At 37.3% G+C, this 143,194-nt stretch overlaps 1 protein-coding gene across 1 annotated transcript; it reads right to left on the reverse strand.

Annotated features, from left to right (window-relative positions):
* Nucleotides 1-32,610: 32,610 nt before the first annotated feature.
* On the reverse strand, nucleotides 32,611-119,196 carry KCTD8 (potassium channel tetramerization domain containing 8). Its single transcript, XM_030449960.1, has 2 exons — nucleotides 118,353-119,196; nucleotides 32,611-33,071 (listed from the first exon to the last, which is right to left on the reverse strand). Exons 1-2 carry the CDS (start codon nucleotides 119,194-119,196, stop codon nucleotides 32,611-32,613), a joined length of 1,305 nt encoding a protein of 434 aa, XP_030305820.1.
* Nucleotides 119,197-143,194: the final 23,998 nt, after the last annotated feature.

The following is a 143,194-nucleotide window of genomic DNA, read 5'->3' on the forward strand; positions in this document are numbered from 1 at the left end:
GAAATCTCAGGTTGTAAATCACAAATAGCCTCAAAATCATATGATTTTACTGAGCCTGCTCAGGACACACTTAAAGCTATTGCAATACTTTCCAGTCACCCAGATGACTATTTCAAAGCTTGACAAATTCAGAAGTGACATATATTTGCTCTTCATAATTTTCTGTTTTCTTCCTACAAAACTTGAATCTTCTTTCAGGAGCTGGAAAGCAAAAGTCAGGCAATTTTGATGACTCCTTAATAGCTTTCAGTAATAGTTTCTTTGGATGCTTGAAGGCAGAACTCAGTTTCACTCTCTGTGATCATTCCTAATTATTCCTAAATGCCAAACACAGTTGGAAATACTTAATAAAGTTTGTAAATATTCAAAAAAACCCTCATACTTTTTCACAGTGTTTTATTACATTGTGATCCTACAGCAATATTGTTGTAAACCATTTTTCAAAGACTTGATATCATGTGTGCAATCTTACTGAATCTAAGGCATTCTTCCCCCCACACACAAAAAAGGAGTTAGGTCAGCAATGTGATTACAGGAACTTTCAAGTTTTCTGGGCCTTTTGTAGTATCTTATGCCCACAACATGTCAGAAAATAAAAGTTTATTCAGCTTATTCTCAGTAACCTATCCAATTAGTGACACAAGAAATTAGAAACTCTAAGATCTTGGACAGAAAAATCGGATTGTTTTCAACAAAAAGTTTTGTGGTTCTCAGAGGGTAACCTCACTGTAGATAGAGGCATATTTAGAACATGGTTCTCCACTGCTCGGTTCAGCTCTGGCAGTGATGCAGTGTTCCAGCAGCTCTAGAGTTTACAACTCAGATGTTTTGCTTTCATTAGAAATTTCATTTTTATCTGTAACAGTTTTCTTTAGGTTTCATTAGGATTATGAGTAATGGTAAGTACAAAAAAAGTTGATTCCTGAACAGCCTTACCATTGTAACAACTGATTCCACAACAGTGAAGAATTTTAGAGAGATAATAAGAGAGACTAATGCTCACAGCTAATTCTCAAGGAATTTTCTTTCAAGGGCAATAAACACAGTTATAGATGCATATATTAAGAAAGCCTAATGTAGTTTCTGCTATGACTACCACCAGAAACAAGTGGACCCAAATCAATGATTCTCCTCCCACTGAAAACACCATATATGTTTTCTGCATTTACACTTATGATGTAAAATATTTTGCCAAATTCAACAGCTAGTCCCAAATATGCTTTTATGGCAGCATAAGAGGAAGGACACATGAATCATCCAAATAAGATAATTTAGGTGAGAAAATGTTCACCAGGGTCATCAAGGGGTACGCACAACCCTGTCATATAGCTTCCTGCCCAACTTGGAAATGATATTTTGATCTACTCCAATATGAACCACCAGGTCAGAGCTTTACTATTCCCAGAAGACCAAAAGACTCACTACAGAGGTTAAGTTGGATAGCATACTAATGACAGTAATCATGGCTTGGCTTCCCAAATGAAGGTTTCAGAAGGTCTCTCCCCAGGCTTGCTGCAAGCACACTGGTGGCTGAAAAGGCCAATGTGGGACAGGCAGTGCGGCTGCAAAAGGCCCAGCAGAGGCTCCTGTGAGGGGACAGCCAAGCTCTTTCTGTGCTGTCTTTTCTCCTCCAGACTGATTCTACTGTGTTCTCAAAGGAGGCAGCAGGATTATGGATGGTGTCTCCATGTCTCCCGACTGGAGGCCAGAGTGGACACTGCTGGCAGTCAGTATGGCCACAGCTGAGGGATTGTCTCAGGGAGTCCCTGTGTCTCCTCCCTGGGGCTCCTCTGTTGAGGTAGCAAGTTCATCATAGACCACAATCTTAGGGAGGTGGTGATCCTCCATCCTGGAGACTTGCCCTGCCCAGCACAGCTGTGTCCTCAGTATCATGGGCTCAGTACTGGTGACCCCTGCCTGTTCAAGGACAGTGACATTGGTCACACAGTCAGTCCAGTGGATGTTTAGGATTGTACAGAGGCAGCACTGATGGAAGTGTTCAAGGAGTCACAGGTAGTGGTGATAGATGACCCATGATTCGGACCCATATAAAAGAGTAGGCAGTAATAACATACAAAAGTCTTAAATATGTTTGTCAGGTATTGATTTTCAGGATTCTTTTGTGTGAAAAACTGGGATGAAAACATGGCTAAACATTAAAGACTGTTTTACATGGCTAAACATTAAAGACTATTTTGCAATAAAGGTTGACTCTTATTTTCACATTTACATTTGCAAGCAAAACCCTCCCAGCAAGATTTCAAGTCAAGACACAAAGCAAGTCTAATTGATAGCCAGAGTGGGTGAAAAGCAACAAAAGAGATAATTTATAACATTTTCAAAGCTGCCAAAGTGATAAAGAATCTCAGGTCGGCGTTACAAAAGAAAAGATTTTCCATCAGCTTTAGTGGAAATCAAGTTGAAGTGTAGGAAGCAAAACCAATTAAGGATAACTTCCTCCTCTGGGGCTACTGCTGCATCCCAGGCTTGGAATCAGCACACTCCAGTGGAAAGCTCCATGGGAAGCTGTGTTTTCATTCAGGAGTGGTTCCATAATACTGTGTAATAAATAAATACAGAGAATTAAATTAATTTATTTCTAGATTCAAATGTACCTGCTGGATTTAAATGCTGAACTTTGTTTTTTAAGACAGCTGTTCAGAACCATCATGCTGAAACCATGCTTTTTGAGCAAAAGAAGAACCTGACATGATGGTGAATACTCGCTTTTCAGAAAGTAAAAACAAGAACTGAAATGCACAGAGAACATAGAGTAGATTAAATTCTAAAAATAGCACAAATCTGAATGCATTTGGTCTGTTTAGTTCCATGAGAAGTTGAAAGAGAAAATTCTAAACAGTAGGAAGAGGAGGAGGTTAAGAGTGGTAAATATAAGGTTGCCACTTTCCTAGTGACAGGTTTCACCCCTCGTCTTCATTATATATTTTCATAGAAATATAAATGTTATTCTCTATATAACATAATGAAAAATAATAGTGTCATGATGAAAGAGAGACCTAAAAAGGCTAGAGTTAACTATTCTCCCCCAAATCAAGCCAAGTTACTGAGACCAATAGTTTATTTTCTATCTGAAATTTTCTTCTGTGTTTTCAGTTGTTGCTTTTTTTTTGTTTGGAAGACAAATTACTTCTGTGCCATGAGAGTGAGGCCTTGACTGCACACACAGCTCAGCACTGACTAATTATTTTGAGTTCAGATAATGCAGCTGGCTGTGGAACAAGTGATCTGCTCAGCTGATCAGGTAGGCAATTTCTGTAGCTGTGTTTTTAACTCAAGTAATAGCCTGTGTCTACCTTACTTTAATATAGTAAATATATTAAATACTATAGGTTAGTCACAGTGCTGAGCATTGGGTTCTAACTCCTATTAACACTCACAACCTATTACTACACAGCTGCATAGCATAAGGTTACTGAGCAATAAAAGCATACTAGAGAGGAAGTCAAACACCATCAAACACTTAGAACATGTCATATGAAATAACAGTATTGGAGGTCAGAAAGTATACTCCATCCCTGCCCATCAACTTGATTTTCTTTGTAATTCAGAACCCATTAACAAAGCAGAAGTTGCAGAAGTGCCAATGTACTATTAGTTGCATGTGAAAGGCTGCTATTACCAGGCAGACACCAGATTTGCAGGTCTGGTGAGTTTGGTGCTTGCTTGCAGTTAACCAGACATTTTCCTATCCTGTAAATCCTCCCTGCCTATTTTTAGAAGCCTCTGACACTTATTCATGCAGTGCTCATTAATGTGTGAAATTAAAGCCTGAACTAATCAGTATGTGAAAGTGAGGTTCACAGAGTTAATTTATGAATAAATTGTAGCAGGGGTGCTGCATGCATTTGAGGCAGTCTGTGCAGTGTGTTTAAATGAACTACTACTACATTGAGGGCTGAAACTGGGGTGGCTGCAAATGAATAATTTACTATTGTCAGGAAAATGTTGGCAAGTCACTAAATACAGACAATTGCATTTTGCTGGGATGGCTAGAATAAAATATCTTTAAACATGAAACACAGGAATATAGAAATTCCATTGTTAAAGATGTACATTTAAAGACAATGTTTTAAACTACAGAGATAAAGAAAATTAATTTTCCTGCTTAAGTTATTAAAATCAACAGTCATGCATAGTTGTAGTGTCTCTGTGTTAGGAATGTAAGTGCTTTAGCTCCTCAAAAGAAAGGCATTTTGGAACAAGTAAGAAGTGAAAATATACTGCTAAGTAAGCCTCGTGCTCCCATTATCACTTTTATACAGTTTGAGCTCAAAGAGAATGAACAACAGATGGAGTCAGGAGTAAAATGAAATGGAAAAAAATAATAGCATGGAAGAATACTGCAGCTAAATGCTCCATTAGACCTGAAAAACTCTGGAAGCTCAAAGCACCCAGGAAAGATTTAAGCCATACACAGGGTACTAGTAGGTAGACAATCAGAAAGCAGCCTAATTTCTGGTAATGTAAAAGTTCTGGTACACTTAATGCATCTCAACAGATAATTGTGCATGTCAAACCAATTTAGATGGGACACACAGCACAGTAATGTCTGACATGATTGATAGTTTCTGTACTCTCCACTTTCAAATGGAGTGGCGGGCTTTGATAGCATAATAATTGGCTGTTTTACAGAACTAGGTAAAAAATATTATATGGGCATGATCATAAAAAAAAAACCAAACATGGTCTCCTCATCCTCAAAAGGTTTATGAAATTTGGTTTTGCTTTCTCTTCTGAACTCTTCCAAGTATTTTCCAGGCAGAACATATTAGGTAATAAAGTTGGAAAAATAAAGTGGAAAATTATAGGTAGATATTTTCCCACAAAATTATGTTTTAAAATTATTATAGCTTTTAAATTATTATAACTTTAAAATAAATAATTATTAAATCAATAATTATTAAATTATAAGAATTATTAATCAATAATTATTAAAAATTGACACATAATTTTAAAACCCAAGTCCACAATTAGCTATATGAAGATGGAGATACATGCTTATAGAAAAGCTGGTGGGATATTGGGGGATACTGAGAGATACTCAGGGCATACTCAAGCCCAAGACCATCTAAAACTAATAACAGGTTTACACAGGTTTACAACTACTAAGTGGAAACACTGACTTTCAGTTTTGTAAACCATAAAAATTGCATTTTTCTGCCCAAACCAGAGAGATTTGTGATTAAATCATCCAATAGAAAAATTCAAGTAGTTATTTCTTAGGTTAGAAAAAGGGATGCATCACTGAGTGAAGGTTTGTTGATGGCAGGTGTGGGAGGAACTGGTCACCACATTTTGAAAGCCTGTTGCTTGCATCAGGTGCAAGGCTATTCGTGCATGAGCTGAACACCAGTACTGAGTCTCCTTTCCCATTTTGAGAACTGGAACATGCTGATCCTCAGATTCTTCTAAGATTTGTGTTCTTCTCATGCATTTTTTCTTTCCTAGACATCTTATTGATCTTGATTCCTGGCTCTTTTTTAACACTTTCATAGCAATTTTCCTGTAATTCTAGAGATTCCAGTCTCCATGTTAATGACACTAGTGACAGTCCCTCTCTTTCAATATTTTAAATAAAAATAGAGCCAACAATAGACACACTTTGGAGACTAGATTTATGTTTTTCTTCAAATGAAATTAAACTGGCATAAAAAAATTTCATAGCTCTGTTTCAAAAAACTTTCTTTCAAATAATACCACACAGTAGTATTTTGGGAAGCCACAAAGCTTGGTACACTGCTGCACTGAAATCAGAGGATTTCTAGTCTGTGTCATATTGTCTGGCCTTGTAAATTTGGAGACTGCTTTTTTAACTTATCTGATAGTTCTCTCTAATTGTTATTTGTTTTTAAATCCAGTATTTAGTTCTCTTGTGGCTGGAAGCAGGCCTCTGTCAGCTGAAAGGATGCGACCACTTACCTTTCCTTTTGTTACATTTATGGACCTTTTATTTTTGAAAGGAAATTGTAAGTTTATTTAAAAGCCAAGAAAGTTTCTAAACATAAAAATGGAAATGTGATCAGCTTCATTCATGTAAGTTGTACGTACTTTAAGTTTTAAAAGATTGTAATCCTCTGTATACTGTTGCTGTTCCATGTATAAAAGTACAACATACTGCATAATTAAATCATACAAAAATACATGTCTGATGCTTCCTTGTATAGCTTGTGAAATAATGAACATGTTCTGCTCACAGCCTCAGCCATTATAATGTTATTACACAGTCATTAAATTGATGCTGTTATTCCACTCCAAAAACAACTGATCAATATCCATTACCATTTGGTGATGTTTGGAGCCAAAATGAGATTATATTGCAAATGAGCCACAAACAAGGTAATGATCCCTCCACTTTGATATATTTAAAGGCAAACACTGAAACAGATAATTTTCTTAAGAGAGAGTACAACTTTTCAATCAAGTCTCCAGTGAGGCAAATAAAAAATGTGCTTTAATTATAAAGACCCCTATGTAGTATTGTTTCTAATGAAATAATAGTGTCCTAGGCAAAGATAACCATGGCTGAATCAATAAAATTGTTTCTAGTTTCTACCTATTGAGTTTTCATGTTCTGGAGTTATAAATGCTGTGTTATGTTGAGCCTGTGGCATACCAAAGAAATGAAGCAATAGATATTGGCTTCCATTCATAATGTATCTCAGTGATGTAAATTTTAAAGCTTTCCTAAAATTTAATAAATAAAGGAGAAAACTACTTAGAAGGATTTTAATGTCTCTTTCCCAAGAGACCCATGATAACCTTGTTTTACCTTTTCTAATTGCTTAAGGTCAAACCTCTTCCAAGCTGTTCTTGAGTGGTTCCCTTAAGGTTCTGTCAGTCACTGACTTGAGGAATTCAGTTTTTGTTATAATCTCTCTTATTGTTGGCTCATGAGAGCATCTGGGTGGGGGTGTGTGTGGTTTTTTTATTTATTTGTGTTAACCTGATATCCTCAGCAGATAGATGTCCTTACTCCCAGTTACCCATATCTTTACACATCACATATCCTTATACAGAACACAGCAGATTTTCCAATTGCTCCATCTGGCATCTCTTTTTACCTGATCCTGCAGTTTTCCTTTTGAAAAGAAGAAAGACTTAACAAACATATTAAATCAGATTTGGACAATTTGCTACTATATAGACATAGGAGAATAACATATTAATATAGAATAATATAGTAACACAGCATTGTTTTTATGATATCTTAAGTTCATTTTCCCCTTCCTACTTGTTTTTTTTTCTGCATTTAGAAGACTTAATTCACAATTTTTCTGAGAGTTACTGTTGTTTTGTCAAATGCAGAAAAATTCTCATCTTTTTCCAAGTAGCCATTTTGGAACTACAATTTCTATTTCTTTTTCTTTATAACTCAGTCTTCCATAATCTGAACATACTTCTAGAATGCTAACAACACCGTAGCCCTCATTAATACAGACTAGCTCAAAAAAACAGCTTTATTTTTGACATTATAATGACTATTTGAAAGGAAACATTACCAGTAATTATGATAGGATTACATAGACATTTACATACTAATTATAAATATTTCCTATGGCACAAAGAATTTTTCCAATATTAAAGTAAACATATTGGAAGCCTAATATCTCCTTTTAACACACCTGTGCTTGATATTCCTGTAAGTCTTACTTTCTGTGATACTGCTCAGACTGAGCTCTGCAGCAAGGGTTTGGAAGGACTTGCAGAATAATAGAAGCAAAGAATCCTAACTCCTCCAGGGATATAAATTAGGCTATTCACTTTGTAATTTTACATGTTGATAAGAAAAGAAGCTGTAAATTAATTCTCTACAATGGACGCATTGTCCATCTGAGCTGTTCAGCAGAAAAATATGTTGGGTATAGGCTGGGTTCTGATGATGATTTTTTGCTGTTGCTCTCTATTTGTTGATGTAATGCTAAGGACTCTTGTTTTTTTTTGTTTGTTTGTTTTTTTTTTTGAAAACTCATGTTTCTAGCTCATTTTTGTGGACAGGTCACCCTCAGCTTCTCATGTCTCTGGCTTGTTCTTCTGCTCTTCTGAAAAGCTTTTCCCTCTTACCCAATCTACTTTGATAAATGTGTTTAGCTGGTCAGCTTGGGTGTCTCCATTGTTGCCTTTGAAATTTAAAAGAACTCTGCAAGAATCTTTGATCTCAAAGTCTCCTCTTTTTTACAGGAAGCCTCAAATAAAGGCATTACTAGGTAGGTAGCTGGTGTCCTGTGACCACTGTGGATGCAATACCAGGCCTCTCTGATTCTTCCACTGCCTGCCTGCCTGTCTTGTTTCCTTGTCCTATATCATGGAATTGTAGAACAGCTTACATTGGAAGGGACCTTAGAGATATTATCAACAGCTCCCAGCAGGGACACCTCTCAACTAGACAAGGTTGCTCAAAGCCTCATCCAATCTGGCCTTGAATGCCTCCAGGGAGAGGGCATCCACAGCTTCTCTGGGCAATCTGTTCCAGAGCTTCACCAGCCTTGTACTGAAGGACTTCTTCCTAAGATCCAGTCTAAACCTATTCTCTTTCAGTTTAAAACCATTTCTCCCTGTCCTATCACTGGACACTTACAAAAAGCCCCTCTCCAGCGTTCCTGTAGGTTCCCTTCATGTGCTGGAAGGCAATTGTCATATCTGAGTTGTTGCTGCCTAAGCATCAATCTGTCTGGCTTGGCTTCATCACTGTCACTGTAGTACTGCCAGATGCAGTGGGAACAGCATAAAGCCATACAGGAGCAAGATCTTAAGATCATATAAGGAATGGACCAGAAATCTACAGTGCAAGCTACAGTGATTTCATTGCTGCTGCTACTCACACCAGAGTGAGTACAGCTGAGCTGCTATGCTTAATCCCACTGCTGATTGCTCTCTAACCATACTCATAGTTAAATTCCCTGGCAAAACTGTGTATGGCAGCAAAACAATTGGATTGTAGGCATGTTAATAATATTAGCAATAAACAACAGCAATAACCTTGCATCATTTGACAGCTCAAAGGCATATTTAATGCAAAAAATAAATAAATCATTGTTATGAAGAGACTCTTACAGCCCCTTCTATATTACTATATTCTGCTTCATTTAATGTAAAGTACATATCCCAGCCTGACAGCCCTGACAGCAGAGCTGTCAGAAGATTTAGTGGAATTGTATGATTTCCTTTCTCTGATCAAACTACGAACCAACTTGTCTGGGCAAATCTGTACCGAGGTTTTGAATGTTGACAGAAGAAAGGCACGTTGGGGAGAAGTGCAGGTCATAAAATCTGACAAAGTATTATAATTCTTAATGAGTTTTCCTTGTTGGTTTTTTTCTTATGCAGTTGTTTGTAGGCAGTCGCCTAGTTTTAGTTTATGTATTCTATATGAATACACTAATTACATTTTAGCTTTCAAAGATCTGAGGGTTGGTGCTGGTAGCAAAACTAGATGCTCGGATTTATAACAACTGTTTGATCAATAATTCATTGCCTGTGCACAGCAAATAGTATGTTGGTACAAACATACAAATGGGATGCCTCCCTTTGCAGTGACTGGCACTGTTCCACTCTAACACAGACCAATGAAAATCTTGCTGTTTAATTGCAGGTCCATTAGAACAACACCAAAGGTTAAGTTACTGCAGTTACTGACATTTAAGTGGTAAATAAGCAAGGTTAGAACAGGAGAAAGGAAGTGGGATGCTATTTTTATTTCATAAAAAGAAGAATTTTATTGGAGTCATAAGGATGCTTCTGTTGTTATTTCAGAGCTCCATTATCATCGTATGTGGCTGAATATAACAACACATAGAAAAATGAATTTTAAAGACTGAAGTGTAGGGAAACCTTAATTCCCTTTTATTTACACCTTCCTTTCAACACTTAGATCACTTAATGAAAAGTGTAGATGAACTGATTCTGGTGGATGAATTCTCTCTTTTATGACACAAATGACAGCTGAACAGAATAGACTCTGTCCATATTACTTCATCAAGTTCAGTGCATACAAATGAGAATAATTTCCATTGTAATGCAGCAGAATATAAACAGCAAGCTTATTTAGATTTTATTTAACTTGTTATTATAATACAAATTGAAAATTACTGCTTTCTATTTGACAAATAATGATGATCAACTGTAGTCAATAAATGCCTCAGTTGATAAGAATGGTTTAAATAGCCCTAAGATACATACATATTAATGACAACATTTTCTCTTTCATAAATAAAAATTCAAAATGCTTTACCCTGCCCAAACTAATAACATTGTTCCAAGCAATAACCAGGCTTTGTCATTACTTTGAAGGCTTAAATAAATATTAAAACTCTTTCTGTAGGTATCAATCTGGAGCTTCCTGAGCTGGAGGCAAGAATTGTTTGGTAAAATTCTACTGCTTTGGATACACAGAAAGATGTAACCATCTTTAGCTCTGTAAGCTAATAACATTACCCTTAATGATATTACATGCACAAACATCCCTGTCAACATACTTTGTTGAGATAAATTACATTAAAAGAAAAGATGTCACTTTAAGTCTTTCAGAAGCCAGGAGAAAGCAATTAGCATACTAAATTGAACCTTTTGCTGCAATTTTTAATTTCCAAAGTGGTTTGTTTTTCTTTCATTCAGTTTTTTTTATGTTTATTATTATGCACTATCTGGCATGACTTCACTGTCTGCATAGATTTTCAGCAATTTCAGCAGAACACATAATTTTTCTCAACAGATGGTAATTGTTTGAGATTAATTGAGAAAATAATGGGTTTCTGATGATTTTTAGGTAGTTAAAGGCACATTTTGTATTAGGTCTGTCTTATGAACTCATAAAATTACATAGGTAAGGCTATTCAGCTCTCTCAGGAAAGTTAATATATTAATGGCCAATATCAGCTCTATTCCCTTTAATATTCTTCTCTCAGAACCCTGAACGATTCAGTTTCTTTTACAGCAGATACATATTCTGCATTGAGTTATATAGGTGGTTTTTTTATTATACACAAGTAAAATTTAATTGTCACATCGTTCTATAGACTGAGCACATAAACTAAAGATTATTACCTTGCTGCTAACCACAAGTGTGTAATATTAAGTTTTAATTCTTTTAATACTGGTCTCATATATTTCCCTGTAAAATTATGTAAATTTATCCTTTGTTGTTTAGGCCTTTTGATATGCTTGAGTTTCACAGTGGTTTATATCTCTACAACATTTTAGTTTATAAAGTGAAAAAAATCCCAACAGATGAACTACCAATTCATCGGGGTCTTCCTGCCTTCTGAGCACATCACTGGTGTATGTAGTGTTGTCTGTGGGATAACAACAAGTGATTGATGGTACTTTTCTCCTGCCTAAATGCCGTGTTATGGTTGTTTAGAATAAAATTGTTTTTTTCTTATGGAGTTAGCTGGAGTATGAACTTCATTGAGGAGGTTACTAACACAGCTTTTCAATCATCCAATCCTGCTTATATTAAGACTAAGGTTTAAAATAGTCACGTGGAGCATTACCTGACTCAGTAATTCATGGTTATCCAAACAAAGAGTTCAGTTTCTTCAGGATCACCTCCATAGGCTAACAGATTCAAAACGCACCCCAAAGCAGTAGGAGCCAACAGGTTTCCCTGCATAATTGGTTTAATCACAGTGCAAAAAATCACATCATAGTTTTGTGCATCCATATTTGCGTTTGACATATCTCTGGGGAGTTGGAAGTTTATGAATTTGACCCTAACTAAAAAGGGAAAAATTCTTCCTTTTTCTTTAGGAACTTGGATGTCTGTACTACTGAGCACACTGTGGAAATGTCAAGGGCTTTGACTTGCCATTAAAAGTCAGAAGCTGGAAAGGTTGTGTCATATAGACATTTATTTTATAGCCATTAATAACCTGAGAAATTAAGTCACTAATATGCTATACATCTTAATTAGAAGCCACATTTTCACTCCAATTTAATTGCTTTCCTCTCCCATCTCTTCACATCAATTTACTTTCATTTGCATCTTGCCTAACAGAGTTGCAGATTCTATATAAGATTTACCATGGATTCAAGTGTTGTTTTTTTGTTTGTTTATTTGAAACTTGACAAGAAGACAGATGAAAATGAAGTGACCTACTTGTACTCACCATTTGACTAATAAAGGAAGATACATCACAGACAATACTTTCCAATGCTTTTAGGATAACAGTAAAGCTAGATTGTATGGATAACTCTTTGTATTTTGTATATATATGTATATATACATCTGTATGTATCTCTTTACATTAATTTATGTCATAGTTTATCTTACCTTATGTCCAATTACTGATAGATGTTCAATACAGTCAAACAAACAGCACAGAGATGCTTCCTTTAAGTAGAAAATTAAAACAAGTCATGGGAGCACACCTCTTAACTTCTGAAGAAAAGAAAAGTACACAACCAAAAAACACTCATCAATCTCATCTTCCATTATATTCTGCTTAGTTTACTGTGTTAACTTCATCTTTCCAGGCTTTGCCTAGATTTGTTCACTTTTTTCACCAACTCAGTGCTACACATCTAACTACCACACAGACTTAAGTCTGCTTTCACTCATACCTTACCTCACCAACCTAATTCTGCATTTACCAGTCTCCTATTTGGCTTACATAAAACAGCTTGCTCAGAGCCAGTTTGAATACAATATAATCTCAGCTGTGCATCCACTCCACCAAAATACGTTATCAGATTCCCCCTAAACCAGATTCTTTAAATTTATAAGAAACAAGGGACTGTGAGCCAGTCTTTCTCTGTTTTTAGACAGGGAAAGAATCTGTGTATTGACTGCATCACCCGTAAAAGGATCAGGTACTAAAATTTCCAGTCCCTCTAGTGCATGTGAATATTGCCTCTGACATGATACACTTCTTATTTGCCCTGATGTTGAGCCTAGATAAATGCCTACGTCACATAGTGTTGATACTGTCCCCCAACTAGCATGCTCTATGCTGTCCTCAGCACCTGCATTTATATTTCACCAAGCTTCCCATACCACGTGGCTTTTTTTTTTTTTTATGGTGACAGTGTGCCCCCTTTATTCACAGGCATCTGCTCTCTCCATCTGCTTGTTTTAGATGTCAGAGCTTTGGTTTTAGGTCCCCAGAAACTCTTGGATATGTGACAAAACTGTTAAGAAGCCACTTGTAATCTCACAGCCTGAAGAGATCTGAGTCACCTCTCCTAACCTGAGGTGTTTAGGTGCCTCTCCCTTCCTGTTAGCCCAGGTCCTCAGTACTCAAGAGGGGAGCTGTAACCTCCCCATTCAACAGAAAGTGAAGAGAGGCATGGAAAGGCTGGATACTAAAAAGGATCTTAGACTTTCTTTATCTTTTTCAACAGGAAGCCAAGGTCTCTAAATCAAGGGCATGGATCCTGCTTCTAGGGGTCAACTTATCTCACTTTGGCAGTATGATGCTATAGAATGCTGCAGAACTAAATGTATAAATGGGTTAAAGGACAGTCTAAATGGTTCTTAGAGAATAGATATATAAGTACCTATTAAATATAGTGATTCTTCACTTAGGTCAAGAAATCCCTCAACTGCAGACTTTTATTTGTGAGAGGGCCTGTGAAGATAAGGATGTTCTGTTTAATACAGTTTCCTGAGGCACCTACTAATAATCACCTTCCTGTACAAGACATCAGTTTTTATAGGTTTTGTTGTGATCCTGTAGGGCTGTTCATACATAGTTTAGATGTTTAGACTAAGATACATCTTGATTTATTATACCCAGAATGCCAGAATTAATTCAAATGAAGTAATAATCATAGACACCTAAAAGGAGAACTATCAGCACAATTATATTATTTTTTGTCATAAACACTACCCTGGAGCAAAAGGAACAATTAGTAGCAGTGAGGTTTTTAGATAAAAAAACTTCCTTCAGGACTTATTAGAATCTTTCTGATCTCAGTGAACTGTATAATAAAAACCTTAAATTGGTGGTATCAGAAAACTACAATAATAGCATATGCGTATACATATGTGTGTGGATTTCTGCAGATTTTAACTGTCAGATATTGGGACATGAAGTGTTGATGCTGAGGATTTACTAGCAAGGACCAAAAAAATCAAAAAAGAGAAAAGAAAATTCTCTTTAAAACAGTGGGTTTAAAATATTTTTACAAATTAGGAATTCTGCAAATTCACTGAGCCATTTTGTCCCATGAATCTTCCCAGAGGTGGTGGATTTTGTACTCTGATCCATTGTGTGGAAAACTGACAGAGTAAATCTACCCTCACAACCCACCAAAGATAGTTCCTTGACATTTTAACAGCCCAAATTCACTCCAGATTACTCTTGTTGTAATGTCAGAGCTATTAAAAAAATAAGGGTATTCTCAATAGCCACAAATCTCATTGCTGGCAATTGCTAGGCTGCTGGTTTTTAAATGAATATGTTGCAGAAATAGTGACTGGGGAATGTTCTTTTGTTGTTTTCACCTCTTGACTCCTCAGCTGCTGGATTTGCCCAAGCCAGTAAATAAATGGAGAAATGTTCTCTAGATTCACAAAAATATGTACTCTGCTTTCCAAAAACCTACTTGGTGAAGAGTCCTCCATAGGAAGATTTCCAAATCATCTCTAGCAGGGCAGACATCTCTCCCAGAAAGTACCTGGGATGCAGTAACCCTTCACCTGCCTACAAGGACAGGTTAAATAAGTTTTTACCAACAGGCTGAAGGAACCTCTCTTCCAGATCCCAAGCAGAACCTTTCCTTTTGCCTCTCTGAAGAAGTGGATGAGGATATGGGAGGGAGGAGGTCCAAATGCATGGTCAACATCCTAGTGGAGAATGGCACCAAAGAAGAGAGAATTTGGTAGTCCTGGTATCAAACAATAGAACTGTGGGAAACTGAGACACATGACAGGCCAAAACAGAAGGAAGTCTATTTTATTTACTTTTGTGTTTCTCCTTCAAATATTTTTTCAATGTTTTTCCTTGGACTAGCTCCAAACCAGGATTTGCAAGCTTTGTTCCCAGAAAACTGAAGAGAGTGGCATTATACTCTCTGCAGGGGAGGTACAAAGGTCTCCCTAGGTGACAAAGCAGTGTCCTGAAGATGTCCACTGGATCATTTATATCTCACTTTGCAAACATATTAATGATTAAACATTACATATTGGAACAAAGGCAGTTTCCGACTTTTTCTCCCAAGCACAGAAGTTTTACATCAGAAAAAACTTTGAAGCATTAAATATTCCATACCTGTTGCATTTTTTGTTTTGTTTTTTTTTCCTGTCCTTTTTAATGTAATGCTCATCTGTGATAATTTCATTCAGTCTACTAAGGCAAAGGTTTTACCTGTAATACTTTCTTACACTGAATTTTCATGATGCCCTCTAGCTTTCAGACACTGCATTCAGCTTTAGGGTGTCAACACATGAAGGACATGGAGCTGTTGGAGCAAGTTCAGAGGATGGCCACAAAGATGATCAGAGGGCTGGAGAATCTCTTGTATGGAGACAGGCTGAGAGTTCGGATTGTTCAGCCTGGAGAGGAGGGGGCTCTGGGGAGACCTTAGAGCAGACTTCCAGTAGCTGAAGGGACTACAGGAAACTGTGTAGGAACTTTTCAAAAGGAACTTTTTGATGTACTAATAGGACAATGGATAATTGGCTTAAATTGGAAGAGGGGAGCTTTAGGTTAATATTAGGAAGAAATTCTTAAGTGGGAGGGTGGTGAAACACTGGGCCAGGATGCTGAGGGAAGTTGTGGGTATCTCCTCCCTGGAAGTGCTCAAGGCCAGGCCAGATGGAGCTTTGAGATTCCTGGTCTAGTGGAAGGAGTCCCTGCTCATGCAGGGGTTTTGGAATTAGGTGACCATTAATGTTCCTTCCAGCCATTCAATAATACTATGATTTTATTTCATGCAAAGTGGCTCCCTAGGAAAAAGGCAAAAAAGAATAATAAAATGAACACAAGAATTCTCAAGGTTTGCAAACATGCTTTGGTTTTAAGTGTTCAGTGATGCAATCTAAGCATATTTCTGACATACTAAGAAAATGATTTATGGAAGGTAGGAGGAAGAAGCTTATGGCAAAACACAAAACACCAAGGTCTGTACTTTATTTTTGTCTACAGAATTCACATTTGTTTCTTGCTGTGTTGTTTCATCAAATTAATTTATTTTGCTGTGGTTTTCAATCCTTAAGTCTAAATTATTTAGTTTCAACTTAAGTCTTTCCCATTATTTAAAGAAGAGAAAACTTCATAGTTTTTGCAAATATGTACAAAAAAGAAAGTCACAATTTCTCAGATCTAAATGTATTAAAGCATCTGATGTTGGGAATAGCTGACAACAGAGCAGGTGCACATCACATTCAGGACACTTACAGATAGTTTTTTCTTGTATCATGGCAAGCGGAAAACTTTAGAGAATATTTTGGTAGATCCAGAGGTGAAAGAAATCTTTTCTCATGTATCTCTGAGAACTGATTGATTATAATCAACCTCTTCTTATGAAATAAGATCTGTCCTTGGACAGGAGAAAGAGACAGCTAGGGCAGAAGATGAAGGATTCAGGAAGTCAAAACAATAAATGAGGCCTCATTTTTGAACTAGCTGACTTTTGAAGTAATGAGTACATGGAAAACAACAGAATTAATATGTGCCTGGTCACAGGCACACTGAACATGAGCCAGCAGTGTGCCCAGGTGGCCAAGAAGGCCAATGGCATCCTGGCCTGTATCAGAAACAGCATCACCAGCAGGTCCAGGGAGGTGATTCTTCCCCTGTACTCAGCACTGGTTAGGCCACACCTCGAGTACTGTGTCCAGTTCTGGGCCCCTCAGTTTAAGAAGGATGTAGAGGTCCTGGAACAGGTCCAAAGGAGGGCAACCAGTCTGGTGAAGGGACTTGAGCACAGGCCCTATGAGGAGAGGCTGAGAGAGCTGGGGCTGTTCAGCCTGAAGAAGAGGAGGCTCAGGGGAGACCTCATTGCTGTCTACAACTACCTGAAAGGAGGCTGTAGCGAGGTGGGAACTGGACTCTTTTCACAGACGACCTTCAACAAGACAAGAGGACACAGTCTTAAGTTGTGCCAGGGGAGGTTTAGGTTAGATATTAGAAAGAACTTCTTCACGGAGAGGGTGATTAGGCTATGGAATGGACTGCCCGGAGAGGTGGTAGATTCTCCATCCCTGGAGACATTTAAAAAAAGACTGGATGTGGCACTCAGTGCCATGGTCTAGCAACTGCTCCGGTGGGTCAAGGGTTGGACTAGATGATCTCTGAGGTCCCTTCCAACCCGGCTAATTCTATGATTCTAATTCTATGATTCTACAGTCTTAGCTGTAAAAACCCAGTTAATTTCCCAGATAATCAGAAGCACCAACGCCAAAGCAGACCCACGGTACTAATGATTCCATTGGTTTTATTTCAGAGTATCCTTGCAGATGTGATTCCTACAGAGAAAATACTCAAATACTGTTGTATCAAATCAGGATGCCAATTTTTATCAGCCTTAATATGAAGAGAACTAATAAAGAGAGAAACTCAACATGCTTTGTGATCCAAGTTATTGTCAAAGTAGAAACTGGGGCTCTCCCAAATTATTGTTGTTTACCCAGTGCCTGTTACATAGCTCAGCCAGTCTTATTAGAAGAAAAATAAATGATCTAAAACTTGCTAAAATTGCTGTGCATTTTCCACTCCTGTCAAGTGCCTACAAGAAATTTAACTTAGAAAATATTTGTCTAAACAAGCAGTTTGAAAGGGTTAGAACATTAATCTTGGGACCTCTGGGTCACATATGATGGTCAGAGTTCAAGTTTCATTCTTAGAGGTCTTAGTTTAGAATTATAGTCTACTGCTTGCTTTTTGTGAATTGTCTTTACAAAAATTTATTTTTCTTGTTTTGTTCATTGTTCATTTGCTCCCTCAGAAGTGATACAGAGTTTGCATAGTCTCATTACTGAAGTTGGCGCAGTCTGAATAACCTTTCTCACAGTTCTTCAGTGTTTGCCATACAGTACAGAAAACAAATTTGCAAAGACAATGCCCCATTAATCAGATAGATTCTAAGTCTTAATGACTTAATTGCAATGAATAAACAAATGTACCCCCTCAACCATTTTGTTTTCTTACAGAGCCCTCTTTGCAGCCTTTTGAAAGTTAGATCATTTCTAACATTAATACGCTCCATCTCATCAGAAATGTAATTTAATTCTAATATACTCTAATATGATTGCTGACTAAAATCCCAATAAAACAGTAAAAAGGTTTTACTACAATAAATGGCTTGTGTTTCTGCTATATTCATATTCTCTTCCTTTTCTTCTGATTTTAACATAGCACAAAGTAGATGATTGTTCACCGAATCACAAATTGTTATTCTAGTCAGAGGGTCCACTTTACCCTATACATTAAAACATTACAACCTTTTAATTCCTTGATGGAAAAGGGCAGCTTCCCTGCACTTCCCGAATGTGGTAACATAAAATCTTTACTTCATAGAAATGTTTCATATCATATTACTAGAAATCTGTCAAAGAAACTGGGACATGTAACTTTGATAGTGGTAATACTGGCAAGTAAGAGCATTACCAAATTCAGATATTATTGCTATAGAAGGGGCAAAACAATAACTTCCCCACACATTTCTTATATAGCTGTTGATCTCTCAGAGTCCCTATGATAATGAAAACTCCAGAAGACACACTGTCAAAATACTTGCTAACTTCAGTGTGTCAGGATGGGCTCAGATGAGCTGGAATTCTCAGAGCTTTTAAGAAGCACATAACATGATTTACAGTGGTAAGCTCTTTACACATCTTCATTCACATATCACAGTCTAACTTCAGTCAAAGATTAGATCTTCTTTATCAGTGATTTGAGTGGAAATGATTCCCAATCCTTATCAGAGATTTTTAATAGCACACTTTACAATCTTTCCTTGCACACTTTACAATATGCATGAAATGGTAGAGTATTTCTGACTGCAGGCAGGTTACTGCTGTGAATGGAAAAGTTACTACCTAGTGCTGGGAAGTATGGAAGTATTTTTATTATGATGGATGACAAAGAAGTGGATGTTTAATGAGAGAGAATCAGTTTTCTGAAAGGTAAAATAAAAAATGCTATAGGCTTTTGCATCAACAAATACAAAAAATTACACATGGATTTAAAAAAAAAAGGCTGCCTTTTTCATTTAAAATTGTAGAAAAGAAAGCTGACAAGAGCTATGATGTGGGAGGAAGAGAGTTATTGGCTGTGAGACACAGATCACAGAGGGAGAGATACCAAAGAAAAATTAAACGGAAAATTTTACCTTATGGATTGGGTAGCTGTCTATATTTAATATATGCATAAATAAATTGTATGCAAAAGAAAGTGGTAGTCTGAATTGCACATCCCTGCTAGAGTGGTATCTTTTGTTTTAAAATATGGCTTGCTCCTAAGGATGTATCTCAAAGATGATTCAGTCACAGTTTAGGTAATATATGATGCCAACTGTAAGTAGAGAAAGATAAGAACAGAGAGTTATAATGAAAGTATTTAGAAAAAATGCAATAAATAAATAAATAATCATAAACTTAAGAGGTGCTGCATATAGAAGGGAGTGTGTGTGGTGTTTATTTAACAGAGCATGTCTGTTGTAAGGGCTGATGTCAGCTCTGAACAGGAGGGAACTCCAAGATGTTGCATTGAGATAGGCAAGAAATTGTGGGCAAGGGAACCAAATTTAATTGCAATGTAGGAAACTGGCACCACACTGTGTGACCTGAGAGTGGGAAGCAGCCCCAGCTCTGCAGAGACTGACACCTGAATGTCTGCACTCTGAGGGGTGAGTCCTGCAGTATTTCACCTATTCTAAGCTAAAAAGAGGGAGAAGTTGACAGAAAAGTAGAAGTGAAGTAGATGTCATGGGTGGCACCAACAACTGTTTATGAAGGCAGTGATATATATTTGCATTAAAACAATCCCCAAGATATATCCTTTCTGGGCAGCATAAAAGAAAACATCTGTTGCAGACAGCTCTGAGGCTTTGCATTCAGAAGTTGTTCTATCTTTTATGTGCAATTTGGTCTTTTATGCATATTATGAGACATTTATAGTGGTGCCTCACATAAACTGTGTCTCCCTTGTGGAATCTCATATTGGGGTAGGTTATTGGAAGCCAGTAGCCATTACAGTGGTAATTTGAGCTGGGACAGAGTAATAGCAGCACATTATGAACCAATAATGGGATACTAATGTTTGTAGTACACTCTTGCAGTGCATAATAATGAAGGGGAAGTATAAGTTTAAAATCAGTCCTTAATTAGGTGGATGACTTTGTGATTCTGACAGACACTGAAACTTGCCTGGAACTTGAGTGCTGACTCAGGGAGTTTGCAGTGTTTCTGCCTCAGTATGCACAGGTCTCTCCCAAGCAGTATTGCAGGGCCACTTTGCTTTAGCTTTTATTGAATAAAGCCACCTGAGCCTCTGAGTAGCTTTTCCAATCCCTTAGATTTACATACAGTTTTAGTCCTGTAGTGCAAGTGACCTTATGCCACTTGGCAGCACCTACTGCTGTGGCAAATGCTTCATGATTTCAATAAAATGCAAGAGGCAACAAAAAGGGAAAACACTGGCATTTTGGGAGCAGTCGGCTTACTTTTGATCAGTGTGAGGAAACAGAGACTTGGCTCAGAAAAATTATTGCAATAAATATCCTCTAATGTTTCAGGTGGCAATGGCTGTGAAACTTGCCAGCATGGGTCATGGCTGGCTGCAAGGCACCTTGCCTGGGGAGCGCAGCAACTAAATCCACCTGATGTGTTAGAGTCAGTGGGAATGGCACACACAGGGAGTGCTGTGGAGGCAGCTCTTCATCTCCTGGAAGGCATGAATATCATGCATTAGTCATATGTTGAGGAGGAACTGATAAAAAATAAACAAACATATGGCTTGATAAAGTGTGGCACAGTCTTTACACACTGGCCCAAATTCCCCTCTGCCGCACATAGGCATCAGCTGGAGTTTATAGTCATGTAAGTGGAGAGTGAAGGTTAAAAGCTAAACTGTGGAACCTCTTTTTTATTTCTCTGTTTGTGGCTCTGTTTTAATAAGGTTGGTATTATTTAGGAATTTTTTTTTCTTTAACAAAAATGTGTAAGATTTCTGTGTGTAAAACTTCACATTCAGCTGTACCAGCTTCATAGTCCATTAAGCCAAAAGTGCCTGACAATTTCCCTAATTTTATACGTGGGTGTAAGGCTTAGGGAACTTTGCTAAATATCTAAGAAACATGTAAAAATCTGAGAAACAGAGATACTGTGTATAGAGTATATCCAGCAGTCCATGTCTTCAAACATCTGCAAAAGCAGGCTGGTTGCCAGGCACTCACAGCAAAAAGGAGAAAAAAATTAAGTGTGATAGGAACAGAAAACTGCCCATTCAGCATCTCCTGTTTTAAATTATTTTCTTATTATTATTATCATTCATTCAAAATATTATTTGAAGTCCCATTGCTGAAACCCTTGGTTCTTCCTAGAAATGAATTGAACAGATTTAAAATGCTAATCTCTATAGGGCAGGAAATATTATGTAAATTATTCATATGTTCCTACAGGGATGCATTCTTTTCCTGATAGAATATACTGGTCACATCAACAAATTCAATTTTTTAATGTCCTATTATGATTTTAGGTCATTTAATTTAAGGCAATTAAGTAAGAAGCTAGAAATTACAGCACATTACAGGTCAATTCATTACGTTTTATAATTCTTCTGAAGTTTAAATTTAACACTTTTCTGCTGAATTACAACTCTAATTAATTATCTTTTATGCCACTCATCAAAAGGACTCTTCTCCTATCTTAACCTGCTAATAAATGGCAGTGTTTATGAAGAGGAATGTGCCAGATTTTTATTTGCACTAAGATTCTTCACAAGAAACAACAGGACAGGAGGCCTAGTAGGGGTGTAAGACAATCTCCAATTGTAAAGACCCCTCTTTACTGATGGACAGTTATTTTGACAGTGTTTAAATAAGGCAAGATCTAAGATTTTTGTGAATAGAGAGGGAGAGGCAATAAAAGACAAATGCTAGTTCTAGGATTTTGAACCCCCTCTATGTTTATGCACCATTTTTGTTTGAAACACTGTTCATATACTACAACAGGAGGAGATCTTTCCTCAGTGTCCCTAGGGACATGTCTAACCCTCTCTCTGCTGATAAGACTTCTTAAGGTTCATATTTTTTCTTTTGTCAGCTCCATTGTTTTTAAAAGCCAATCTTAGTAGCTGCATAAATTGAGAGGGGAAGAGGAGGGGGTGGGCAGAGAATGGGGTTATTTTTTTTGTTTCTCTGACAAACAGGTATTTCCAGAAGCATGCTGACATTTCATCATCCCCTGAACTCTTATGTTCTGGAGAAAGGGCTACATTTGTGGGAAATTGCTTCCAATCCAGAGAGTTACAGCTTCCTTCCTGCCCTGTATTACTTTAAGCACATAACCTTTTTGTCCTGAATGAAATTGTTCTGAGCTGTTTTGAATGCAAGGAACGGGAGATGAGCAGTGAACAGCACTGTCCAAGGAAGGTATTTGCACAGCTTCTATTCCTTGAACTGAAAAATACAGGAAAATTAGAGGGAAATGATTATTTTTAATCAAGCACAATTGTACTATGACAGAGGAATAGTTGCTCTTTCTGCATTTTTGTAACTATTATTTTTGTTTGGTTTTTTGGTGGCTTTTTTTACTACTGTGGTATTCAGTCTTATTTTTGTTCCTAAGAATATATCTAATTGAACAGCTCCTGGATGTGTATGTGTTGTGAGGGAGGGTGGGAGCTCCCTGGAGAGCAGGAGGGCAGGGGCTGGCAGCTGGGGCTGGTGCCCTCCTCCAGCCAGGACCAGGGCAGCTGGGGCACCAGGGGCATCCCCTGTGTGCCCCTCCCTGGGATGGGGACAGACAGAGGCCAGGACACCAGCCCATAAGTGGGAGTTCATAAAGAGGCAGACTGGCATCTTTGCTTACAATCCAGGCATCCCAAACATTTTTTTTAACTGTAACTAATCTGCTGCCTAAACCTCCAGGTACCTGCTCATCTATCATCACCTAATTATCCAAATGCCTGCATACACCAAATGGTTAAGCCCCAGGCTTCTACAGGAACAGTTTCCAGTTCATTCAACAGAACATCTGGACAGCCACACCTGCCATACCCAGGAATGCTTTTGCTGCTCCAGTTTCCCCAAAAACTTAAGTATTTTTTGTTACGCTTTGTTGTTGGTTTGTTGGTTTTGTTTTTTTTTTAATGAGGTGAGAAACACTCCTGTTGAGCTGTTGGGATGGCTCAGGTAGTGATGCTGGAGCTGATCAGTCAATGCCCATCGCAGGTTCATGTCCCACCCACTGCAGTGCAACTGGTAAAGAAAGCACAGAGAGCAGATGGGTAAGGAGTGGGAAGGGAAGGTTAGTGCTGGGATTATCAGTTCAGTGAAAGGGTGGATTCATCAGAGAGAAGGTTTTCTGGGCCTGACAAAGTTGGCAGAACTCAAAAATGGCTCTTTTAATGTCTCTACCATTCAACTAAATTTTCTTCTTGAGGCATGTTCCTACCTTCTGTGGCTTTCAAGGAAAGGGAAAGAAATTGTATCTTGTTTCCCATTCCACCCTCATAACCCAGCTACAGAGCAGTTGCTGGTTGTTTTCATGCCCTTGACTCCTACCTCAAGCCCCCTTTCAAGATCTCTTCCAGTCAGCACAGAGGCACTGCTGGCTTACTCCCAGCAGGTTTGCCTGTGATTCCCACCTCACCCTAGGAAGATCAGTCTCTCTGAGTACACTGCACCTACTTTTATTCCCTCCAAGACCCTGCAGGCTCACTTTCCCACCTGGGAGTCATATCAGTGAAGGGGGATCCTAGGCGTAGCTGTTGCAGGGGGCTGTAAGTCCAGAGTTGCTCCTTCTGCATCTCTGCACCCTGCAAATTCCCTGCCAAGAAGATGGGATCAGCTCATTGCTGGGACCACCTGGCTCAGTGAGGGGCTATGTATCTGTCTATAGGGCCTCTCTGTCTATAGGGACATTGTGGCAGACTCCAGCTCTGGGGCAGCACCACGGGAGTCTGCTGCAGCTCAAGCAAGAGTTGTGTGGTTGATACAAGAGGCTGTGTGATCTGCTGCTGCCCTCTCTGCACTTCCTACTAGTTCCGTCTTATTTTTATTCAAGGAGAGACAAAGTTGGCTGCTGGCCCAGATTTGCAGCTGGTGTCTCTAGAAGAAAGCTTACAGAGGAGAAAAACAAACAAACCAATAAACAAAATAACCCAAATTCCATGCTAAATCCACAGACTGTGCAGTTGGCATCACTGAGCCATGTAATACACTGGAGGTAGAGAAGGCTAAGGGTATAACTACTTTCTGCTATGGTGGGGGGAGCAGCAGTAGTCACTCTTTCTCCTGTAGTGGTGTCCAATAAACTGAGAATCCCAGAGGGAGCAGTGCTTTTAGTTACATGGTTCTGTTATGCAGTCCAAGAGTTACAGCCTGACATAGAAGGAGGAAGAAAACAGGAGTGTAATGATAGTGGTTTACCTATGCCACTGCCAGAAAATGCCCCCACAGCCTTAAATAAATAGCTGCCTTTTTTTGTTTTGTTTTTTGTTTTTTTTAACATAATGTCAGAAACAAGCACCTTGTTCACCCACCTGGATTGTATACAGACCAGCAGGGCATGGAAAGTACAGATAGGGTGATCCTGCAAGGAGGCAGATACCGTTCAGCATTGCTCTTAGATAAAATAGTTGGATTTGCAAATGTTAAGCGTTGCAGCAGTTAAAGGCAGTGATGGGCTGGGCAATCACTTCAGACAAATTCCTTCCACAGAAGCTGAGCAGACCCTTTCAAAGTTCCCTTTTGTTATTTCAGGTGGAACGTTCTACACAGTCAGCAAGCAGAAAAGAGCCCTCTAGTCACCTACCTCCACCTGGTGGATGGGTTCACCTGGAGAATGCAGCTGTGTGGCATTAAGCTGGAGACACCCTGCCATGAGGCTCTGGCAAGGTCTGGGTCTTCAGTCTTACAGGCAGCTGATCTTGCAAATCTGTTCAGTGTTAATTTTTTAATTGTTTACCAAGTCTTCTGAGGAACAAGGTGCACTTCCAGCTATCACTCTTCACTGGTGTAGGCTCTCATGCTTTCTACTTGCATCGGAAAATTGCTCTGTAGTGCTAGGGCTTGAGCAGATGAGAAACCTAAGGTCTCAATATTAGGTAATAAGGAGGATTTGGTACAGAATAGCATGGTCTACATATGACTTGATTTAACTCACAAGTTCTCTTGATTCAAAACCAAGAGTATGAACAGATTCTGGTCTTATCCCGCACTGCAATAAAATTTAAACAGAACAATTCTAAGGAATAGTAGCAGAAAGAAAAGAGAACAACTGATCTCCCTGCATTTATACAACATTCATTTCAGTGGTCCCCATTCCTGTTTTGTCATTTTCAATTTCCTTGGGGCAGGAGACAAGTCTTTATGCTTAACTGTAAAGCACTAACCATGCATGTCATCCAAAATAAATAAAAAATGACTCATGATAGACATCCTGGGGTACTCAGTAAACCAGCACATCCCTACAGCACATGCATCAATAATCATTCTTCCTGAATATGCTTGGGTGACTGAGGCACCAGCAGGGAAGAGGAAAAAGCAATAAGATATCTTCAGAGCTGGGAGGAAGCATCAGCCAGATAATCACATAAGAATCTATACTGCTTAAAAGCCTGGTGTCTTACCAGCTGAAAATAATCCTTTAGTATTTACAGTAAGAACAAGATATGATAATTCTGGTCACGGGTTCTGCATCATATTGTGGTTTTGTTGAGATCATCTGAAATCATGATGGGATGTGGCACACATCCAAAACCATAATTCCTGGGAGCATTATATGGCACTTGCACCACTGCTAGGGCATGATCTATGAAATTGTATCTGTGTGTTCCAAGGTAGAGTATTTATGGTGTCTGGCAGATGAGGGCCATGCTATGAAGTCAAGCAAGATCCCGGATCCTGAGCATAAACTAGGAACTACTTAGTAAGCTGGGAGCCCGAGCCCACAGGATGTCCATCAGCAGACAATCAAGATATTACTGTGGGGAAAGGAATTTAAAGCACCTAAAGATCTTGCTGGTCCATAGGTACTTGGAGACTGGAGAAAACCACACAAATCACTTTCAAAGCCATTAAGAAGCTTTTTGTCCTGTCTGGGATATTTTTCCCCCTTTTCTTCCCCTCTATGACAGCTTCACTATATGTAGACTTATAGAGACACAGATATCATCTGTAGATTTTCAGAAACAGTGATGTACAGCTAATTTATTGGAAGGTGATATTTGTAAGAGTTCATCTCATTTCTGTACCCCACAGAGCAGCACCACTGCTTGCCTCCTGCTGAGATGCCTATCACTGCTGTGCTCAGGCAATTGCTGTTTACCACAGTGCGAGAATGAGACAAACTCACAAGGAGTATTAAAACATAGATCTTGTCAGACAAACTTTATTACTCCTTTTGGTAAACATAACAGAATTATTGGATGAAGGGAATGGGACAGAATAATAATTCTTGATTTCAATTTCAGGAAACCTTACTTGTGAAGTTAATTCAAATTGACTTGTAGTGGAAGTGGGAATCTGCAGTTAAAGATGATTGACAGATCCTATTGAGATGAGAGGAAGGGCACAGGGATCACTGCAGAAATAAAACGGGTTTTTCAGAGATGGAAAAAAAAAAACAACGTTACATGCCCAAGTATCAGTAAGTGCCAAAGGGAACTGGGGATCTCTCACCTGTGTGCCTTTGAAAATCTATCTCATATATTTTATTTTCCAACTTTTCTAATTATCTCAGATAAAGTAAGTGGGATGTTCATGAAATTCAGTTTTAAAAACAGAAAAGACTCATGAGTAATTAGAAGCACAGAGAAAGTAAAGTGTGACTGAACTTGTGAAGAAAGTGGTCTGATTAGAAATAATTGAAAATCTATGCTGTATATTTCCAGAGGGATAAAGTAATCAAAATAAAGTCATGTTAAAAAAACAAACAAAAAAAACCCAAACCCCAAAAAGCCAAACCTAAGTCAAGAAAAGTAACATACCTTTGCAAAATAAGGATGCAGTAAGAAAGTGCATGCAATAATTAATTCTATATAGGGAAACATCCTATCACAGGGCAGGAAGAGAATAACCTTTTTTTCTGCCTCTGTCCTTCCATTACTGACCAAAACTATGCATACCTTTTCCCCAAGACTATTGCAGAGCTGGAGGAAGTTCAAGGAGAGTAAAAAGACACGTTTGAAAAGACAGACTGGCACTGGCCACTGAAGTTCCAAGTTCACATAAATGTAGTGACTGTAATCACAAAAACAGAAGTCAAGTCTAGTTTCTTTTCAGAAACCAAGACAGCTCTGTTTCATATTTCCATGAGAAAAATCATGATTAGAATCATAAAATCTGTGAAGGCGTAACTTTTTTTTTCTTTTTTTTCCCTTTCCAAATACTTTCTATCTTAGTTCTGCAAGATGGTGAAATCAAGCTTTCCCTTGGAGAAGGGTAGGCAAAGGTAGACACAGCCCACTCTGTGCAGAGAAAGAAGCACCACATGCCTTGTCTTGGAGAAGATGGGACTTCTAACCTTTTGGGATGCCTCCAAATCCACACTGGCACAGAGGACTATTTTTAATCCTATTTCTCATCTGTATGGCAGGTGTTCAATCACTCAGCAGTCATCTCAATTGCTGATGTCAAAAGCTTACTAATGTAATTTAAATCAAGGGCAAGTATAAATCAGAATAATTCATGGCCAAAGTGTCAGGGACTGTTTTGTGCTGCACTGATTTTAATGCTACTTTCAACAGAAAAATGACACCACACAAAACACACAATTCACCTAAATTGGAAGAGAAACATAAAAAAGATTTTTAGGGTCATTGATTGATGGTTTCCACACTTCATACCAGGCCAAACTAGCAATCTAGTAGCAATGAGAGACATTCCATCAGGTGTTGCCTGCTGTCAAAATTTAGATTTAAGATGTACACTATACATTTATGAAGACAATCTTTTAGAAATTTATCATGAAGAGTCTAAGCTTTGGGCACATTATGAATTGACCAATATCAATTTAATGAATTGCATGAATGTTAAGCAGATAGTAGACGGAGTGGTAGTATTTTAGCATTAAATATTGCTTCAGAATCTGGAAAGATTATTTATTGCCTATTCATAATCTCCCTTCCTTTTATGTTAATTTAATTTACTTCTTGTTACTGGTACTCATCTGTTCTTGGGTGACTTCTTGCTAAAAATTACATTGCATTCTAATTGAAACACTTAACATGCTCAATACTAGAACTTCATCTAATATGTGTATGAAAGATTATGTGCCCAGTATCCCAGAAATAATCCCATCAAACTATTTCTACATTCTCTTTTTCTACATTGTTTTTTTCTACATTCTCTTATTTCTACATTCTCTTTCTCTACATTCTGTCTATAAAGGAATGTGAAGTAAAATTATGAAGAAATACAGGCATTTAATAAGGCAATGTAACACAGAGGCACAGAAATGCCCACTATTTCCATCTGGTTTATTATTGTTTTTCACAATCCCTTTTCTTTATTATCTGAGGAGAAGAGATGGCCCAGGAAGGCGAGGAGAAGCCCTTAGGGGAGGAGAAAATTCCCACATATTTCTTTTATATTCATCATTAACTGCCCTGACTCTGTCTGTGCTGTTCCCCAGTGTGTGTTACACAACCTAATGCATGCAGCTGAGGAGTGCCCGGGTGCCAGGCTCCAAACAGATTGGAGCACAGTCAGTGCTGAGTTTCTCTTCTGGGCACCATTTGTATTTTGTTTTCTCAGCATGCCATTTCATGCTGTCACGAGCCCAGTTTCAAAGAAGGAGCAGTGTGCTACAGCAGCAGAGATCTCCAGCTTCTGCTGAGGAGCCCCATGTAAGGACAGCAAGCTTTGGTCCCACCGAACAGCTTTTTTTTTCTGTTCAAAGAGTGAGGATCCAGCAGAATGAAACCACATTTCCAGTTCAGATAAAAGTGGTGCAGGGTGTGCTGGTTGGAATGCAGGTATCCAAGACAGCAGCCTGCAGTAAGTAGAATATTTCCATGAAGGAACATTCTGTGTGAGTATAGCTCTTACCTGCACCCACCTTGTGCAGCCCAGCATCATCATACCTGACCTGGGCTGACAGATTTAACTGCAGTACAACATGCAGCACATATGTATGGCAAACTGGTTGTTGACAACATCAGAGGCTCTTTTACTGGTGAATACTGTCTTTGTGTCTGGCTTCACTGGCTGACTGGACAGTGCTGAAGATATTGGTTGCCCGACAGTGTGAAAAAGTGCTCAAGCTGTAGGCTGAGAGGACTTCACCTTCCAGCTTGTGCTATATGGCATCTTCTTGCCAGCAGTGCTGAAGGTGATTCAAACCAGCAACACTCCCAGCATGCCCAGGTTCCCCCATATTTTTCCAGTGTGAGGACTCCAGTAGTCCTTTCAGAATATAGATATGTATCTTCAAGCAAGGAAGAGATAAGCTCTTAAATAAACTTGTTTGTTATGAATGTCCACAGGAAAAAATGGAAAAGAAAGGGGTACAGCAGAAAATATGAAACAGGTTTAAAATTACTTATAGATAACAGATCCTGTAGAGGAAGAAACTACTGGATGGTCTGCAATATATAACCTGAAGTGATGTGTGAATGTTATTTTTATGGTGAGCCATACCAGTGGTGTGATACTGAAAAAAGCTAAAGGTTTCTTGAGAACTTCTGATCATGGAGCTTGGTTCAGGACATGAGTCACTCATAGAGGGAACTCACCATGGCTTTCTCGTTACCAAGTAAACTAAATTGGGTTTTCCACCTCCAGTAGGAAGTATAAATTTGAATATCATTACTTGAACAAAGACCACATTAGCAAGTCAAATGATTTTGCGTAAGAACATTATTTTTTTACAAGAAGGCCCCAAAATGATGCTTTTTATATAATTTAGCATTTTTAAAATTCTTTCAAATGAATCAAAGTGAATTCTAAAATACTGTTTCAGAATGAATTCCAATTATTCTAAGACTTGTAAATTTCTGCTAGTAGAAGGGCTCAGAAAGATTTCTCCAGCAGTAGACCAGCTAGTCCACTATGTAATTCTGATCTTTGTTCACACATTTTAAATGTGTCAGCATAATTGTATGGCAAAACTGTATCTCTATTCCCAATCTGAAAAAAAAAATTCAGTTTATTATGACAATTATTTTCCTTTCAGAAATATGCTTCCTTTATGTTTTATTACTTCTTTGTGTTTTATCTTATTTTTAAGTTATTTTATTAAAATAATTATCAATTACAATTTATAATAGCTACTTTTAACTAAAAGCTGTCTTTAATGACACTAAACTAAATGTCATAATAACTCTAAAATATAACCCTATAAAACCTGAAATTAACATAGAAATTGTAATTGAAATGTTGAAAGAAAAATAAAAACTTTATTATTTGCATTTCTTTTCTTAATTTAAAATTGACAAATGTATTTTGATCTTTCTTTGCTTTCCAGAAAAACATGTGAACTTCACATGGAGCAGAATTTTGCTGTACTGACCACCTCCACTGAATTACAATAAAAGCCATAGATTCTCATGGTATTCCTGCATGTACCAAAGTGAATAGCTTGATTGAAGAAAACAGGAAACTGATATGGAAAAGAAAATGTAGTCATTATAGAAAAGGAAATAAAACAGAACACAAAGGAAAGCAATCAAAACTTTCATGTGCTTTTAACACATGATTCTGTTGTAACCCCTGGGAATTCCCTACCAGCCACAGCCATCTAACCACCCACAAGCTCCTCTGTTACACCAAATGTCTCAGCTTGCTTTCTCCCCACTTACAGGCTGCAATCTGAGAACTGTCCATCAGTAACCACATCGATAGCATTGGAGCTGTAACTGGCTGAGTTGGATGCAAAAATGTGATGGGAAATAAAGAAAATGATTGAAGGAGCTGTTGTTTTCTCCCACTCTCTCTTGGACTACCTCACATCCCAATTTTTCACCCTGGAAGAAGGAGGACAGGGTACACTGTGCAATTCCAAGACCAAAACACTTCCTCTTAAGATGCCAGTGCGGTTGCTAAGTAACAGCAAAGTAGTTTATCTGCCACATCCCTCACGTGCCTTGTGAACACATGGAAAGTGGTTAAGGTTATCATAAATCTTTGACTGCCCATGTATTAAGATAATTTGTTCTCCTCAAGAATGAATTAGAAATGCTCCGAGAAACTTAAGTAGTATGTCAAAACAAAAAAACCTGAATAGCTTATAAAACTATCTCTATATAGACAACTTAAAATGGATGGATAGGTCAAACAAACTCTTTGCAAATGCAGCACACTCCACTGTGGTATTTTAAAACTTCTATTTCTAAGTTGATTTTTGTGAACCTGTCAAGTTGGAAGAACTTTCTGCTCTTTAAGTAAAAATCAATCAGTTTTTTATTTCATTCCCTGCTTCTTCTTAGTGTAACCCTCTTCCTCTTGGAGAGCGTGTATGTGGTTCCAGTTAAATGGCAACTACCTTCAATATTTTTCACCCACTCTTGAAATATGCTTTTTGTTGTTTGGGGTTTTTTGTAATCAGAATAGTCATGAAAACATTAAACAAAAAGTAACAATTTGTTTGATTCTATTTTTTAAAAAGAGGGTAGATGATAGCCAAGAAAATCTACCAGATGGTTCTTTTAATAAATACATTAAAGTCTCTTTTATTTTCTTTCAATTTCAGCAACAAACATAACAGAAACTTTCAGACCATCAAACCAGTTTTCACAATCTGCCATAAATTTGCATTTCACAGAAATAATCCCGACAAGCACTAATAGATGAATGTTGTTGGTGTAACAATAAAACAGTATAAGTCGTATTTATACCATCCTTACATACAGAACACTGTACACACAAAAAAATCACAGATCCAGAACAAAGTAAATTCGATCCCTTAGACGTTTTACGTTTATAGGCTTGGTACCAAACAAAGAATTCTCCAAGCAACAGACAATCTCTTGTTCTTGTGTGATTTATTTGTAATATTGTGCTCATGCAAAATAGGTATTTGTTTTATTGCATTAACATTGAAAGAATGTTGGGAGTTAGTTCTGAAACCAGTTCAACCAAATTTTACACCCTGTTTATCTTCATCCATAGCAAATCTAAGTCATTTTTCTAGGTGACATAAAATGAGGCATTAACAGATGACTCAGATTTTTATTGGAAAGTTCCAAAACGATAATGAAGCTCAACCACCTACAGTTCAAAAACCATCTTTCTTGACCATGCATGTTTTTTTATGCTATTATGAAGTGGTTTAGATGAGATGCCTTCTTGTATATTTAAAGTTTCTATCATTTTCTATATATTTTTAAAGAAACCATGTACTATCCAACATCCACTGTTCACAGAAAGAAATAAGCAGCAGGAATAGCTCTGGTGGCAGAGTTGGCCAGAAGGACATCAGTAAGTTAGTGGCAACTTAATAACATCAAACACCCCAGAGATACGTCACGAAAGAGTTGATTACTATAACCCGTATTTCTGTAAGAGTTCAGACTGCCAGGGGCGTTTGCGCTCTGGAAAGTAATCTGGAATGTGGATTTTTTTAAAATCTTGGATACACTTTCTCATTTCTTCCTCAACACTTAGCTTCTCACATACCTTCTTTTTGGAAAGATTTGTTTCTCTGGACTTGCTAATGAGAGTTTGAAAGAGTTCACTGTTCCTGCGTTTGTCTGGTGGTGGCATCCACTGCACTGGGGCCTTCTTAGATGGACGATCCAAAGTCAGAGTATTTGGCTGGTGGGCTGTGGATGGCTGAGTGCTGGTGGCATTTTCTTGAGGAGTGCTGGCTTCTGAGTGGCTGTCACAGCTTGAGGTGGACAACTCATTACAGGAAGTCCCACTTTCACTGCCCTTGTCCAAGACCTTGTCGTGCTTCCTTTCTTCATGGTCTTGTTTAGGCGAAATGGTTCGCTGGGGGGGTCCTAAAGCAAAGCAGGAAAGAAAAAGTATTAAGTAAGCACTGGTTTACACATAGAAGTAATCAGCTGCCACTTAGAAAAACCTGATTCAAAGTCTTGGCTGGGATAAATTGGTGGCTTTTCCTTTCATTCAAAAGGACTATACCAGGACACAGTTTGAAGGTCTGGTTCCATATGTGTGCTCAGTTGTCGAAATTCTCACTCCTGGAAATGTTAATGACAAAAATAACTTCATTGCCTGCCTAAGAATCCAGGTAATAAAACATGTGCAATGCTCAGGTTTGATCTGCATTGGAAATCCCTGCAGGCAAGTTTAAATGAGCTACTTTGATACTACACCTCAAGCTAGATTTTGTAGTATAATGAAAATAGAACCATACAATTTGCAAACCCTTTGCTTAAATAAAAATATTCCAAGGGCTTAGATTTTTTTTATTGTTGTTTTTTTGGAAGCTCTTAGCTCTACCTTCCCAGAACAGTCTACTGATTTACGCTCTGCAGATGTCAACTCTGCAGAAGCCCTGGACAGAGACAGTGGTATTAATCCAAGAAAAACAGAGAGATCTCTCACGAGTGGCAGAGTCCTCAGGCTTTTTTTTTTTTTTTTCATCCTACAGTGATTTCACTGCACTTCTTACTGTCAGCTATTATCCCAGGCTTGCCTCAGTGGAAGCTCAGAATTCATTTGAACACCTCTTACTGCAGAAGCTGACAGGGAAAAGGAGGTGATGAAGTTATTGTAATGAGGCACTCTGCGACAGTGGGGAGAGCTGCCCAATGGCCCAGTTGTGGGTACTGCTCAGCACTTCCTCTGCTTGGAAATCAGATCCAGGTTGTTATTCTCCCTCAATATCACTTTTGCTTTGAAGTCTTAAGCAGAATAATAATGTGAAAATTCGGTGATAGCTGCTGAATCTGTACTAGCATTTTCATTTCTGAAGTCTTATTTCAAAACTCCAGCTGCGAAGGGAAATGCTGGCATCACATAAACGTCATGATCTTAATTTAGGACACTATCTAGAGCTCACTGAGGTATCTACAGAGTTCAAGAAGCTCTGGGGAAGATCAAAGGGAAAAATTTCAAAGATGTTTAAACTTCTAAATGAAAATGAAGATTGGAACTTCAGGGCAATTGTGTATTTGCTACAAATCCTGAAAGAGTTCAAACTGTTCAGGTATCTAAATATCTTAGAAAAAACAAATTATCCTTACAATTTGATGAAAACACCACCAGCATCAGTTAATCACCTTTTCCAGGTCAATGTCAGGTTATGAGAGCTCAACCTTGAGCTGCTGTGGTTGAGTTTCAATGAGATTTTTAAATCACTTAGAATACTGTCTTTCATAATTACAAATTAGAAATATAATTAAAAGCATAAAGAATGCAGAAGGAATATGAACACTCCAGTGTCTTTTTGACAGTGCAGTTCTATGATTCAAAGGAATCTAAGAAGATGGCAATACTTTACATGAGACACAAGGGAGAACAAAACAAAACACAAAAGGAAATAAATGATAATTTAACAGCAGCAGCATTCAACAGTCTGCTTTTATTTTGTTTTAGCCAGCATCCCAGGATGAAATGCCACATTTCATGTAGTCGACCCAGAGAAATCCATGAATAATCAAGATCCAAAGAAGAGAGAAAACAATCCATCAGGGCTTGTACTTGCATTATTCAGGATGAAAAACACAAGTGATTTTCTACTTCATTATATTAATCTCAAATATTCAGTGCATGGCTGCAGCAATTTCCTTCCTCTTTTTCCTCCAGAAATATGTTCACCTTCTTAAATAGATTTACATACACTCCTTCTGCTGTTGGAGCTGGCAATTTATTTCATATCTCAAATCACTATATGAATGCTCTAAATCAAGAGTCAGCTGGCACTATGGAATTAATCTAGTGACACAGCATGTGATTATAAAACTGAGTCGTTAATCAAGTAGTGATTTCAGTATTGTTACTCTGATTTTCATAACATTATTAACATCAATATCTGATCTAGTGTACAATCGTAGCTCTTCAAATGTATCAACACTCTATGACTAAGAACCTCAAGTTTTCTGCTAGTGACACCCTGTAGTCTTCAGCTCTGTATTTCTTACCCAGTTTTTTGCTGTAACTTCATAAATCAAGATATTATTTCTAGCTCTTTATTGGTACTCTTTGCTTCTCAGGGGCTCAACCAGCAATGTACTAAGAATCTATGAAAAAAAAGCACTGAAATACACCTTCAAGAATATCAACAATTCCATTTCCTGCTACAACATTATTCAGGAGACTGACAATAGGCAGGTATTAAATAGCTTTTTTGGATCAGAGCCCTGAGCTTCTGTATCTTACAGCACTGAGCTCTGTATGCTTCACTGAATTGCCTAAGTTCACAATGACTTTAATCCAAACATAGCTTTCTCCCACACCTCTCTTTTAAAAATTAACAAATCCTCCCTCACAAAGAATTCTTTATATGCTCCTGCACTTCTTTCTCAATAGTGTATTATTAAAAGAAGCAGCTGTTCTGCTAGAGGATAGGTTTTTCTCACAGTATTTTCCACACGCTGAAACTGAAGAGAATTTATAAAAACGTAAGGATTTTCAAAACGTATTTGTTTAGTTTCAACATCATGGATTATCAGGTAAATTTAGCTATATCTCTAATCTGGAAACCACCTTCTTCTTGCCCTCTATGCTGGCACACTCATTTGTGGCCAGGATTGTGCGTGTGTGGATGCTGACTCCACTGGACCTTCTCAGCCCTTCCAGAATAATACCAAAAACATTCAAATAGCTCAATCTCCAGAAACTACCTACTTGAGAAAATATCCTTGCTCCAGTGTGCAAGTAAAACTAAAAAACTTCAGTGATTTACAATCTGTCCTTCTTGCTCCTTCCTCTTTTAGCATCCCACCTACTGCTGGTTCTCCAGCTTTTCCAAACAGTTCCAGTAGACATTGAACTTCCTACTTCTTTTTCACTTTGTCGTGGTTTGGACAGCGGTTCTATCACCCAACCCCACCTGGGAGGGGTAATCAGGAAAAGTAAAGAAGACCCATGGCATGAAATGAAAACAGGTTTTGGTCACAGAGAGTAGAGGAGCTGGCCTCAGGCATGGGATGTCCAACAAGATGGACAGGACCCCCGTGGGTAAGCAGCTGTGCTAAAAGAGCATTTTTTATATTCCCCAAATTTCCTGATTTATAGTGAAGGTGCTGTTTTTGCTATGGAATATTTGGGTTGCCAGCTTGGGTCAGCTGCCCTGGGCTTTGCCCCTCCCATCCCACTGCACCTGCATGGTTCAAAACTGCCCTCGACCTTGGTCACTGTGGAGATCTGCACATCAGAGCTGGGGATAAACAAAACCTCTGCAGCTTATTTCTTTTGTTCTCACAGAACTGGACTCACAGAACTAGCCGCTCAAAACTACAGTTTCTCTGAACAGAAAAAGGGGTTTAGAATTCAATCCCAGCAAATCCACAACATCTTTATTGCTCTTAAATGGCTTTCTTTTTCTCAGTTAGAAAGTGAGCTTGCTCTTTGCCTAGGCTTGCTTGCCACCTCTGTCACTGTGGCTACCAGGCTCCCATGTTTAGTAGACTTGAATGAATACCTCCAGCACATATCTGTGATGAGGAAGGCATAGGTGCATTTACTTTGACTGTATATATTCCTCATCTGCATTGCTCTCTGCACACATTTTTGCCAACAGGAACTGGCAGAATTGAATGACAAAATAATCACTTGCAAATTGTTTTAAGAACTTGTACTGACATGATGAATGGCAAAATCCTAGCTCTGGAGCACAACTACCTGGATGCAGGAAAGGTTAATAGGAGCTGAAGCTGATATAAAAGTAGTAAAGTAGATATGAAACAAACCACAATTGACATTTTAAATGTGTTGGATATGTGGTACTTGAATCAGGAACACCAGAACCTGCTGATGGGATGCCATCTTGTACTGTAGGTCCAAAAAATACACACGAAAAAAGTTAAATTGTTTGAGTTTGATCTATTCCCTTGCCAGCACTTTAAAATAAAGATTATTTGTTGATTTCAATAAGAAACTAAACCTATTTTAAAAAACATAAGCAAACAAATCCCAAAATCATAAGGTTTTCTATGACGTAATTTTAGTGAAAATAAAGTTCTTAGGGATAGTTTAGCTTCATAATTTTCTGTTTCTTCAAATATATTATTTTTAATAATACCACTGTTCTACTACATATAATCTCATTCATTAATCAAATAGTGATATTTAGGGTTCCTTTCAACTGATAGAATTATAAAAGGAACTAACTAAAAAAGTTTGGCAAATACATTATATTTATTAAGAACACATTTTTAAAACATTTTAGTAAAATTGTTAATAAAATTGTGATGTAAGAAGAATCCATGTTTTTATCAGATTTAATAAAAAATCAAAACAGAAGGGCAACAGGGTTTTAAGCTGACTGATTGTATTAGAAGGCTCAGAAACAATAGCAAAGAGAACAAAAGTTATTTTTATTTGTATCTGTGAATATCTAATCCAATAATATTACTTTCATTTTGATTCATAATTTTTGCATACTTGACAATGTATGTAGTATGTGATTTGCACATGATTTTGCAAAGTAAAAGAAACTATAACTAATATACAGTCATAGAAAAATACTCATCAAATTTCACATTATGATTAACTTATCCATTTTACATATCTGGACTTCTATTACCTCCAACCAACATTCAAATTGTTACAGTACCCTGAATTCTTAGAGACCAGTCACCTGTGAAATCCAATGACAGGTTATGGCTACTATGGGAACATTTTCATTACCAGACTTCTGAGTTCTTAATATCACACTTCAATTGGAAATTATCTTTTATGTCTAATTTTATTTTGGTTTTCTTAAAAAAAAAAAAAAAAAAAAAAAAAAAAAAGAAAAGAAAAAGATTATTTTAAAGAGCTATAAAAGGATAGCTCCAAACCCCTGACATTTTCTGTGGCATATAATTGATATTTTCAGTTTTTAGAAGAAAATCCTGTTCTTAGAGCAGAGCTCAACATATGAAATCACTCTCTGAGACCAGCAAGGGATTCAGCTTGCCTCTTACCATTAGAGCTGTACGTCAAACTAGCTTCATGCCAGACAAATTTACAATGCACTTCCTGACCACTGAACTTCACCCTAATGGACTAGAGTTTTAATGCACCACAAAATCAAGATAAATCCACTGCCTGGATTTAGCAGTAAGAACTTACAGTTTTTTTGCTTTTGTTTTGTTGTTTTGTTTTACTTTGTTTTTAACTCCATACAGTTTGTCAAGGAAAATTCTCTACCGATTTTACGTATTTCAGTTTGCATATTACTCAGTCCTGCTGAGAGGGGAGGAAAGATGGAAGGTCAGGCCCTGTTTTATTTCTATTTTAAGGCTAATATGCAGGCCTACACAGGAATTAAGTGGCAGGCAGTCTCTAGCTTCCCCTCTGTCTGTGGATGAACTTTATCAATTATCAACATCCCAAGAAAAAGGTGGTAATAACTAAGTATTTAGTGTGAGAAATATCTAAGTGCCCTTGACAAGCTCTGGTCTCGACAGCTTGCAGTCAAGGTGTCTGAATATACTCAGTTTCCAGTTTTGGTTTCATCTGGTAAAATATTTCAGTCCACATTTTGGATTAAAGGCTTGATCTAAAGAATGCCTAGTGTATGATAGTGAAGTATTTTTCAGAAAGCAGGATTGAAAACTCAGCATTTCTTGTTTTTCTTCCTCTTTTTCAGACGAGTGGCAAATTGCAACGGATAGCCAAATGCTTATGCTTTTATGTTCTTTGACCCAACTCTGGCTTAGCTTTAGTCAATGCAAAGTAGAACAGCTTCAATAAAATGAAGAGAATGTTCCCTTTGCCTTCGATCGCTTCAGGGTAGCAGATTCATTTGGAAGAAGTGAGTTAACTTCCCTCAGGCACAAGAGAGAATAAGTATCGGGGAGACTTTGATTTATTAATGTGCTAATTCCCAAACCCTTGGGTAAAACCCAGCACTGTTGACATATCAACTTCAGTACTTTGAGCAGAACTTGAATTTTATATGTTTTAAGAAAGCTAAGCAAGTCAGTTTGCCAGTGAAACTGCCATGGAGAGGTCTTGCAAATCTCAGTAGGGCTTCCCTGACATGAAGAATAACACTGAGGTTACTCACATTTTATCAGTGTAATTTTGTAAATATGCCCATGCTCCAGCAAAGCCTCAAATTCATATCTACAGGGCATGCAAATTGGTTTGGTTCACCAGGAAGCTGATTCTGAGCTGTGAGTCCAAAACTGCATTAATTTAAAAATATTTTTAGACTACAATGTTGACCCCATTCAAGCCAAAGACATCACACTGATTCCTTAAGCTACAGAAGCCTAATTCAAAACTAAAGCCTGTTCAGTCTACCGTGAATGAAAAAAAAAATTTAGAAGGAAAGAAGTTAGAATGATTTCTGTAACTTTTCAGAAATCCTATAATTAATGGCATCCCTGGAAAAATGATCTTTAGGTTAAACCAAGTGAAATTATCACAGATAATACTTTAGCCCTCCCCCCCCCAGTATTTGTGCAAGAACATCTGAAAATACTATGTTCTAAAGAAAACCTCATTTTAGACCTAATTATGGTCTGCTAGAATATAGAAGTTATAATAACAGAGTGTTGAATGAGTCATTGTAGACAATCTAAAGAAGTTATGACAAGTTTAAAAACGATCTTGGTGCTTATGAGAGATGAAGAAAAAATATACTCTTTGATTAGTCTGAAACATTTTACTACATTCAGAATTTAATAGGAAATGCAAATTTTACCATAATATTTCCTGTCCTCTACTGCCAAGCCCATGACACATCTCACATGCTTTGATTTGAAAACAAAGTGGGAATGGCACACTGAAGTCTTCTTGGTAATGTTTAGGAGCATTAAGATTTTTAGGACTTTTTATTTGCTCTTCCACAGATATTTCAATAGGAAGAATATGTCTGTGATTGCACTCTTGATGAAGCCTTTTATTTAAATCACCTTACCTGTCATGGAAAGATAAAAAGTCTCTGTGTAGAGATTGTGGCTGTGTTGGGCACAGCTCCCACAGGGGAAATTACCCTTTAATAGTGTTAAGCTCGATGGTGTGTGAATGGTTATGTGGTACTTGAAGAGAATGAATGAATTCATCTTCCAGATTAGGACCACATGCCTGTAAGTGATAAGTACTTTGTCTCAAAAGAAGAAAAAACCCCCAAAAACATAAAAATATTTTTCTGTCACATTTACTACCACCTAATGTTAAATAACTTCTAGAAAGGGTACGGTAGAATGAGTTAAATAAATCAATGAGGAAAATGTCTGCTTATTTCTAAACAGGCTGTATTTTAAATATTAACATTATTCACAATATGAAAAGGCTAATTAATATATGAGAGGGAATAATTTTTTTTTGAATGACAGATGATATATAATAAACAATTTCATGCTCAACTTGAATTCATTAGATACTTTACCTTGATCTTGTTTTGAATGAATAGCAAAACTATACTATTTTCATTTGTTACTTTTCTAGCTGGGTTTCATGGTAGGCAAAATAGCACTTAAATAGAAGAGAACCAGTGAAATTCTGATATGGACAATTTGTTGCATTCCAGTAAAACTAATGAAGAGTCCACAGCTTCTTATTAAATATATTAATCTAAAAATTTTGAAGTCATTCTGAGAAGGGTCTTTTCTCAGCAGATAAGCTAAAAATATCAAGAGAGAGCAGCAATTTTTGTATCCCACTACAAACAGATTCAAATATTGAAGATAACATTTTTTATTTTGTGGTGTTGGAGATTGCTACCTCACTAATGCTACACTGGAGATACAAGAAGAAAACAACTGTTTGGAATAGATAAGATATAAGCTGAATGAACATCAAAAGACTGAAAGTTAGGGAACCATCAATACTGCCAATATCCATGCACTGTGTATGATGTATAACAGATTTTACCCATTTCAGGACTATATCAGTGGGCCAATACTTTGCAGCCAGAGCTGTCAACCCTCCTAATTATCATTGAAGAGACAACTGTTTAGCAAACAGATTGCAAAATCCCAGAGGCAAAATTTAAGGTCCACCTCAGCTAGGGGAATATTGTGAAGTTATCTAACAAGTTCCTTGCAGACAGCACAAACTTCAAAGGTAACCAGATGCTTCACATTTTTTATGTAAATTATTTGGAGAAATAGGGTTTATTGAAACAGCACAAAATCTTCTTCCTGAAGTAAACTCAAGATAAATTGTTGCATTTTTCAGTGGTCGTCAGAAGCGGCATTAATTTCCACTAACAGCAGACAAATAGCAACAAAATACAAACATTATTCTGGCAGCAGCCGGACTGAATTTGATCTTGAGATTGAAGGGTTTTGGTTATTTAAAAATGAAAGCAATTTGACAAATGCATTTTACATATAGAACAGCTGAATTGTAGTCTTTCCACCTGTAGAAATATCTTTGCCTTCCCCCAAATCTGAAAATATAGCACTTCAAATAATTTTGATGTTTGGAAGAAATCTCAGAAATTAATGCATTGGTATACATAAAAAATGAAAACTCCTTTCATATGAAGTGTGCCCTGAAGAGAAGGACTTGGTGCTGTTGGTTGATGAGAAGCTCAGCATGGGCCAACAATGTGGTCCTACAGCTCATAAAGCCAACTGTATCCTGTGCTGCATCAGAAGGAGCTTCCCAGCAGGTCAAGGGACTTGATTCTCCCCTCTATTCCTGTCTCATGAAAACCCATCTGGAGTACTCTGTCCAGTTCTGGAGCTCTCAATATAAGAAGTATATGGAGCTGTAAAAGCAAGTCCAGAGGAGGGCCATGAGGATTATCAGAGGGCTGAAGCAGCCTTCCTATGAAGACAGGATGAGAGAGCTGTGTTGTTTAGCTGAGAGAAGGCTTCAGGGAAACCTTATAACAGCCTTCCAGTACCTGAAGGGAGGACACAAGAAAGCTGAGGAGGGACTTTTTTCAAGAGCATGTAGTAAAAAGATAGGGAGGAACAGTTTCAAACTGAAAGACAAATATTTAGATTATATATTACGAATAATTTCTTCAGTATTAGCATGGTAAGACACTGGAACAGGCCATCCAGAGAAGTTCTGGATGTCCCCTCCCTGGAAATGTTCAAGGCCAGGTTGGATGGGACTTGGAGATACCTGGTCTAGTGGGAGGTGTCCCTGCCCATAGCAGGGAGTTTCAAACTAGATGATCTTTAAGGTTCCCTAAAATCCAAACCAGCCTGTGATTCTGTGACTGTTCTATAACATCACTTGCCAGTATATAAACAGCCCCAACTGTTTGTGTTTCAGCAACATCTGGTATGTGTGCTTGTCATTAATTTCCAAATTGTATATTAAGTTCATGTTCAGCTTTGTATGATAATTTCATCTGCTTTTTTGTGACTGGTTATTTTTCAGTGGCTATCAGTTAAAAGCTGAAGTATTTTCTTCTGTTGATGAAAAATGCTTATTAAAGTCTTCCCTTATAGAAAGAGTTAATTTGTATTAAAGCCCACCAATTTATCTTCAAATTATTCATTTGGCTTCAGAAAGCTAATAAGACTTATCTGGAGTGATATTCTCAATTTATCAGAAAAAGAAGTCAGAGGAATGCTGTTAAAAGAAAGCAGGACATTTCATCACGTTGCTCTTATAATCTCCCTTTAGACTTCAGTGCTTCTTTCCTCTAACCAGTGCTGGCAGAAAGTTTACTTCATTAATGCTGATCACTGGAAGAGTGACCCAGATTATGGTCTTGCAGCTCTTGTTTTAGCCCTTGCTGCTAAAACAAATACATTCTTACTCTTTTAACATCAGGATACTGAGGACCACTAGAGAATCTCAATGTCAAGAATGTAAATGGTTTTAAGTCCTTCTTTCTTAACCATTTCCTTGAAATCACCTCTAACACAAGCTTGAAGTTAGAAGAGTGGGGAAAAAAAAAAGCCAACAACTCACTTGCAATCACTTTATAAGGGCAGAAGTGACAAGAAAAGAAAAACAATCACTCTATCTTCACATTGCAGAAACACATCCCAGATGCACCTCCCTCCCAGAATTCATAGGACAAACTACAAATGACTGCTTAACCTGGGGGTTTAGAGACTCAGTTCTACTTCCTATTTGGTGTCCTCAGGCTGCAGGCAGAGAAGACAACTGTTGGTGTAGGGAAGGATATTGACTTTTGTATCTCTGCTTTTTCCTGATACAGCCCATCAAACTCCTGGGGATCCCTCTAATTTTGCCAGATACTATCATTCCCTTTTTTTGTTCCCTTCCCCTTTCTTCTAAGGACACACTCATTTGTAAGTCAATCAGGAATTCCTGTCTGTTGTCTGCTTTGTAATTACTAATATTTGTTGGGCATCTGCTCAGCTGTGAAATAGTCTTTTAGCCACCAGGTCTGTGTTTGGCAAAGCTCTGACCAGTTTTAAGCAACATGAAGCTGAATCTCTTTCCACTCAGATAAGCAATATTATTCTTCGAACCGCTCATATTTCATTTTCCCTAAATTAGTTTTAACTTCCCAGCTGTCAGATGTCACATAAATGCTTGTGCCAGAAGAGAAGGCACCAGAGAGATGGGAAAGAGTATTTGAGGGCACTGCACTTTCAGTGATGGTTTATGGAAATTTGAAACATGTGTGAAGCAATTCCTTGTCTTCTTGTGAGACACACATACATTAAGTATACTGACATTAATAATGTCCTCACAAAAATACAGTTTACTTTCAATAAATGAACACAAGGAATACAAAAATACCATCTCAAATAAGGTCTACCAGTCAGAAACATATTTCAGTGGGACTTCAGGGATTCAGTCTCATCCAAAATTACTGGTCTCTTAGAATTTCCAACGTGAGTTAAACAGCCGTTTCAAGAATCTTTGTTTTGATATTTTCTTTAAGAAAAGTTCATTCACAACTCATTTGTAAGAACTCTCCTTTTTGGGGCTGTCAATGGCCTCAGTCTTGGTACTCTGTTTTAACAATATGAGCAACATGAAAAAAACCAATAAAAAACAATAAAAAAGGGACAGAGTCAACTTCAACATTTGTGGCTTGCTTCCCATTCAATTTCAGATATTAAACCAAAAGTTTTCCTCTATAATTTTTACTTCTGGTTGCCTAGTATAATCTCACACTACTTTGTTTTGTCAATCTTTGCCAATAATTTTAGATAAAATATGTAGTCTTAATTTCTTCCTTCCTAGCTCTTCCAGTTTCACAGGTTGCTTTCCTACTGTCATGCACCATCAGTTCATATAAATAGGAATTAACAGAATCTGTATAAAAAGCACAAGGAGAAAGTCGTCAAAGTACCATGCACTGGCTTAGGCATTAAAAGTCTGCAATTAAAGAAATATTTCAGACACCAGCTAGCTTGACAGGCTCACAAGATACTCATGACAACACTTTAGGCAATGAGCAATTGCAAAACTATGGGAAAAACACACTTGCTACTTAATTTTGATTACCAAGAAGCAGCAGTGAATTATGTGAACTGGGTAAGAGTTTTCAGAGAATTATCCCAGGGTTCAAGCACTAAGAGGGAAGCAATTCAGAATATACTAAGATTATATTTGTGTAGTTTTATGCCTCTTCTTGCTGGTCTCTGAGATAATAAAAACATCTCAGTCTGCACAAATTCTCTGAAGAGACCAGAAATGTTTGCTGAAAGCTTTCCCTAAGTAACAGTGATGGTCATGGATGAGGTTTTTCTCACTTCTCACTTCTGTGTACACAGCATGAAGTACATTTCAGAGTAAAGTTGCAGCAGTGCCATTCATCTGTTATTATTATTAAAGATCAATACATGAAAAATGAAGGCATTGAACCCTGGACTGTGTAAACACATGCCAATAATAACACACTAACTTTAGATGAAAATTCCTAGTTCAGCCTCATGGAACATACAAAGCATTTACTCTAAGTAGATAGATACAGAAGTTATGAAAATGTATGCAGAAAACCACTCATTTATTTTGTATATATTTAAGTAAAATAAAAAAAGATTGATTGTGTAGAGGATAATTAATTCACTCTGCACACAACATCTTGTCCTCTGCAAAAAAGCAAATTAGTTTGCAAATCATTTGCATGTAAAAATCTTATACATCCATGCAGACAAAATATTATGACTATACAACATAAACTCACAAACAGATAAAAAAAATTAAGGTTGAATTCATTAAATAAATTCTCCTTGGGAAACAGTGAAAACACACAAATTACAGCTACAGTACAGTCAATTCAAGGTGAAATTCCTAACAGAGATCTTGAGTATTTGCAGAACAAGCAACATTTTCGATAAGACAGAGCAAATAGCATGCAATGGACAGGACTAGACTGGTCAAATTTAGAAGTTCAAAATATATAGAGATTCCTAACAGCAATATTTGAAATATTGCAAATTTCTTCAGACACTTCTTGTATAATACTTGAAAGATAAAAGTGATGCTTTGTATCTTGAATTAACATAAATGTTTCCTTATTACTTAATCCTACAAAAGTAATAGAAAGGGAAGTTTAAAAATTATTTACTTCTATTACTGAGGTGGTTGCTGGTATGAATATTAATTCTATTTGCCTTACAGACTATATTTTCTAGTAATAAGCTACATTGTGCATAATGTAGTTGGGCAGTCTCATCATTAATTAATAGATGACCTTTGAGCTATACAAGTTAAAATCTAAGAAGACAAGAAACAGCAGATGGGGAGAGACAAACAGATGGAGAACATATCAAAAAATGCAGTACTGGTCATTGTGATAAGCTGGCTGTCCTGGACCTCCTGAGCTCTCCTGTGCTGCCTGAGCTCTTGGCAAAACTTATAAGAGCAGCACAAAACCAGGGGTTTAAGGAGGATTTTGAAGCATAATAACACAATAGTTTTGCAGATGTTGGTGGCATATTCCCCCTCAAGAAAGAAACAGCATCAGAGGTGACATACATGTGAGAAATAGAGGAAGTCACCATGGCCTGGTTGGAGCTAGGAGTTACCATTGCACGAGCAAATGATATGGGCTGAGTGAGGACAGGTAACCAAGGGACTTGGTGTGAGGGCACGAAACCACATCTGATTTAAAAATGACATATTTAGTGTAGAGGTTTGAGAAACAAAGGGTCAAAGTAGTGAACTATAAACATGACTTATTTAAACACACAGGAGATGCTCTGGAAGCAGATAAAGTAGTATTTTCCATACCTAAATACTCTGATGATTGTTAAGGTCCCTTCCAATCCTAAAAATTCTATGATTCTATGATAAGGGCCTAGAACAGAATTGCTTCTTCTCTCACTCGGAGTGGTTTTTTACTTTTGTTTCTTGTTTTAAGAACAAGCTTTGCCAGTTTTAAAGTCAGAATCTTCTTATATTTTTTTTACAATAGTGTAAAAAAAGAAAGGAAATCCACATAAGTGAGAAAAAATTATTAAGTTATTAACCCAAAGTCCAACACCTTTGGAAATTACCTCTTTCACTGAGAAAATATTTAAACAGATTTTTCTGAACACAGTCTTATAAATATATTCTCCCCATCTTACATCACCCTAAGTCTGTGACACAACTGAACCAATAGCTCTACAGATCACTCATGATATTTTTCTAAAGCTATTTTTATGTCTTTACTTGAAAGAATAAAAAGGAGAAAGGAAAAAAGCATGTGAATAATTTAATCATGTATGGTAAAGTAATTAGAATAAGAGTGTCCGTGGATTATGCAGTATCTATGGATAGTAAGGATACAGTGCTATAAATACAGATATAGAAATACATTTCCACCAATAGCAAGACATATATATATATATAATATAACACAAAAAACACCCGTTTTTTCCTCACCAGGTGAAGGCAGGTAATTATTTTATAATCATCATCTCCTTTGCTTCCTGCTGTTAGTGTCATGCTCGATAATGAGAATTTCAATTCTGGCACATTCATATGGATACATTTCTGAATTGCATGGCTCAGGTGCTGAATGTAGTGACAAGGCTGTGAACCTGACTTCAGGTTAGCAGAGTTGATGAAGATGTTCTGGACTTTCACTGTGCTCACAACAGAACATGAGTTCAGCTCAGCAAGAGTGTCACCTTTATTCCCATACATTAACCTGAATATGTGCAAGAGTTTGCAATGTTATTATAGCTGGACCTGTAGGTTCTCAGCTTCTCTTCTTTTTAGAGCCTTCTAGAACCTCTTGATTTCCAAAAACTCTGCAATTTTTTTTATGGTCATCATCAAACAGCACAGGGTTATCTAGTTTCAATTTTTTCAGGCTTTTTTCCAATTTTGTATTGGAAACATCGTGTTGCTCTTGAAGTTCATTTTCTGTATTTAGAGACGTTTTTTCAAACATCTCTGTGAGGATTAATCATTTTTAGATGATAAATTATTTTCTGCCTTTTGGAACAACCTCTGTAGGTGGTCCAGCATACGCACACAGAAAGCTAAAAGCAGGGAAAGTGGAAAACTGCCAGAGACTGCATTTCCAGAATGAAAATAGCTGAGTCAGGTCTCTTAGGATGACATTTTGGATTTAGCTAAGTTCTAGCATATGTGCCTAAATCTTCTTTTTGGATGTGGATTTCAGTCATTTAACAGGACAAAGTTTAGAGATATTTTCTACTGTCCTCTCTTGTAAGCAGTGAAAATTTCCAAGGTCCCTCCCCCACCTCTGCTTCTTTGATAAAGACTCTGCGAAGCACAGAGCATTTTAATTTAACTAAAATATGAACAAAAGCTTCTGGAATTGAATGAGTGGAAAAAGTTTGGAAATACATTTGAAGTAGCTGATGAGAGGCAAAGCTAACAAAAGTAACATGGGATGAAATCCATGATAAAATCATCCTCTTAACTGGGACATAAGCATTTGGCAGAAGGCATTGTGCTGCTGCCCACCATTGCAGGTTCCTAAAGTCCTTTTGGAATTCCATTTGGAATGCCCAAATCCTTGCCCAGCCTGTGTGTCAGGACCAAGAAAACTCTCAGGAAAAAGCTGGGAGCTCACTCTCTCAAAGGAAGAGCATCAGGGATGACCTTCAAGAAATGCTGCAAACCTGTTTCCCCCCTGATTTCTGCTCAAGGACACAAGCTGGACAGATATTTCACTTATGCCTATTTTTTTTCCTGAGCTTTTTTTCCCCAAAATAATAAAACTCTTGCTTGCATTAAGGGACAGCCTGAGAGTGGGCTCAATTTATAGAGAAGCAAATATCACCTGATATGGATGATTTCAGACATAAGAAACAGATATAGTTACTGAATGGCAGTCTGCAGCATTAAACTAGACCCCTCTGTGACCAGCATATCTTTTAAGGATTAACAATTCATGAAGTTAATGTAAATGTAACTATGCAGCTGTCCTATTCCATTTTTAATAACTAAAATAAAATGGCACCAAGCAAAGGAAAAAAAAGCTGCTTCTCAGTTGGGACTGTGGCAGCATTCTCTGTGCTGGGAAACTGTACTACCCACTTTTGTCATGGAGCTTAGAAATACAAGACAGACCTAAAAATTCTCTCTTTGTTTTCTCTTCATGTTATTATTAAGGTGCTCTTCGAAATAATTTTTTTTTTTTAACTGCAGTAGTGAAATGGGTATACTTCATGTGTGTTGTTTGGTATGAACAAGAATTAAACAAAGCTACTTGAGGATTCACGGATTTTATCAAATTTTCTTTCTGTTTTATACAAGGTTTATATTCAAAGTATCAACTATGCCTTACCTTCTTTAGGTATTTAAGCATGAAAGTACTTAAGCATGAAGTATCCTTAAGTGCTTTGCAAAATTATTAATGGAAGAAAAACTTTCAGTATTTAAATGCAGCAGTCCTCTTAAGTGGGCTTTGTGTATGTATTTTTTTCTACTTGCCATGGACTTCCTGGACTTTGTTGATTGGTGTGCTATAAATATTTAGATGGGAATAGAATCTGCAGCTGCAAGAAAAGATGAATTCTGAGCAATAAATATTTTGCTAAGACATCAGTACAACTCCCTCATTTGAAGAGTATTGTGAAACTTGTGCAGATATGATCTGCAAAAAGACAGACAAGGAGAGACTGATACAGGGTCTGATACAAGGCAGCTACAGACTTGAGTAAATGGGAGGTGACAATTCAATGAAAATTGAATTGTTGAGCTAAAGAAAAATTATGGGTGTTTTTTGCCAGGAATCGTTCTTGAGCCAAGTCATATTTAATATTTGTAGTCATGACCTCTGCACAGAAGTCTGCTGCTCTAATATTGTGTTGACACAATGCTGTGAGATGTTACTGTTAAAAGGGAAGATCAAAGGATAATACTGGAGAAATTAAGAGATGCTGAAGACCGAAATTACAGAAAAAGGATTAAATGTAATGGTACAAAGCATCTTGAACATTATTAACAAGAATTTCCTCTTGAAGTACCTGAGTGGAAACAAAAGCAGAAGAAAGAATTGGTTGTGCTAATTGATCACAGTGTCTGGTAATACAGGCACTCAAGAAAAAGTTGTATGTGGTTCCTGAAAATGACAACTGAGACACAGCCAGAAGGAAATATTGTACTTGTCTGCAAGATAAAAGCAAGACCTGCCCCAGAATACTGTCCTCTACTGTGTTTTATTATGGCTTCCCACTCTTATGGAAGACAATTTCAAGCTAAAGAAAGAGTTTCTTGCTTTTTTTTTTTTTTTTTTTAAACAGAAATGACAGTGTTGGTACAAGAATAAGTTGATTTTAACCAGTTACAAATCCAAAAGCTTTTTGACAAGCAAACCAGTAAGGTTTTGCATCTCAGTAAGCTTATAAACAGGATTACATGTGGTTGGTTGTTATAGTACAAATTCAATAAACTAAAAATTTCTTTGAGCCATATCTATGATGATATGATGAGACCATCAAATCAGCTACATCTTTGGAGTAGATTTGAATAGACAATTTCCTTATAGGTACTTCTCAAAAGCTTTTAATAAATGAGAGGAGAACAAAAAAACAAAAAAAAAAAAAAAAAAAAACAAAAAACAAACAAACAAAAAACCAAAAAACCAAAAAAACAAACAAAAAAAAACCACAACGACAACAAGAAAACCTAAACCTGCAAAAAACCAGAACAAAACAAAACCCAGGTTTTCCTTGCATCATTTGTGCTGTGGGCTATCAGATTTTTTTCTGGAAATCACTCACCTTGCAGCTCTGGAAACCTTTTCAGCCCCAGCATACCCAGTGAGGGCACCAGACAGAAGCAATTTTTTCACCCTTGTCCACCCCATGTAAAAGAGCACAGGGTACCAACCTCAGGACTTCAAAACCAAGACAGTGTGCCAACCCTCACAATAAGAGGCTAGAAAATATTTTTGATCCAGATGAGAATAACAGTCAAACAAAGAATGGAAAAAATATTTCACAGTTCAAACTTCATACTGATAGGATAGAGGATAAGACTGCATTAAAAGATCTGCTCAATTTAACCATTTTTTAATTATCTATTTAAAAGTACATGTGCTGCTCTTGGTCATTTGAAAACTGTCTGAACATCTCTTTTTGAGCGTAATGATAGCAGGTCCACTTTTTAATGAAGACTGTCACCATAACTGGTGAATCTATATCTGACATGCTGCTGATTTCATGTTTTACCACTTCCATGGCTGTTGGTCTCAGCACTCCCAAATGTGATATTTTTTCTTCCCACACTTTCATTTCTTTAGCACAGGGCAGGCAGTGGAGCATGATGCTTATGCTGCTATCTGCTGCTGATGCTACTTCAACTAATACATCTGTGATATAAGTTGTCAAATCTTCATGAAAATAATAATATATTATGAAGCAGGCTACTTCATTATACAAGAACTATTCAATAATTTTATTTTTAATATGCAGTTTATTTCCCACCATTGGTACAACCTGGATAGAGCCAGCTATAAGTCTAGAATACAAACAGAAAATTGTATTCCAGAGCCACCAGTGCTACAGGTTGTGAGGTAAATTTTAAACACGGATTAAAACCTTTCTTTTAATTCAGTAATATAATTCTTTTGGGGTTATGTTAATAAACTGCACATTTCTCTAGTTTAACTGCACTAGGCATCAGTTACTCCATTTATTAAGAATAGTATACTATGTCCCCTTATGGGAAAAAGTTTACATATTTCACTCCATCGAAGATCTCAGCAGCAGCTGAGTGGAATACAATATTCATAGCCACTGTACCCTAAATATCCATTCATGTAAGAGGAAACTGAAAGATTTTTTCCACGATCACCTTGAAAACCCTAAATTTACCCACCAGTGATATAATTCCAGAGTGAAATCTCAAGCTTCCCAATCCCTCTGGCAGCCTAAGCATTGACACAGCATAACTCTGCATGTGTAATTATCATTTCCTCTTCCCAGTATATTTGTAGGCCAGACAGCAACATACATCAACACAAATCATCAGCATGGGCAGAATTCAAGGCACATTGTAAAGCAGCAGGGAAAGATCTTGCTGTCCTTGATCCTGGTGGATCTTGCTGAAGGGGGAAAAAGATGCTAAGTTTAAACTCTCTTGTTCTCTATGCACTTCTAGAAGGGGTTACTTACCCCTGAAACACCAAAGAAAATGATGTGCTGGCACCTCAGCTGCCTCAGATCACAGCCTCTTAGCCAAATCTATTAATGAAAAACAATTCCCATGTTGGTCGAAGGGAACTGTCAGTACTAAATACCATTCTCTTTTGGTGTCACAATTGTACATCAGAGATGGTCTTTGTATCACTAAGATACAATGCATTTCTAATGTAAGCAACATTGCAGTCTGTTAATTTAAATCCTCTATTTTTTTTTACAGGCTGCATTGCTCAACACTCCTGTAGTCCACACAGAATATTCTTGGAGACCAAAACTCCTAATATGTAGCAATATGTACTTTACCCATAGAAGAGTATCTTTAAGATAGTGGCTTTATATTCTATATAGTGTCATCATTATCACCAAATTAAAATTAAGAGGAAAGGTAGCTAGGAATAGCACTTCACAGATTAGTTTCACAGCATGTGCAAAACAACTCATATAAATGCAAAATATTGTATACTATGGAAAGACACTATGAAGGTTATTTTCTGTGACTTGTGTCAAAACTCAAAAAATAGAAGAGTGCCTATACAGAATAGTTCAATTTTACTGATATCAGTGGTGTTGCAACTGTTTGTTGCAGAAATCCATTTGGCTTTATTTTTCTTTTTAAAACTTTACATAGCCCAGCCCCACTTTTCTTACTGCACAACAACACTTTCAGTGATGATTTTCTTCCTCCTATAATCTTAATCAATGAAATACAATGCCATCTTTAGATTGTAGCATAGGGCTGAATTGTACAAAGAAAACTAGTGATAAATACATGCTAGTAAATATAAGAAAACTCAAACACTGGCCAAGAATAATTCAGTGTCGTAATTGCTAGTAGCCTTCTCTGAACAGTTATACCCAGTGCCAAAAAGCTGTTTTCCAAACAATATTTGGACAGGCTTTGGAGAGAGCATGGGCTAGGGTCTTTTCCCATCAGGCTGGCTGCACATGGTCACAGTGGCTTTGGTTGGCAGGATGAACACAGTCAAAACTGATTTAGACTCACTTTTATTTAGCTTTCTTCCATTCTTTTGCTGAGAAGTCTATGAAATATTGACATTTTGCAAACAAGTATGCATTGCAGTTCAGCAAGATGTTACATTGGAAGCTTCTTGCTGCAAAAGTTTGGAAGGAAGAAAGAAAGCAATTCTAGCTTGAAAGTAGATTTGTGGACAGAAGCTTAATTTATCACACTGTAGGATGTATTTTGGAAAGATAGAGAATACAGGTAGAGAAAAGAAGGATATTTAAGATTGTTATGCCTCCTAGTAACATGTATCTTCTTGCCCTGTATACATGTATTCTGACATGTGAACTTCTGTTTTCCAAATAAAAAGCCTCAGCATCTTAATTGAACACAAAGATGCTGAAAAACAAAGGAAGCATTTCCTAATCCTATAAGGTAAAGTGATAAAAAGCCCTCCAACAGCATAATAAGATAGGGAATACAGTCTAATCAGTGATAAAATGCCAATATTCCAGTGGATGTATACAAGCAGATCACTAGATTTAATTAGACTCTCTCAGCAAGCAATAAATCATGTAAAAGACAAACTGAAAAGGAAATCAGCTGACTCATGGGCTGGTTTACCAAAGCTAATTTTTGGGTAAATTGAGAACTAGCACAGGCATGTTAAACAGAGGATTTGAAAAAAACGACCACAGCCTAATATTAGTACAGGATTAAGAGATTATGTATTAAAATCTAAAGGCACTGTTGATCTGCTCAGGTTTTAATGATCTAATTTATTGATATAATAAAAAAGTATTAAGAAAGATTTGAAGAAAGGGAAGCACTAGACTGGAAAACTGGGCTGCTTACACGTAGCTCTGCTCTGGAAGCTGAGCACAATCAGTGTGCAGCCCACAGATGCTGAAGCTTCAACCTGTGTTTATCAGGGCTCCCTTTGGCTGCCTCTGTGCACACTATCAACTGAATTAAAACCTGTAGTTCACAGGGCACGTATGGAAAATGAAATGCAAATGAACCAGTGACCTCATTTGCAGAATCAGGGCAGAAGAGTCCAAGTGCAACACATATTGGCTGAACTCAAAAAACCCAAGCAGACAAAGGGGACACAACTAGGAGGAAATAAAAGCAATATTTCTTAGATTACTTCAACTCTGAAGACTGAAAAGCCCATAGAATTGAATACATCTCTCTAAAGTAAAATTCTGCTTTTAGGTTGACATCAGTGACAGGATTTTATACTTCCACAGCTCTTCTCAGATCTTTATTAAAAAGATGTCTGAAAAGCAGCATGTGACTTTTCAGAAAGCTTTAAAAGCAAATTTATATGGTTCCATATAAGAATTTTTTCACTGTGAGGGTGACAGGGCACTGGCACAGGCTGCACAGGGAGGTTGTGGAGTCTCCTTCCCTGGAGACATTCAAAGCCCATGTGGATGTGTTCCTGTGTGACCTCCTGTAGGTGACCCTGCTCTGGCAGGGCAGGTTGGATTGGATAATCTTTTGAGGTCCCTTCCAAACCCTGACTTTCTGTGATTCTATGAAACACAGGGCAAGTAGGAGGTTTTGTGTGACTGGTGAATGCCAAGGCATGACAGAAATAAGAAGATATAGAAAAACATTCTTTCTGATCAAATACAAAAAGAACAACTATTTTTTTTTTTTGTTGGTTGGTTTTTGTGTTTGTTTTTTTCAAAATACTCACAGTAGTTGCCATTTCTACACTATTTAAAATGGATCTGATGGAAGTGGGAGAGGAGAAAACCGACATTGTGCCATTTGCTAGAAGCTAGAGCTGCTCCAGTCATGCATAGTACAATAAGTAATCTTCATTTATTCAAAAGTTATGCTATGACAGTTTGCATTGTCTGACAGACATTTAGTCTGAATGTTACAAATAGGATGGGACTGGTGAGAAGGAGGGGCCAAAGTTTCTACGTATTTTGGCTTTCAGAACAAATTCTATATTCTTTAAAATCTATGTTCCTAATCCACCCTCTGTAAAATTACAGATTGTGCTTGTGGATTTAACTGTTACTTTCTATTTGCCTTTTTGTTAAGTGTATACAATATCTAATTAGGTTAGTGGTAAAAATATTAGCAGTGAATGCTGAAGGAAAGCAACAGCAAATAAGTTTTCTGTTTGTGATCTTGTAAAGTCCCAGTTTGTGCCTCTCTCTGTGAGACTGCCTTAAGGTGGTATCAAAAATATTAAAAACTGAAGGTTATTAACCTGTCTCCTTTAACTTTCTTTAGCTGCTGTAAAAACATAGGTTGAATATTTGCCATTCAATATTTGTGCTCAATGTCTGCATACAGTTGATTAAGGGAGACAAAATTTGTGCTCTGTTTTTAAAATAATTAACTGATTTTCCTCCATTTCCTGCAAATATTGTCTCTCTCTGCAGGACAGCAGTGTGATTTCCTCTGTGGAACACTGACCTCTCAACAGAAGCCATATGTAGTGGTCCTGGGATGTTCAGTATAGGTGTGGATGCATAGAGCATGTCATGGTCCAAATGGTCTGGCTGCTCAGAACAGGTTCCTGGGGCTGCTGTGTTTCCAGATGCACTTTGTTCTTTCATAGTGAGTGCTATACCTCAAACCTCAGAAGTCAAAAACGCACGGATCATTAACTCTACAAAACTACTTTAGAACAAAAAAATTCTTATTGCAATGTGCTCCACACAGGAATATGGATTCATTTTCTTAGCTTATGTACAAAACTCTTTCACCACTATAACAACCACTGGCTCTGTCCTACACAGCAGTTCGAGCTTATCCAAGCTCTTACCAGCTAACAGGTTACCCTGAGAACTATCTAGGGCACATTTTCAGTGCTACACCTGAGCACCAGGGCAGTGCTAACATGCATCAAGTGTATTGCTTCTGGCACAGGACAAGCTTCATCAGCACTTGGCTGGAGCTGTGCTCCACTGCACTGTGTAGACTTGTCCAGGAGGGAAAGAGAATCCAACCTCCACCATGCCTTAAGCAGCTCATTCTTCTTCATTGCATTCTGTCAGCAATCACTGAGTCCACACAAGGTGAGGAAATGTGCTCAATGATCACTCTGCTACTGTGCAGTTCTTGGAAGACTGGAGCTTGTCACCTGGAACTTTCTGATAAATAAGGTCTGCTAAATTTCTCTATTTTAATAAGTTTCCTGGTAAAGTCAGTGTTTTTTTCCTATTGAATAGTTATATGCAAAAGGTTTAAATTTGCATGTAAACTTATTTGTTGGATTTTTTTTGTTACATTTAAGAATTTAATTTACATGTTTAAGCATAGCCTTCTGGCAGTATTAAAGCCCTTAGCTGTTCAAATTATTCAGTGAAACAACTCTGGGAAAATCCTTTATTAGGATCTGCAACCCATATATGCAGCCACTTTCTTAGACTCACTTAGAATACATATAAAAATAGGATATTTTTTTGGATTAAATTGAGGATTTAATTAGATTGATAATCTAATTCCAGTTCAGTAGAGAATAGTTTGATGATATGACCTTGCTGAGATAGAGTGCTTTATATTTGCTTAGTTTAGAATAAAGTAAGTCTAAGTTTGGTGATTTGTTTTCATAAGAGTTTTATTAAATCCTACTATTACTGTCACATTTTGTGACATAATTTGGTCTACAACTTCTGAGGGACAAAAGAACATTTAACTCTCACCCAAGTCAGTCTGTTTCACACAGAAGCCTTGCACTGAACTTTTCTTGATGAAGATACAGAACAAGCATTAAACATAATTTGATGTTTGCATCATTAATTTGCATCATAATTAAATAAATTAATCATTACAAGTTATTTGCCTAGTGATAATTGGCTATATAAGAAAGAATTTGGCATTTAAATTCTTTTTCAAGCTGTCTTTGAAGAAAAAAAAATTAAAACAAACAGCATCATTAGACCTGATCAATACATGACAGAGTAAACCCAGCTGAGAAAGCACTTTGGTAATGTTTACTGAAAATTGCTCAGACATTTCTGTGGATACATTTATTGAGTATTTTATTAACCATAGAAGCTACCTCAGAATAAAACTTATTTGGTATTTTCTGAAACTGAGTCTGTATTCAGACAATTAATAGCATATACCACCCAAATCACCTCCAGTTACAACCCCTCTGCATGGGGAAGCTCCCACTAGATCAGGTTGTTCAAAAGCCCCATCCAACCTGACCTCAAATACTTTCAGGGTGGGGGCATCTACTTCTCTGGGCAGCCTGTGTCAGTGTCCCACCAGCCTCCACTAAAGAATTTCTTCCTAATGTCTGACCTGGATCTAACTTCTTTAACTTTAAAGCCATTACCCCTTGTCCTATTGCTATAAGCCCTTGTAAAAAGTCCCTCTCCCAGCCTTCCTGTAGTCCCCCTTCATGTCCTTGAAGGCTGCTATAAGGTCTCCCAGGAGATTTCTCTTCTTTAGGCTGAAGAAACCCAACTTTCAGACTGTTTTCATAGTAGTAGAGGGGGAGAATCTCCTCCCTCAACCTGCTGGTCACACTTCCTTTTGATGCAGCTCAGGATTTCTGGCTTTCTGGGCTGTCAGCACACACTGCCAACTCATGCAGAGCTTCTCATCAACCAACACTCCCACATCCTTCTCCTCAGGGCTGTTCTCAAACTATTCTCTGCCCAGCCTGTATTTGTGCTTGGGATTGCCCTGACCCAGGTGCAGGGACTTGTACTTGGCCTCACTGAAATTCATAGTGAATGCAGTGTCACAGTTTCACAGCTTATGTGGTATCACTACTGTACTGTAAAGAGAAGTGTTTTATTTACTAATAGAGGAACACAGGCAATAGACACTTATTAGAAAATGGAAAATAAATAGCTCTGAATTCAGTGACTGTTGGAAGTATTTTGAATGTTAAGAATAAGACTTCATTTCTTTTATTCACTGACTGTTCATCCAGATGATATGAATAAGCATGTGCTAATAAAACTAAATTTAACACCTATAAATATTCAGAAGAAAAATGCTTTTCCTTTGAGGCACATATTCATTCATTTGTTCTACCTAACTATTATCAGCATCCAGACACATTCCATAGTGAGAAGTTGATATTACTGATATACATGAAGTAAAGTTTGTAATTTGTGACTAAATACTGTGATTTGTAGATATGAGGCATCCATTTCCCAGTAGTTATCCTTTATTTCTACAAGTAAGAAAGATTGCTAGCTATATGGTTTGATGAGAAAAGTCTTGAGTTCTCATGTCTTTTAAATAAATCAGAAAATATTAAGAATAAGCATGGAATCAAGTACTCTGTAGAGAAAGTTACAAGTGAAAGGGGTAATTATGTTAATGAGAAAAAGAATTTGTAAGTATTTAGAAATTCCCTTATTGAAGGAAGAAGGATGGCAAACACCTTCCAGTTTACAGAACCCACCCCAGTGACTACTTAAACTAAAGGAGCTGCAGGACTGGAGTATCAATGCTCAGTCCAAACTTCATCTACAACTAGCACAGAATAAGCACCACAAAATAAGCACTGTTTTGGTTAAATGAGTGTTTATTTCCTTGTTATCCACAGCCAGGCTGAATAGCTCATTATTAACTGTGTGTGAAAATGTGAGCTGGAATTTCTCTGCTGTGTATAAACTCCTTTGACTATCCAGAGCCAAACAGCTATGTGCTTTGCTACATCAACAAAATTGTTCTGCATGGACATCCCAACCTTCAAGAAGATGCAATACACAAGCATGCTTATGGATATTTACAGAAAATTAATTGTTTACTTATCCAGATACCACCCTTCCCAGTTGTGATGGGTAGGGTCACAGTGCACAGTCCTTAGATGTCTGCTGCAGATTTTTGCTTAAAAAACTGGTGACCCAAAGAAATAAGAAGTTCCCATGTGCACAGTGAAGACCAAGAAAAACTGATACTCTAAAAAGCCATGTTAAACTTTATATGTATATATATTTATATCTATACATATATATATGTATAATATGTTATTTGCAATGATACTTAAGATCTATAACTAAATCTCCTCTGAGGGCATGATAAAATATCTGTTAATAGAAGTTTTGAGAAAGAATCTTATTTAACTTAAATTAATGATTTTCATTGTGAAAACAATGAAAAAATCTAGAGTCTAGTGATAGTAACCTGTTATCCTCTTCAGGAATTTTACAGTAAACATAACCTAAAGGCATGTTTTGGAGAGAATTATTTCACTTTTATATAAAACAGAACAATTTAAAATCCTGTTTAAGTGATCTCACGCATAGACACTTATCTGCTTCATCTCTGACACTACATCGTGCCAGTAATCAGCAAAAACAGTTTCCCTGTAGATGCAGAAGTATTTTCAGCCTGTATAGCAAGATTGTTTGAAATACAACCATATTCTTGTCTAAGAACCATGTCATCCAAACAGAGCTGAAATTTTTCCACCCTTTCAAGAAAGAGAAGCATCGTTTATCCCTGAAAGGGCACGAACACTGAAGGCTTTATTAAAGAAGAGTCAGAGAATACCAGCCACCTACTAGACCAGAGCAATGACAGGGAACAGAAGCACAGTAATCTTTTTTTGTAGTCACCAAAATGCTTAATCCTGGATATTACTCTTGTCTGTCCCACCAGTTCAGTTGTCACAGTTCACTCACCTGCCAATGCATAAGATAAGACATCAGGAAACAAGAACACAAAAGGAAAAAAACAGCTGAAATAGATTGAGTACTGAATCTCTTCCTGATCAGTGGCTACATGTGAGACCAAAAGGCACTTTGTCTTCTTTAAAATCAGGTTATGGTTAAGCAGTCCCTGGGAGTTTGAATTTTCTGAATGTAGCTTCAAATTCTAAGTTCCCTGTTCTGTAAATCCCATGATCTGCAGTCATGGAACATTCCAGAAGAAAACATACTTCCTTAACAAAAGTTATAACTGGTCCATTTAACCAAAGAAATAAATAGCTTTCTACTTGATATAACCTAACACACTGAGCTATCAGGTTGACCCCAGCAGATCTGTACGATATACAACTGGTGAAAACATTGCAACGGTATAGAAAACCTCCAGTAGAGATCCATACAGAAGTCAGTGGTGATGACATTGTAGTATCTAAGCACATAGTTTAGCTTCATTCAAGTTTAAACTGCTGAAATTATTTCTGTTCTGTGAGAGATTAAACTACAGTAGCACGGAGCTCAGCCTAGACTCACACTGAAAGATTTGTTCAGCAATGCCATGAACCTCCCAGCTACAAATGTCATATTGCAGTCAGGACGAATAGCAGCAAAGACTGCAAAATAAATAAATCCTACATCTGGAAGGTGTCACTGAAGGTGTTTACTAGAGTAATGAAGAGCAATGCTAAAGTAACAAATTTGCAGTATCATATCAACGTCTTCAGTTTGAGAGACAGGAAAAAAATATTAATTTGTCCTGAATGGCACTTATCAAAGTAAACTCCAACTTGTGTTGCAGTCAGAAGTAAAAAAGCTGTCAGAGGGATTTTACTCTCATGGAGCAGTATTTGGTAGGATGAAAAATTAAGTTTTATTCTTGTAAAAACTTTATATGACTATGCCAATTTCCTCATATGACACCAAAAGACTGAGAACCACTAATGGTAGACTGGCAGATTTCCTACTGACACACAGAGATGCACACACACACACTGTACTTGTCACCTGTGTTTTGAGCCAAAAGCATCAAGAAACTGAAAGGAGAAGAACACATGCCCAAGACAATGAGGTTTGCTGAGACACCTTTCATTTCTGCTAAACCAGACTCAGAATGTTGCAGTGAGCAATGTCTGGATTGGAGTTTAGTCAGAACTTGGGCAGGTTTCATCTGCACCAGATCTTTGGTCTAAGGGAAAATTACCCTGTAGAGACCACCTGCAATAGGGATACTCAATCTAGGGGGCCCTTAATGCATCTTACAGGGATCTCAAGCTTACTCATCTTAAAGTACCCCAGAGTCACCACTATATGCCTTTAAATGACTTCCAAAAAAATCAGCAATTCTACCTATGAGATTTTCAGTACCAAAAGATTCTTCTGTCAGAGTAGTTATGCAAGCATTTCTTCATGGAAGATTAAGAAAATGTCCAACTGAACAGCAGCAAAAGCTACAGAAGGAGCCCAAGAGGATAACCCTGAAGTCTTCATGTTTTATTTCACTAAAGCATTAATATGTTTCACTTTTTTATAAGATTTATGAGCACCCTTGAAGAAGCAATATAATTTTCAGATTAATTCTATCTTTATCTACTGGAACCAGAAGACAAATCAATTTTAGAATTCTAATTGCAAGAGGAGAGATACAAGTCTAGACGCTCAATCAAAATCAAAAAAGCAGTAGAGAAAGATGGCCTGAAATAAGATATCTTTCATACAGGGCAAAATTTCTTAATCTTTAAAATGGGAAAAATGTTGGTAGTTCTGAAAAGTATTTGGCCTGGAGAGTTATATTTTTAATGTGATAGCTACTTCTGATGTTTTTCTTTACAGAATGTTCAAGTAATGTTTCATTACTTGAAATAATGAATTTTCAAGTATTTCCTTGTTAAAGAGGTAGAATATTTTACTTAAATAATTTTCACAGTCTGAGGATTAACAATACTTCATTATATTAAAGTTAAAATCAGTTCTGATAGCCTTTGTTGTAAATGCACTTTTTTTTTGTCAAGATTTCCTATGTAATTGTTTTCAAGCTCTTCCATTTAATCATGTTACTTTAAAACAGCAGAATATTTCATGAAGACAAGGCAAGATGCATCCTTGAAGATTCAGAATTTTCTCTGGGAAAAATACACACTAGCTAACAGAGGCAAAAAATGAAAAACAGGGCAGCAGTTTTTCTGTCTAGCTGCAAGACAGAGAGGTCCTAACATATTATATATTATAAATTGTGTAATAATATTTTTTAAAATAAATAAAATTTTTTAAAAGCTACACGCTTCTTGAAAATCATGGCCTAAAGATTTTCAAGCTTTTGAATTTTGGCTCTGGATTTCCATAGACTTGCAAGAAAGTTTTAAGTGAATTCAAGTTCTTAATAGGGTCTGAAGTTAATGATAGCATAATCCTCTTATATAAATGCCAGTTTTTCAAGTCCTGTTATACTAGAGAGTAGTAATTAATAACTGCTTCCTCAGGTAGAAATTGCTCTATAAAGTCCATGCAATCTCTTTTTAAAAATGGCCCTGCTATTCTAATTACAATTCAAATAGGTAGATGACAATTTCAGATGATCAGAGGGTATAAGTGCATAAAACCCAGAACTGATCCTATGACTTTAGCTAAATGTCTTTGTAGGACTTAATCTGGCATGCTAAGAAAAGACTGAGTCAACTCCTACTGCCACTGCTTGGCAGAATTGGGATTAGGATTAGCAGGAAATCAATGCCTGCCAGAGATGTTTAGTTTGTTTGGTATTATTTGCTTCTAATTATTTGCCCTTCTAATTGCTATGATCACCTCAGCACTTTAGTAGAAAGAAGGTTTTATTTTTGGGCTCAGAAGTTGACTTCTTTGACCTTATTTTGTAGGGAACAATCCAGATGGTCTAACCTTTATGTTGGCAGCATCAGAGATCCAGCTGGTCTTAATTCCAGTTAAAGCCTTGCCTGCTCTTTGATCACACTAGGCAAGGTTGAATTTATTTTACCTGAAAGTGTACCCTGCAGAACTCAAAAGCCACAGAGAAGCTATAGAAGCACTCAGAATTTAAGTGACAGCATGTATTATACAAAGGACTGTCAAGGAATATGACAAGGCTATGAAGTAAATTGAGTACAATTTAAAGAATCTGTAATGGAATTGGTAGAACCAAATGAGAAGGATTAAAATGTTAGGTGAAAGAAAGGTCAATGGAAATAAAAGCAGTTAAAAATAGATGTGAAACCATTCTAGTGATTGCCTAAAACATTTCTAGTATTTTACAAATAAAAAATTATTGCCATTAGGAGAAACTGCTATTAACAGCATGATAAAAAGAGAATTGAAAGACAGAAAGCAGAAGAACATAAATTAGAAAATACAATGAGGCAGCCTGAAAAAAAATAGTTGAATTACAAATTGAGGTTCTTTTACTGGTTGAAGTTCTCTTTCTGATGAAAACATATAGGGTGGTCTTACACAGATCAAGTGGTTTTGTCTCAGTGTCACCAAAAATCTAGTGTAGGATGATATCGTGCAAATGAAAATGGAGTAGCTTAAATTCTGATTTTTCCACTTGTTTCTTCAGTTTTCTTTTTGTGTGCAGTATTATGGAACACTGTCTCAAGTATTTTATTTTGTTAATGGTTAATAAATCAAGTTCCTTTTCCTCTGTCCAATGCATGCACTTGCACACAGAAGTTTTTGGAATAGCAGAAGAAATATCAAAATGCTGCAGAAATGTTTATCTAAATATAAAGTGTTATGCTCTAATTACCAGCAAGCTCACAAGAGATGAAGCTAAAGTAGGGAAAATGAGAAGGGCTGCTGAAATGAATGCAGCACTGCAGACATCCCAGTGACAGTTTCTATCTGTACCCATGTCCCTGAGATGCTCTCATTTGCCTGGCAGTATCTCATTAAGATGAATGGGCCACCGCACAAGTCTTTGGAGAGTTTCTGAAAGGGCAGAGAGACAAGAAAGAGAAATGATAGCATTTACCTTGTGCACCATTTAATGGGTATTTACTGGCATTGGGATCAGCTGCTTTATATTTTAAAAATAACAGAGAACTACTCAAGTCCTTTGAGATTTTTCACTCTTCTTGCCCAAACTTTGAAAGCCACTATTGACTTTTTTTTTCTCTTTTTGATTTGTCCTCCTTCTAGTTAACTAGTTTCATGTTTCAAATTCTAGGCAGTAACAGGATAACTATATGAAGTTTTTATTAATATTTATAACTCTCAAATATAGCTACACTAGAGGTAAGTGCTAACCCAAATATCTTCACTATGTGTAAATTCCTTTGAAAGCCTATTTAAGGAGCCAGCTTCATTTTAAAACAGATTAACCTCAAGTACCTTCTCCAGCTGCTCTAGAAGTTGTTGGTTTGTGTTCAGAGTTCACGCTGACTGAAATGCAAGCAATCCGTAAAGCAGCAGGATAAACCTGCTATTAGAGTAGCTTAACAGAAATTTCAGCCTGCTCATTAAAAATGAAATGGTGGTAGGTAGACAAACATGATGGTAGGTAAAGTTCTGGTACAGCTCTAATTAAGTCAATGTAATTTCCCAGGGAGCTGTAAGGGCTTAGAAAATTTAAAAAATCAATCTCCTCTTCAAAATAAGCACCAATGGTACACCCCATCCAACACATGGTGGGATCTAACCATGGTCCCTCCTTTCTGAATGAAACTCTTGTTGGATGAAGGTGAAGACTGCTTGGTGCCTGGGACAACTGAATTTTATTTCATGGAGAAAAAGGACATCCAACAAAACCAGAGTCACTACAGTCTCTTGTCCTCATTCTTTACAGATTCCTTCTCTGTCTTCTTACAAGCAATTATAAAAGTCATGGTGTTATTTCTTCACTGCTAGTTGGATGAAAGGATTTTAGGAATACCTGTTATGTCCTCCAGGACCTGGAAAGGAGAAGAGATTGACCCCACAGATGGTTAGGTATACCTGGCATGGAAAAAAATGCCTCCTGATAGAGACACACGATGTAGAAAGATGAGCTAGCAGGCTGAGCTAGACAACTTCGACAGGTTTCTTCCAACAAAAACTTCTGGCATTCTGAGAGTTTTATACACTTAGAGAGGCCAAGTTGGATGCCTTAAAGAAACAAGTGGAACCCTTTAAAGAAACAAGTGGAACCCTTTAAAGAAACAAGTGGAACCCTTTAAAGAAACAAGTGGAACCCTTTAAAGAAACAAGTGGAACCCTTTAAAGAAACAAGTGGAACCCTTTAAAGAAACAAGTGGAACCCTTTAAAGAAACAAGTGGAACCCTTTAAAGAAACAAGTGGAACCCTTTAAAGAAACAAGTGGAACCCTTTAAAGAAACAAGTGGAAACCCTTTAAAGAAACAAGTGGAACCCTTTAAAGAAACAAGTGGAACCCTTTAAAGAAACAAGTGGAACCCTTTAAAGAAACAAGTGGAACCCTTTAAAGAAACAAGTGGAACCCTTTAAAGAAACAAGTGGAACCCTTTAAAGAAACAAGTGGAACCCTTTAAAGAAACAAGTGGAACCCTTTAAAGAAACAAGTGGAACCCTTTAAAGAAACAAGTGGAACCACATCTTATGAAGAGTGAGGAAGGGACACTTAGTGGGGCTGCTTAGTCTGAAAAGAGGATGAGGGTAGACTTAACCTGAAAGGAGGTTGCAGGGAGGTGAGTGTCAGTCTCTTCTCCCAGGAAACAAACAACAGACCAAAAGGAACTGGATTCAGGTCGCTTAAGGGGAGGCTTAGAATGGATGTTAGGAAAAATTTCGTCACCAAAAGGATTGTCAAGCGTTGGAACAGGCTGCCCAGGAAATGGTGGAGTCACCATCCCTGGAGGTATTGAAAAGCTATACAGATGTGGTGCATAGGGACATGGTTTAGTCATGGAATTAGTGCTAGGATAATGGCTGGCCTTAAGGAACTTAAAGGTCTTTTCCAACCAAAACAAGTCTATGATTCCCTGTCTGTAGAACTGTCAAACAGTAATGAGGCATTTGAATCTGATCCTTACCTGCAGGACTTTTGGGATTATGCATTTCTAACTAGGTCCTTCAAATATGCCCTGGTATTCATCCAGCAGTCATAATGAACTATTAATCTCTAGCTTTAAGGAATCTGCAGCTCCCTTAAAGAATGCTCATTTCTTTCACACGTTTTTTAAAAAATGTGAATGCCTAAGTGTGTTAAAATGCAAAAACCCACCAGGCAATTCTTTTCCCTAAATTTGAATTCCTCATACCCCTATTTAAAAAATTACTGGATATAATACAGCAAAGCTGCAACAATTCCACCTTATGGTATATTTAACATTTATCACTATTCTAAATTTTCATAAAGACAATGAGTTATACAGCTATGTAAACAATAGGTTCTTTAAATAACCTAGCTCAAATTTATCTATGCTAGGGAACATCCATTATTATCAGCATTTTCACACTCTTGCTCTGGAGGACCAAGACTTTACCACCACAAGATTTTGTGGCACACACTGCATATGTAAGAATAGGAAAATGCAGAAGACATAAACGTTATGTTTAACAATTATTTTAGCAAATATTTAAAAGATTCAGACCTTTCTTGAAGCATATTAAGATAAGCAGTTGTAATTTTTAAAAATTCTGAAGCATGTCTATTGTGTTGTGAAGTTAAAAGCCTCAGACTATAAATAAAAATAATCCAGAATATCATTGCTCTTATGCTAATATTTTTCTTACTAGTTTATATTTTGCTTTGGGAATCTAGAGTTCTATTATTTTTGAATACACATTTAAATTATATTTAAATTGATTCTAGTAAACAAATTTTGAACTGATTTTTACTGAAAGATTGCTTATGCTAGTAATTTTCCAACTAAATCTATTCAAATTATCATGATTTTGCAGACTTTTCCAAGTCTATGAAAAAAATTTAACCCCAGATATGACAAGCCTACATTCCAACAGTTTTATAAACGTAAATTCACTCTAGACAGATATAAATTCCAACAAAATATTTTAAAGGATACTTTAAAAGTAGGATTTACACAATTTTTCAAGAAATGGGATTCTTTTCTCACACCCCCAAATCCGATAAAATATTTTTTGTACTCAAGTATGTTTTCTATTAAAAATACATATTTTAGGAACACTGCTCAAAATGATGTGATAATTTTTTAATCACTTTTAAGTTTGTAGTCTCTTCTGTTTAAGAACTGAAATGGGAAAATATTTCTTGCCTACAAGAAAGCTGGCAGGGGACTTTTTAGTATGTCAGGTACCAGGGGGAATGGATTCAAACTACAGGAGAGTGGATTTAGATTGGATGTTAGGAAGAAGTTCTTCACCATGAGTGGTGAGACACTGGAAGATATTGCCCAGAAATCTGGTGGAAGCCCCATCCCTGGAAGTTTTTAAAGCCAAGCTGAACAGGGTTCTGATCAGCCTGATCTAGTGGGAGGTGTCTCTGCCCATGGCAGGGGGATTGGAACTGAATGATCTTAAAGGTCCCTTCCAAGCCTGACAATTCTATGAAAAATACGCACTTTATGCCAGTTGAGTTTAAACAAAAGAATCATAGAATAGTTTGAGTTGGAAGAAACCTTAAAAGTCTTCTTGCTCCAAGTCCTCTGCATGGGCAGGGACACATCCCACTAGAACATCTTGCTCACAGCCCCGTCCAACCTGGCCTTGAACACATCCAGGGAGGGGACATTGTCAAACTTTGCACAACTATATGAACAGAGAAATTAGTATGCTTGTAAGCAACTGAATAAACATTCAGTCTTCATGAAACAGAGCCATATAACTATAAGCATAAATTCTGCAATTAACAGAAGTTATAATAACAATGAAGAGGAACCAAAGGACAGTATTTACTAAAAGAGTGATTTTAATAACTCACAGATAAGCAAAGCTGGAATTGTCTCTTTTTTCCATCTTTTAAAAATTCTACTGAAAAGAACAGCCCATGTGGAGCCATTTAAATTTTCTTTTCCTATGTTGATGTCAGCTTTGCAGTTATACTTGGCATAACAGCTTTGATTAAACATTTTATATAATTGTAAGCTTCCTGAGGGGACTCAGAATGGAACTATCAGGTGCTTGGGTTACATTCCAGATGGCAAGAGATTTGCTCAGCTTCACACTCCTCTTCCCACTGATGATACTATGCCACAGTGGAATTCATTTGCAAGTAATTCTGGGAATCATGAGGTTGAATTACAAAGAATAGAAAAAATCAGCAACTCTGCTTTTAAAACAAAGCAGATGATTTGTAGTTGGTTTTTTGTTTGTTTGTTTTATTGTTGTTTTTTTAAAAATTCCCAGGCTTTCCCTTGAGTAATTTTTAAACTTGGCATCTGCAAGCATTACACTCTAAAAGCATTTTTGGTGCAGTAAGATTACTACTGAATTGAAATGGATTTTTCAGTTAATCCTGTCCCACTCCTGATTTAATGTGCAACAAAATGGATACCAGAGTCAACAACCCCCAGAAGTAGACGTGTATGGTAAGGAAATATGGAGAAAGCAGAGCCCATAATCAGATCCATTTGAGTAACTATCACTCCTGCCCACTATCTATATAATCTTTCTTTCCCACAGCAAGTTAGCTTCTGCAAAAGAGATGATCTCCAGAGACCCCTTCCAATCCCTAAATGGAACTAGACTGGCTTCTGTAGTCTTCCTGTTCCCATAAAAATGGGCATCTAGAATGGGACAGGAGCACTGTGGAGGTATTTACAGCCAAAGATTCATCTCAAAAGTTCTCTTCAGTGACTGAAGACTCCGAAACTCATTGTTCTGAGTTCAGATCCACTGCTTCTCATCATGCACAAAAGGGAACCTGGATGAGCTAGGTACCTGTTTAGTCTGAGCTGGATGTTTTTCTATTTTAGCACTCTAAAAGAATTTATCTGCTGGATTTCAGGGTGAACACTCAGCAATAGATTGGCTTCCCCAACTCATGCTCAGTAAGTAACACATGGCTGTGACAGCTTGAGGGTGCCTGAAGAAGAACAAGATACCATGGAGGACTGAGTAGTGGTTTTACATTTCATAAAAAAATCCAATAATAATAATGTGACTGGCCTGCAAGAACACTTTGAAAGAGTTGGTATAGATATCCAGTCAGAGGAGAGGAGTTTGAATAGATTCCTTTTTTTCCTGACCCGGAAACAAAGTTTTCTTCTGCTTGCTGAAGAAAATAGTAATTGCAGAACTGCAGTTGCAGAATGAGAGCTGAACTAATACTAACAGTTACAGGGAGGTTACTAGCCAAAAATTAGGGCTCATCAGAGCTACTGCTGTGTAAAGACCGGTTCAAAGTTATTACAATGGGTAACAGTAGAAGTTACTACTTCTGCAGTGAAATTAATGCACGATAGCCAGAAAACAACAAACACAAAGCAATCTCTTCACCCCTTTTTTCACCCTAATTCACCCCAATTTCTTTTGTTCACTCTGTATCATCCACTTCTAATGAAAACAAGGGAAGATGGAAAAGCAAATACTTGGAGAATTTTTTTACTGACTTGATTATCATGTTAAAACTATAGAGGAAAAGGCACCTGTTTGAATGGACTTTGCTGCCAGTAGTTTTCAACTGAAAATTCATAAAAATAATGAAACATCCTCTCTGAAAAAATCAAGGAATCTAAATGTAGTAGTAATTTGAAAAATTAACATTGGCAATCTAATGTCAGATTGTTTTACCAATGTAAGATAAGACTGTGCAACTCTTGGATCTCAGGTTATTTCAGGACACAGAATTCAAACCCCACTTCACTCTGCATAAAGAGAATAGATAAGCATTGCACTGGAGCATCTTAGTATAATAAAAGTATGAACGGGAACAGATTAATTCTGCGGAAGTACCTCTGCTTTCTTATCAATCTAGTTTGTGGATATTACCTTTGACTGACAGAGGAAAAGGTTAAAGAAGTATTTAACAATAGGGGATTCTCTGAATCAAAGAATTAAAGAAATGTTAAACACAGAATAAAGGTCAGGTGAATCTGATCTTGCAAGCTCAGGATGATGAACTGCAACTATTTAAAGCTTCCGAAATCTCAAAAAAAAAAAAAAAAAAGAAGAAGAAAGGTCAATAAAGGATTTAGTCAGTTTGCTGATGAGTAACACTTTAAAGAAAAATAAATCTTATGTTCTATCAGATGATTTAAATGTCATGGTTGAACTATATTACAGATCTAGCAACAGAAAAGAGAATGAAAAAGGACACACCTCAAATATATTTAAGTTACAGAACAAATATAAGAAGTTGTAAACAGTAATGTATAATTTTTATAAGTTTTTTACAACTTTTAGAGAATAACATTTTAATAATAGGAAAAGCCACAAGTTGCAAGACAAACCTCTCTTAGGGGACAGTGCTCTGAAGTCCAACAAGCGTTCCAGCAGAAGTGCACAAATAGTGCCCTGAGTCTGTTGCCCTCAGGGTTGGTTAGCCTGGCTTGGTGCTACTACTCCCAATTCAACCAACTTCTCTGCTGGCTTGCTCAGGACTGAGCTGAGCCTGTGCTTCAAGCCTCACCTTTTATTGGCCCCCTGGTCCTGCTCATGCGCAGTTGGGGCCCCATCCTAATCAGGCACAGGTGGGCTTAACACAAGCTCATGCCCACTAACTGGTAATTAGTGGCACCTGGTTGCCTCATTTCACTACACCACATAAAGTCAGATTAAAAAATTAATATATACTCAAAAGGATATAACTTAATTAAGTTTTAAGTTTGAACTGTTTTGAAACTACCATGATAGATTTAAAGATTTTTTTGTGTGTGTGTACTTAGAGCTAAACTTTAGTTCTGAGATTTTGATCCATCAGGGTTGTTTTGTTTTGGTTTTAATATGTAAATAGGAGACGAATTTGAAAAGAGTAAATTATTCAGGATGTAAGCATCAATTACAACTTAACATTCTGATTGTCCTATTGACAAAAACAAAACAACAACAACAACAAATGTCAAGTAATAACAGTCTAACAGGAAGTAACCCAACAGGCCAAGCTACAGAAATTGACTAATTTTGACACTATGGATATTTGGGCCTGTAGAAGATACAGAAGACATACAAGGAAAAACAACTTGAATTGAAATCACAGAGGATTAGCTCTTTTGTGTTACTGAAGTTCAGAAATGTGATAGGTAAGGGAGTCTGGAGGGAAGCAATTTGCTTCAGCACTAATATTAATCTGTAGTGAGAAGGCAGATGGAAAGTCTGTAGGTTCCAGGACCATTACATGGGGATGGAACAAGGGAATGTTTTGGCTGGCATAGGGGATTCCAGGATCTTTGAGAAAAAGCTTGCTTTTTAGTTCCTTAATTTTGTTTGGCTTAAACAATTATTAGTAGCTATTCTAGTTTTTAGGATTGCTGGTATTACATGTATACTAATATAATGTGGATTTTCTTTTAAGTCCTTGTTGTTGTAGAGAATAAGATAATATTTTGTTGATAAAAGGGGGAGTTAAAATTACTAACCTGGGAACAAAGGATTAGCTAGACAGGGAATGCCTGATTTATTGCAAGGGCTTATAGGCAAATGGGGGGGCTGCTGATAAGCTTGGAGGAAAACAAGACTCAGTCAGTTCTGTTTCATTTCTTACCTAAGTGTGGAAACTCAAGGGCCAGGGTTACAAGTACACTGTGAAGAAGATTCCAAGCCTTCCTCCCAAAGACCCTTGCCCAGGACCACCAGAAAGTAGTACACATGTGTGAATAGGAGGAATTTTTATGATCATGAAATCTGAGTCTAATGAGCCAAATCCTGCCTACCCTCAGCAACATAATGCATGAATTCTTTGTATAAATTCTTTGTGATGTACCCAAATGGTGTGCATGCATATTGGTCAAGTATGCACCCAGTGCTGCAGTAAAGTATTCTTTGGTCCCCTGGTTTTGTCCTGCCTGATGAAATTTATATATAGTGAGCCATGTTTCTAACAAGAAATATTCATTCAAGAGAAGAGTAAAAAATGGACAAAGCTCCTTTAGCTTGGAAGGAAAGCTTCAGAAACACTATCAGGCAGGATGGTGGACTTTTGCAAATGATGATTTTACTTGCAATTCAGCTGACTTCAAGTTGGGAGTTTCCTTTTCCCTCATCTACTTTGAAAATTCTTTACAAGTGAAATATTTCCAAAAGCATCTTGGAAATTATTCTCTTTTCATAAATAAAACTGCCAGTAACTATCTCATCCCTTCTAGAAACTGCTGTGTAATTATGGAACATCCAACAGTTCAGAAAGTTAGATTTCAGTTCCTGAAACCTCACTGAATGTCCATGGACATTTAACCTGTCAATGATGCTCATGCAAAATATCAATCTCTACTCCTCTTAGAATTATACGAAGAAGAAACAAGCAAATATTTTTCAGCTACACTAATTCTTCATAGAAAGCTTTTTTTGAACCTATGCATTATGTATCTATTCATACTCATGTTTTGTCCCTGACAAGACTTGTCTAAAATATTTAGGAGAGATTGTATTCTTAGCTCACTACAGGACAGTCTCTATATTTTTATGAATTTGTGTTTTATGAGTCCTTCTGCAATGGAACGTAGTTAAAGTTTGCTTGTTGTTCTTGAATGTATGAACAAAGAGGTTATTTGGAAAGGTTTGGGGGCGTGTGAAAGATGTTGAGGAGACAGGATAAAATTATTTGTAGCTATGGTGATGCTACTAAGACAGTCATGTCTACTCAAGAAACCTCCATGTCACACTACTCTGTTAACAGTATTTTATTTAAATAATAAATATCTGAAATCTGATTAATTTTTTAAAACTTAGGTACCCTTCGGATGCCTTCTACATTTTCAGCTGTCAAGATTTTTTCTATTCAGCTTTTTGACTTTTTCCCTACCTATGATGCAGAAAAGGTGACTATTACCTACAGTGAGATAAAATGTGAAGTCCCGTGAAGAAACAGATAATCGTGAATAATTTCATAGATAGATAAGAAATATTCCTCCTTTATTTAAGAACTGTAATCAATGTAAGGCCAAGGCTGTCAGACTGACTTGCTAGTCATTACAAGTAATCAGGAAATTGGTGGGGAAAGATACATTGAAAATGAAATTATCTTAATGCTTTTTTTTTTTTCTTTTAATACAGACATGTATTGTCCATTGCTTTTAGATATTTTAAGAGACACACATGAATGTTTTTATTCAAAATGTGCATCTTCTCAGGAATTTCCATTGCACATGTATTCCAAAGGGCAATTAAGGGTCAGATGGTGCCTTGCTTCTGTGAAGCTGCATGGGGCTGCAGAAGAGGAGTAAATCCTCCCTCTCCTGTGCACCCATTTGGGAAGAATAGCAGCTCTTATATGGAATAACACAGCTGTTTTTTCTGCATTTTTGCCCTGAGAGAAGTCTCTGGACTGCTTGAATAATCCTCAGGAAAGCTGAAGGAAGTGAATTTTCTGGTCTTTCAACAGATGTTGCTTGAGATGCACATTACCTGCATGCTGTGCCTTTGGGAGGTCATTGGAAGGACATGGATTTTTTTGAAGCATTCAAAAGAAGAAAGGGAAGTAAATTGGATCACTGGGTTTGCTAAGATACTGGTTCTTGTAACAATCAAGTGAAAATTTACCTGAGTTTCCCCCTTTTGGTTGTTCCTACGTAAAGAAGAAATGGTGTCAAGATGAGCCAAGAGAGGTTTAGATTGGATATTAGGAAAAAATTCCTTATTAAAAGGTTGTCGGGCACTAGAACAGGGAAGTGATGGAGTCACCATCCATGTTTGGAGGTGTTTGGAATATGTGCAGATATGGTGCCTAGGGACATGGTTCTGAGGTGGAATTGGCAGTGTGCTGGATTAACAGTTTGATTGAATGATCTTAAAGTTATTTTCCAGCACAATAATTTTATGATTCTAAGAAAAGAGTCTGGGAGAAAAGCAAATCTCTAGCTACACTAAAAGAAGAGAAAGGAAATTGGGAAGATAAGGAAAGAGGTAACTTTTTATTCCATTACTATGTGAAAGAAAAGACAACTCATCACTTCTAAATAAGTTACAAATATTAGCATAGTTTTTACCCTCACAGCAAATGAGACAGCTGAGATTGACAATAAAAACCTCCTGTGGCAACCAATAAATACAGGCTCTGCATTTTTGGGACAGAGGTCTGGAACTGCCTACCAAAAGGTATCCATCAAAAATCTATTGAAACTGGCAGCTTTTTCTCACAATGAAAAGCCACAAATGCTCAAATCTTCGTAAGAAGGGTGACAATATCTGTTTACTTCTTCCTGAATGGACCCTTGCATCTATAGCATCTTCTTATATAAAAAATAATTTTGCAATAGGAGCTTCTGCAATGTAGAGACAGACTTCAATGACAGTCGAAAATATAGCACAGTATGTAATACATCACTTTTGGATGCTATTTTAGGGCAGTGTTTTATTAATTAAGCTCACAATCGCAGAGCATCTGTCAGCTATGGCAAAATGCTAAGGAAGGATGAATGAAAGATTGGACAGTAGTGAAAACAAGAAGTTCATAATGAGCTGAGTACAAAATTATCTCCTGTAGACCCTCAGAAGAATTGCAGATTGCATCATATGAGGAACAAGCTAAATGTGTTCATATACCCTGTACTGAAAATGAGAACAGCCAGATCTGGGTGAGTTAAGGGAAAAAGGCAGCCTTGTGCTTTTGTTCTCCTGGGCAGTGCAGACTGACACTTTTGGGTGAGTGAAACCATACAGCTAAATATTCATCAGAAAATTATTAATGCAGGCAAGCCCCTGCTGAGGCAATGAAGAATTTGTAGGTGTACATTTTCAAAATGTGTTCATTTTTTCACAATTCAGACAATTTAGCTGAATATATTATTGCTGGAAAAAAGTTATGAAGACCCCACCTGGACTACTTTTGTTCCTTACTTTTATCATAATTATTGTAATTATTTGTCAATAATGAAACAAAGGAGCAAAAAATTCAACAAAACTATGTAACTGTTTTCCCAACAAGTACCTACCAAAGCACACACAACCTGAAAAAAGGTTTAAAATGTGAGGTTTTTCCCCCTACAAACCTTGTAAAGTGAATAACAGCTAAAAGTAAAGTAGTTTTGATTTGAATTTTAAGCAATTAATAATGTAAAAAATAATCTTAAGTCCCAAGAATTTTCACATGCAACTGGAAGGTTTCTGCATAATCACAAATAATGAATATTTTGACATAGAAACCATAACAGTATAGCTATGAGTTTAAGTCATGGAGGTGTTTTAAACTTTAATTACATTTCTAACCCTGTAACTACTGCTTGTGCATCCCAGAGCTCACTATGTATGGCCTCTTAATAATTTCTCATTTTAAGATTACAAAAGGGTTAATGCTGCCCTTCCACATTCTGTGCACTTCTTTTGCCAGAATAACCAGGTAGCCATTTCCATCAGCTGAGTGCCCAGCCATTTTGTTTTGTCATGTGTATTGATGGTGCAGTACCGGAAAGATTTCAAATGTCAGTCATATTGGAGGTAGATGCTGTACCAAAAAATACTCATAGCACAGATACTGAAGGTTAGAAACTACAAAGCTCTAATGGATTCTCTAAAGAAAAAAAAAAACAAAACGAAAGGTTGCAATAAAGCAATTCTGAGTAACTTCTATGTGGCTGCTACTATAACCAGGAAAGTTGTTACTTCCATGGACTAAACCTGACATGAAATGAGACCTCACAACTTGCTCATCTTTTCCTTTGCACATGTTAGTAACACCTAACACCTATTTTCATGTTTCTAATGTCTTTGTTCTCTAATACAGTTATACACTGGAGATCAAATTGTGGGCAAAAATGCTTCCCTAGAAATATCAAATCAATTATTAAAACTGAAGTTGGTTTTATTGTCTTGGCCTCAAATACTCAGAAAGCATATGAATTTTCCCTAATTGTACCCAAGAAATTAAAAATGCGATGCTAATGTGCAATCCTGCTATTAACATATTTTATCAAATGACATTTAAATTAAATATCTTTTATGAGCTTTATCCCAAAAAGTCAGGGTTTGTTTGGTTTTTTTCCAGGATAAAGCAATACTAGTTTTACATTCCAATTAAAAGCAATCATTGTAGCAGAGAGTTTCCAGTTGAATGCTTCCCTTTCTGCCTAGATGTTTACATGTCCCTTGGCATATGTCTCCTTTCTTGTAGCAGCTCAACATTTCTCCAGTCTACACTGTAACCCAAAGCAGGTTATCAAATGATGTGATTGTAACTATGAAGGCAAGGAGATAAAAAATGAGGAGGCCTATGGACCTCTATGGATTTATATTTCTTATTACTTCCTTTCTGTATTTCCTCTTTCCCATCCTACAAAATCATTATAAACTCATCAACCATTCTGGGCCCACAGATGCCAGGAAGCAGATACAAACAAATCACCAGGTCTCAGGAGAGCCCATGCCCAGAAACATGATCAGTGTGTTTGCCCAACAGGCCAATGCTGCTCAGTGCAAAATGCTTCTTAGCTGCATCTGCCATAGAATAAAGCTATAATCAAAAAGCCTCCCATGGGCTCCATGCAGTATTCACAGAGATGGAGGGCAAAATAAAAGGGAATCTGACTTAAAAATTATTCATGCAAGCGACTTGGAATTATGTAGAGTGATCTCCTGCCCAACCAAGCTTTATCTCCAAATGTTTTTGCCTTATGAATGAAATATCTGGCAGTCCTAGCATGACCCATTTTCTTGAATAACATAGTATATATGCCTTAAACTTTAACAATGGTTTGATGCAAAAGAAAATTTGCATAATTACAACAGAAAGACATGAAACTAATATTAGACTTTGTCACAAATTCTTTACATTAAATCCAATTAAGCTTCCACTGAGCATCTGCAAAGGTTTCCTTGAACTCTCCTAGTGTTTGCTTTGGTGTGAACTGGGTTCATCCCTCTAAATTACAATAGCTGTCAGCAACCTTAAATTATTCACAGTTAACGAGATATAGGAAAGCCCTCAGCACTTCTGAGGTTAGAAGCATGGACAGGGTGTTAGACTGCTATTCTGTCACCTCTGCAGGCATGATGCCTCTATGGCCTCTAAAGCAGGCTTAAATTGCTAATATGCCACTACAGCACTGAATAGTAACAGCTCTGAGCCCCACAGGTCTGGCCATTCCTCTCAATATCCTGTAAACTGAGATGGGGATGCAGTTCCTGCTAGAGAAACAACAATCTAATACACTAATAAACTGACAGATTATTAATTACAATGTTTTTAAAAATCTTATTACCAGTTTCTGACCTCAGATATACTGGTACCAATCTACTGTAACTTCCTTCATTATCCACTATTTTTTTTTCTACAAGGCTCCAGAGTACATATGAAATAAATCTTTTATAGTGCGTTATATAAAAAGGAAATATCATGGTTCCCATCAATTTTTAAATCAACTACTTGCTTTCCTACCAAAATTTGTTTAAACAGAGCATAATTATTCATATATTAGTCTGGCATATCCATTTCTGAATCAATCAATTTAGTCTTCTGGATTTCAGGATGCAAACAAGACCTCTAGACATCCACAAGAGGAAAGAGAGGGCTCATTCCTAGATTTGACTGCTCAGGTAACAAATGCTTTGTCTCTCACATGATCTGCTGGAGCCAGTGATAGACCATAGCTCTGGGCTGCAGACTTAATAATCCCAATTCATGTACAAATTTATTATGAACATTGTAACATGAGACCATGGAGATGCTATGACAACTGTTCCCTGTGTAATGTCTTCACTAAACAGCATCTTAGATGCCCACCTTTCCTTTCTTCCCTTTCCAAAAAGAAAGAAATAAGCTACTCATTGTTACTTCTCTTTTTTTTTAATATTTGAGATTTAATTCTCAGCTGTAACACAGCCAGCTTTTTGTCAGATGTGGAATCTCTGTTAAGGAGACTCATTAGTTTTCTACATAGGATATCCTGACTACCTGAAATGGCAAAAAAAGTCAACCTTCTCAATTACAGTTTCTACAAGTTCTTTGAAGTATTTCTATTAAACATGAAATTACAAGTATGCAACAAAAAAACACTGTAAGAAAGAACATACATTTTCCCATAGGTGGACCATTCCATTGAAACAGATTTTTGTTCAACTTGTAAGATGGAGAGCAAAGTTCTGCAGGTTTCTCCAAAGAAAGATACATACGTATTATGAAGAAATGGGGAAAAAGATATCTATTAGTACCAACCAGCAATACCTATTAAAGAGTTACGTCCCACTGACTGCAACCTCACTGCATAATTCCTCAACACAAGCCATATGTTTTACTGATATTTACAAATGACAAATACCATATATCATTTAATCTTATTATACTTACTGTTATGAACATTTTATGATAATAAAGCCATTTCCTTTTGGTATAAATTTTCCAAGGAAGTGAATGATGCTTCTTTATGATACATTAAAGTAGATACATACATTGTATTTTTGTTGTCCATTACACTAGTATTTTATTCTAAAACAACTCCCAGATAGCAGATGGAACTGGTGAACGCATGAGCAGAGCTGCCTTTATTCTTTTTAGTGGCTGGGAAATTTCCCAAAGCAATATATGTATTCATGTATTCATCCCTCCTTTCTGGTGTACTCTGAGTAGCTCTCAAGTTAGAAACAAGCTTACATAGAAATGGAACTGAATGTGTATTCCCTTTCCAGGAAGATTTATTCCTCTGAGAGGTTCAGTGGAAGCCTTGGGACCATTCATTCAGCAGAGCTAAATATTGTCTCCAAGGATGTGAAGTTCCTCAACTTTGTGGAAGGTCAGTCACTATGGAGATACTCAGGGCTTTGATGCTAAAACTGACCTTTGATAATTAATTAGAAGAATAAAAACCTCCACAATTTATAACATACATGAATACCTTATTCTAATAGCCAGCAAATGAAACCAGCCTTCTTCTTAATGTCTCAGACTTCCATACAGTCACCATCAGAAGTTGTATTTGTGGTACTTTCAGGCTACTGAAACTCAGATGAGCCAGTAACAATGAGCAGAGTCAAATGGACACATTTTGACATAGGCAAGGTCAGATTGTGAAAGAGTAAATGCATTGATGTAAATCCCAGCCTAAATAAGCCACCTTTAATGAAATCTCATTACAAAGCACTGACTCTGGCATTAAAAAATTGCCAAGAAAAGGTGACTGGGCTCCATCCTCATTGGTAAAAATGAGAGAATCAGCATTGTGCCAGTTCAAGATTTTCATTTATTTCCACTTCTGTTTCTAGAATTAAAAAGCCAATATTGTGACATTAATGAAATAGTAAAAACAAAACCAAGACATCCTTTTCAAGAACTCACCTTACTTCATTCTATGTAACCAATTTTGTTTCCATGTGCTTCCTGAAACCCCTGAGTTTCAAAAGTTACAGGAATATAGTTGCTTTTCAGATAACTTTCAGTTCAGGAAGAACTAGAAAATTTCACAGCAGGGTTTGATGATTCAGATGAGAGCAGGCTGCTTGATGTTGATACTGGCCTTAGGGGCAAATACAAAACCACAGTTAGGGTTCCCCATTCCCTCAGTGGCAAAAGCCAGAGGCAAAAAGAGAAGGAAGAGGAATAAAGCAGAAGCAGATGCCTATAGCTAATTTTTGCCTCTTGTGGCATTCAAACAACACACTGAAGCAAGTCAGCACAATTTCACCAAGGTTTTCGGTGGGCAGGTAGCTGTTACCACTCACAGCTCACCATATTGCTAAAAAACGGGAAGAGACTACAGAAAGCTACGGAATTGTAGCACCCAGAAAGACTAATTCCCTGACACTTTTTTTGTTTGGAAACAACAAAAACATAGCTCTGAATTTTTTAATGACCTTTTTTACAATTTAATGCAGTTTGTCAGTTCTACAGGATGATACACATACAGCTGAACACATACCTCCTTATTAGTTCTAGCAGTCTGAAAGTGCCTTTTTCCTTAAAGTGTCTCTAATCCCTAATAACTCCTGTTCTTCCATAGTGGCTTGACCATTTTGGATTATGGAAACCTTATGGACTACTTTAGTTCTCAACATAGCCTTATACGTGATGGAGCTATTCTAGTATATTTTAACAGACAGACTTACTCAGCAGGTGAACTTTTGGGTTCTGTCTCATCTGTGAAACATAAGGGGACATAAAGAGAACTTGTACTTTGAAGTCAGGTACTTAGTGTCTAGTCTGGGTAGACAGAATTCTTATTATACTAATTCCAAGCATCAAAATTCAAAAGATAAGACTACAATCATAATACTAACTTTAAAGTCTTGACAGTAGTAGAAAACAGTACTCTTTTCATCCTATGGAATCATCATCCTACGGAAACTACTTGTCAAAGGAAGCATCCAGCCAAACCTTCATATTGATCTTATATCTCAAAAATCCCACAGAAGTATTCCTTAACCAACAGTAATACATTCCAAAAAAGGCATCTCTGTGCTTACAGATTTTATTCATAGACAATAAACTGTCCAAATTAAATAACATGCAGATTGTTAGAATGTGCAGTACCTTGCAATTTCCCCCATTTTCTAAAAATTTTGATGCTTAGCATAACCACCTGACAAGAACCATTTGCTGCAAGCTTCAGATCTGATCTACATATAAGTACCTGTTCATATTGTCTTCCTGAATATGTAAAGCTTTAGAGTGAAAAAACCCACATTCCAATTGTTTTGACTCTTTCTTTGACACTGAACAAATTATTTATCAGAGTAAAATTTTAAATGATCAGAAGAACCAGCTATAGCACAGATATTGCTAGTTTAGCAATGCAATACACTAAGATGCCTCTTTCAGTAACATTTTGTTGTACCTGCCCTGCCGTAGAACACTTTGTCAATATTTATGGTAAGTATTTGGCAATCAGCACATAAATCTTATAATTGAATTTTGGGAAGAATTTTGTGCAACCTTAAATTCACCTAAATGCTTACAGCGTAAATCTTCGGGATCATGCACTTAATGTTGTGATATAAAACAATGTGCCACTGGATAAAGCGATGTTTCACTGTCATCACTTTTTGAATAGGAACTTCATCTTGGAAGCTTACTCTGACCATGTAGGCTGTCAAGTAAATCTTTCCAAAACAGCACAAGAACACTCCACGCAGGAAATGATGGACATAAGAACTATAATTTTCAGAATTACAGCTCATGTTTACAGATCGCAGTGATTTTGAAATATAGGATCATCTGGCTGACTATTTGAAGGCTACAACACTTGCCTAGTTATGCCCTGTCACATAGCTAAGCCATTAAGTTCTGACAGTGAAAAAAACACATCTGAATGGAAGTGTGGCCCCAAATAATAAAGCTTAAAAATCAGCTTATACTTGCAAAGACCTTACTTTACTTTAAAAATATGATATTCACAGCTTCCGTTCATTACAGAGCATGTTTCTAATTTCCTGCTGCTGACTCACAGCAATTAAGCCAGGAAACATTGTCAAGAGAGAAAAACTGTGGCAGACTATTCACTGTTGGCAAATAAGCTTATTTATAATGGTGAATTTGTCTCTAGAGACAAGAAATAAGGTGTCATGAAATCCTACAAAAGCGAAGTTTTAATTTACTTTAATTTGAAAATTACAGAAAATGGAAAGAGGTGTATGGAATAATTATACTGACAACAGTAGGCTTTCACTTATGGCTGGTAAAGTCATAAAAAAACCAAGCAGATGAAAAAAGAAGCGAGGTGTGTAAAGCATTTGGCTTCTTTCCATCCTCAGTGTTTCTTTAATGATGGAAGAATATGCCACCTACATGAAGGAAAATGTTGGGGTAAAAAGCTGCATTGTTCTGCCAATATTAATGCACTGCATGCAAACAAACAAAGTGTAAAGTTGCAGTGGTGCAAAGTAAAAGAATTTGATTCATCAATAGGGCTTTTGCATTATCTCATGAGATAAATAGTCAGAAACATAAAATTTTCAGTACTTAGGAAAATACACACCCACAGAAGCCCAGATAATACTCTATTATAGTGACTGAAGAAAACATTCCCAAACGTGTAACCTTTATTCACATGAGGTTTTATTTGTTTATTCATTTAAAATAACTATGAAACTAAGTGGGCTTAGTACAGAACAGAGAAGTTTCCAGCAGTTGATTGTAGTCCCATGTTTCTATCCCTGCATGGCACCAGCTCAGACCTATCTGTGGGGCATTAGAGAAAGGAAAGATCCTAAAGGAACTACTGGACAAAACAATGGTATCATCTTCATCACAGTCTCATACATATGACTTTGACAAGAATTAATAGAAGAAAAGCTGCTTCAGCTTTTTCAGCTATCTACCCTAAAATCACTTGCTAACATCTTTACCTGCAAAGAAAATAATTGCACTTTAGCATTTTAGATTGCTTCATTCAGTTGCCAAGGTATGCATTTTTCTTGGGGAAATGTTTCCCAAAGTGTGATAAGGGTAAACATGTAATTTGCTTCATATTGCTAATTGTTTACAAATCACTTTGCCTATTAAGAGTCTTCTATTTCAAAAGCTGGGTTTTCCAAAATAGGTTTAGTTTTTTAAGTAAGTGAAATTCAACAAAGGAAAAAGTACCATACATGTTACTGATATTTCAAATCACCACTATCAAGCTATTTATTTGTTGTAGACTCATACATGTTCAAGAACACTAGGGTTAGCTCATGCTAGGAACAGTCTTCAGAAGATGTGTTGCTGTAATCATCATTAAGGTATTAAGTGCCAACTAAGGGTCTGGACAAGCCTTCCAGCACAGACAGGCTGCCCCTGAAGTCAGAGATGTTCATCTACCTGAAGTAAGAAACAATTATTTCCCACTTTGCCACTGAGCATTTAGAACAGAACAAGTAAATTAAATAAATTTCTGCTTGGCAGTGAAGTGAAGAAAAGAAATACTTAGTGCTCATAGAAACACTGCACAGGAACAAGCCCTGTGTGCCTAATTTTCTAAGTAAAAATAAGTATCTGAAAAAGTGTACATACTAATTAAATAACTATATATGTATGGCTTACGAATACGTCTACAATAAAATGCAGAAAAGAGGTGTAATTTTTTTCTCATGCAGACTATGTTAATATCCTTCACCATTGCACTGCCATTTAAACTTTCAAGCACGTAGCATTATCATTTAGATGTAGGAGACTATTTATTATTCTGAAGGTCAGATGCTTATCTACAAGCATCTAGACTAGCAGTCTAGAGCCCCTGCTCTGCGAGAATAAACAACTTGGACCATGGATTCTGTTTCATACTATGAAGAAAACATGAGGGTGGGAAATTCCACCTTTCCTGAATTCCTTAAAAGCACTTGTATTTCCTTGTTACTGGTCTCCATCCTTTGATTATAACTTTTTCTCTTCTACTTTTCATGTAATCGATCCAGTAACAAAGCATGTAAGCATGTACTTACAAAGCATGTAAGTATATACATTTTCACTGTCTCAAACATTACAGTGTTTACTCATTTTTAGGGGAAATAATATTATGTTTGATTTTAAATGAGCATTCTCCAGTGGAAGAATTTCAATATCAGAGGTCGTGGACCTCAGAACTCCAGACAGGAACTCATGGAGACATCTAAACCTTGAATTGCTAAGCCTACTGAAAAATCATTATTCTCATTTCTACTAGAATAGTGGTGTACAGAAGTACAGAAAAGGGACAAAAATATTCTATCAATCCAAATACGTAAAGTGTTTGTAAATCAATAACTGGCAACAGAAAACCTATTGACTAAAAAGTATAAACTTAAAACCAACCCAATTCCCAGCATCTAAAAATCTGATACTGTGAAACTGTTCTCTGTGAAGTATTCATGAAGGAGAGAAAAAAAAACTATTCTGCACATAAATTAGGAATTATTTTCTCAGCTCTTTTCAGGACACCAACAGATGTGCTTTGGTGTCTTAAAGTTTTCTCTGCTTTAAACATAAAATATTATCATATTTTAAAATTTAATGAACACGTCATAAAGATATTACAAAGGACCTCTGAGTAATAGCTACTTCAAAAGTAGTTTAGGTAGGTAAAATTTAATGTTGGTTTTAAAATAAGTAGATTATCATTTGCCAACAAAATCACCTACCTTTTGTTGGTGAGACATTGGCTTTTGGGCAAGATGTATTAAATGCTAGGGAAAATACATAGTTTGAAAAATATTTCCCAAAATGTATCCAGCCATCTCTTTCTGGGCCTTATGCTTTTGAATCTACATTTCAAATATTAACATCAAAATATTCTATCTTTAGATACATCAGTAGAGGCAGTATCACTATAGGATCACAGGTAGTCATAGATTTTTCTGGGCCTTTTCTTTGTGACATTGATTTTACCTACTCTCCGTGCCTCTCTCTAACTAAATACCCTCACCATCTACATGCATTTCTGAATAAATACCCTCTTCCTGCCAAAAAAGGGGCTTCTGACAGCTGTTCTAGTCAGATATTGGCCTACACAGACATTAGGTCTGATGCAGCACAGACACTATGCTCTTTTGTAGCATAAGCTTTAAGACAAGGAATGCTTCGTTCTCCTACATGACACTTTTTGGCACAAATCTTCCCCCTTTCCATACCTTTAAACTCAATCACTTATAAATAGCCAAGCAGTTAATTTTGCATTACACCATTATGATAAGCTTCATAAGTAAATTCAAGCCATAAGAATGTCTTTGGACATTACTCCATGCTGTTGGTATTTAGCAAAAATTGAGGAAAGGACAAGCTCATATACAACCAAAAGATTTTCAAACCCAAATAAAAATAGGATAGTCAACTTTCAATTATGTGAATTTGCTAGTGAATAAGGCCTTATTTGAACTGTGACCTAAGTATGACAATATCATAACTCCAAAGCCATCAATTCTCATTTGAGTACTTTATTTCAGATCATTAAAAGTATGCATGTGTACCTAAAAATCAAAATATTGGGATCTGGTTGCAAAATTGCTTCTTCATAAATATTTTAGATATTAATAATATATTAACCAGTTTACTTTTTGAAAAATATACTGCACTGTCCACTGTTATTTCTAATTATGTATTATGCTTTTGCACCAGCAAGTAATTAATTTTCATCATATTTTCCTACTTGAAAGACTTCAGGAGCCTAAAGGCATTCTGTGAAAGCTTTGAACTTTTGATTTCCTTTGTACTTTCCATTTCTCTCCCTGTTCTGCTGGTTCACACATATTGAAAGATATAGCAAAAAGGTCACAATCAGAAAAGACAGCTCTAGGAGCACTAAAAACAACACTGTATTGGAGTAAACAGAATGAAAAGTAAGATTTACTTTCGCTACCTCTTACTGGCATTCTTCATGAAGGCAAAACAAACTGTAGTTTAAACAATTTAGTAAATTCTTCAGTGGCACCGTTGTCACCAAAGCTTACATCTCATCTCTGAAGCCACTAAACTTAATATCTTTGACATTCCTAAACCATGCATTAAATTAATTCTCAAGTAGACTTAAATTTTAAGGCATAATGTTTTGCAAATTTAGCCAAGATTCTTATACAAGATACAAGAACCCTTTGTTTTATTCATGATAGACTTCTTGGAAACACAAATCAATGCCTTTTCCCATCTAGGACTCTCATTTTGGATGTAGACAAGTAAAATCCCCAAACAACCATGACTACAGGATACCGAGGTGGAATAATCAGCAACACTTCTACAGAAACAATTCAACAAAGCACATGCAACATATTCCGGAGATACTGCTATTTAGAATGAGGTTGTAGTTTTCAAACATCAATGGCAAGGCTTCACATCTACAAGCTTTACTACAGATCACTGTTAATGATACACTGATGGTGACGTAGCATTCTATCTTGCTCATATTTTGCTTAATTTAAGAGTGTTACTTTTAATGTAGAGCATGTGCCCAGCTATAGTAACAATCTAATTGTACTACTGCTAGCTACGCACCGGGGAAAAAAAAAAAAAAAAAAAAAAAGTTAACTAATACTACTGCTACAATTGTTTTTCATGTTTTTGCAAAAAAAAAAAAAAGACAAGTTTCAAAAAATTGCAAAAGGCAATTAGTGAGCAGAAAATACATCTATTGCCAACAGTTTGCTTTTTCAGTGCCAGTCAAGAAATGACATATGGACAAAACCAGACAGGCTGCTAGCTGGCAACCAGGTAAGTGAACAATAATGAGGACAATATTGTTATTGCTGACCAAAGTCAGCATTTGCCATGTGAGGCTGCTGCTGATTTTTGGAAGCAATGTAAGGACTAAAGAAGGAAAGGTGAAGGGAAATTTTGGTATTGATAAATATAGAGGCAATAGCAATAGTGATAATGTTGGGCCTGCTGATTTTGTCTCTGAAAAAGGCACCAGACTCCTACGCAGAAAGGGAAATAAAAGCAGCCACTTTAAATTATTTGAAGTATGATATGCAGATGGGTTGCCACTGCTCTATATGCAGAATACAGCTCCTGGCCTGTGAGGAAATAATGTCAGGCACAGTTCCTCCTTGTGCAGGTGCAGCTGGTGTGGTTTTGTTCATATTGCTAACCAAAAATAATCAAGATTGCTTGATGATGGCTTCCTCTGCAAGACATCCCACTCCACAAACCCAGCTATGAGGATCTGACAGGAAGGGTGTAATCCTGTGGAAGAAGATCAGCAGGAGCCTGGCACTGCTCCTCAGGGAAGGAAGCAGTGGTCCTGAGGACAAGCAGCAAACACTCAGAGTACAAAGGGCTGCCACAGTCACTGAAATAAAATAGCATGTTTGCCTGGAAATTAGATCAGCAGAGCTCAGATGCATTGAGCAGCTGAATAGAAGTGCTTCTCTGTCATGAGATTTGGCTCCAGAATTCTCTGAATTCAAGAATAATTTTGAAACAAAAGAGATTATTCACAAACCAAAGCATGCTGCTCTTTCAACTGCCCATGTCTGCCATCACAGGCATTTACTGCAAACCTCTATGTGAAAGGACAAAGCATAAAATGATCTCATAGCCAGATACATTTCTGCCAGTGTCATTTGTCACTGACTAGACATTTAATTCCCACAAATTCAGCAAACTGATGAATCACTGGAGGGTACAACATTGGCTATTCCTTCAACTAAGTACTGTGTGTTCTGTGCTTCACCTCTGCAGTACTTCTTCACCATACTCACGATGCACCACTGCAACACATTGCCAGAATGTGCCATTCTGACAGCAAGCCTGGATATTCCAGAACTTGGACAAGCAAGAAACAACTATATCCACTATCAGAACATGTTCTTGCAGAATGTTAAGAGGAAAAACGTTTGAAAATGATTCAGAGAGAAAAAAAACATATTGCTATTCTTGAAGACTGCTGAGCAATCCAAAAAGATCAGTTTGAAAGCATAGCCAGAAGGAAGTGATAAATGAGTATATCACCAGTCAGATTATTCTGAGTGACATATCACTAGACATATTATTCTGTGTGACATGTGAGATGCCATCCAAGAACCTGTTGCCTTGAATGTGTGTTGATGCTTTGGTGTTTTTCAAGAAAGAACCCCCAGACTGTGGCAGATGCCTAATTGAAATGAGTGAACATCACAAAGACTACTGCAGCAGTTTTCCCTCTTTGTCAGGTGTAACTAATGAGTCACCAGATCCTGTCATATCCAGCAACAGACCTGCATTTCTAATGAATTTTAGGGCTTTGACAAAAAACTCATTAATTTAAACCATCACCATCAAATGACCAGGCTGAATAAACGATGCAGGCAGTTGAAAGTGTATTATAAAGAACTCCTGAGGGAGACTGACCAACAAGGCTTGTCAGATTCCTCACTCACACCAAGTCATGTCCACTGATGGGCAAGGACAATCTCTGAGCAGCAGTACTACAACTCAGACCACACCTGTGTCTCCACTGTATGTATGACTTTTTATTCCACTACTGAACAGCACTGATTCACATCCTGACTCTATTCTTATTACCCAGGAGAGACACATTGCTGCTGTGCCTGGGACATACAGGAAAGGAAGGAAACTTGCTCATTTAATGGAGCCAGACATATTGCAGTTATGTGCAATATGCTGTAGAAATTTCATAAAAGAATTTTTTTTCACCTATTTTTTCTTTCAGTAAGGTGCCTTTGTCCAACATGCACTGTTGAGAGATATATGCATTTCAGTCCCATATAGTTTCAGAGCCCTACTGAATTTCTACTCATGTAGGAGTAGAATTTAATGCATGCCTTCCTACCAGCTATTGGCAGGCAGAAGATTATTACAGGAATAAGTAGACAGAAACAGCAAATCAAGATATCTGTGCAGAACCCTATAGCAGGCTTGAGAAGTTACAGCTAAAGATGAAGATACAGGTATTGAAAGTGTGTGCAAGAAAGAAGGAATACAAGTCATTGTTTGGAAGGCTTGTTATTGATGGAAACTTTGGATAATCTTTATATCTCTAAGGATTTTATTTGGGAAGTGAGGATCATGATCCAGGGCCCTTCTGAGATCTGCCTTTGTCCTTGCCCTCTTCACCCTGTTTTTCCTATTTCTGTCAGTTTGGCCATACCTTGTACACTTCTGCTGACACCTTCATGCTGTAGAGCTCACCAATCTTCTGGGGCAGTGTCCATAAGGTAAAGATCAGTAAGAACACAGTCCAACACCCACCCCATAACTGCTGAAACAGAGACCTGCATTTGTGTTTTCTGTGTAGCTGCTGGCAGGCTTGTAACTGCTTACACACTTTAGTGAGCATAAAGGATTCAGTATCACCTGAGATGGATGCCTAAGTTTCTCAGGTACATTTTGTGTACAGTGAAATTATCCTGTCTGGTCTGAAGCAGCTGCACTTACCTTGTGTACTTAACTGCATATTGAACAGGTAATTTCCTGTCTTTCGCTGTTCAGACTGAAGCAACTCAAACCTTCTTAAAAATCAACATAGAGGAAGTCTATACAACATCAAGTCAACAAGCTGGACAAGTACTGTAGAGGACAGGAATAGAAGATCAGGAGGGAATCTACTCAGAATGTACCAAACCAATTATTTTTACCAACAGTGAATAGGAATGGGAAGGCTGAGGTTGGTAGTCACAAATACTGACAGACTCTAAGTATGGGAAGAGACAAGACAGATCAAACAAGTGGGCATAGATGAAAGGCAGCTAGTTATGGATGGGAAAAACAATAACCACTCAAAGCTAGTCAGCAAGACACAATCTTTGTGAAAACAAAGCTCAAATAAACATTATTTATGTGAAAATAGGTCACAACTGCAACAGCATGAACAAGCAAAGCAAAACTGAGCAGAGGCATGTTCTGATGTGAGGCAAAGAATCAAAAGTCTAAAATCTGAGCAGATATATGAGTGTCAATTACCAGTGAAGTGCTCTCTTAACAGAAATAATATATATTCTCCCTCGTTTCTTCTTTTACATATAATCATTTCCTAAAGATTATGATGAAAGTGTCTAGGAAAATGAAGAGAGTTCATTTTAAGAGGGGAAACTTCACTGATTTTACTAATGATTGTGTGCCACTAATCAGGAATCCTGAAAACTAAAGATTTAAACATGAAACACCACCTTATGTTTATTGCCATATGTTCGAAAAACAAATGCTACCTATGGTCTTACTAGCAACAATCTTTTGAAAAATTTGTTGAAATCTTACATTTCTGATTTGACTCAGACACAGAGGAAGCCACTTCAAAGCCTGTAGGAATATATCACAAGCACAGTTACATATATTAATACAAAAATTACCTGACCTCATAACAAAAAGACCAGCTTGCACATGATAGCCAAGTCCAGAGGGACATTTGCAAGAGGGATGAATTACAGGTGGACTAATAGGCAAAACTACTGATACCAGCTCAATTCTATTTCAACAGAAGCTTGATGTTACATATTAGATGAAAAAGTTGGAAATTTTTCAGAGAAAAATTTGCTTGGCATTTTAAAAGCAAGTATCATTTTAGCATATTATATGGAACTAAAGGCCAGGAAACGATTACTATTCAAAATGCTGTCTTTTTTTTTTTTCCTTACTCAGATACTGCCTGACAGACATGGTGTAAAAGTAGATTTTAACCTTTCAGATATCTACTTCACATGATCTCACTGAGTGTAATATTACATTGTCATATTTGTCCCTGAGAGTTGATAATGTTGATGAAGAAAATGGCATCTTCCAATTACAGGCGTAAAGCCACTGATTGACCAAGAATTCAATTATAGTCATTTCACAGGGAGAATATGAAAGATTTCAAAGCTTTAATCTGGTAGATAAAGTCATTCTGGGCAGAGCTTTTGACATATTGTCATTTCCATCATGGAAGTAACAAAAAAACACAAAGCTTTCTACATGTAGTGGAAGCTTGATTAGATCTTACATCCTGGAATATAACTCAAAAATAAATGGTTATGCTTGTATCTGGAAAAAAAAAAAGTTTTAAAAAGTACATTCTAGTAGTAAAATCTACAATGAACTTTCATTTGAAAGCAACATGAGTGCATCTCATTATACTATTTCCAAATGACTGTCTAAATATAGTTAAAAAGAGAAAGCCAGCTCACAAGACACAGATTGTACTTGGTGGTTGAGAATCAATGGGTCTGACAGTGCCAATGATGCCTTCTGTTAGAATAAAATATAGCTCACAGCCAAAAATTCCACATGTAAATATATGTGTGTAATTCCAATTGAAAATACATGGCATGTTACAGTAAAGCATTGAAAGCAATCAAGAAGAATTTTAAAATTCTGAATCTAGATGTGAAAATATCATAAAGCGTGACTTGATACTTGTTGTGGAAAGGATCTGAAATAAAACCCCATGAAATTCAAATCTCATGCTACTTCCTATTTATTTCAGAGTGCATCTACTCCACACAAAGTTCTGAAGTGGGTGGTCCTATCAATTTTGTGCAGCAGAATTACATTGCAGGAATGTTTTAAATTCACTTTATACCAAAAGCCCAAGGCTGGCAAAATGTGGAAGTTAGTAGTAGGAAAGTCTTTTTGCCACTAGAAGAGATAATGAATCCTATTACTAAAACACAGCAGTGAGCCTAATTTTGAAGTCATATATGTTATCGTTTTATAATTAGCACTTTTAATTTTCTTCCTACCTTTAACATAGCGTCCCTATAAACAGGTACCTAAAAAAATGAAAACAGGAACCAGCAGGCAACAATCCACTCCTGATTATACACACTCAGACTCTGAAGGGTTGGATAGTCTGGATAACCTAAAACCACATGTAATGCAAAAGACACCTGAAATTCTGTCATAAGAACACTCAGCAAGGGTGCAGTGGGAAAAGGGCAGCGTTGCTGGTAAGTGAGGAGCAGGGACAAAGCCCAGCTGGCAACCAGCAAGCAGTCAGGAACATATTGTGCACTCCTCCTGAAAAGAAACCAGCTCATGCAGAGCCAGCTCCAAAATCTCCTCATCAGCAGCATGGTTACCTCTAAAACAGAATAATTCATCCTCACATAACCAAGAGATTACAGTATCTGGATGAGCTGAGTCTGTTTATTAAAGAGGTCACCTATAACCGTGGATATAAGAGAAGGGAGGTCTTCCCTTGCCATATGCTGGCTCAAATATTCAGATCATATGGGGCTTAAATATTCAGATCTTTAGTGCATCAGCTGTTTATCCAATTTAAAGAACAAGTTAGTATTTCTCATAACAGAACTTTCACTCATTACTATGGGTTGCTTTAGCCTGCCATTTTGCTACCGTTAGCTATTAGATTTTTACATAAACTCAGCATGGAGAAGTAGTTTGCACTGAAATGTCTGACAGTATTTTCTTATTACTCTTCTTTTCTTCCTTTCTATTTCAAAGATTTAAATTTTTTTTTCAGGTAATTCCTCACCTTAGTTTTAGTTCTGAAATACACTACACTCTACAGTTATGTGCTTGTGTAGTCCTTATAAATGTCCCCCAGCTTCATATTTTCCTTTAAATATAGTGTAATATAATCAAAGAACTGGTGAAGCCATGTGTCCAAGCAGTAAATGCGAGCAGTAAATCAGATATTTAAATTGCACCAAAATCTTCAGGTGTAAGGGGCTACAGAAGGTTAAAATACTACAGCTAACACTCACCAAGATAAATAAAACTAGTTGCTGTTATTCCTCCTCAAATATTGTACTGTCATTGTCACTGGTAGAGAACAGACAATGCTGGCAGCCAATCTGTTCAGCTTCAGTTAAAGGATCTAGAAAAATTTTTTACTGCAAACTTCGTGAACAGCTATCAAACACACAGCATGACTGAAGCATCCTGTTGGATTGAGTAGTTGACTGAATATTGTCTTATTGTTACTTTCTATTCATTCCTGCAAAATCTAGAACTCTGACTCTACAGCAAAGGATGTTTTCACTCTGGCACAGGCTGAATTTGTGACTTTTCCTTAAAATACTAATATTTCATAAATCATGCAATTACTAAAACTCTTCAACACATAAAAATATACTTTACTATTAAAACATTCAAATGTTTAAGAATTCTAAGCAGCTAATTTTCTTCAATCACTACACTCAAGTTCAGTAAAAACAAAATTCAAGAACAAGGCAACAAACTACTGTGTAAAAAATAACAAATATATTTAAAAAACAGAATTATTTTGGGTCAAATGTACGTTGTAAAGTCATCTTAGCCCTAATGTATGTATCTGTATGGCTACCATAGTTAGTAGAACAATTAAAAATGTAATTAGACCAATACTTTTGTACACAGAAATATGCTGTTATTATCTCAGTGGGAGATAACCCTGGCCTTTAACTGGAAATAACTCAGCAAGTTACTTTCCTGATAAAAAATGCAATATTAATATCACAGTTGGGAGCAGTTCTCTGAACACTCACAGCAGGTATGAAATTTGTTGCTCAATTTTTGTTGGAAAAGTAGCATTTGTTTCTAATGGGTATTTTTAGCTTCAAGTAAGAGGAACAAGTAGAGTTCAATATATAATTAAAGTAATTTTATATTAAGCTAAAGGACAAAACAATCCACAGAGCAGCAAATACTAAATCACAAAAAGCATAAATCATACAAATTATTCAAGCTAATGTAATGATGTGGCACAAAAGTCTTAGTTATCAATAAAACAAAGATAAGCATGTACAAGCTCAAAAAAACCCAACAAACCCTCACAGAGACTTGTGAAAACACTTCTGTATGAGTTCAGTTTATGCTGAGATTATAAATAGAATTTCCTGATATGATCTCAGACATAACACACTGTTTTTAAAGAAATTCCTCCATAAAAACATATATCATTGACAATATTATGCAATTTCTAGACTGTTATGAATAGGGAAGGGTGTCTGAAACAGCTATTTCTTCCATTTTTGCACATTACTTGTCCCAACATGACCACTGTACATCTTTTAGTACACAAGAAGATGTTTTCTTTGTGTCCATGCACATGATCTGGTAACAGACGGAAACCCAAATGTAATACAGATGCACAGAAGGGCACTCAGCTCAAGTTATATTTTATTTCAAATTGTATAACCAAGGAATACTCTTGGAAAGACAATAAACTGTATTAATATGAAATTTCCATATCTAACAATTTCAATTAGCAAGTAGTGATAAATGCCACCAAGTGTTATGCTGGGTTTTTTTAAATTCTCAGCCTCATTTTACCCATTGCTCTTCCTGGCATTCATCATGGCTCCACTTCCCCTTCTGTTAACACCCAAGATACAAGATCAGGGGTTTAGTGCACTGAAAAACTCAAAAATGCAAAACAATGTTTCCTGAGGTAAAACAAAATTGCATTCAAAATCAGAATTTAAAAACTGCTGGTTTTATCATTGATGTTTTTTAAATTGCCTTTCCCATTTTTCTAAAGAATCTTCATCAGTTTCAAAGAGTAAGGAGATTCTATAGCTATGGAGTAGCTCAGCAATTTATGCACCAGAACAGTCAAAAAAGAAACTTCTGAAATCCCACAGTCAGCTGCTTCTTATCTACAGGTGTTTTTAATTCTAAATAAAATAAAATCAGATTAATCAGAACATCAGCTCTCCACCTGCCAGTATTATCTGCTGATGGAATAAGCACACCACAAAAGTTAAGCTTGTGCAGTGTAACATATCAATATTTTGCTTGACAACAGGTAAAAAAACCCATCAAAACCAGTCAGTGATTTGATGCTGCCTTTTTTTAGAATCTCCCTTCATAAAAAACAAAAAAAATCCCAAAAACATTTGTAATCTTGGCAGGTCTGAAATTTTTGTATATATATACATGTGCAAATGTATATATAGATGTATATATAGATATGCCCAGAAGTTATTGTTAATGGCCTCTATTCCCTGAAATATTTCCTACAATTTTAAAAAATATATAGGTTAATATGGTTTAAATTCTTATAAAAATAATGCCAAGAAACCAATGAAGACTGACTGCCAAAGCATCTGCACAGATCTGATCTTGGATCTCTAAGTTGAGAAGGCTGCAGTGTAAGTTGTAACATGGCTGCAAATAGACACAACAGCTTAAAGATAAAAAAGAAAACCAAACCAAACCAAAGAGATTAAGAAAACCTGTCCAGACAATAGAGGGTTCAGTCAAGTCAGTAAACTAAGATCAGAATGTCATAAAAGGAGAACTGAAGTAGGACAAAATGTAATTGGGTGAAATGTAATACTGCCAAGTGAACTGATTGCTAAGCTAATGACAATAAATTTCCTAGTTGGAGACAGCAAAGGAAAAGAAAGATATTACTTACCTTAATATTGTAATCTAATATCTGCACCAAATGGCTTTGTGAAAATGTTATTCTAAAATGTGTAAATGCCACAGCAACAATAAAATCTCATTGAATGTACTCTGTACAATTCTTTCTACAGAAAATACACTTATACAGGATCAGATGCAGGAAATAAAGATCAGAGGAGTAGCAACACTATCAAATAATAGTACACGACAAAATAAAATCTTCTTCTCACCAGGGCAGAGTAGAGGGAGAGGAGAAGCTCCCTAGACCTGCTGTAGACATGCATGTAGACATGGTTTTCTTAGTGCACCCCAGGATACCATTGGCTCTGCTGGCCACAAGGGCACATTGCTGACCCATGGAGAATTTACTGTCCACTAAACCCTTTGGTCTTTCTCCATGGAGCTTCTTTCCAGCAGGATGACCCCTAATCTGTACTGGTGTCTGGTGTTACTTCTTCTCAGATGCAGAACTCTATACTTGTCCTTACTGAGCTTCATGAGGTTCACTTTTGCCCAGCTCTCCAGCCCTTCCAGATCTTGTTTGGTAGCAGCACAGCCTTCTGGAGTATCAGCCACCGCTCACAACTTCCTGTCATCAGCAAACTTGCTGAGGGGACATTCCATCCCTTCATCCAAGTCCGTGATGAAGATATTGAACAAAACTGGACTCAGTACTGATCCCTGGGGAACACCAGAACTTGCATATTCGTTAAAGCATGAAAAAGTTACATCAGACTGCAACTGATTCCTTATTAGACCTCAGCTGGATGCAAACCTTCACACTCCTACACAGCAGAACCACTTAAGCAATTACAACTATCCAGGTTTGGGGGTCACTGATGTATTTCCAGGAATTATGCCAGCTCCACAGGTATTACTTTTCTGAGATTTTACTCCCAGAGAACAGAACAGTAAGGTGTATCCTTATCTTGCCAAACAAGCAACATATATTAGAAATTTTGAAACATAAATATATGCAACACCAAAAGTTAAGGAAAGAAAACAAGATTTCAAACCCTATATATTATGCTATGTTTTTCATAAGGGGTTGTTAACAAACGTAAACTAAAGCTTGCAGCTTTCTCATGAAGCACTTCCATTCAATAAATATTGTAGATTAATGAAGCTTTTATGACAGTGAGAAGTTAAGCTGTCCAGACAGACAGCTACCAAACAATACTGCCTTCATCCGCAGGTCACACTAACTGCTGGTTCTACTTTCATGACAAATCAGAACTCAATAAAACGTGAACCAAACCTCATGATTCCATACTCATTTATTCATACCGAACAACAGAACCATGGAATAAAATAAAATTTTGCAAATAATCTATACATGTTACTATGGAAATATAATAATCACATTTGGGGTTTGGGGTATTTTTGGGGTTTTTTTGTTTGTTTGTTTGTTTTGTTTTGTTTTAAATTGTCCATTTTGATTTGATAGAATATTGTATTTTAAAGTTCTCCAGGGATACCCAAAATCTTTTGGATAAGCTGGAAGGAAGTAATAAGGTAATGTTTCTGATTTCCACTGCCAAACCCCATCATATAAGTTCCATCCTCCAACCAGGGAGTGCAGATTTACAAACTAACCCAGATCAGAGCTTCAGCAAGCTCTGCCTAGAGATTTCTGACAAGTAGTTCAAATAAAAATAACAGCACACCACCATCCAAAGGATTATAAAAATGTAAAGAGAAAGGAAAAAAAATACATGATATGTGGTTTGCAAGTGAAGGGAAATCTGTGATGCGATTGGGAAAAAGTATGGGGAAATTAGGATATTGTCTCTTTCTTCATTGTATCATACAAAATTCCACAGCTGGTTTTAGGGATTTTCAGTCAGTGTCTCTGATAGAGTAAATAAATAGCGATTATTACTAAAAGGTATGGATTGAAGCTAATGGAACAGTGTTTTAGGGCCAATGCTCCATTTGCAAGATTTAATTCAGCTGATACTTTAAATATCAAATACCAAAGTGAGTACATTAGGAACCAAGAAGATAAAATATTAGGCATGTCCATCAACTCCAACAGGAACCTATGTGTGAACAGATTGTGTCCTGGGGTTTGTACTACCAGTTGATCAATTAAATCAACCCCAACCACTTAGAAAATGAAAAAGCTTTCTCTCACCCCTGTTCTTGTTTTCAGCCTCCTATGTGTGCTCTGACTTTTTGCCTCGGAGCTCCTCTCCTACAGACACCAGCTGGTTTTGCCCATGCCACCCCCAGGAGAGACAGCACCCCTGAGAGATACCCACCCTACCCACGTGTCACCAGTGGAAGGGCAGTGGTGATGCATGAGCTGTGCAGCTGACAACACTCAGTGTCCCAAACAGGACTGTCAGTAGTGAGCTGCCAAAGCAAGAAAAAGAATAATTTTAATAGTGGTAACTGGGTTCCTCAGGATCAGCAATTTTGGATATTGAAATTAAACTGCCAGTTCTGATTTCACCTCCTGTCTGTATACAGTGCTGTGATCATGCCAGATAAATATACTGTCTTTTGTTGTTGGCTTGTTAAAAAATGCAATGATTGAATATGATGTTCCCTTCCCCCTCAAACATTTCCTCTTGAATTTTAATGCTTCATGATTCTCTTGCCATCAGAGAACAGTATTTTCCATAAACACTGACTTAGTATTAAAATTTCACAAAGTTAAAATGACAGCGAGGCAATGCTAAAAGTACACACCTAAAACTGGAAAATCAAGACTAAAGCGTTCTGGATGAGGAATAAAAATAGCTGATGAAAAATTGTTTTTTATAGCCTTTTTTGTGATTTTTTAAAAATAAAATTATTTTCAGGCTGAGTAAGATCAGACATTTTTGCTTTAATTTCTTAGAAAGATCCTTAAAGAGAAAAAAATCATTACATTATGTGGTAATATTAGTACAGGAATTAATGCATTCCAGTTTTATAAGTTAGTGCCTGTAACAGAGAAAAAGACATAAACCTACCTCACTACCTTTGCTGATGTAATTGTAAAACACATTTACATGAATTGTGGTGAATCTCTGAAATAAGACAGAGAGTTTAAAAACCACAGCATCAAAATGGACAAAACTATAGACTAAAATCTTAGTAGCTGTGATTTCATCTTAAGAAATAAAAATGTAGAGAGCAACCATAATTTACCACATGCAACACCCTTTGAGTACTAGGATGCCATAACTGCTCTCCATCTGAAGGAAAGAGGTGTTTGCCAAAAAAAAAAAAAAAAAAAAAAAGGATGCCTAAATGTGGATTTTCAGGTGAAGGAGAAGCCAAGCAAGCATAGGAAATCCAAATCAAACACTTGGGTTGCTGGGGCTACTGCCAGCAGCTACCTGCATGGTGGGAAAATGCTCACTGGTGGGCTGGCAGAACTCAGACAACCTGAGGGGTCCTGCTGCCCATCAGCTTCTTTCTTCACTTTTTAGAAAAAAGGCTGCATCCCATTTAAAATTCGCCTCATGTACACAGTGAGGGATCTGCACATGCTGCTGACTAAGTATACAGGCTCTGTGATTAATCCACTGTAGTTAAAATGACAGGGTGAAAAATGCCAGTTTGGCTACTGTTGTAGATACCCCAGTATGAACATATTCACAGAAGCTCTGCAGACTTTAACAAAAGTTTCTTGTTTCTCCACTGGAACCTTCTCTCTAGCAGCCAACCTGGACTTTTCACTGGACTGAGGGTTTGACTCTATGGCAGCAACCAAAGTTGTAAATGAAAGTGAAGAATTTTGAGTATGCTGCAGAATTTTACTTGCTAGAACAGTAAAATGAGATGGCTTTAAACAGTGAAATTACATATTGCAGCCCCTATTTTAAAATGCGTGGTCTGAAAGGGAAAAAAGAAAAGAAAAAAGAAAAAAAAAAAAAGTATGGCACTTCATAAGAAAAATTCCAATCTCTTATCTCTATTATGCCACCCAAAGAACTTGCATTGATTTGGGACAGCATGTGACCATTGGAAATAATACTTAAGGAATGAAAAGAAGGGAACCAGCTGTTTTCCATTTGCCTGGAAGCACAGAGGTGAGAAAACAAAGACAATCAGAAAATAGCCAAAGCTGCTATCTTTTAAAGGTTTTAACTTTAGTAGAAATTAAATAAAATTAATAAAATAAAGTGGACTACATGTTAAAAAAACTCAACATGAATACACAGTTTTCATTTTTTGGTAGAACAATTTATTCCACTTAGAAGCAACTTTTCCCAAACCCCCCCAAAAACCCCAAGCCCTAGAGGTGATTAAATAAACATTAAAAAAAAAAAAACCAAAAAAAACCACAGCAAGGACAAAACACTGGTGCAGATTAATAGTACCACAAAAAAAAAAAAAAAAAAAAAAACAAAAAACTTTAAATTGCACATGAAAATTAAAACTAAGAAAAGAAAGGTAAAAGAAAAGTGATGTTACCACCACAGTGAAAAGGGCAATGAACTAATTTACAAGCTTCTGAAGAAGAAGGTGATGGCAAAAGAAATAAAAAAGGTCCAGGTAAGAAGAAAAAGGCAAAAATTGTGAGGACAGCAGTAGTGCTTAATGAATACTTTGCAAGAAGATCTACAATAAAAGCTATCCAAAACTGAATTTATGATAGGATTCTTTTCCCAAGTTCAATGACTCAGAAGGACATCTTCCAGATAATGGTTAGAATAATTCAAATGCAACCTGCAAAACTTAAGTGACTGGATGGCATAAAAGCTGCAGTAAGGAATTCTAACATTGATTTAGGAAGAGTAGCAACTCTGTTGTTCCTGTTGTGGAGAAATCTCCATTTCAGAATCTGAAGAGGAAATCAAAGTATTGGGGAGGGGAAGCAGCACCCTAACTCGAATGTTTTGTTCAGAAATGCTGGATTATCAGAACTGGACAGACGACGTTTTGTTTGGTTTTGTTTTTCAAAAAACACAGACACAGTAAACTAATGAAAATATTCTGGAATAGCACACTGCCTTTTGAGGAAGTTTGAATTATATATGTTAGCATTTCACAATCAAGAGTAGTCCTTATGCTTACAAAGTCTGATTCTTGAAGGCAAAGCTAATGCTTGCAAATAAATAATGGGTATGAGTAAAGCTCAGACATCTGGGTGGTTTGAAGCATCATGTCATTCATTTGTTCTTCAGATCTAATCAGAGCTGCCATGTGAGCAAGATAAAAATCTCCTATTAGAGTGAGTTTTTCTTGGCTTGCATGAACAAGAAGGTTCCTGTTGCTTCCCATAGTGCTGGGCATAGATGTTAAAAAAAGATTGACAATGGCTACAAAACTACTGATGAGATAATCAGATCTTAATGAGAGTCTCCAGTTATTTTTAAAATACAGTGCTCATGTTCCTTTGGTACTTACATGAAAAGTTTACAAATTACCTTTCTTAACTTTAACTGGAATTCGATCTGCATTAGTAGGCAGATGGGCTAGAGCAGTTTCTGAAAATGATATAATGTTAATGACATAGAAATTCCAGCACTGGGACACCCAGTAGACCTTTATATTTTTCCATTACTATATATCATCTAGTCTGTGAAACTGTGTGCTTGGGAAGACTGAAACTCTGGAAGAACTTCACTTAATCTCCACTTGAATTGCTTTCCTTAGAATTCCCAAAGTTCTGTGCAGAGGGTAAATCCCAGTTTATCATCTAACCACAAGGTGACAGAGCATTAAACCAAGACAGAACATAAAAACACCTCTGAACCCAACAACAAACATTTCCAAGTTCAAAATTCTGCATAATATTGTTCATATAAATACTTATTTTGCTTTCTCAAGATACCTTACAAGTTTTTTCTCAAAAAACCCTCTGTGTCACACTTCATACTGAAGAAGGCTAATTGAAAAACAAGCTTCTGCATTTTCCTTTGACAACCTAACCTGGTGATTAGAAATTTCATCTGGGAGGTGGGAGGTCTATATTTAAAATAATCATTTGTTCTCTCTGATTTTAAGAACTGGCAACTTCTACCTCCCACATAACTGGTCCAACCATGAGGCTCACTCTCTAGCACCAAATTCCTGACAAATTCCAACTCAGCACCATTTGTTGCTTCCTCTCACTAACAAGGAATCAAATAAGTGGTGCTATCAAGTACAATTTGCATTGCATTTCCATAGCAAGACACCTGCATCCTCTGCTCTGGCAAAATTATGTAATAAATTATGCACAGGACTATCATCTTCTGTGACATACAAAATATGACAGCAAATAACAGCAGCATATTTTGCAAAAAGAATCAGTTCCTGTGAATGTTGTGGTAGAAGACCTGCCTTCCTTCTAGCAGTATTAATGAAATTTCAGCTACCGTAGTAGACCCAGTAAAAAACAGTGAGAGAAAATTTGTTTTCTTGTATTCCCATTTATTTTTATCCAGCTCATTCAATTGAGATGTAGAAAAAAAATACAAGAAAACTGAATAAATAAGGCAGAAGCTGCATCCAGCAATGTCACAGCAGATACCAAGTTTAGTTAAATTTTCTTTAAGAAAAGCAGTATGCTTCCCAGCCTTGGGCAAGAACTTTCCTGGTTTTTAAATATTTAACTCCAGTGAACAAGATAAAGGTATAGCATCAAATTTACCCCATTAAGTATAAATGCAACTGAAACTTGAAATAGTGATCTTATTTTTGTAGCAAACCCTACCATGAAGAGACTCTTCAGGAATTACTACATAAAGAAAGTTATTTCTTTGGCAGTTTTTTACTTTCTGACATAATTTTTTCCAAGCTCACTTATACTTTCCTTCTTTCAGCTTTTTCTCACACAATCAGTCATTCCTGTGTTAAACTTTTTATTTCACTTTTTATTTATTTTATTTTTATTTTATTTTTATTTATTTTATTTATTTTTTTATTTATTTATTTTTTTATTTCACTGTTACCTGCCTTTAAATGTATTTAATGTTTCCTGATAATGTTATGTGAATATTTATTTTATTTTAACTGCAGTCTATTGATACTTGCTATTTTTCAAATTCCTGTCTCCCCCTTTTACAGGATTAGGTGGAGGTTTTCTTTCAAGCTTGTGGACACAAGATTAAAAATATGAACATTAGAGACTCAAAACAAATTACTAAGGGGGGGAGGTGGGGGTGGGTGTTTGTTTGCTTTAATAACCCTGTGTTTTTACAAATAGTTATTTTAATTTCAAGTTGGTTTTCAACTCCAAGCTTCTAGTACCTAGCTTTCACCTGCTAATGGCAGAATACACTTTAGGAGCCCATTTGTTTCTACTCATGATCTCCCTTCATGATCTCCCTCTCAGAGTTGCACATGTTTTCAGTTAGTTAAAATACTTCAAGGTAGCAAACTTCCAGCCTTTAACCTAACACACGATGCAGGACTGCATTCCAGCTCATCTGTGCATATATGTGCCCTGGCTATCTTGTAGCTCTGGCAGAGCAGTATCTAGGTACACCCCATCATCTCTTAGCTCTCCATCCCCACCTCTCCAGCACCTGGTTTCCCTAGAAAGAGAAGGAAGCTGTGTTTTTCTCTCACTGACTTCTTAGTATAGACAACATATGGTTCAAAACTGTGAGGCAATCTGCTCAGAGTCTGGATGCACTCTCAGCTCTAACTCAATACAGCATTTCACGTGAAGTTTCTATGAGCACAATTCTTTGGGGACAGCACAGAGAGAGCTGCAGCACATTCCGCCTACAGCCAATGCAAGCTTGGTTCAATCAGCTTGAATACATTCTCATTTGCACAAAGGACGAGGGAAAATAATTTGCATCTTCCTTTGCCAATCTTTATGTAGCAAATCATAACCCAGGCTCCTATCTGCAATTCCTTGAGCTATGTATGTAAAAAGAAACATGAAACGGGAGGGTTTCTTCCCCCTGGACAAATTAAACCAATTCCCCTATCATGCACTACTGCTAAGGCACTGCCATCTAGTGTGGAAAATCAATATAACAAAGAAAGAGGGGAAAAAAGAAAAAAGATAAAGTGAATTAGCAACATGGCAGATGAAATTCGATTGGCTTCCACCAAACATTATGAACCACACATCATATTGAGAACATTAGTCATTCTACTTTAGGAAAACACACAGAGGCCCCTCCCTTTTACAGGAAGCTCCCTGACTTGACAGACTGCAAAGTCTTCAATTTGACTGAACTGTGTCATGTCAGACAGGCTCAGACCAGGCCTTAGTCCCAGCAGCCTCATTTGGAGTAACCGTGAAACTAAAACTAAACTTCTGAAGTATATATTAGTAGGAATATGTTTGTAGAAAAGAACTTTTGCTTACGTAGCACATATTTCATTGCAAATTTACATTTTCAAGACTTCATTCTGTAATTCACATTATATGGAAAGCATTGCATACTAACAGTCTGCAGGACTAGAATATCAGGAATTTTGGGGGTATTCCATCTGTACTAGCTGAAGGTTTTCTCTTACCTTCCAAGAACATTCCTGTCCAATTACCTACGGTTGTTCAATGAACAGGCACAGGATGTGACCTTTTTTCACTGTGAGCAGCTCTGTACGGATGAAGTACACATGGTATGAGCCAGTGGAGCATAGATATGGTAACTATACAAAACATGCATGGTTGTCATAAATATCAATTATTATAAATATCTTTATATTACTTTTTTTCTTCTACAACTTGTTGTATTCTCTATATTACCACTGTGCCAGTCAAGGCTTTCAAGTACTCAGGTAACACCATATTTTAAGTGCTTCTAGAACTCTAGAAAGACAGTATTATATCCTATTTGGCTGGTGCAGATATTCCATAACATCCTCATCGCTGCAAAAAATCTGTTTAGAATACAAGCTGTATCAATGGCTCTTGATTCCATATAGCAAGATTCTGTATCTGATAAAAATGTGGGCATTTTTGTCTTCAGTAATGCTGGAGAAACACTGTAAATCTGGAAAGTAAGCAAGTAAAAAAAAAATAGGTTTACATGGCAGTGAGATTTTCCAGCCCAAGAAGGACTGAAACATCAGAACATTAAAAGGGAAATATGTGGATAGAAAATCCTATTTAAAAAGCAGAACTCAGAAAGAAGAACATACAAAAAGCTGAGTTACTTCAGTATAATCTTCTATACTTGATAACATAATTCTTAAGTATTTGATGTAGGATTTAGCACTATATATAATTATTACTAAATCAATATTTATATTTTGGTAACTGTATATACCCTGAATCCTTACATATACATATTAAATCACTGAGCTTTGAACCAAGATGGAACAAACAGTACCCAGTTTGTGTAAAATATTTTAGGAATTCTTTTGTACTGTAAGTAATACAGTAAAACAATTTCAACATTATAAATAATCTAATACTAGTCCAGGACCACTGTGTTGTTTTGTGGTTTTTTTTTTTAAGTTTTCTAGAATGATGGCAATTATATATGATATACCAATATAATGGTGAATTATATTGGTACAACTATCTATTTCTTGGATGACAGAGAAGAGAAAAAGGCAACCTGCCAAGTATTCAAAGTGTGTCTATAACAGTATAAGGAAAAATACTTTTTGTAAAGAACTTTATTTATACTCCTACCAAGCCACAGTAATATGACAGTTAAAATATGGCACCAGGATATCACCATCCACCTAATGCCTTTTCTTCAAATATTTAGATTGCTAAATATAGATAGATAGATAGATAGATAGATAGATAGATAGATAGATAGATAAATGCATACACATTATGTATGATGCAAATGTTTACGATTATGATAGACTAAAGAAATATTTGGGAAAAACTGTGTTGCTAAATTACTAATGTTCCAATGGTAGCCTACAAATAAGAGTGGAAAGAGGGCAATGAAAAGGTAGTGAAAACATAGCACAGTAGATACTAGGCTCGTGATTCACAAGGCCATACATGGTATCAGGTTTTCACTTTAAAAATATAAAGCAATTATCTGGCCCTCAATGTTGAGAAGAAAAGCTCATGTCATAGAGACAGAAGTCCTGAAAATATGAGGCCAACAATGCAAATCACTGAGGGGCTAAGTTGCATGATCGACTGCTTTTAGGTCACCCTCCTCAGGATCCCTTCCTCCCCGCTCTAATGAACCCCTCTCCACCACTCCCCCAGAAGCAAGAGCCAAGCCACAGGGTTTTGAATACCATGCCACAGAAGTTTTGTATCATATTAAATGTGGACATAAAGGGACTTCTGGTACATAATGAAAAGCATAGATTCATAAGAATCGGCTGGGTTGGAAGGGACCTCAGAGATCATCAAGTCCAACCCTTGATCCACTACCGCTGCAGTTACCAGACCATGGCACTGAGTGCCACATCCAGTCTCTTTTGAAATATCTCCAGGGATGGAGAATCCACTACTTCCCTGGGCAGCCCATTCCAATGCCTGATCACCCTCTCGGTAAAGAAATTCTTTCTAATATCCAACCTAAACCTCCCCACACACAACTTAAGACCATGCCCTCTTGTCTTGCTGAGAGTTGCCTGGGAAAAGAGACCGACACCCACCTGGCTCCAACCTCCTTTCAGGGAGTTGTAGAGAGTGATGAGGTCTCCCCTGAGCCTCCTCTTCTCCAGACTGAACAGCCCCAGCTCCCTCAGCCTCTCCTCTGACTGGTCTCTGACAGACTGGTTAACACCTTCAAGACATCAAAACCTTCTGCAAGTGTAGGTAGGTCAGTTGATAAGAAGCATATCAGTATCAATGTGCTCAATGCCTCCATCACCATGACTGCCAGTGGAACACACTGTACCTTAACAACATATAACCTGCCCAGCAGCATCCCTTCAGAGAAAAAAACATATACCATGCATAACTGGCATAGTTTAACTGACATCAAAAGTGTTTTGACAACCTACACCTGATATAAGACCTGCTTCAAGATCTTTTTATTATGCTTCTTCTCTGTGACTATATTTGTATATTTATCTATTAGGCATCAATCAATGCAAGCAACACTTCTGCTCTAGTTTGATGTCGTAAGAGAATTTTTGGCAGAAAAAAGAGTCTGCAGACACATCACTTCAGCAATCTTTTCAGTAATGCGGGAAAAGCAAGAGGAGCATCCAGTATTTTTTCTTTAAAACTATTTGCCAGTGCCTCATTTTCCATTCTTAAGTTGAAGTTTCAAGAACAAAAAATGAAAACAATTTAATACATTTAATATGTTTAAATATCCTAATAATTAACTATCTTGCTATTATACATTAATTCAGCAATAAATTACCAAAAGGTAATTCAGCATTGTTCTTGTTTGCTGTATGATTTATTTTTTCAGGTCTTCCAGGCTACAAAAATCCTGTTCAGCATTTTTGCAGTTGCTACATAAATAGATTCAAGCTATGCTAGGGGAGAAATAAAGAGCCTGAAAAGCTCAAGCAAAAAAAATATATCACATTATAGGAAGTCAACACTGATGAAAAATATCAAAATGGAGAAAAACCCAAAGTAATCCAGGTTGGTCTGACACCTTTGTGACAAATAGCAGCTGCAGAATCTACCTAAAGAATGTAAAAAAAAATGTTTACAGGCTCAAATAATAACAATTTGCTAATTTTTTGAGTTTTCTTTCTTCAGACAACATATGTTCAACCACAATGCTATCCAAAAATAATTTTGAACACTTTGTCAGACACTTGCTTAGCTTTGGTCTATTTCAGATTCTATGGTTTTGAATGTGGGACAGACAGTCCTGTAAGAACCTTCCTCCTGAAACATTAGTTTCAATTCTTTCTTCAAGTAGCATATACACAAGTTAATAAAAAGAAAACACAAATTTATGGCTTTGAAGATTGTGATTTTCAGAATAATCAGAATTTATAGATCTCTAGCATCTACTTAATTTACCTGCAGCAGTTTACTCTTCCTTTCCTGAGAAGTGAGATCTAATAGTCAGTGCCAACTTGAATCACATCAGAGAATCACAGGATAATTTAGGAGGTCTCTAGTCCAACCTCCTGTTCAAAAGCATGGTCAGCTGTGAGGTCAGACCAGGGTATTGGGGCTTGATCTAGATGAGTCTTGGAATTCTGCATCGGATGCACAATGTGAACAGCATCACTGCACAACCTGTTTTAACGCCTGACTGCCTTAATAGGGGAAATGTTTTTCTTTTTATCAAGGAACTTGAAAATCTATTAAGAAGCTTGAAAGCTGAGAGTGTTACACAGCTACCACATGTAACATTTAATAGTCTTGATTTACTGATCTGCAGTCTAACACCACATACCTTCTTGACACACTCTGAACCAGTAGTAATTACGCAGTAACTTGCCATACTCTTTCTATATAACTGCTGGATAATACATTAAATAGCTTTTACCACTATTGCTTTCACCATTATAAACTGATTTAATTGAGAAAATTAATGACTGAGAGCTAGTCACTGCTAGATATCAAGGCAAACTTTGGTAAAATGTCCATTTCTGTATTCCTAAAACTCCAATATAACCACAAGATAAGGGAAAAGCAAAACAAGTACAGTTTATTGCCAGTCATGGAGATGACAATTAAATTTTCCAAACCAGCAGCCTAATTTTAAATTTATCTATCCCTGCTGCTTGCCTGGTACTCAAAGTACAGACGGAAATTCTCACTGAACTTGGCTGGGTTTTCTTGAAATACATTCAAGACTGCAAGCATTTGGAGGTCAGAGTTACACTCATATTATTCCCATATGTGATCTGTTATGTGGTTCAATAGCTATTTTTGCTAGGAGACTCATTACTGATAATAAAGGATAACCCTGATTCCAAAAACATGTATTGAAAATATCTCTTAAAAAAACAGTTAAACTGATAAAACTTCAGAATATTTTTACTGTTTTCAAAAGGTATAGCTAAGCAACCCCCCAAGCTCTTCCATACCTTTTACGCATCATAAGCAGAACAATACAGAAAGGCTTGCATACAGCCACATAATGAATATTAATGATATATATTTATGTAGCATATAAAGCAAGTATATTTTCCTATATCGTTTTTTTTCCAGGTTATGAACAGGTGCTCTTTTCCCTCCATGTTTCACAACCACTGGCAAAGAATATTTAGATTAACTTTACCAAATTTAATATTACTATATAAATTTATGCCACTTCAGCAGCACAGTCACAGAAACACAAATAGTCTGCCATGCTACCATCTTGACTTACGGATGTCTCAAACCAGTATCACCTTGCTTTTCCTGTGTAAAAATAAGTGGATGAGCTATTCCTAATGTTTTTTGCATGACAAAAAAAAATATCCATGATACTGTGGCAGACCCCACCCTGAAGCATCGCCCTGGTGTTCCGAGGCCGACACAGCCCTGTGGCCATGGTGCCTGGCCAGAGGCCCTGGGAAGACACAGCTCTCGACTTATTTGCTGGTATTCTCAGAAAGCAAACATGGCCACCATAGTCCCAGGCCCTGAGGGGACACTGCCAGGCTGCAGTGTCCATGGCTCACCCCCCTGGTGCTCCCCACACCCTGCATGGGCCAACACTTCAGCCCCAGGGGTCCGGCAGCCCCCAAGGTCGCAGCATGGCCACCCTCCAGCTCCCCACAGCCCGGCCGCCAAAGCCAGGCTCACCCAGAGGAACCATGAGGCCCACGAGGGTTTTTGGTGGGGATGAATGACGTTCAGACTTGCTCACAGGTCTGTGCAATACCCCCCCAATGTCAAAAAAAAAGCAAAACTGCCTTCTGAAGGCACAGTCTCGCATGAGCCTTGCGGCTTTTATTCAGCATCCAGAGCGAGGGGATTTGGGAAGGAAGCCCTGCCAGAAGCCAGTCACCAGGGATCTGATTAGACAGACAGTGTTCAACCTAATCTCCTCTACTCTGAGCGCTCTCTTCTTCCTGTAATTAAATGTGATCACAGATGCAATTATTTAGGGACATAATTCCACCAATTTGGATACCAAACTACTTCAGCTGCAGGTGGAAAAGGTAAATACCAAAAGGATTACAGGAATAAAAATGTGGAAGTTGTTATGACTGGAGGTTAGACTGATAGGCAGCTAAAACTCATAGAAGATACAAACTTTGCAGGTTCTAAGGTAAAACCTCAAAAATTTCAGCAGTTCTCAAAATATCACATACTGAGTAACTGAAACGTTTCTGAAGTTTGTCCTTTCAAAAGAATTACAGGATTATTTTGAAGCCAAAGGATATTGCTATCTGTTACTCCAGATGCATTTTGAGAAGCATTAGCAAAGAAATACAGACTTCTTCTGTCTCTGTCTGCAGCATTTAAAAATATTATATTAATTTATCACATCCCTAGAAACAAACTGGCAGCATGAAGAAATTTCCACGGGAAAAAGAAAATTATGAGGAACCGCTAACAGAGAAAATTAAAGTTTACAAGTACCAGGAGAGTAAAAATTCCAAGCAGGATTGCCAGTTACCATGGTCTTAGTTATATTCCTTATTATTTTTTAATATGAGGCTTATATACAAAGAGAGATGCTGACAGTTCCTGCTCCAAAGAAAGGGTACTTTGAATAAGTAAGTCATTTGGGTAAGTCATTTGGAAAGGCAGGTGTGGGACTTGATGACAAAATTTTGGAAGTAAGAGAGGACAAACACAACCATACTTGAACAACAGTTCCATTCTATCTTGCATCGTAAAGAGCGATATTATTTTATTGGGGTTTCCCCCCCCCTATGTCCATGTATCTTCGGCAATATTGATCACACTTTTATAAGACTGTAAATCTGTATTTTTCAAAGGACAGAACCAGTGATATTCATATTGCCAAACACTGGAAAGAGATAAAAACAGGTGAAAAGGCAAGAGAAGCCATGCCTCTGCTTTGTTTTAGATCAGCTCCAAAGCCACAGTAGGCATTAACAATAGAAATAGCAACAGCTGTCTGAGGAGAACAATAGTGAGAAGTGACTGGATATAAATGGATGGCTGTGAGAAGAAAGGGAAAGAAAATGTGTTTATTAAAAAAACTACCAGAAAGTGTTGTTTATTTTTAGGTTTTTTCCACTGTATTCTCTACACATTAGGCTAATTAAACTGCTGGCATTCTATTTCAGTGACTTGTTTTATCTGCCTTCAAACCTTTCTGTAGTTGATTCTTATATTTTGTATTCATGAGTTTCAATGAGAATGAAAGAACTTTGGATTAAGAACCAGAAGAGTTAGATAACACTCCTGTATAGACAAAATAGACATCTGTCATTTACTATCAAAGTTTTGCAGATATGGTGGTTTTAATGAGGCTTTGAGTAACAGGTAAAAATATCAAGTTTAAGCAAATTGGTAGTGAGAGGTTGTGAAAGGAACTGTTTTGCACACAATGTATATAATCACGCATATATATGCAATTCTGGGCCTTTTTTCTTCCTGTTATTTAACAAATAGAGCTTCACAGATATCAGAGACATATATAATATTAAGTTGTACAAAGCCTTTGGAATGATAGTACACTTTTAATGACATCCATGGAATACACTGACATAGTTGTAATCCTTACAAGAACCAACAAACATCTATGTTCAATGAAATATGAAACAATTTTGCTATTAACTTGAGCTGCTGGAAACTGTTTACAACAAAACGTAACAAGACTCCCTGAGCACCAGCTCGTCTTTCTTTAGGAATATTTGTTAATACTACTAAAGGGTAAAACCCTGTAAGGATTAAAGATAAAAGATAAAAATACATCTGAAGGTTACTGTGGTTCACTTATATGAAAAATAAAACAACTGATTTCATTTCTCAATTACATCTTTGTGCTGATGCAAAGAGAATGCTTATGTATGTATAACAACTAAACATATGCCAAGTGAAGTTCTGGATTATTTGATTTCATTAATAAAAATTAATAATGATGTTGATTCCTCTCTTCGGTGTCTCATCCCACTTCTTGTCCCCTAAGAGGATATGAAGCATATCTTCTCTGATGCACTGGTTATTGATGCTCTGTGCACTTGCACTTGTGATGCTATGGACTGAGGTATTGCAATTTCTTTTTTTAAGAAAAAGAAAGTGTTGTGGTATTCCCTTCAAAAGGAAGTACCATTATTTTTTCTCATCTAATACCTTCTAGTTGTTTTGGATTTTTTTATTCACTAAGTGCCTGTCAGTGGAACAGAAAACAGGTCAGGCCCAGGGTACATGACTGGAGCAGTGCAAAGCAAACCTGACGAGCATGCAGCCCCCAGGTGGTTGCAGGCAGCCGGAGGCAGCAGGAGTCTCCCAGGGGCAGCAGCCCCACTACCTGCAACTCCTTTGCTCAGAGCCCCCACCACAGGCTTCAGGCACATGGAGAGCAATGAGAAAGGCAAAAACTAAATTTTGAACCAGCTACTCTCAGCTGCAAAATGTAGATTAAGGAATCATGACACAAGCTGTAAGGGAGAGCAGTCCTGACACTGCTTATGGCCAGGCAGGGCCCATAGGGCAAAGAATGGCTAAACACACTGATCCCTCTCTTTGAACCCTGTCTTGAGCAACTTTGAGAAAGACAGCATTGAGACAGAAGATATTGCATAAGGAAGAAATAATATTTCCATAACTGTTTTTAAAGCATTATGTTCACCTTGTTGCTAGAAACATTGAAACTGTCATTAACACTACTGTGATATTTGTATGTGTAAGTCCTGAAAATATTTAGAAATGAATGATATAAATGAAGTGACACCTTGCAGCAAGATGCATTCTTTAATTGTCTTCCAAAGCTAAACTGTCAAACTCTAATAAACATGACAAGTTTTGTTATCATAATCTGATAAAATGCAACCAAAATAGGGTGGCATTAGTTTCTACAAGTGCCATGAAAATGACAATACATCACTGCTTATCTCCTGCCATGATTATGTGTACTAGAAACAGTTATGAAGCCAAATAATCATTTGTATTGTTTGAATTACACTTTTATGTGAAAGATGAACCCAAGACTATTTGCTGCTTCTATCCCAGTGAAGGTCTGTTTTGCAGCTGTGAATGGAACTTCAGTGTGAGTTGCAAACACTGTCAGTCCCTATTTTTATGATTAATCCCACTCAGGTAAAACAAAAAAAAGAAAAAAATTCACTGAAAAATCCCAAATTTATTTGAATAAAAAAAAAAAAAAGTGCAATGGTGATTATTGGTTTAATATAAACATTTTTAAATATCATACAGAACATTTGAAGAAAAGTATTTAAACTCTACTGAGCACGGTAATTTCATTTTAGACATTGTACTTTTTTCTCTAACATTTAGTCAATACAAGAATTTGAAGTAGAGTATAAATTACCTCTTCTCAAAGAGAACATGCAGTTTTATTAAGCTGGAGTGAGCAGCCTCCCTTGGAAATCCATCATGAAGCACTTACTTGCTAAAGCAAAATGAAATTTGCCTGGTAATATTTTTAAAGGATTTCCCACTGAACGTCCAGTGGCTCAGTTTATAAAAGCCATGATTTGAGAGTGCCATTAGTACTCCACCTTCTTCAAGAAGTAAAAATCTTGTGAGCAGAAATGAAATAAAATCATCCTTAGATATAAAAATAGCATCTGCTTACCAGGTTAGGATGTTAGCTAGTACAACAATTATACTCAGACAAATAACCACCAACCAAATAATGTGTGTGGCATGCAAAAGCCTTACAGCCATGGTTCCCTTCCCTCTGTAACACACATCTTACATGACTCTGGCAGCAAAGTAACCCAAAACTGGAGAAAGGAAATCCAAAGGGAAGTCCAGAGCATGGCCACACTCCTCACTTCTCCTGCAGTGACACCCAGGATCTGCCTCACTGCTGAGACAACCCAGGGCAATGCTAAGCTGGCTGGGAGCTACCTTGGGCACCACACCAGTCTTGTGAAGCCCGAGAGGCACAAGACAGGTGCACACCACCTTATGCTTTCCTCCTTTGAGCCTCTTAAGTATCTGGATCACCACAGATCTCACCCTTCAACTGGTAACACACCAAAAGATGACTGTTTACTTCTGGTCACTTTGTTCAGGCCATGTTGATGTTCAGAACAAGAAGGTGGCCTTTCTGTCACTTCTTATTGCCTGTCAGAGCAGTCCAAGCAGTCTGGAGATTTACATTTAAATGTGGAACTGTAGTAGAAAGAGAATAATGTGAGAATCTATGAACTCCCTCTTGGTACTATGCTTAGTGAATTTTTGTTTGCCACACAAATCCTCATCACAGTATAATAAATGTGGTGGTTGCTGCAAAGGAAAAAAACAGCAGTGAAATGCCAGCCATAGCGTACTGAGAAAGCAAAATGTATTTTATTAGCAGTAATGTTTTAATTTTAAACCACATGCCTGGAACAATATTATATGGGAAAATTTTGTGCATATAAATTCTATGCTTGAACAGCAGGTAACTAGAAATTCACGTTGACAATAAAGAAAATATAAAATATGATTTACTTATCCAACTGTGGAAAAGTAAACATTTCCTTGCAACTACTCTATCATAAATCCTTGAAAATGTATGAAGTGATCTGACAAGAAGCAGCAGTTTTCCAGCAAAGTATTACAGATCCAGCAAAGTCAGCTTTTCCAACACTATCCCAGGTAATCCACAAGGAGCACAAATCTGGGATGATATCAAAACCAGTGTGTTTCCATTTCCTAACATCAGAAACAACCACTGCTTGTATCAAGGTGCTTATTGCTAATCTAGTATTGATCCTGTTATATAATATTTGATTTTCTCAGTTAATCTCCAATTTTACTTTTAAAATACTGCACAATAGTTCCAGTCCTCAGCTCCAAATATTAAAAAGTCTCTACAGTATTAAAAAAAATATTTTATAATAATAGGAGCAGAAGTCAGATATAAGAATTAAAATCTGATCACAAATCTTTGTATTAAGTCTTGTGCTTGTCTATTGTAAAATAAGAAAAAAATCAAAAGGTTCCTGACATATTTTTCCTCTGCAGCAGTGTCTTTTCACCTGCTGTAGAGGAATGCAGGATGTTTTCATTATGTATTTATTGAAAAGCCAATTTTTTAAACTTCTATTTAATCTCACATTTTAAATCATTCCCAAAGAGAGTCTCTTCATTGAAATGATGACTAAAATTGCAATAACAGTTTCAGCAGTCTAGGTTATCACACTTTGTGTCAAGTGGTGGCATAAGTAAGATATTGTCATTTACTATAAATTGTAATTTACTATATGTTAGTCATTTATGAATTTGATTAATCCCCTTAAAATCAGGGACATATATTTTGAAAGAATCACAAGATAATTACAAGAATTACAAGATAACAGCACTCTGCTATTTATTTTTTTTAAACTCTATTAGAACTGAGTTGGAGTGATAAGGCAGAATATCCTGAAGTTTTATTCCACTTTTCCAGTGTCACAGGACTGCCTACAGACTCTCTTTAAAGGGCTTTTCTCAACAGTCCTGCCAGAAACATCGTCTCTGGGTTTTCATACAGCCAGAAAACTGAAGCTTTTCCACACTGTGCTTGTGATACTGATTTAAACTCTCATGTTTGCCTATACCACCAAAGATTTTAACTCTAATCTTTGAGTCTATGGTTCAGCCTCAAGCCAGTTGTTCAACTTCACCTTAATGTGCCATACTGAAGAAATACACTTGTTTTACTTAGCTTTGGTCTCCTTTCTCTCCTCAGTCTAGAACATTTCAGATAAACTTGTTTCATGGATAAAAAAATAGCAATAAAACCAAAACAACAACCAAAAAAACCCCAGACACATAGCAAAAACTCTACCAAGTAAGCAGCGATGAATGGAGAGCATCACAGTAAGGTGAAAGAAACCACCTCTCACATTCCACCCTGCCCTCAGAAGAGCAGTTTATGGTTATCTGCTGACCCATCTCCTCCCTGACCCAGTGGGATGTTGAACTGGAGTTGGCATTCACAGAGCAACACCACAAATTATTTTGCATATGTGTTTGTTCCCCATGTTTCAAGAATCGCCTTCTGTTTTCTTCTTTTTTTGCAAAGGCACAAATAATAGTGGTTGTGTTTCATTGTTGTTGTGGGTGAGGTTTCCTGGGTGTTTGGTGGTTTGGTTTTGTTTAGGTTCAGAGGGGTTTTTTTGTTTTCAAAATACCACATTGTTTCCTAGAAGTTCATTGCTTCCAACTACTTATTTCCAAATGATTAAAAAATTATCACTTGCTTATGACAATTTCCACAGCAACCAACACAATCTCAGAGTGCTGTGACTTCAAGTGGAAATTAAGCACCATAACTTCATGCAAATGTCACCTGTTACAAACAAAGAGACAAGGAAACAGAAATTGTCACACATGAAACAGGAGTGTCAAAATAGAACACATGCCAGTTTTTAATGAAATTTTACTGTATTCTTCTTACAATAAACATGTCAGTTCAGCACAGAAAGCTTCCAGCTGAGCATGATGCTCTCAACACCCCAAGTCAGACTGCACAGCAGATGTTAAACATAATATCCATTAAGACCAATTAGATTCTACTGAAAAAAAAAAAAAAGTCATGGCATGCCCAGGTGACCCTGCATTACACAACAGTACTGAAAGATACAGTGAGTGATTCACAAAGAAAAAGAAAAAAAAAAAAAGAAAAAAAAAAAAAAGGACAAAAGCTTAAAAGTGTAAATAGTACCCTTTCCTCTCTAAGAGGCCAGGTAACAGGACTGTCATGTTGCCTGTAGCCACATCATGAAGAAAGGCTACCCGGCTTCTGATCTCCTGTCTTCAACTAGAACCAACTTTTGTGAAGGCCATCACCTATTGCACATCAACAGGTCAGTGGTCTTCTATGGCAGCTTGAAACTAAGAAACAAGAGTCTGAGCCTCTTTCCCAAACTGCATACACATTTCATGCCATGTTAACTGACCCAAGTCATCCTCACATGTACTAAAGTGAGAGCTTCTATAGCATTTAACCAAGCTATTAGGAGAAAGGGGGGAAGAAGTTTGTGGTAGAAAAGGCTGTGGTAGAAAGAGCCTTTTCACTACCACATAAAAATTCGCTCCTTTTACTGCCCATCAAGAGATGTGATTTGTAATGGACAGATGGAATAGACCTGTGAGCATTTTTCTGAACTAAGCCACCAATGCAAGGTGCATGTTAAATTCTGGCCATGTAGTAATTGATCGGACAAATTAAGTTGTCATTGAGTGCATGATAGCTTGCATGCCACTGGGGGCAAAGAATCTAATGTTTTTTATAGGAATTATGTTCACAGAGAAGGAAAGTCTGTCTCTGTACTTGTCAGGACATGTTGCCAAAGGCTGAAACAGTATTTCCTGGTAAGCAGCTTCACACAGCCTCTGGTTCTTCAGTCAGAATCAGTCTGCAACAACTAAGTAACCTCCAGATATAAAGAAATCCATAAAAAAATTATACATAGATGTAGTATCCAAGATAAATTTCAACTGTTAGAATGTTTAAGAATTTAAAGTAATTTCCATTTTTTAATGGAAATGGTAATTTCAACTCAAAATTCCCACTGAAGTTTGAGAGAATCTAGAAACGGATCTGAAATCTCCTCTACAAACCATAAAATAAAACTTTGACCTTTGAACATTCCTTGGTAGCTCTCATATAGAAACATGACCTAGAAATTGGCAAAATTTATATATATCCTCATATATTTTGCCAATCACTTTGCTATCAACCATAACTAGAAACCTGAGGTGTCTACAAGTACTCAGGAGAAATGATGAAAGACAAGTTTGTGTGGCTGCTATGCAATTACAGACCAACAACTAACACAGCTGCTGGCTGCAGATGCTAATGCTATGAGCAGCAAACACGAATGCAGCTACGGGTTTTCCAGTGGAACATAAAACTAGGTTTCTTCTCCACTAACACCAAATTAAGTCTTAGTTTCCAGCCCAAACCTGAATACACTCTCCAAAGATTTTTGTCTTGATATTTGTTTGTAAAGCACATTCCAGGGTTGGACGTTCTCCATGTGAACTCTTGAAATCAGCAACATCCCAACCACAGCTGCCTCCTTTCTGTCATTCATAGCCATGTGTGGTAAGGAATAAATTGAAAAGTGACTGCTCTTCTCCTTGGGTATTCTGTTTTTGAGTGAGGAAGGAATAGAGTCCTGGCTAATGGTGTTGGAGACCCTACAGTCCTAACCCTGAGCACTCTTCTCACCCCTGGTACAGAGCACTTGAGCTTCCAAGGTTTGCTTGCCCTTCAATGGATTCTTGTGCAGTAGTTGGGCAAAGCAAAGGCAAGCACCCAATACATTCAGAACATTTAATAATAATAGTAATAAAGTATCAAGAGGTTTTTTTATGATAAACAAAACAAAAACAAACAAACAAAAAAAAACCAAACCCAAACTTCAGACAATGTGTTCTTGTTTCTTTTCCCATTTTGGCAAGTTTGTCTCCATGTTGCTGTATTTCAGAAAAAAAAAATCAATCTAATACAAAATTGTTAAACAAAAAGGTTACTAAATGCATACCAACAACCAAAATTAAAGTATGCTCACGTCTTTTCAGCCCACTTTTAGATCAGCCATTTTTTTTCACTCATTAGTGAAAAAGAAGAAACACACCTAAAAACATTTAAGCAAACTGATACATTTTCAGTTAACTGTATCAATTTAACTAATTAACTGTTTTGCTTTTCACAACTTCATGAGCTGGAAGACTAAAATTAAAAAAAAAAAATCATGATGTACAACATCCAATTCTTCCCTGGCATTATTCCATGTAAATCAGTGGTATTACACCAGGGATTAATTTGGAACACTGATTTGAATTAGAGCACTGTTCTATACAGAAACCTCATCATAACATACACACAAAATCATCCAAAACATTGTGATCTCAAATGCATACAAATAATTATGCACCTACACATCTGTTTCTGAGCAAACACAACAGAATATTTTGTAGTCCTGATAATAACAATAAGGAATTTCTAGTATTTTGAAAATCAGTCTGTCCATTTTTCTCAGAAAGGAGATTTAATAATCATGTAAATGCTCCATAAAAGTCCACCCAGAAGAATGTAAAGCTCCTCTACAGCTCCATTTTTACATATCCTAATATATGCCTGGTGATAAGTTATGCAATGAATCTTTAAAAACTGTTTTAATATAGTTTTGAAGATTGATTTGAAGTACTTAAGTCTGCTCAGCAAAGGTGGTCACCACCTATAATATACAGCAATGCAAACTATTCAATGAATTTCTCCTCTGAAGTAAAAAAAAACATTCATATTTCCCTCCTCTATTAAACATCATGCCTAGGTCCAGTTTTGCATGCAAAACGGGTCGCTTCTGTTCAGCTGCCCTACTGGTGAATCTAACTAGAGGCTGCATATCCCACCTCCCCACAGAGGCAGGCAGATGCTCTACCAAATCCTACGTCCTGCGCTCGGGGACTGTGAGACCACACAGAGGCAGGGGAAGATAGATGTGAATGGAGAACACCTCTCTTTTCCACAGACTTACTCGACTCTCAAACACATCTGTAATGTTTAAGGCTGCCTCTGCCTTCCGAAGACAAATCTCTGCCGAGGGCCGGTGTTCTCCATCCAGCTGAGGTTTCATTACCCGAAACCGCTGCCCAGCCAGTGCCCTACATAGCACTCCATACTTTGCCAGATTGAAACTCTTTCATCATGACTCCATTTTCCCATTTGCGAGTGACCTGACACCTTTAAGGCTACCCACAGACAACTAGCGGAGTTTCTTAGAATCTGGGTACTGGCTCCTGAGTGATTAATTTTCTTTTTTCCAATTTTTCCCCCTTGGAACCAGACTCTTTTTCTTGCTCCTCGGGAAGTTGGCCGCGCTCTCCCTCCCTACCCCTTCCCTCACGGACACCGTGCCCAAGCGCAGTGCGCTCACCGGGGGAAGGAAACGCAGCAATAAAAAATTAAAACCCGTCCTTGCTCCGGGCTCCGCCGCTGCAATCTCTGCATCGCCTCGCTGGGAGGGAGGGAGCGCCGCAGCCCTCCGCGGCGGTACCAGTGCTGCGCCCACCCCGCGCCCGCAACGCCCGCCCGGCCAGCGGGGTTGGGACCCCCTCCCCGCCGCTGCAGCCCCCCGATCCGACGCGACATCCCCCTGGGAGGCCCCGCCACGGAGCAGACTGTACGGGGAGGGCTGGTTCTTTCCAGTGCACACTCGGCATCGAAAGGAGGGGGCAGCTCCGACTGCTCCAAGGAGTGGGGGGAGGCTGCTCCTTCGCCGCGCTCCGGACAGGGCATTAGGCAGCCCTGTCCCGCCCTCCCCACCCCCCGCCCCCAGTTCACTAAATCTGAACTGTGGCGGTGAAAGTGCCGAAGGAGGGGGGAGAAGGGGCAGCCCTAACTTCTCTCGAGCTACGTGTTGCTTGGGGAAAGCAAGGGTTGGAGTGTGGGGGTGCAGATGTACTTTTAACTGCACACCGCCACGCACCCCCCGGAGATGGGGGGTGAGGGGAGAGAGGGGCGGGGGCAGCACTTACTGAAGAAGATATACTCGGTGTAGCTGCTCCAGATCTTGTCGTCCCTGTACTGGTTGATGAAGGCGGCGGTGCCGGTGGAGTTGCAAGCCACCATGTGGAAGCCCGCCTCGGATAGCCGGTCGAAGGCTTGCTCCAGGTAGGTGAATTTGAGGTAGAAGCGGGAGGTGTACTTCTCGGGGGGGCGGTCAGGGTCGCGGCTCTCGTTAAGGGTCTCTCCGAAGACCTCCTTGGCCAGAGCGATCCTGCCGCACACCATGATGCGGGCGACGCGGCGGAACTTGGCGTCCGCCTGGTTGTCCCGCACGGTGGTGTAGGAGCCGCGGTAGCCCACGGTGAGGAAGCCCGAGCGCTTGTCCAGGGCCGCCCGCTGCAGCCGGTCGCTGCTGCCCTGCGAGTTGCTGTCCTCCAGGTCGCTCTGGCAGCCCTCGTCGTTGAGCGAGCTCTGCTTGGTGACCTTGGGAGAGAGCAGCTTCACCAGGTCTCCCAGCTGGAAGTACTCGGCTTCCCGCAGGAGCCGCTCCTTCTCGGGGAAGTGCTCGGGCAGTGCCAGCTGCTTGTCCCGCAGGTAATCCAGCACGTACCTGAAGAGGAAGCCGTCGCGGTCGATGAAGAAGCGCGCCCGGCTGTCCCTGGGCAGCTGGCGGGCCGCCGCTGGGCCGCCGCGGCACGGGGAGAACATGGTAGCCAGCGTGCTGTCCGGGACGCTGAGCAGGGTGGAGTGCCTCGTCACGTACACCTGGCCCCCCACGTTCAGCTCCACTACCTCGGGGAACGGCGAGCCCGACGGCCCCGACACCATATCGCTGATGGGCAAGATGCTGCCGCCCGCCTCCTTCAAAGCCATGGCTGTGAGCGGGCGGCCGCGAAGGAGGGTCTCCCTCCTAAAAAAGGCTGCCTCCCTCCCTCCCCTTCACCCACCCCACCCCTCCTCCTCTTCCTCCTCCTTCTTCTTCTTCTTCCCCCGCTGCCCGGCGCGCCCGGAAGCGCCTGGACGGAGCCACTGCTCCCACCACCCTCTGGCACGGCAGCGGGCGGCGCGGCCCCGGCCCTCACCTGCCCCGCGGCGTCCCCTCGCTGCCCTGCCCGGGGCTGGGCTGGGCTGCGCTGCGATGCCCCGCCGCGACCCGACCCGACCCAACCCAAGCCAACCCGAGTGCTGCCCTTGCCCTGCTCCTCCCCCGCTTCGCCCGGCGGCTGCGAGCACGCGGTCCCGCAGCCACGCTGTCCTCAAGGCCGAGCCACCGATAGAACCAGCTGCCACTTGGCAAAGTGATGCCCCTCTGCCAGGCTCGGACCGTGGAAGATCCAAGCCCTCACCCCGGCTCCTCCCCTCGCCTCGGCTGGGTGGCTTTTTGGTTCGCTTTGGATTCACACACCCCCACCCGCCCCCTTAAAAGCCTCTCCCCCCGCCCCCCTCCCCCCAATCCCTCTGCATCCTTTATACTGTGGCTCCGGTCGGCACTTGCAGAATGATGGTCGTCCTTCCAAAAGTAGCATCCGGCAGGATGCCTATCACAGTATTTTTAATCGTCTTCCCTATACCAGCACGCCTTTACCTTGAGGGAAGGGAGAAATTAAGCCGAGGGCACAAAAGAAACTAGTGTTCAGCTGAACTGGTGGTACAAATCTAACAAGCCCTGGTGGGACACAAATGCTGGATTTCATTTCCTGCTGCTTCGCTGGGGCATGGCACACTGGGATCTTGCATTTCAGAGAAGCTTAACTGCTCTCTAGCTTGACAATGGAATTGGGGTGATTCAGAGCAGAAAAGAAAGTCAGCTGCCTTTAGGATCCAAATGCCAGACAAAGATTTTTATATGGAACACATTAGCATCAGGATTCTTGGCCATGAGGCAAATGAATTAGTGCTGTATTTAAGCAGTAGATTTAAAAAAATTATTTATTTGTTTTTAACCAGAGCCACAACTCACCTGTGTGGAGATTTCTGATGCATGCACTTTCAGGCTGTGCGGTTGGAATGCATTAGAGAACAGACATGTGCCCATGTGTTTGAAGAGAGGTATAAAATTGCTTTTGCCAGTAGATCTCAGGGCCTGGCTGTACTTCTCTGACTACCAGTGCCAGATCTAAGTTTGACTCTCTTTTTCTGGGTGGACACTTTAGCTTTGTTTTTTATGATACTTAAAGGTTTAAGCCCTTAATTGTGCTACACAGAAACAGGAGCCAAACTTGTTCTTCATTTAAATAATGTCACTTCAGGCCTGGGGGTAAAAACCATCAGTTTGCAAGCAAATACTGTTGGGGTCTGTTACCTTGCCACTGCTGAACAGTGATGAAGAAAGAGTAAGTTTCCTTCATGAGTTATCCAGACCTTAGTCACATTTTTTAAACTACTCATGTAGACTGTTTGCTTATAATGCTGTCTCTACAGCACTTCATCCCTATCTTAGATATGTCTTTCAAGGTGGGATGAATTAGTTTATGATCCTACCTTTCTCTCTTTGTTCACCCCTAAACCTCCTTTTAGAAGGAACCTTTGGCTTTTGAGCCAAGGGGGGGGGCATATCCACCACCCACCCTTTGAGTGAGAAGTGTTGGAAAGACTGAGGAAAGACTGCTAGAAAGCGAGATATGTTGTGCTTCAAGCAGAATTATGTGGGAGTGAAAGAGGTTGTAACAGAGGACAAATGTACAGGAGAGATTTCTGCAATGCCCCTTCTTGACCACTTATTATTAATACTATGTGAAAATGAGGGTTACTTTAAGAAACTAAGCAAAATTCTCTATCTTTCATTGGTTATTTTGTTTGAAATGCTCTTAAAGGTCAGAAAAACAATTCAAACTGCTGGGCAACAAGAAAGCAGGGCAACAGTGTTTATTGACCATTTTGTCATGTATTTCTTTAAGCTCAAATCCTTAAGGCACAAGAGAAGACAGCTTTCATCATCTTGTTCTTGCCTGCAGGGGATAGCGTTTCTCCTGAGGATTCAGATGAAATATTTGTGCTGATTTCTAGAGGACGTTTCACATTCACTCTCTTCTGCATAATTCAGAATAATAATTTGCCTGTGCCTAAGACAACACTCTTGCTGGAGCACTGCACGGCTGTGACACTGCAGCATCTCACTGCTAAGCAGCACTGAGCTACTGCCATACCCAGGGTGGTGCCATTAGCAAGAGGACAATCACATTTCTTTCTCATCTCCAGAAGCCCACAGCTGCAGCAGAACTCTATCTTAAACTTTCTCTCTAGAGAACTGTGTTTGTAAGGATATGCATATGTGTACTTAAGGATATGTAGCTTGACAAATGTTACAGTAAGAGCATTTACCACATAGGATTGCCCAAGTTTGGCAGGTTGCATAGAAGTCATGCATAAAATAAAGGTTAACATATTTCTCAGAGAAAGAAGGAATTTCTTCTCAGGATTATCACGGAAAGAAGGGAGATTCTGGGTTCTTCTAGGCTCAATAGTCATTGCTTGAAGCACTTGAAAAATCCATCTACCAAATTCTTGCCGTCACTTCTGTATTAAGCCCTTGGATGCTACCTATTATTTGGTCATCTCATGGTTTCTTCTATGAATAAGTATATGCTGGGACTTTCACTGGTTTTGTTTGAGCTGATGACTAGAGCTCATATAAACTCCAAAGGTAGTTTTTCATGAGAATAGGCAAACAGAACATATTTGTTCTCTAGAGGGTAAGAAGCATCTTCTCACACTCTTACATTATATGTAGCACAACAGCTTCCTGCAGTGCTGTTTGAGTGAAGTCTAGGCCAGTACAATGGAAACAATTAAATCTGCAAGTATGTAAGTAAATACTCTTAAGCTTCAGATATATCAGGGTTTCTGATGCTTAAAATGATGAAAAAAAATGCAGGTGAAAGTCTGCCATCACCTGTTTCCTTATCTGTGGGAGCATTTTGAAATAGAGCTGAAGGCTTAATGTAGAGAGAATTCCCTTAGGAGAGGATTCCTTTATGTAGGCACACTGATGGAAGCAGCAGGCAGCAACAGCACACCCTTGGAAAGGAACCTGGAGGACATGTTTCTCAGCAAAAAAACTTCTTTTCACTGTAGTCCTTTTTGCCCTGGCATCAGTCAGGGTGCTGGTTTGACCAGGATACATGATAAATCTAGACATCTGAAGGGACTGTGCTGAGAGTGGGAAACAACAGAATGGAAGGTCAGGAAGATCATCCAGATCACATCATGTAGATGAAACAGGTCATCCTTATGAAAAATTCATGTAGATAGAACTACACAATTACTTTGCTGTTCAGACTGTTGAGTTCTGAAATGGAAATTAGGATATCAGGAATAATACATTTACTTGGCTTATTGCTCAGTCAGAGTTTGAACTGATATACCTAGAAAAAGATAACTTTTTAATATTTTAGAAATGTTTGAGTAATCTCTTGTGAAATTGTACCTAATAAAAACCATTAAATAAAACATTTTGGGATTCTAAGGAGAGCAGAAGAAGTAACAGTTTTCTTTACAAGAGACTTGTTTTAAAGGCACACTTCAGTATTCACACAACAAGACTCTTCACTGATATAATCAAAGACAATTGTCTGAAGCCAGTCTGACAGAGCTGGGATTGTTCAGCCTGGAGAAGAAAAGACTCTGGGGAGACCTTTGGCCTTCCAGTGACTGAACTGGGGCTACAAGAAAGCTTGGGAGGTACTTTTTATAATACCATGCAGCAATAGGCCAAGTTTCAAACTGGAAGATGATAGATTTAGGCTATATATTAGGAATAAATTCTTTAGTGTGAGGGTGGTGAGACACTGGAACAGGCTGACCAGAGATGTGCGTGCCCACTCCATGGAAGTGTTCAAGGCCAGCTTGGATGGGGTCTTGAGCAATTTGGTCTAGTGGGAGGTGTCTCTACCCCTGTCAAGAAGGTTGGAACTATATGATCTTTAAGTTCATTCCAACCCAAACCATCATGATTCCTATTTCTTATTTTTTAATGTCATTGCACATGTAATGACAGATACATAAACACTTTTCAATCAGTTGTAAAATACATCCTATTTCTCTGCTGAAAACTAACAATGAAGTAGATGATAATATGTAGGATGAGAACAAGCACTGGAACTGGACACTTAATTGGAATTTCTTAGAGAGAGAATTATGAAAATTATTTAATCCAGACAAATGAATAAAATACCTAAACTTTTTTTCAGTAAGAAGATTCATCTGGCAAAATCCCAGTGAAGTCAAATGGAATTGTTCCTCTGTCCTGAATTGTAGGGTTGGGCAGGAAGAAAAGTTCATCATGCAGAAAACGTTCTAGGTGATTACTGTGAGCTGGTCCGGAGTAATTACAGAAATAACCTAGTAAGCATTTAAGATTATTATTTTGTCTTCAAAAAGTCATCAGCCCAAAAAATGACATTAAAATTGTAGAGAAGACTGTGACAAACTGCCAGCAGAATCATATTTCTAACAGTGATGAAATTTGGCTGAGTAAACCCTAAAAGTCTTGGCCACTTTCATCATTCTCTGTTGTAATCTCTGTCATTTTCCCATTTATTAATATTTTCCTGTAAAGAATTCTTCTATCTTTCTTGTTACTTTACGTCTTATTCTCTGTTTGCAAGAAAGCATCATTCCAAAGAAATGGCTTTTCTAAGAACTTTGAGCTCATCAGATTTCCACCCACCTAGCAGTCACTATTTCAATTTATATACATTTGTTCCTTAGTAGTTCTTCTTCATACCACATTTTGCTTCTTGGCCAAAAATGGATCCATTTTAAAACCTTAAAGATATTTATGTCTAACATTGCATCATTCCAAAATTTGAACTCTGTCCTACGGGAATTCAGGAATATTTTTATGTTAATTCTCAGAGTTCAATGGAACCATTCACACATGTAAAGTTGGTGCTGTTGGAATTGTACATGAAGGACCTAAACAACGTTACATTCTTTTAGCTTAGTATTATAGATTGTTTAGTTGCACTGTTGGAACTGAAATCAGAAGAAAGTAGTCTGTACACTTAATTCTGAGAATATGTGAGCTTTCTTGTTTACAGTACAGAGTAATTAATTTCTCTAATTTAAGTTGCATTTTGAAACATAGATACTAGTTATTAATGTTTCAAAGACTATGTATTCTCAGGAAGAAAAAAAAAAAAAAAGAAGGTTGGTAAGAACATTTGCCAGTCAGGTTTATCAAGAAAGAATTTAGCAGGTTTTTATTCTCAAGGACTGGAAGTTTTGGTCACTAATAGCTAATATATCTGTTTTCTGACAGCATTTATGGAGGCTACCACTGTGAAGTCAGCTCTGTCATACTGTGGCTGAAGGGAATTGTTTCAATTATTCCCAGCAACAGCTGCATTAGCTTTACCTGATGAGCTCTTAGGGCCCAGCCTGTTCTTTCATACTGTAGCTGTTTGGAGTATTACCTGCACTATGCTACAATGCCAAAGCAGAAGAAAAAGAAAGAACAGCCCCAGGAATAATAAAACTGTCTAGATTCATTAAAATTTTTCAGTTATATTATTTTACCCAAATATACACGAGAATAATTTGTTTTGTTCCATGAATAATGCACAATTGTTTTTTCGTCATTGAGATTAGCACTCAGAACTGGCCTCCCCAATGGTTCCTTTTCAGAGCAGAAATGGGTATTCTATGTGAATTTACACTAACCTAAATCTAACTAAATTTTACCTTCAATGTATTGAACTCTACACTTAGCATATTCTGCATATAAACACCCCCACAGCAAGAATCTTTTAGCTCCCTGTTAATTACACCAAATAGACCGAGCAGTTATGCAAGTGTATCTCAAGTATGACAATGACATCTTTCTAACTTTTCTCAGTGTAGGCTGCATTTAACATTTGAATGTACTATTTTTTTCCTTCTTCATTCATTTATCTTTTTTAAAAACATCTTTCAAATGTTGATCAATGTGAAGTGATCTCCATAGAATTACTGCGTATTGATGTTCCACTCAGCTGCTCCTTTCTTATTCTCTAGCAGAAATTTCCCAGAGCCTGCTAAAATGAACAGCCTGATGGAACAAACATATCTTTGGTACCATATTGTTTCATTATGGTGAAGTTAGGTTATATTTCATGGGCACCTGGCTCCTGAATATTAAGCATATATTATGGTCACTTGCTAAAGCAAGAGATTTTATGCAACTCTGCTCCTTTTTTTTTGCTGTCATCAGAACAGGGAATCTCATACTCTCTCATCAACACTTCTTTATGAACATAAGTTGAATCAAATCCAGAAGCATCAGCTACTGATAGCACATCCATGTGCTGGAGCAGCTACAGTCTGACCATAACTATTTTGTCAATAAAGATTTTGATTTTCCTGTATTTCGACTGAGGCTACATAATCACAGCTCCCTTTGGCTTCAGCTTGTGTTTGTGGTATTCAGAAGTTCTGATAAGTAGGCACTTAATGTCTGAGTGGGTATATATCTACAGTCTAGCATATAGAAATTAATGTAGCACTGTTTATTTCAGGAACTCCCTACAGTAGTACAAATTATGGCTCCACTAAACTCAGTATAGATTTTTCCTGTTGCTGTAGGTTATCTAATATTGGAATGGATGATCATAATGATCTTTTCCTTCTTCTTTAAGGCAGACAGTAGCAAAGAAAATATAATACCCAGTGGTTTTTCAGTATGAGATTATGCTTGAATTTTTTAAAGTCATAAGCCCAAGAAATGTCCTATTTCTGGTAGTACCTCAGCTTGCCATAATTTACATAAATATCTGTTCTCTAAGACAAAAAGAGAAAATATTTGGCAAAATATTCTGCAGAACACTTAAGGCCAGACCTAATAGAATATACAAGAACCTATCCCAATTCACTGAAATTAGTAAGTGAGGTGCCTAAACAGGAGGTAAGTGCTTCAATGCCATTTTGGCACTGCACAGAGATAAACACTTTTGCAATATTTGAAAAGGCCCATTGGCTATGATGAGACTACTGATCAATATAAAAATTTTCTCATGCAATGCAGGATCAGAGATTATACTAAGTCTTTGCTTCTGTGTCAGTTATACTGCCGTTTCATTAGTGTGAAACAATATTTATATAGAGCATAAAACAATATTTGATAACACTTCAGAGCTTACTGTCTACTCATTTCACTCTGCGCAAGATAAAATACATAGTGAAATACCAATGCTTGTAACTTCCATATATTTTTTTCTGCTTTCTTTGTGTACTTGATATTTTCTTGCTGATGTTACACTGAAGAACCAAATCAGAATATAAATCTAGAATTTCTAAATTTCTAAAGCCACAGAAGTTATTATAACAGTTAATGATAGATCTAAAAGAAAAATTCTGAAAGTCACAATGTGCCAAAGAATTGCACAATAAATTCAAACGTGTAAATGCAAAAGTTAGTATTAAGTGCTAATAACAGTGTGCATTGGATTTTGCAGCCAACCAAATTGCTGCTGCTATCAAAATAGTATTAATAAAAGCCACAAAGGAAACAAAACTAAGTAGAACTTTTAGTGGTGGGCTGCCCAACATGATTTAGAGGTGGCAGTATCTCACTTCTGAGAAGATTAAGAATAAATTAGCTAATTAATTGTGATGATTAAAATAATGATGATAATACCACTAATAATACAAAATTCAGGATTTTCATAGCTGTTAGGGAAAATAGACAATAGCAGGCACATGAACACGCACGTATAAGGCAGCAATAAGACTGCAAATGGTGTAAAACACTGCACCACGTTTTTTCCTTTCTGTCATGTTGATTGTTCTGTGTTGTGATTGAGAGGCTTTCTTTTAATTTTTGAAAAGCAAATACATTAACAAGCACATATATAAATATACATTTTATTTTAAAGTATCTCATGTAAAATGCCGTTAAGGACCTGTAAAAAACTACTTCAATGTTTCAAGTTTTTTAATATCAAAATAGGCAATTATATTATATATATATATATATTTTAAACATTAAAAGTCACCCAGAGCTACTCTGTCTGCTGTGAATTATTTCTTCAACTCCTGCTGACCCTTTCTGATTTAATACATTGAATGAGAGTAAGAAAGACTTCTATGAATTACATAGTGCTCTAGCAACTCAGGGGGTTTCAGCATTTGACTATTAGAAGAACATCAGTGATCAGTGAGGTAATATTCTATAGTCAGCTCAACCTATTCAAGCAAATCCAAATCTTTCTTGAATATTGCATCTCTGACAAACAAGTATTTACAAAGAAAAATAAAATAAATAAAAGCATTTGGTGCTAACAAGAAAATTATTTTGTTGGTTTCTTTATGTGCTTTTGGGGGGGGGGGTTGTTTGCTTTTTTTGTGTGAGGGAAATGCTCCATATAAGAGATTAATGGGGAATTTATAGTCATGAATATACAGTAATGTAAGCGCCATAGTAAAAGGCTGTTAAAATGCCTGTATAAAAATGAAAAGTCTAACAAAGTAGGTAGGAGAATCAGAGAGATGGTCATATGAAGAAAAATAGGGTATTATGAGCATAACTTAAATCTGGCTCAAAGATTTCATTAACTGGGCTGTTAACAATGAAAGAGATAGATTAGATGAAACCAGAAGAAATGGGAAATGGGAGGTTTGTGAAAAGGGAATCCTGTGATTTCCTTATGAGCAAGAGCCCTTTGGAATGAGATTACCTCGTTCCCTTTTACTTTGGGACAGAGAACCTGAAGAAGGGTAAAAAAAAATGTTGTAATACCAGCTTAAATCAGCCAGCAAGTTTAATATAGAGAGATTTCTGGATTTTTTCTTCCATCTCATCCACTCCATGCTGTGAGAGGAGGCAGAGGGGAGTCAAAGGGTTCCCTGCTGAATGCTTTCCCATGGAGTTTGTGCAGGCATCAATTTGTCTGTGTAGCGAGCAAAGAGGGGCCATGTGGTCATTCGTGAGGCTGCAGCATCAGTCAGGGCAGCATTTTAATCCATCTCAGAGAATAAAATAGTTACAGGGTATGCTCCACCTTCTCCAGAAAGAAGAGCTCAAGTGTGAAATGACTGAGTAAATGAAAAGGCTTAGAGAAAGGTCAAGAGAGCTGAAGGAGTAATGGGACATTTTCTTAACCTAGTCATAGATTTGAGAGAACCAGGGGGAAGAAATGAAGCTAGTAGTATGAATGTGGAGATAAAACACAGATGCTATTTTCTACATAATAAATTTCAAAATATTTCTAGCACAAATACTGCTGAGGATGACAAACCCCAGGAAATGGAGACAAAGTATGTAGGATATCAAGCATAAACCTGAGACTAAAAAAGAAAATAAAGGTGAAATAGAGGTGAAACAGAGATGTGTCCTAATCAACATCACACAAACATATATAATGAACTAATAGTTAAATTCCAATGGACTGTGATACTAGGGAATACAAAAGCGATTTCAATATAATTATTGAACGTGTTAATGGCACTTAGAGATTCAAGCAGTTGTAAATGGAATCTAAATACCTATACATAAAAACCCAACAAACAATACATAATTACGAAGAGGGCAACATAATTTTGGATTAAATAAATAAACCTTGTACTTTAAATTATATTGACATTGATTTCAGTTTTATGAAGTGCACTTCATATTATACATTATAAAACATTACAGGTGTTGCTCATTTTTCCATCTGCTAGAAATTAAAAATTGAAGAATCACATTCTTAAAACCCACAAAATATTCCAATGCTCAAACTATGTTTGATTATTCATATTCTTTTTATATACTTTAGTATATACTTTAGTTAATTACTTTTGTGTATGCAAATGCATTTCAGATCTGTGGTTGGCAGCCTGTGCTCTGCCAGTTCTTGGAAGCACCAAAAAGTGTCTTAAGTAAGCAGAATTAATGGTATGATGTTGAAGTTTACTACATTTCTTTCAGGAAGCATTTCAGGAAACTTTTCTTTCAGGCCACATTTTCTTTCAGGAGATGCAAATCAAAAAACTTGAAAACACCACCTTAGCTGCGTATAGGATACATCTTCCTCAGAGCAGGTGTAAGTGGCCTATGTTTATCATCCCAGAGGTTTTTATAATGTAAAATTATCGAGTAAGGTCCACAATTCTATTGTGAGATGTTTGCACCATCTGGGTAATGACTGTGGCAGCTCTGTGCAGAAGAATCTGTTGGAAACTTCTTCACTGCTCCCATGTATCCTTGCAAGGATGTGGTATGTGGTTCTTAAGGGTAGCATTACTCAGAAGAGTCCAGAGAGTGTTTAAAATTCTGTAGTTGCCTACATTAACCTAAAACTAACTTTAATCCTCGTGTGTTTTAGTGTTGTGCAACAAAATACTGCAAATACCTTTTGTAACTGAATTGGAGAAGGAAGCAGAAAAAGCCTTCAGTATAGCTTCATGGATTAATTTTTCAGACTGTGACCTACATGAATACTCATGTGCTTTTTATTGGTTTAATTCTATCTGCCAAACTGATGACAGGTTTTGCCGGCATACACAAGAGTAAATTCTCCTTTCCTAAGAGAAATATATCTTATTTCTAAGGTGCATGATGGAAAAAAGAGAATTGTGCTATGATACAATTGATAGAGGAGCAATTTCTAATTGTTAAGCCCAGAGAGGTTGCATTGCATGCCAATCAGAGGACAATGTGTCCTACAGGATCTTGTATGTGAGAAAAAGCACACTTTTTTTTTTAGTAATGTTAAAGAAAGAATGAATGTGGCCAAACTTTGCATGGGTGAAAGGAATATGGTCTCAATTAGTTCATTCATTCTTTAGGCATTTTTCTGTAACATATGATTAGATTTTACTACAGAAATAATCATAGCAGCTGGTTTCAGATAAAGTAGAGAAGCTGGATGACATCTGTGCATCTTCACAGCATTAAAAGAAAATTTGTTGATACTGTCAAATTCATAATACCTGTGGTTCAGACTGTCCTTAGGAGTACATAGCACTACATTTTAGCAAAGGAACCTTTAAACTCTTGTATTTGGAAAGAGCTAGATACATAATACCTTTGGTCTTCTCAAACGCTTCCCAGTTTATTTTTCTCATGGTTATGCTTAGTGTTACCTCTGTTAGTTCAGTGATGGTAATGGACTCAGGACATAGATCAGAACAGACCCTGGCCAGAGGAACCTGCTATTGAAGAGAGGTTGTAAATTCTGTGATGGGCTAGATGTATTCCTAACAGAAGGCTGCATTAAATACATTTTCATACTGATGTGTAATAATGGTTCCTAAATAACTGAGACTACTTGGTCATTGCCAGACACATTTCATAGAATTACGTATTGGTTTTGGTTAGAAGAAACTTAAACATCATCTGGTTCCAACCTCCCTGAATGCTCAGGGACATCTCCCACTAGACAAAGTTTCTCAAAGCCCCATCCAACCTTGCCTTGAATACTCCTAGGGAGGGGGAACCACAACTTCTTCAATCTACCCAGATGATTTCTGGGTATGAAAATTATTGTTTTTGATAGCATGGAAGTCACCTTGGAGGAAGGCACCTCTGTGTTTCAGTGGTGTATAAGAATAACCATACATAGACAGAAAAATAGAACGCAGCAGAACAGAGATTTATTTCTTAGACATTTAAAAAGTAAAGAAACTGAATACAGTCATAGCCTTCCTGAAATCAGCTACAAAATTGTCATTTACTTCGATAGGATTTTGCATTAGATATCTAGAGTGTATCTCAAGTATAGATTTGATTTTAAAAAAAATCTAAGTAGACAAATTCATAGTTATTATAATGCAGAACAATAATCTAAAGACTTTAACCCTGATATGAAATAACTTGCTTTCCCATTCTCAGCCTTTTCTAGACCAATGCTGGCTTGAGGGGATTTGTTACACTTGGATGAAACATATGAGACAAAAAGCTCAATGAATCATGCAAAAAAGCAGTGAAAGTGCTAGGAGGAGCAGAGGGAAAGATTGCCTGCTCGAGAATTACATAGCAGGGAGAGTGAAAAGGAGTAATTTTTGAGCAGGTAAAAATATTACCTGAAACAAGAACCTGCAGCTCAACAAAAATGTACTCTAGAGACTTCAGGGAAAACCAATTTAAATGTTGTTTTTCCATGTCTTGTTTTTATAGAGGTTTATATCTGATCTGTAGCTATTAATGAAGAAATCCTCCCATGTTAAGAACCAGCACTGGGTCTATGTACTGCTTAAATCTCACTTAAACATTCCAAATTGTTTGATAGACTGTAAAATGCTGTGCACTGCTGTGACTAATGCCATAGAAGGCATATTCCAGGTTTTTTAATGACAGTGACATACACGTAACTTTTCCTTCAAATGAGCAGTAAAATACTCTCACCATGGGTCAACAGTGCCCCATTGTTTTGTTGTCACCTGCATGCTTTAGGGAAATATTTCATTTTATAGTCACTTTTTCCTCTGCAGAAGCTCATGATACAGAGTTGTCTGAGTTAGGTTACATTTATATTCAAATGACTAGTCATGATTCATTTTTAAAAGATCCTTTGATAGTGCTAAATAGCCTGATTAGAAATATATCATTATGATACATTATGTCAACCAAATCTTTATGAGGGAGCATTCAGACTGCCTTTATTGTTTATCTTCAGTGACGTCCAGAAATGGAGACTGAAGCCAAGCATGGTCATGCCGAGAATAGGAATTTGAGGAGTCTTTTTCATTTATAATAAACACACCCAGCTGGGAGCACAGCTGCTAACTAAGGAGCCAAAGCTCTAGCTTCCTGCTACCTGGGAGGGTCTAATTACAAAAAACCACCTAGACTGGCTCTCAAAACTACAAATGCAGCATCAGGATTAATTTAGGCATGGTCCAAAATGCTATCAACATAAGGCACCTAAAACAACATCATATCACTAAGCAGTGGGGATATTTTATACAGTAACATAAATTCACAGAGCTATCAAGTGAAACTAATGTAATGCACTTCCAGGGCTGTTTAACTTCAAAATCTTAATTGACCCAGTTTGCTTGATCTCCTTTTACAAAGCCATTTGGAAAAAAGGAAAGGACACCAAGCCAAGCTACACTCTCTTCTTACGAGTAGACGTTTAACACTTAACCAGAAAAATAACCCTTTTCAATCCAACTTATTGTGCAGATCTCATTAAATAAAGATCTAGAAAATCAGACAGAAAAGAACTACATATCAGCCCATTTTCCTTATTTTTGTTATAAAAAGCAATTGCTATGATAAACTGGGAAGCAAAATTGTCTTCACCTTATTTAGATATTCTTGAAATTGCAGCTCAATGTCCTCTGTTTTTAGAGATTTTAAGACAGGAAAAAGATTTTATAAAAAATAAAAACTAGATGTGATTACAGTCTAGTGAGCTGCCAACAAATATCTATCAGTTGTTCCAATAGTCAGACCTCTATACCAGAAGTATGCAAAAGGTTTCCTTTGCTTTGCTGGCATCACTCCACTTTGCCTTTCCTTTTTCTGTTCACTTCCTCATATAGTTTTGGGGCTTTTTTTGGGTGTTATTGTTTGTTTTGTTTTTTGGCGGTTTTGTGTGGGGTTTTTTTTCCCATATGTAGGATATAGCTTGATATAAACACTTAAAAAATAAGAAATTTTGATTATTTTGTACGTCATCTTGTGTGAAAGGATGGGCAAATAGATTTAAGTCCAAATATGGCAACTGAAGACAACAATATGAAGTGAATATGGCTTGTCTAATGAGCAGATCCTGCATGAGTTCTTACTATGTCAGTAAAGTAAATAATAAATTAGCAAGTGATGAATGAATTGTGAAAGATGGAAACCAGCAGGAGGATGCATGACATAATGCATAAGAAGATCCTCCCTGCATTTTCCCTGGTTCCTGCTTTATTTGTTCTCTTGCTCTGCACCTTTGTCTCCTGTCTCAATGTTTGCCCCTCAACTCTCCCCTCAATGTTTGTCCCTCTACTTTAAGATTCAGGGACCTGCCACTTCTCTATGGGAGTGTCAGGAGACTTTCTATAATAGTTGAAAATGCTATTTTTCCCGCTTCTCTCCATGAATTGGAGGAAATATTTGCATGAAGAGAAAACCTTTTTCCTCTGTCTTCCTATCTCCTCTTGGACCAACATAGCAGGAAGAACCAAGACAGGACAGACAATTGCCCTAGAAAAAGAAATTATGAAGTTCCTCTTCTCTTAGCACAGACTGCTGTTTCACCATGTATGAGCGGGAAGTCTGAGAAGCTGAAAACCTTCACAGAAACCTTTTAATGCTCTTACTTTGGGATTATTTGTCGCTTCACCAAACAGTGAAGGATGCAACATTTCATGGAGGGAGTGGGGAGTTTTCAGCTTTATTTCTTTAAGGATTTTGTTCTCTCTAAAATATTTTGCCTTCAACTGTTTGAAGATTCACCAGCATGTAACACAAGTAGGACTCCACGGAGTGCCACAATCCATGTCAAATCAATGTTGCAATGTACTTATCGTGCACCGTATGTGCAGCTCCAGGAGGACACCATTCAGAGAAACTAAGCTGATATGAACATGCCAGAGCTCTGATGACATTCAGATAGCCCCAGTAATAACAAATCACATCCAAAGGACAGTTTGATGCACAATAGATTTTTGGTTTGCAGACTTATAGTCACCATGGGTTTGAAAAATGGACAGCACTAAGATAATATGTCTGAAGTCCCTGTGGTTTTTCTATCATATTCCATCATAAAGTCATGGCAAACAGCAGCAACAGTTCAGGCAACATAATATCCCTCTTTGCCTTCCCAATCACTGACAGTTTCATTTCCATTCAAAATCTGATTTGAAGTCCAGATATTTTTTTAATTCGTTTACCTATCATTAAAGGACACAATTCTTCCTTGCAGTCTGTTTCCCACTGTGATTTTCTTTCATTACAGTGACTAAGAATATGATTTTCTCAAACACTGTATTGACTGCATTTTTGCCTGGTCTTCCCATTCTTGCAGACTCCCCCAGCACGTTCTGGTGTGTTCTGCAGCTGCCTTCAGCACTCACTGGGGGACTCTTTGGAGAGCTGATCTGAACAACACATTGGAGAACCTGTGGGGAAGCACCTGCAGCTCTGATGAAGCCTGAAAGTCAAAGGGAATAGTTAAATATTAGTTAAATATAAAATAAATAGTTAAATATAAAACAAAGGAAATATTAAATATAAATAAAGGAAACAGTTAAATATTTCTTCCTCTTCTTCCCAGTTTTCTACCACCAGGCTATCTTACAAGAGGGTTTAGGACTTGGGAATAGATGCTGACTTATGAGAATGCAAGGCAGAGACTCTGTGTGCATTTGCAAGTGTGCTGTATAGGATCAGAGCATAAAAGCAAGCTTAATAATTTTTATTAATTAACCAGGTGCAAATCTGCGTCTATTAAGTGCATGAGGGTCATATTATCTTCTTTCTAGGCATCAGATTCTATTGATATTAATGAGAATTATGTGAATTTACTTATGGTGATATTAATTTAGTTATAGAAATTTTTTTTCTGTTCTAAGCAATCTAATTGTAATTTTCTAGGATATATACATACCCTTTTTTCCTCAATAGATGAGCTTGTAGTTTGCAGTAGTACTTGCTACATACAGTATGATATTTATTTCAACATGTGTCAGGGACTATCCTTATTTCCTTATTGTGCTTATCACTTGGAAGTGTTTGAGTCTGAATATGTGATATACCTGTATCTCACTGGAAAGCCCTCGTACTCAAAATTTGCTCCTATAGAAAACAGAACTACAGATGCAAAGTGAGTTTTGGGGTTTTTTTGCAGTGACTCATGTATTTCTACTGATTTTTAAAACTCCACTGATTTTTTAAAACTACCAAATGGTTAGTACCTGAAGTTATACTTCCCTACCCACACCTTATAGCTATGTTGCCCTAAATTCTGCTAACTTAGAAGCCTGGTTTTTTTGCTGTAGATAGATGGGACATAACTGTATTAATTGTTCAACAGGCTCAGATAAATTTCTATCTGTTGTTACCAGTTTAGTAGTGATATGGGCGAAAAGAAGTCAGGATTCCAACAAAACATAACTCTCCAAGTGTTTCTTGCTTATTTATCATGGGAAATAACATTCCTATGACATCTCTTTTGTACTCACAACCAGATGATAACTTCCTGATGCAACTGGTCCCTCCTTTATGCAGGCACATCTATGACAGTCTTCTGTCTTCTTCTTAATCCAAAGAAAACTCAGACCAAAAATGCATGATAAAAGTCTGCTTTAACCTACTGCAGAGATTAAGTGGTGGAGGTATAGTTAATGGTACCTTGTTAGTTTTGAGGAAGGTTGTTACAGCAGCAAAAAGACCAATATATCACAGAGCAGTCAACATCTAGCAAAAAAATGCTTGATGCTGCCAGCTTCCTGGTAAAAATCCCTCTTAAATCACAATAAAAGACTCAATCCCTAGCATAATACTTTCTGAAAAGAAAAATACGGCCTGCCAGAATCCTGCCTTAGCTGGGAGGCAGGGAAGATTTCATTTGCTGTTTATCAGTGTTTATGTCCATGCCCTTTCTGTACAGATGGAAATGTAGTGAAGCAGAAGCTATTTGGGGAATATAAGCAGGCTGGCAAAGACTTGCAGCAAGATATGAAAATAAAAGGCTCAGCCCTATGTGTTAGAAACAGCAATGCAAAATAGCTCCAAATCTGGAATGAAGCCTTCACTTTTGCAAGTGCTGCTGGTTTTATTTTTGCACAGTTACTAGTCTTGAATATCTATTAAGAAAATTCTTTAATCAAATGGTTTGTTTTATACTTCAGTTACATATAGATAGATAGCTGACCCAGGTGTCAGCTATAAGATGTCAAATGCTCTGTCTGAAGGTTTGTTGAACTTTCCTAAGACTGGTAATTGTGCCAGTGTGAGTGGCAGCCTTTATCAGCTATTTATCTGGCTTCTGCAGTAATAAATGAGTTTGATGCCTCCCCAGGGACTGACACAGTATGACCTTGGATGAGAGAGGATACTTTATTTTATATTAAAGATGGCATGTCACTGCAGTCTTTCAGAAGTGTGTGTTTGAGATAAACAAACTTGGAAAAAAGAATTTAAATCATTAAATACACATATCCCAACATACACAGGTATTTTTTTCTTTAAGGCTACACAAATAACAGACCCACTAACCAAAGGCAAGAAGAAAACCCTACACATGCCTATGGTCTTGAAGTCGGTGCTTGGAACATACTGCTAAGCTTAACAACAGGCAAGCAAGAAGAAAAGGAAATATATGAATGTACTACAGTCCCCAAGGTATTAATTTCTCTGGGCTCCCCCTTAATCTTTGACTCTGTCCTTCCTCCACTTCCATCAGCACTACAGTGCTGATACAGGACTTGACACTGCTCTTTTCCAGAGAAAAGCATCAGACACCTTGGTCCCTGGCACAGAAACTCTTCTCATCTGCTTAACAAAAGTAAAGGGTCAAGAGAAGTTGTTAAAGTAGACATCCTATTGTTATTTAAAACAAGATGAAATGCAACATAAACAATGAGAGTGAAATGTGTGTTTTAGGACTGAATATGTCTATAGTCCCTTTAGTCCCTGACAATTAAAATATCATGATAGATTTTAGTGGTTTGGAATCTGTCCCTTTCCCTTCCTACTTCAAGAAAAACCTTGAAGTTTGATGTAAGGAAAAGTTTTTAGGTCATCTGCTCTGCCCTGTGCCAAGCTTGGATTATATTCACTGGTATTATGCCAGTTTTTTAGCCACCTCCAGAGCAGCAGCTTATTTTTTCTGTTTGTCAGGGATAGTGTTTCAGTGGCAAGAGTAGTATGAAAAAAATACTGCAGTATTTTCTATGGAGGCTAGCCAAAAAAAAAAAAAAAAAACAACAAAAAAACACACTGGAGTAAGGGAAAAGGACTAAGAAGAAAGACACAGGAGGAAATAATGAAATAGAAAAGAAGGAAAGACATTTGGCAAGAGCACAGGAGAATAAGTGAAACACCAAGAAACAAATAGAAAATTAGCAAGGACAATGGCAAAAATCTAAAAATACGAAATCCTAAATTGGAAAGTACTGGTGAAAAAAGGGAAATAATTTCTTTTTAAAATCCTAAAGTAGTTTTGTGTTAGCACACAACTGCTAGAAATATAAGAAGGTAAGAAATGCCTGTCCTTCTTTTCCTTTTATTTTTTTTCCCTATTCCTTGGTATTTTCATTCCCTGCATTGAATTAATTCCTTGTCACAGTTTTGGATTTATTTTTTCTGAATAACTTCTTTTTTCTTTTTTAACCAGGTATCTTAAGCAGTATTTTTCTAGATTATTGGGGCATGCTCTCACTACTACTTTCTTGCTGTCATGCATCAACTTTCATTATGCAACAGATCAATGATTTACTCATAACACAATAGCCACAATCTTTGGCTATCTAGGATGATGATCAGTTTTAATGCATCTCTTTTAAGTGATGTTTTTTTTTCCTGTGCAAGGAGGTGGAAAGTAATAAGAGAGACTCATAGAGAGCACAAGAACACAAATAATAACCATCTGTATTTCAAGTGAACTGAGAATTACTAATAACTTTCTTGGCTTTGAATACTTGAAACAAAGTTTTTTTTTTTTATTAATCTATGAATAAAAGTCCAGGAAAGCCAAGGACAGGCATTATTTCTTGATCAGACATCTTCTATATAAGTATTAATTATTAGAGGGGATTATAGCTGTTATCCATATTTGTCAATACATACAAAGACACTATTAGGCAAAATAAGAAATATGGACCTTTGCCAGTATATTCACGAATAATTTTCCAAGCCTTATTTCTCTCACCTATCTTTAAATTCTCTCTGGTTTCCTGAAATATGTTTTTTGTACCCACACACACAAGGGTGACACCTTGGCAGTGAAAATTTTGGTCATTCATTGACATTTTTTCTTCTGTCAGGAAATGCTGCAAAAACCCTATGTCATAAGCATTCAGTTCAGAAGTGTGTCTGTACATCTGTACTGATCTGTCACCACAAAACTAAAAAATGCTTCTCAGAATATGTAACAACTAAGAACTTGTATCATAAGGGCTAAAACAGAGTCCAAAGAATCACTGATGCAGTGTGTAGTGATTGGAATCTGACAGCTGAAAATTCCCAGGACATCAGTATTATTGCTCATGATTACAAGCAAAAACATCAAACCAAGTTTTTTAGGTTCCTCTTCTAGATAAATACTTTTTCTTTTCCATGGCAATATTACATCAGCATCCTATCTTTATCTGGTGGCAATGAATTATTTAATAGAAAAACAAGGTTTTCTACTACTCTGACATTTCTAACATTAAAATCCATTGTTTACTGAAGAAATTCTTGCTTCAAGCCCCTAAGTTCATGCCATCACTTTTAATATTGTTAAACCAGCTTTGCTTTAGCCTGAGGAGAGTTTTCTTATATGATATTTCATTCCTTCTCTGAACTGGAAATATTTCACATCTGATGTCCCCACAGTTTGCAGCAAAACTTGTGGAAACACTATCAAAGTGATATCACTATGACTCTTCTAATACAGATGAGATCTACATACAGGGAACTGTGTCTCTGCTCACCTGATGAAAACACTGTAGCTTTCCTCTTCTGAATCAACTAACAGGAAATTTGGTCTCACATATCACTGTTAGTCCTTCTTTTCACCTTTTTCAAAAAATTCTCTATATATTTTATGACAACTGGTAAAAATTCAGGGTGTGTCTGCCAAATAACTTTCTTACAATAAATGGCCAACCAAGAGAGCTCATTTCCTACATAGCTCTTCTAAAGCAGAGAGGTCAAACCTCCTTGATCACACTGTCTCAGGTATTGGTGAGGAAGGGGTGTGAATTAACAGGAATTCTTAGAAAAACCTTCTGGCCTACGCTGTGAAAAAATACCTCAGGTCTTTGAAGTATATATACAATTAAAATAAAATTAAAATAACATTATAAGCTCCCAAAACGTATTAGCCTGCTTTGAATATCTGAGAAGCAAATCCTGCTAAATCCCACATATGCCAGCAACCATATGCAGAGACTAACACAGCCCAGCATTGATTTTATTTGTATTTTGGTTTTTTTGTGTGATTTTGCTTGTAATGCTGTCTTTCTCCTAGGTGAACACTTCTGAGGTGGTTTCATTATTGGTAACAACAGTTTGAGTGCTGCTTCAAGCAGGAAATAGTAACTGCTTAAATAACACACTGCTTACAGCTGCTCAGCACAAACACAAGTGAGATCATACAGTGGTTAAACTCCCTGTAGCCATTACAACTTGCCTACGTTTATGCTCCATTGTAAAAGCTGAATAGAGTCCTCAGGACAAAACTGAAATGTTCAGGCTGTTGCTTAGATACTACTTGCACAGGCTTCATATGAAAAAATCTACATAGACAGGCAAATAAATAGGTAAGAGTTAATTGGCTGAACTTATAATAGACAAACACAAATCTTTTCTTTTACACTACGTTTGGGGATGGAAGAATCAGATGTGGAGTACACAGAAAGCTCACGCTATGCAAAATGAAAATATTTCTGCTTTTCTGGGATGCCTCCTCCATGCACAGATGTTTGGGGACAGCCTATCCTAATGAAAACAAGTTACATGAATTTGCATGGAGTTGGGTTACTCAGTTTCTGTACGTGCATTCTTGCTGTATAGCATACATACCTGAATATAGTGTGTTTGCTTGTATAGGAGTCTCTCATAATTTGTGACCTTACAACAGGTCAAAAGCAAGATCATAGCTTAAAGTTAGAAAATCACCTTAGTCACATACACTATGGGCTTTATTTCCTAGCCCAGAGGAGGTAAATTTGCAATGGTTCACGTATTCTATTCAGAATGTCCAAATTATATCTAGTGAAAACTGCTTTACTAAAAATAGATGCTGGTCTGCATAACTATTAGATTGGTTCCTGCTATGCCATTTCCTCAGTAGAAAACAAAACAAAACAAAACAAAACAAAACAAAACAAAAAACAAAACAAAAAACCAAACCAAACAAACAAACAAAAAACCCAAAAACAAACAAACAAACAAAAAACAAACAAAAAAAACCAAACCAAAAACCCAACCAAACAAAAAAACCCCAAAACAACAAACCACGAAACACACACACACACAAAACTCCCCATTTGGGTATGTATTCTGCTTTGCGCATTTCCTAAAATGAATCTGTTACTTTATTTTAGCACCAATAATTCAGGAGATGGAGCAACACACTGAACAACCTGGGGTTATGTAAAAGCTGACAGTCACAACATCACAAAACCAGAGCATTACCTGTTATGTAGTTATGGTGACACATCTTATTCTTGTGATACACACCACAAATTATATAGAATTTTTGAGTAATTCCATTTTGCTTTATTAAGCAAAATGAAATTACTACACAAACTGCTGCTTTTTGCCTTTTTTGTATTTTTTCGCTAATCCCCTCCAAGATAAGTGTGTGCCTTCATACGTTTTGAATTTAAAAACAATTGTGAAAGCAAAAGAAGCAAAGCAGAATTCAAAACCAAGATTATACTGGAGGAAAGAATAGATAGCAAAATAATTCTGAATCAGAAAAACAGTTACTCTTTGTAAACAAATTTTCTCTCCCTGAACTAGCTTTTAATTGTTTATTTGGCCCTGTCTTAAGCATTGTTTTTTATATCAGCTTGTCATTTATGTCATATAATTTCTGCAAATATTTAAAAAGCAGCCAAGATATTTAAAACAGCAAATCAATGTCATTAGGTAAAAAATCAAATGTATTTTCCATCAATTTCCAGTACTAGAGAGTATAATAAACCTGCTATGTATCACTTCTGTTGCAAGATGAATAATTATGTACATGTGCCATTTTTTTATATTTCTGAAGCTGACTCTTTTACCTGGCAGTGAAAGGAGACAGAGTAACTACTGAGGAGTAACTTTCTTTAAACTACTTCTATAAAGACTTATTACAGCAAGAACGACACTCCTAACATTATAGACTGTCTGAAAAATTATATTACAGCAGATTATAATTTTAAAGACATTGGTTTTGGTGGGAGAGGCTGAGTTTTAATAATTGATTTCAGTATTTGCTTTTGTGACATGAGCCATGTTCAAATATTATCAGTATAAATATGCTTATAAAAAAAAGAACTTCATCTTCTTACCAAAAATTACATATCAGCAGTACTGTTTGGTTTTGGTTTTTTCTAAAGTAATATTAATAAATACACTTTAATAAATACAGTGCTTGACTTTTTTTGACAACTTTTCATTAAAATAATAATTAATACTTTTTTTGTCTAGAGAAATGGGTGTATATTTACCACATATTTTCCCCTAAAAAGAAGCAAATTGCATGAAACAAGAAAGCAAAGACTCCAGCCATCTAACAAAATATTTTAACAATTTATAATCAAACCAAATAAAATCATGCTATAAACTTTCCAATATAAGCCAGATAACAGTCCCTAGTTCCTCCCCCCTTACATGGGACTTCCCTCCCTTTGAAGGAAGCTACGTTGCCCCAGCTAAAAATGGATGGGGATGTTTACACAGAAAACCAGTTCAGCAATCCACAGCTATTTGGTGTTCATAGGCTTTTCAGAATACAGAGGGATATGTTCATATACTTAAAAACCTTGCCAGAAGGGAGCACAGAAAATGGAGGAAAACAACTATTCAGCCTTCAGGGTAGGCACCCCTGAACTGCCCCTGAGAGCTCTGATGGTTCATCAGGTAACCCATGGGACCCTTGGCTGCTCCCTCCTGGCCAGAAATCAAGGTTATGGATGTGGGGCACGTCTGCTCAAGTCTCATCCTGATGTAGGGTTAGCAGAGCTGGAGGTCACCCCTCCCAGTGCAAAGGCACAAAGTATCCAAATAACATAACCACATATTTTATGTACCATCTCCATGACAAACACTTCTAAGACACAATTGGTCTGATTATCTTTCACGTTTCTGTAGCAGAAGAGAGGTTGTATAAACCACAAGCTGTCTCCAGGAGGACTTTACCACTGGTAGAGTGTGCTTGAAATGTCCGGGTAGATCTTTCAGTCAACAGATTTGTGGCAGGACAGTAAAAAGCTGATGTGATATGTTTGCTATCATTTCTTTTGACAAAGAATAGAAACTCTTTGAACATTAGTTTATTTCTACTGTCATGTGCAGTCTGTTCATGAGCTCTCTGTCCTTAAAGACAGTAATATTAAAGATTCACCATCTGGGCTGATTTAGCTGAATTTATATGGAATAATTCAAGCTATTTGCATTAGTCATCAGCTACTGGAAAACTGTATATTTATATGTATATGTATTTGTATATTCTACCAATGATCCATGAAATTTATCTGGAGACCTCATCATGGAGATAGGCATTGGGACTGATTTCTGAAGGACACTCCAGCTTTCAGGGGTGATGTTTTAGGGTGACAGAGCTCCAGAGCTTGAGTGAGTGCCAGCATACAGTTAATTAGGAGCAGCCAAAGCCAGCAGCAGTTTTCCAGGCAGCCTCAGTTCAAAAATGACAGAGACAGCTGCTAATCTTTTTTCTATTATCATTAAAATTGAAATTAAAACAAAGAAGGAAATAAGAATTATTTGCCACTAAATATAAGCCTCTGCTAATTTTTTTTAACTCACCAGAATAACCTAAGAGATTTTTGTCAGTCTGAGCAAATCTGTATGAGATTTAGAAGAAAAGTCAATGGGCCTTTGAGTATAATCCTCTGTTATGTACGAATTAATACTCTTCCTCTATCTGGAAAATCACCTTAAAGTAACCATAACATCACTTCAATGTATCATAGCAGCTTGGGATGATCTAACCTCCCTGTCTTCATCAGAGACTTTCTAAAGATGTGTGTAACAACAGCTCACACCTAAAAATTAGTACGAATGAGGCAGTATTCCTGGTGTGCTAACCAACGA

Source organism: Calypte anna, chromosome 4A (assembly GCF_003957555.1).
Source record: "Calypte anna isolate BGI_N300 chromosome 4A, bCalAnn1_v1.p, whole genome shotgun sequence".
Lineage (NCBI taxonomy): Eukaryota > Metazoa > Chordata > Aves > Apodiformes > Trochilidae > Calypte > Calypte anna.

Coding starts and splice junctions, on each gene's coding strand:
- KCTD8 (XM_030449960.1), bottom strand. CDS start 119,196: ATGGCTTTGAAGGAGGCGGGCGGCAGCATCTTGCCCATCAGCGATATG. Junction 33,072..118,352: donor CACCGAGTATATCTTCTTCA/GTAAGTGCTGCC, acceptor GCTTTGCTTTAG/GACCCCCCCAGCGAACCATT.